Raw genomic sequence first — 144,179 nt, forward strand, 5'->3', positions numbered from 1 at the left:
CTTTGGGTACCAGTCTTCCTTTGGGTCAATTGAGTAATCGAGAGACTTCTCTGTTTAAATGCAATTTGAGATTCACGTCGGTTACCACCAACGTCGCCTTTTTAGATTCTCTAAATATTCGAAAACTTACCCCAGGTATATGATTTAAAATGAAATCGAACCAATCGACGTCGTACCACCCCAGCGGTATGGTGACCGAACTGGTGACTCCGGCCGGTAACGGTGCTAAAAGACTCAGAGAAATAAAATCTAAATCATCACCCGACACGATAAGACTTCCCTTTATTGTTATCTCCGTTTCTCTAATTCTTCTAACCCTAGGTTTGCTTATTCTACCTTCGATATATTCTAGCGCTATCTTTTTACCTCCATTGATGAAGCTTTTTCTTTCAAATAAAGTTGTTATTAAAAATATAAGCGTATTGCGTTGTACGTCGGTTAGTGTTCCTTCTTGATTTTTTTCTTGTGTAAAGTTCTTTGTCTTTCAATTATTTGTCCTATTTCTTCTCCGATCGATTCTAAAGCAGAGTCTAGTCTATCTTCTTCGTACGCTTCTATAAGATTGTTTATAACTCTATTGAAAGTATTTTCATCTCTAATTAAAAAGTCGTAGGGTATCTCAGGCATCAACGATTTAATAAAATCTCTATCTGTTCTTACTTCTATATCTGAGTTAACCCGTTCGTATCTTCTATCAGCAGGTCTTTCAGCGGGTCTCCCATCTATATGCGTATACCAATCAATCTCCGTGGCGCTGGAAATATTAAAATATCCGGGGTTAAACATCACCCTTTTTACGCGTACAGATTTTTGACTGTTTAAATTATCTACGACGTCTTCTAATTTAAACGTCTGCTCATTTTTAAACAAGTGAAACGAATGCATTTATTTTAAAGTCTTTTTATATTAACTAAAATAATGAGTGACTTTATGTTAAAAAAAGAAGAGATACAATGGATTACGTTCCTTGGACGGTTATTTACATCGAACAAAATGAATCGGTACAAAAGGCTTGGTTAGATTTTATACCCGACATGAGTTCGTTTACCCCCTGCGGGAATCATAAAGATCAACGAATCGATCAGATCTTACGTGTACGCTTTACTAGGTGCACAGGCTCAAACAACAACGAGCGTATTAACAACAGGCACCGGATTAGATGCTCAGAGACAATTTAACGTCAACGTAGAAAACATCATCAACGCGGAAGACAACATGGAAACGAGTATCGATCAATTTCAAGACTCTTTGCAGTATGCCAGAACGCCTTTAAATTTTGTCGTGAAACCGGGTTTGTATTTAATTCCATCAGATATGAACTTGAGGGTTGGAACGCACGACGGATATAACAACAATCTTCAAATTGCTACCCAGATTATGAAAACTGGTTTGGTGCCAGATTTAAACTCACCACCTCGCTAAATTGTGTCTCTTACGCTCCTTGTCGACTTTCAGATTTGAAAATAAAAAGTTTGAACCCGTAAAAGCTAAGGCATTGACGATCGCGCCTCCTATCATCATAGCAACGCTAGCCATCTTATTATAAACGTCTTTTATATAAATAATATGAAAACATTATCTAAACTGTATTATAGCCCAAGCGGTTATTGGAAAGGTCAAAGCGCCGTCGACCATTTACACGATAAAACCAAAATCGATAAAAAGGTAATCAGAGATTGGCTTAAAAAACAAGCAATCTGGCAAATTTATCTACCGGGTCCTGCGTACCCAGGCCTACGAGTATTTCGCGAGAGTTTGAAACACCAAACGACTTTCACCAAATGGATATGCTATACCTACCCTGGGATAAAGTAAAACGCAAGAATTATAAATACGCTTTGACGGTTGTCGACGTTGCGATTCGATACCACGAAGCAGAACCTTTGGTTTCTAAAACGGTGGATTCCACCAGAGATGCTATTGTCAAGATTTACGTGAGATCTCCTTTGAGTTACCCTAAAACGTTGAGAGTAGACGCCGGTACCGAATTTAAAGGCGCTTTTAAACAATTGATGACCTAAAAAAACATCGAGATTATCGTCGGCGAACCCAGAAACCACCGATCGCAGGGTATCGTAGAAAGATTTAATCGAACGCTAGCCGAGAGATTGTTTGGTCATCAGTAAGCTCAAGAAATGTTAAATCCCGAAAGTAGAAACACACAATGGGTCGAGCGATTACCCGGCGTGATCCAGGCTATAAACGACGAAACGACAAGATTAATAGCTAAAGCACCGTCACAGGCTGTTAAACTATCCTGAGTCCGGCAATTGCCGGCTAATCCAGTTTAAACAAAAGAGCAGAATTTACCGCAAGACGCTATGGTTATATATTTATTTACAGACTGTCTGTGTCTGTATACATCAACCTGATTTTATCTCCGTACTTGTCTTTAAATCGGTTGTAATAAAAATCGTACATCAACGTCTTGCAAAGATCCAAGACACTCACACCGCAGTAAATTGGTTTGTTTAACACGGTTGTCGTTTTATATGTTTCGACAAACGACAGGTCACATTCTGGAAACGGCGTTGTTGTTTTATAGGTCGGTTTTTTAATTATTTTTTTGTATTTTGCTTGATCGCTCTCATTATTGTCTCTCAGTAGGTTAACCGTCTATTCGATTTCTAACGTTTTCCATCGTCTTGCCAAACACGCTGTTTTTTATCAATTTAAAAAAGTCTTTCCCAAAATCAGAGGACGCTTTTGTTCGGAGTTGCGTGTTTTTATCGATGCAAGATTTCATCCAAGGTGCTTGTTTAAATTTTAACACGCGATGTACCTTTTTTAGTTTCAAACCTAGATTGAGGTATAACTGCAACGTAACATAGTGCAACACATATTTTTGTTTTGGATTAAGCGTACACGTTCATTTTTGTACGTCGCTAATAGGTTCGGTATCCAATAACTCATTTTGATAATCAGACATCCACGCTTTGGGTACGACGATATTTTCGGGGGCTAGGGGATAATCGTTATGCTTGGCGTGTAGATCGTGCAGGTAGTCTAAATCTACTTCAAAAAAGTAACCGGTATTGGACGTTTTCTTAAGCGTTAATATTCTTTCTTCGGTAAACAGTTTTGAGGCTGTCCATTTAAAATCGCTGTACGGTAGATACTGACTCATAGCCCAACCGTACAGATTGTTGGCATCTAGATAAGCGATATAACTTGACGGCTTGTTTGAATCGTAGTCATCGAGATATTGATTATTGGCTTTGTGATGTCTCATTCCACCCACGCTAGATATGCCTCCTTGTTTTGCTTTTTCAAAAAATAAATGTTTGTCGAAGTCGGTCAACAATTTGAGTTTAGCTTCTGAGTGTTTTAACAGAGCATCCCACGACAATCCGGGTGCGGTGTAGTAGTTTGCTGGATCTAACCCGTAGTTAGCTATGCACATTTGCCTAAAGTTTTCAAATACACCTGCAAGTAATAACGTGTCGGTCGTCACGTACAAGTCGTGATAGTCTCCTAGCGTTTGTATATTAAAATTTGAGCTCTGTCATAGTCTTGTTGCGATATATGTTCGTCTATTAGACTGCTGTAAAACTTGTCGATGGGTGGTAGGCTGGTCTCTTGAAACTTATCGAACGAGTTCATATATTCGTAGGGATAAATTCCTTTTTGTAATAACGAGTCATGATGTTTAAAATGCTCTCCGAGTAGATGAAACGACTCTTTTGGACAAGCTGTCACTAATTTATCCAACGACAATGCCATAAAACTAAACGAGTCTAAAAATCGTAGATTTCCTATCTAAAACGAAATATACTTTTCTGAATTTTTAGCGATCACTTGTGTTTCTGTTTGGCTATCATATTCTGTGATACCCTGCATGATTAAATGCACGTCGTAATTTTGTAAATTGTGAAAAAAGACCGGGAACGGTGTATAACCGGGTTTAATTCGTAGTTTGAGGTTACATTAGGCGTGTGCGGCACCCCTATATTTACCAGTGACGTAGCAGTGATCTCTCACCTTTCTAAATTTGTTAATCTTCTTTTTGCAGTCGAGACATTTAGACTCGATAAATCCCTTACTATTTTCGTACTGATATTCTTTTATTTGTTTTCTCGTCTTGGGTTCTTTGGGTTTCTGGCACTGACAGTTGCTCGAGTTGCTCGGGATAAATTGGTTTTTCGCAAATCCAACACGTGTTTGTTTTATCATGATGTTTTTTATCTCGCTCAGTAAATTCCATGGGTTCACAAAGATTAAATATAGCATTGATGTCCAACTGTAATTGTAACACAGTTTTTACAAATTTAGTCGCGGTATCTTTACCTCTATAGGTCTCTTGATACATATTTTTACCGTCGCATCGGACGACAACTAGCGAATAACCGCTAGCTTTGTGAACGTTAATCTTTTTTGTGTTTGTCTCTTTGTCTGAGTGAGTAGGTTTAGATGTTAGTGCTTGTGTGGGTGTTGTTGTTTGTAGTATGGATTCAAAGTCAGCATAAATGACAAATGGTGCTTTTTGTTTGTGTCTATAGTTTTTAAATTCTAATATTCTAATAATTCTAAACCTTCTCGTTTCTCTAAAAGCTCACTCTGTAAAGCAGTGATGTAGTGCCTTGATGCTGGGCCTTGGCCTTAAGGCTGCCTTAAGGCTGGATTTTAGGGCCTTGGCCTTGGCCTCGAGGCTTGAGGGCAAAAGCCTTGGCCTTGGACTTGGCCTTGAGGGTTCAGGGTCTTGCAATTTTGAGTCAAGGCTCTTCAAGGCCCATAGATTTTTGCATTTTCCAGATAAATCTGTTCGAAATTTTGCTGTTACCATTTTAATCGTATTACCATGGAGGAGGGAAGCACCCTATAGATTTGTGTGTTGGGCACACTTCCACTTTTGTAGCATCACATTTTGTTACCATTGTAGTAGATTTGCTGCAAAAATATTCAGTACACTTGTGGGGCTAATGAGATCTGATTGGTTGTATATGTCTCCCTGATACATGTAAGTGCTAAAGATTTGCATGTATCTGTTTTAGATAATGCTGCTATTTCTGACCATGTTGGGCCAGCAAATACAAATTTCCCAAATCAGTTTCTTGGATCCCCCTTTTGTTACACTTGGAAGAATTGTGTGTCAATATAGAAGTAAATCATTATTTTGTTTAGTTAAACCATATTGAAGACCTGAACTTATACTTTAATAGATACAGTGCAGTTATAAAACGGTGTAGGCCTATGCGAGCATGTTGATTGCAATTAAAGAAATGTTGTTCTTCGTAACGAGCAATTCGTGATGATAAGGGCGGATCCAGGGGGGCCAAAAGGGGCCATGCCCCCCCCCCCCCCAAAAAAAACGAAACCATTTTTTTTTATGTGACGTCGTAATAAAGGCAGGCAATGAGTACACCACCATCTTTTCCTCAAAAAACATCGGTTAAAATGGTCAGAAATTGCCTCAAATCGCACCACAGAGCATCTCAAATCCAAAATTTTTTCGGGGCCCTTAAGCGGGCCCCGAAGCCCAAGCCGTAATTTTTTTGACCCACTTTTTTGTGGGGGACCAAAATTTCTTTGCCCCCCCCCCCCCATTGTGTTCTGGATCCGCCCTTGCGTGATGATGTGTCACTCATGTGACTATAATTAGTTCTATATCAGTGGTCATTTCATAAAACAGGGCCTTGGCCTTGGCCTTGGCCTTGAGGGTTAAGCCTTGGCCTTGGCCTCGAGGCATGAGGGTCAAAGCCTTGGCCTTGGCCTTGGCCTTGAGGGTCAAAGCCTTGGCCTTGGCCTTGAGGGTCAAAGCCTTTGCTCCAACACTGCGTAAAGTCTTCGGGTTGTCTGTATGTTTTAATCACCGAGATTAGATTTTTTTTCAAAAATCGTCCTTTATAACCCGTCGGTACAAATTCTTGATTGTAATCGTCTACAATTGTTTTAAGTTGACGCAGGGTCTTTTTATTCAAGTTTTTAAATTGACTTTCATAATTTTTTATCCCCTCGATATAGACTTTACGAGTAAGAGAAACATTTTCATTGTGCGGTATATTATATCGCTGCACATAGTCACGCAGCGTGGTTTTGTTACATTTAGAATATCCTTTGAACATATTACTCTCCATTTTATTATAGAAAAATATAATTTTTTTTTTCTCATTTTTTCTGGAGGACAGATCAATTATTTTATAATCAACGAGAGCTTGACTGTGGTGGAAATTCCCTTTTTTTATCCCGCGTTTCAAGGTCACGTTGTTTACGCCAAATTTCAAGGACACATGTTGGTGACTCACAAATTTTTCAAGGTCATGTTGTTTATGCCAATTTTTTTCAAGGTCACGTGGTGGTGACGTCACATCATTTTAGCGACGTCAGATTTATTTTTTAAAACCAGAGCGACAGGTCCTGACTTGACACACATTTTTTCCATTTTGCTCCCGTTCCCCCACATCCCCTACTACTCATGTACTACGGTGCAAGTCTCAAGTTTTAGTAATACATGTACATGTACATGTGTTTATTTTCTGTTGTTTCAATTAAAACTATGACTGTCCAAGAAAAAAGGGTGGAGAAGCCACATTGATTATACACAAAACATGTATAGACAGTGCACAGGCCCCCTAACATTTTAGTGAGTGACTACATTTGCCATTATACCATGTATACTTGTTTGATAAAAAAAATTAAAAATATAAAAAAATAAATAAAAAATAATAATAATAAAATCCTTTTATTTTAATCCTAATGACCTTGGCCTTTGTCTTATGGGGTCCAAACTTATAAGTTATACTAGCAAGCTACATATACTGGTTTGGTAAAAATTAAAAAAATTAAAACAAAATAAAAAATAAAAAAATAAAACTAGAGCTATGTCTGTTCGATGAACAGAACATAGAGAGTTCCGTAATTCCTTTTTTTGTGTCCATATGCAAGAACATACCGTAGTTACAGGACTAACTTCTCAACATATAGACTTTAAAATATACACCTTTTAACATGATCCACGTTACATGTCCCGCGGTGACGTCATCGTAACAACACTTGTCATGTATGTTTTCATTGTGGTCTTGATGTGCACCAAGTTTGACGTCAATCCCATGAAAGAAAGTGTAAATTTTTGTAATAGGAATAAAATCTTAAATATTAAGAAAATCATAAAATATCAACTGATCACGTCAGGGTGACATCATTTCAAATTTTGCATACTTGTGACATTATCTACCTATCCACAAAGTTTCATGACGAAGGGAACTTCTGTTATATGCGTTTGGGAAAATCGCATTTTTGATGACGTCATCGTGATGTCACACATTTAAAAAACTTTTGTGCATATACCTATTACCTGACAAACCAACTACAAAAGGATTTTTGAATTTTGCATGTTGCATTCATGAGATACGGCTTAAAGGTCCAAACATTCAAAAATTCAAATAAAATCACATGATTACATCACCATGACGTCATCTCAATTTTTACCTATAGCACATCCCGGTCTAACTATATAGTTTCACGGGAAAGGTTGCAAAAAAGTCTCACGGGGGGTCAAAAATGAAACTTGTTGTATGGATACAACATGTTTATTTGTTGAAAGTACATACATAAAGGTACTAGAAAATGTTAAAGTCAAGGCTTAAACATTTTTTCGTTTCAATTTTAAGGCACTTTACACTTTACAGACCATAAAATTTGTCAAATAAAGGTAAGTATCATAAACTGCTAATTCCACATCTCAAACATGCTTAGAGTTGCTTTAAAATGATTGATAGTCATCACAGTAGTCATGTCTTGAATATTAATGCACTCTAGGCTATGAAAAATTCCATGTTTTTTCATATACTGACGGAAAATTCAATTTTATAGCTCTCTTTTCCTTGAAACACAAACTTTCATTTTTGATTTACAGAAAACCATGCAGCCTGCTGATTATTTGCACTTTTGTCCAAAGGCTGTGTACATGGTAGCACAATTGGCAAAATAAATTGTGTATATAGTGTGCTGCGTTACAGAGTTACCATGGTCTTTATCATTGCTATGAAAAGGGTTTACTATGTTCAGGAAAGGACAACAATTTTAACAATTACTACATTCAGTCAAGTTTGATCTTATGAAGCATCATTACAAGAAATATAACCATAAAACTAGAGTTGGGAGGCTATACATGTGTGAGGCAGATCAGTTTGTACCTTGTTATTGCTCCACCTAACTAAATTTACGTTCAGGAAAGGACAAACTATTTAACAATGCTTAGCATACCGGTACTGGTAGCACCATGCATTTCCTGAATGACAATCAAGTTAGTCTAAAGTAATGTCCATTCAAATGATTATAATTACTGCTGGTGAAAACATAACTTTGTACTGAGACACTGATACCGGTATACATGTATACATGTACATGTACATGCCTCACAAAGAAATGCCTAGATAATTAAAATGTACTATCCAGTGAAAAAAAATTCAGTCAGCATGGTGCTTTTTACAAAATGGGATCTAAGGAATAGGCACATCAAGCCCAAAACAGTTTAAAGAATTTGTACACACGTACAGTACATGTATGCACGGAGGAAGGTTCATGTGTATCTGTACTTGTTCCTTGTTAAATGTTTCAAACATGTTCAGGAAAGGACACACATTTTAACAAGGATCAACATACAAGTTGTGCATGATCAGTGCATATTCTTGACTGTTCCATTTTTCATAGCAATTAAACTAATGAAATGGCTGCACACAGAAAGAATTGTTAAAACAGTGCGGTACAATGTATAACAGATGTTGTTAAACTTGTTAAAAAAAGTGTCCTATCCTGAACACTTGAATACACAGAAACTAGACTAAAACAGTAAATTTTGATTACATTTACTCAAACTAATGTGTGTATTTTGTGGAAGGGATGGTTTGAAACTGTAAATTAGCCAATTCCTGACAAATACTGGATTTAAGTGTGACTTAAATTTTGCATACTTGTGACATTATCTACCTATCCACAAAGTTTCATGACGAAGGGAACTTCTGTTATATGCGTTTGGGAAAATCGCATTTTTGATGACGTCATCGTGATGTCACACATTTAAAAAACTTTTGTGCATATACCTATTACCTGACAAACCAACTACAAAAGGATTTTTGAATTTTGCATGTTGCATTCATGAGATACGGCTTAAAGGTCCAAACATTCAAAAATTCAAATAAAATCACATGATTACATCACCATGACGTCATCTCAATTTTTACCTATAGCACATCCCGGTCTAACTATATAGTTTCACGGGAAAGGTTGCAAAAAAGTCTCACGGGGGGTCAAAAATGAAACTTGTTGTATGGATACAACATGTTTATTTGTTGAAAGTACATACATAAAGGTACTAGAAAATGTTAAAGTCAAGGCTTAAACATTTTTTCGTTTCAATTTTAAGGCACTTTACACTTTACAGACCATAAAATTTGTCAAATAAAGGTAAGTATCATAAACTGCTAATTCCACATCTCAAACATGCTTAGAGTTGCTTTAAAATGATTGATAGTCATCACAGTAGTCATGTCTTGAATATTAATGCACTCTAGGCTATGAAAAATTCCATGTTTTTTCATATACTGACGGAAAATTCAATTTTATAGCTCTCTTTTCCTTGAAACACAAACTTTCATTTTTGATTTACAGAAAACCATGCAGCCTGCTGATTATTTGCACTTTTGTCCAAAGGCTGTGTACATGGTAGCACAATTGGCAAAATAAATTGTGTATATAGTGTGCTGCGTTACAGAGTTACCATGGTCTTTATCATTGCTATGAAAAGGGTTTACTATGTTCAGGAAAGGACAACAATTTTAACAATTACTACATTCAGTCAAGTTTGATCTTATGAAGCATCATTACAAGAAATATAACCATAAAACTAGAGTTGGGAGGCTATACATGTGTGAGGCAGATCAGTTTGTACCTTGTTATTGCTCCACCTAACTAAATTTACGTTCAGGAAAGGACAAACTATTTAACAATGCTTAGCATACCGGTACTGGTAGCACCATGCATTTCCTGAATGACAATCAAGTTAGTCTAAAGTAATGTCCATTCAAATGATTATAATTACTGCTGGTGAAAACATAACTTTGTACTGAGACACTGATACCGGTATACATGTATACATGTACATGTACATGCCTCACAAAGAAATGCCTAGATAATTAAAATGTACTATCCAGTGAAAAAAAATTCAGTCAGCATGGTGCTTTTTACAAAATGGGATCTAAGGAATAGGCACATCAAGCCCAAAACAGTTTAAAGAATTTGTACACACGTACAGTACATGTATGCACGGAGGAAGGTTCATGTGTATCTGTACTTGTTCCTTGTTAAATGTTTCAAACATGTTCAGGAAAGGACACACATTTTAACAAGGATCAACATACAAGTTGTGCATGATCAGTGCATATTCTTGACTGTTCCATTTTTCATAGCAATTAAACTAATGAAATGGCTGCACACAGAAAGAATTGTTAAAACAGTGCGGTACAATGTATAACAGATGTTGTTAAACTTGTTAAAAAAAGTGTCCTATCCTGAACACTTGAATACACAGAAACTAGACTAAAACAGTAAATTTTGATTACATTTACTCAAACTAATGTGTGTATTTTGTGGAAGGGATGGTTTGAAACTGTAAATTAGCCAATTCCTGACAAATACTGGATTTAAGTGTGACTTGTAAAGATAAATGTATATGCACATGTTTACTCATTGTGTGTGTAATCATGAGTGAGTAAATGACCTGTAAGAACAAAACGTTAACACTTTCTTGCCATTTAGTTGGTTTTAATTTTAGAACATAAACTTTACAGACAATATAAGCATAAACTTCATCAAATTTCTGCAACAGTGGTTTTGCCAAGTACTCTGTTAAACTATATGTTCAGGAAAGGACAATGTAGTTTAACGACAATGTCATGACAGTAAGCAAGGTTCGAGTCTGATTCTTTTTGTAGTCTGTTAAATCTAGTAAGTACACCCCTAGGTACATGTTTATGTCAAAAAAGTTTTATCTCCGAATTCCTGTAAAAAAAGGGGGGCCATGTTCAGGAAAGGACATTTTTAACAAACATTTGCATGGCATATGCGACTGCTGCTGTATCAAATTTACTTGTGATTATCCAATTCCCATCTTTTTATACTTGATTACTGGAGTGTGTAGCATCATTTTGACAGGCAATAAGTTGTGTATTCTTTCTTTTAATTCTGGAAAAAAAATACCATGTTCAGGAAAGGACATTTTCAAAAAACATTTAACAAACACATCAATGTCTCACTCAAAACGGCATTACAAAAGAACGAGTTGGCCAATCCTAATGAAATTTGGTGTACATATTTTTGGGACATACTTCAATGTCCTTGCAAGTCTGGGTGGTTCCCATGGCATTTATTTTTAACTCTCATCAATTGCAGTTTCTAGAAAACGTGAATGAGACTCCAAATCTTGTGCTTTAGCACCCATGTGAGCTTATAATTTGAAAACCATAATACGCAGAGCTGCATTTTTTTTTCTGGAGATTGCTACAACATTACAGTCCTTGTGAGACAAAAACCAGCAAATTCCAACCAAGTCTTCCTATGAAATAAAGCATCGATTTCCTATTTTTCATTTTGCAACCTTTCCCGTGAAACTGCCCAAGAATCGGACCTACTGTTCTGTAGATATAGGACTTCAAAATATGCACGTTTGTGATGACGTCACGTGTTCCATGATGACGTCATCGCAACAACACCTGTCAATTTACATATTTTTATTGTGTTCTTGATGTGCACCAAGTTTGACGTCAATCCCATGAAAGAAAGAGTAAAATTGTGTAAGTGTAATAAGATTTTAAATATTTAAAAAATCATAAAAAATCAACCGATGACGTCACGGTGACGTCATTTTAGATTTTGCATACTTATGACACCATCTACCTATTCACCATTACCAAGTTTCATGATGATTGGGGCTTTCCTTATATGTGTTTTCAAAAATGGTATTTTTGATGACGTCATCGTAATGTCACACTTTTTTCTAAATGTTGGGCAAACACATGTTACCTAACAAACATAATACAAAAAGAATTTTCAATTTTGCATGTTGCGTTCGTGAGATATGGCTTAAAGTTCCAAAAATTCAAAAAATTATATTAAATCGCACGATGACGTCATTGTGATGTCACCTCATTTTTTACTTTTAACACATCCCGGTCTACTAACATACCAAGTTTCAACCTAATCAGACTTACAGTTCTGTAGATATAGGCCTTCAAAATATGCACGTTTGTGATGAAGTCACGTGACGCATGATGACGTAATCATGACGTCACTCTTCGAGACACAACTTCACTATAGGGTCTTTACCAGAATAAGTTTCATTGGAATAGGACTTTGTTTTAGGTCAAAAGTGGGTCACACCAAAAACGTGTACAAAGTCAATGGGATTTGGAGTGGACCCAAAAAGATCAAAGAGAAGAAGAAAAAAAAATCAGAACAAAAACATAGGCTTTTCCGCTGTTCAACGGAAAAGCCAATAAAATCCTACTGTTTTAATCCCAATGACCTTGGCCTTTGTCTTATGGGGTCCAAACTTATATGTAATACTAGTAAGCTACCTCCATTGTATCAAGGTTCAAGACATACATGACATACAAGACATACATTGGGGCACGTGTGGTCTAGCGGTGGAGCACAAGATTCGTGATCGAGAGGTTGTGGGTTCGAACCCCACCATGGCCATGCGTGTTGTGCCCTTGAGTAAGGTACTTTACCTCAATTACTCCTCTCAACCCAGGTGTTAAAGACATAGTCCATCATTTGTAATTTGTGCATTTTGTTCGTTTGAAGCAACAAAAGTGTTCAAAATCTAATGAAGGATACTGAACAACTAACCCGATGAAGTTTCAGCTAAGCTTCAGCTGTATATTCCGAGAAAAAAAGCATTTTAGGATCTCAATTTCAAATCATAAGTTGCTAAATCATGTTTTGAATTGTTTTGAATTGCAGCTTTACGCTATGTCACACACTGATCCGACAAATTATAGCAACCGCGCGTGCCTGTGTGTCGTGCCAATGCTTGCGCGCACTGCGCCGAATAACAAAACGAACTACTAATTTAAATTTTCCTACGGTGCTTCTTAAGACGAACCATTGGAAATGCCTTCTTTCGTTGATTTCTTCAAAATGATAGCCTGCCAGAAAGAATAATTTCACAGTGAGTTTAGTCCCCTTACTATCTTTCAACCAGTATGTTTTTCAACAACAATTACGTCAGTTACTTTTTTGGATAGCTGCAAAAGATGGACTCCGGCTTTAAATGGGTACCAGCATTGTTCAATGCTGGAAGGTAACAGACTCGGTGTGGAGGAGGTGTGGCGATCCCCCCACAGCAGCATACGAGTCTGGCCCAATCGCTAACGAAAGAGATGGGCACTCCGTTCCTGTGAATACAGGTTCGTCCCCTTTACTTTTTTTTATACATGAACATACAATCCAAATATCACTGTGGAACCAAATGCACACGCACACACACATGCTTACATAGGCATAGAAGTGGGGTACTTCCTTTGTTCTCGTGTACTAAAATTTTGCAACGTCGCACACTTATATCAAAATGCTGTTATTTTAACCATAGTAAATTTCCTGGGCTGAAATTCAGACTTAATATCCCTATTCTAAAACTCTTCCATTTGCGACAAATCAACCTACCTTGGAAATTCCTAGTTTTTGAGTAAAATCCATATATCTATTTCGTGAAAAACTTGTGGGGTACCAAAACGGTACCCCGCAAGTCTGTGGGCATTCCTTGTGGGGTACCTCCCATTGTTCCGGTACCCCACAAGATAGTGGTTGTACACGCACACACACACACAGTCGTGTTTTACTATACGCCTGAGGACAACCTATTGTGTTTCCCTTTGTCCCTCTAATGTACCACTTTCCCATAGACTAAGCACATAGCCGTACAATCGAGGACCGGTTTTAACAATAGGCACCGTCGTCCGAGGATCAAAGGCCCCTTTGTGCTCCTTTTGTTGTCTGTCCTCGAGCGTAATACAATACAAGAGCGCGCACACACGGACGGAAAAGGCGGTAACAGTATGCCCCGCCGGCGAAAAAGGAAACCCTATTTGATGTATCGCTAGAGGGCGCACTTTCAAATTAGGAGGTCATAATGTTTTTGTGTCTTTTATTCCGTTTTAAACACTTCCATAATTTATTTGCTTTTAGTAACAAGCTTCCGCTTTCGAGTTAGGCCAAAAAAAAAAAATATTCGGTCTCTGGTCAGAACAAAGTTCCGGAATTGACGCGGGGACGCGGCTTGGTTTTTTTTTGGGGGGGGGGCTTTTTTTTTGTTTCTTCAAGCTTGAATTGTACAGACAAGGTGGGGTACTATTGTGCTTTTTTGGTGTCCTCGTGTACATACATTGGTGTCCTCCATAATTTGCCTTGGTGCTCTCGATCATTTGCCTTGGTGCAATTTCCCATTCCTTGGTGCTCTTTGGTAAAAAAAAATTGAGCAGGTGCGGAAATAGAGGGCGCTGTTGGAGCTACCGCAGAACATTCTGGAAAAAAAAAAGATTGACGCGCATGATTAAAATCGACGCGCGCGCTGACCAGAGACTGACTTATTTTTTGTTTTGGCCTTATATTCAATTTTTATTGCACTTCCGGTAACACCAGAAGTGAAGGTCAAGCGGTTTTCTGCCAGGGAATAAGAATTGTTGCCCGAGGCATCATTTACAACCTCGCACAAAAAACGAACATGATACTCTATTTAGTTCTAAAGATACAGCTTAAACTATTTTCACAAATTTGGCCCTGAATTTGCTTATTTGATACCCGATGACGTCAGATTTGTTTTTACATCTTCAGACGAGGGCTCAAGTTCATACCATGTTTTATCATAATCCTGTAAATCGTTTGGAAGAAATTCCATTCGTTTTCCGTTTTTGATTTTGAGGCTTCTGTCTGTATTTTAAATCCACCTAACTTTGACCTTCCGGTTGACCCGGAAGTAAAGGTCAAGCGAGTTCACGTACACGGAAAGAAATCTTTATCAATTAATGGTCTATCTGATTACAAAGTTGGAAAATGATTGATCATTTTGTTTAAGAGTTATACGTGAAAGAAGATCGTCATTTTTTCAACGAAAATCGCTTGTAATTTGACACCTGATGATGTCATCGTGACGTCGGAGAAATACATACATATGCACCACTTGGGATGAAGGTTGATATATGTTGAAAGTTACAAGTTCATACCATAAACCGTTTAGGAGAAAACCCGCGGAGAAGTGCCGTACAGAAAAAAGGAAGAAAGAAAGAAGACTAGAGGTTCGCGTTTGTTGTTACAAACGCAGAGTGGTTGGGTAGAGAACTATTTCATTATTCATTGTCCAGTTAGGACATGAACATGTTTACGTCAGAAAAAAGGATCAAGAACTTTAACATTTCCACTACCAATTATTTTGTACAAAAAGAATGCGTCTTTTAGGGTATGATAAATTTTAGTAAACATTTAGGTACATGTACAAGTTATTTCTGGTTTCATGACGTCATCAGTCAAAAAAGGAAAGGAATACTGATTTAATTCAAGGAGGACACTTGTTTATCATTAAGTAAAAATAACGCGGTAATGTGGAAATTAAGTGTATGTAATAATAACACCCAAATTCCAGTTGATGACGTCAAAGTATTTGGAAGCAAAAGGTCAATATTAAGTGTAACAGATGTCTTTTTTGGGGGGCAAGGAACTACATTGTAAGTCATGAGACAGGGATCATTATGATGGATTTAAATTAAAAATAAAATGATCATTGTTAAATTCTCTGAACAGTCACTTCCTGTTCGATGACGTCATAATTATGAAAACGTGCAAATTCATTTGTGGTTGCTCACAGGATATAAAGGGCCAATTTGTTAAAATTTAATTGAGGTTTTAAAACATTTCAAAAGATCAAATTGTTTTTGATGTGCCGCTAGAGAGCGCCCTTTCATAGGATGACGTCAAAATTATGGGTTTTTTTGCGTTAAGCATCCCTCACTTAACACTTTCAGAATGTATTTGTCTGTAGTAAAATGCTTCAGTTTTCGAGTTAGATTCAATTTCTATTGTACTTTTGGTAACACCGGAAGTGAAGGTTAAGCAGTTTTGCAACCGGAAATAAAATATTTTGTTCAAGGCAACGTCTACAACTATCAGATATCATAGCTTGAACTATTTTGTCAAATTGTGCCCTTAAATCGCTCGTAATTTGATACCCGATGATACGTCATGATGACGTTACACAAATTTTAACATCTTCGTAATTTTATGATCATCCTGTTAACTGTTCAGAAGAAATTTTGATTTGTTTGTATTTTAGGCTACTGTCTTCATTTTGAGTGCCTATTCTACTGTAGTGTAAACTTATCAAATACAATCGTTACAAAAACCCATTAAATAGCTCATATCTCTAAAAGTAAAGGTCTTACACCATTGGCAATATACAAAATATTGTTCGCCATACCCTTTTTACCCCAATGCACATGTTTTTAGAAAAAGCGCCCAATCTAAAAAAAAGCACCCAATTGGGCGCTATTGCAAGCCCAACTTTTGAGTCTCATATGACGTCATCAAAAGTCACAAATGTGCTTCCGTTAACAAGTTGTCATATAAACGTGTACAAAACACTGGTTAACACTTAAAAACATTGGTCCATCAAACAGCCGTTACATGTGGCTCAATAGTTCACATAAAACAGTCGTAAAAAAACAGACATTCAAGAGCTAGAGCTAGAGGCGAGCACACGGGAAAATCCGTTTTGTACGCAATCCCTATTAGCACACGCAATACAATACACGGTATAATGTACGTGGCATTCAATGCACGTTTTTAGGCGTAGGCGTTGTCAACTTCAAATATGGCAATTAAATCTCTCAGGGTTGATTTTCTAGGAATTTTCAAAGAAAAAGAAGTCTTTTCATTCTGGTCTGATGACGTAATGAATTTTTCTTTCTTTTTTCGCACAGGTCTTGTCTGCATGAAGGTCATCATATACATGTATATTAATTTTGAAGCAATTAACAGAAATTTCGCCACACACATCAAATAAAAATGCCTTTTTGACTTTTTTAAACTGTCGCTAGAGGGCACTCAAACATTTTATGATGTCACTGGTATTTTTTTCCTAAAGTACAATCTACCTAGCGACTAACATCTTTGAAAGCTAGTTCACATCTTTTTTCACCTTCAAATTATAAGGCACTTCCGGTTTCGACCGAGGGGAAGGGTCACGCGATTAGGCGCACACGAGATAAAATGAAGATCCTGGATTATTGTATCAATTCCCATAAAAATCAAGTTCAGGTCTCTCACGGTTAATTTTATATTGATTTTCAAAGATTAAATCTAGAAATCTTTAATCACTTGTAATTTGATACCTGGTTACGTCATGATGAGGTTACAAAATTGATAACATCTTCGTAACACGGTACAAGTTCACGCTAGGTTTTATGATCATCCCGTAAACCGTTTTATGATCATCCCGTAAACCGTTTTATGATCATCCCGTAAAATTGTTTTAATTTCAGGCTAATGTCTTCATTTTGAATTCACCTTACTTTGACCTTCCGGTAGACCCGGAAGTAAAGGTCAAACGACTTCACTTCAAAATCAAAAATGTTTATCAAGGTATGGTCCATCTGATTACAAGGTTGGAACATAATTGATCGTTTTGTTCAAGAGTTATAGGTGAAAGAACATTGTCTTTTTTTCAACGAAAATCGCTTGTAATTTGACACCCGATGACGTCATAATGATGTCAGAGTAATATGCACCACTAGGGATGAGGGTCAATATATGTTGAAAGTTACAAGTTCATACCATTTTAGGAGAAAACCCGCGGAGAAGTATTGTCCAGGAAAAAAAAAAAAAAATGAATCCGAACAATAAGGCCAACAAAAAAACATCTCTGGTTTCTGGTATGTGCACGCGTCATCGTAGCCATGCACGTTGGCAAAGTGAAAACGTTTTTTTTTTCAATGAAAGATGATGTCTCAAAACCGCCAAACTCACTGGTTTGACTGGAATCCTGCTGCTTCACAATTTTAACATGTTTTTAGATGGGGTGACGATCGAGTATAAGCTTTATGTGGCCTCTCTTGACTCCCATATATTTGCACTAAGTTTAGTCGGGCACCATTTGCAGTAATCAGCCGACATTTGAAGAAAAAATGGTAAAAAAAAAAAAAAGCAGCAACGGCTGCACCACTTTTTGGGCAAGCTCCATACCAGAAACCGGAGACTTTTTGACCTAATAGAGAGTGGTCGGGTTGTGCCCAACCTCTCAATCAATCGCAACAACTCTAAAGGAAAAAAAAAAATTAAACAAGTCAGGTGTGTTTACAAACACAAATGCCCCACAACGGTGACAGTTCCCATGACATAACACCACTCTTTTAACATCAACTTACATGTACCTTGGTCACATGGAACATTCATTGACAGCATTAGTGTCTTCTGTAGGTTTTATATGAATTAATCCCTAATCCCTATAATCTCAGAATAAATACATGATTTCTATTGTTTTAGCCACTGTGAACTTGACCCTTGACCTTTTGGCCCCAAATGCAATAGGCTTTTTAGGATTGCCAAGAACAATCCACAAACCAAATTTGAAGTTCACATGTAAAGTATTTCTCAAGTTATCGCGCTGACAAGATTTCTATTGTTTTAGCCACTGTGAACTTGACCTTAGGCCTTTTGGCCCCAAATGCGAAAGGCTTCTTAGGATTGCCAAAAACAATCCACAAACCAAATTTGAAGTTCACATGTAAAGTATTTCTCAAGTTATCGCGCTGACAAGATTTCTATTGTTTTAGCGACTGTGAACTTGACCTTTGGCCTTTTGGCCCCAAATGCAAAAGGCTTCTTAGGATTACCAAGAACAATCCACAAACCAAATTTGAAGTTCATATGTTAAGTATTTCTCAAGTTATCGCGCTGACAAGATTTGTCCGGACACACACACACACCCACCCACCCACACACCCACCCACACACCCCCCCACGGAAGGACAAGGCAGAAACAGTATGCCCCTTCGGCTTCGCCGCGGGGCATAAAAAATTGAAAAAAAACAAAGGCTCTTTTGGCTGGTCAATTAGATAGTTTAAATCCAACAATTTCTCGTAGCACAGAAAAAGTGTTTTGGACGTTACACAATTGTATGGTTAACACAAAATTGTCATTTTGCATGCATTTTTTTTATTACATCAATATTTTATGATTCTTCCATTTTTTAAAATCATGTCAAGAAAAAAATATTTTTATTATTCTATTCAGTTTTAGAAGTAAATATAACATGCATTTGTTGATTGCTGTGATTTGGGCTATGCCATTTTTTTTTATCCCCTCGGGGACCAAAGCACCCCCTAGCTTCACCTCATGTGTCATGCAATGCAACCCTCAAGTGTGAAAAGCATCATATCCCAAATCACATCAGTCAACAATTGTTAATTATACTTCCGTTTTGAAAAATTAATTATTTAAAAATTTCAATATGAATATTGACTTAAAAGAAAAAACAATGTGGAAGTCAAGCACCCACCTGGTAATGGGGTTGATGTAACACCCACTTGTTTCATTTTTTCATATTCATATACACAAATGTTTAAAATGAGTTTATTTTGTGATTACATTTGATGAAATTGACTTACTTTATCTTTCTGTTCTCGCATCATATCCACAGCTTGTTCCTTGAACTGTGTATCTCTACCTGTGTTGTCAATTGACATCTTGCCTCCAACACTCTGGAAAAAAATTATGATTATCAATGTTTAACCATTCATAATGTTTACAACTGAGTGAGTCAGTGACATTTCACTGCTTGAGAATAGCTCTCGACATGTTTCAAATGTTTGATGACCTTATGGCATCTGTGGAGTACCTTTCAACCTTTCACCTTATGCACCCCTGGTACATCTGTCTGTTTGTTTGCAAAGACTGAATTTTTTCCCCTTCTGCTATGTCCACAACAGGAGCTTCTATGTGTCACTTGGTGGTTTGTCTGTCACTCCCTGGAAAATTGAGCGCATTGATGCCATCGAGTGGGTTCCACCTATCATAGTTTCTTACAAGAAATCTAGTGACATTCGCCTTTGTGTCAATCTGCGCCATGTCAATTGCACAGTAATCATCGACAGTTTTCCTATCCCTGACCTACAGGAACTGTTCACAGAACTCCGACACACCATAGTTTTCAGTACACTGGACCTCAAATCTGCTTTTCATCAGCTAGTGTTGGCAGAACAGCCATGTGACTACACTGCATTCATAACTCACGAAGGACTGTTTCGCTTTAAACGTGTTTGTTTTGGTCTCGTTTCAGCACCTGCAGCTTTCCAGAATTGATGCGTCAGTACTGAGTGTGCTGCCAAGTGTACCGGCCTACTTGGACGATGTTGTTGTGTGTATGGTCAGAATCAGGCTGAACATGACAAGCATCTTGCAGTAGTCCTGAAACGTAAACAGGATGTAGGACAGACTCTCAATCCAGCCAAGTGTCAGTTCAATCTATCCTCACTACACTTCCTGGGATATAGCATAGGCCTTGCAAGTTACTATGCGTACAGTCGTCAACATGTTAACTTCGATCTTCGCTCGTGAAGGTTTACCTCTGGAACTCATCTCAGATAACGGGACTCAGTTTGACTCTGCTAAAGTTTGAAACCTGCCTCGGAAACCTGGGCATCAAGCACAAATCATTGCTCTTTTACCCCAAAGCAAATGGTGAGGTCGAACAATGGAACACACTTCATGGAAAACCGCTATCATCGATTTACTGACCGCATACCATGCTACACCTCACCAGACCACAAGAAAATCCCAGTCAGAACTGCTACATAATCGCAAAATGGTGACACGGATGAACATTCGCAATGACGCCCTAAACACGCCGCCAATTCTTCCGTCCGTGATCAATTTGCAGGCAAACAAGAACTGTCACGCAATACAACATAGTAAACGTGGTGCAAAGTTGCCTAAATTTTGCATGGGTGACTACGTTGGTGTAAGAATACCAACTCTGAAGTTAAAGACTTCATGGAAATTCTCAGCTCCTAAGCTTATTGTGAAATCCAAGGGACCGTTCACATACATGCTCCAAGATGGATGAGTTTAGAACGCCTCCAAGTTGAGCGCATGTCCAGCCACTCATGACTCCCACTCAATTGCCAAATCAACCCAGTCCTGAAGTTTTGAACCAACCTGCAACCGCACGACATTCTACCAGGTCTCACACGCCACCAGTCTGGGCCAAGGACAATCACAAGTAAAGACACTTTTTGTAATCATTTCAGTGGGACACACACATGTTCTTCAATTGAACTCTTTGACATAAAATGTCCTGGACTCAATTGGGAATTACGTATCATTTATTTTCACACATTTTTTTGCTTAAAATTGTATAATTTCACACTCCTCTCCTTCAAGTTAATTGATCATATTGCAATTTGAAAAACAGAAAGAAAGACATTTTCTTTGTGACATAACAAGTTATGAGGATCACTTAAATCCCCCCCCCCACAGTAGTGTGGTTGGGGTCTACGAGCGAATACTTACCTGTAGAGCGAATACTACCTATGCATTGTTCCCTATGCCGGCAGGCAATTTGCTAAGAGTTTAACACACAATAGCGCCCTCACGTGTCCTACCCACGACGCCCTGTGACATGCGCACTACGTTAGCATCCTCTTTTTCTCAAGCGTCACCTGCGTAAGCACTCAAGGAATCGAGTATAGTGGGGAAGGAGGGAGGGGTGCTCTACGTGTAAGTATTTGCTCGCAGACCCCAACCACACTACTGTGGGGGGGGGGGGGGGGGGGGAGTCTACATCACTCTACTTACCTGTAAAGCGAATACTACCTATGCATAGACTCGCACCAAGTAAGGCGGTGGGTATACGCGAATTACCGTATGTCTACAGGGGGGTAGGACATAAGGCGTGTCCGAAGGCAAACAAAACAAAACAAAAACCAAAAAAACCCAGACGCTCTAGCTCGTGCGCAAAAAGGTCGGGGGGGGGGGGGTGTCACCATTATGGGGATAAACACATGATAGGTACACCTCATTGGACTTAATGTATATATGTATATGCTCACCCGTTAGTGCTTCTGTGAGGCTCGACTACCCGCCTTCAGCACTTCTCTTCCAGCCTTGCCATCTGCCTGGAGGACATCCTTCAGGTAGCATTCAAAGAACGTGTTAGGGTTCTTCCAGCAGGCTGCCTTGACGATGTCACCTAGGGGGACACCCTTAAAACAGGCCCACGAGGTGGACACTCCCCTGACCTCATGCGCTCGAATGGGTCCCTCGTTCGCTGGCCAGCTGCCCGGCACGGAATGAATGGCCGTCACGATCCAGCGGGTGATTGTATCGCGGGACGCCGGCCCATACGAAGTGACTTCGTTCGGTTGACATACCACTTAAGTGCTCGAACTGGGCACCAAAGTTTGTCGTTTGTCTCGGTCGAAAAAGACTTGATCTCCGGGACAAAGATGTCTGGGGGCGTAAAAGCTTCCGACTGGTTCTTCGCAAGAAAACCGGCCGTAGGGATCAGGCGGACACCCCCCGGTTCCCACCGGATGTGTCTTGTCTGCACCGACAATGAGTGTAGTTTGCTACGTCGTCGGGACATAGCGACAGCCAACAGAAAAACTACTTTGATGGAGAGTTGTAACAAAGTTGAGCAATTGCCATTGGTTCAAAAGGGGCCTTCGCCAGTGTGGATAGTACACTGAAGAGGTCCCAAGATGGGATTAATGCGCGTACTGGGGGACGAGTATTAAACATCCCCTTGATCAGTTGGCTGATTGCAGGGTTGCCGGAAACGGAAGAACCGTCCGGAAACCCTTGATGAATTGCGGCAACGGCCGATCGATAATTTTTGACCGTGGCCGTCGTGAGCCCACTGTTCAAAAGGTCTAGGAGGAAATCCCCCACTTCCCTTACTGAAGTATTGGGGGAATGAATGGATTGCCGTCTACACCATTTAAAGAAAAGGCGTAGTCGGCTATCGTACACCTTTCTGGTTGAGGCTCTGCAGGACTGGGCTGCAATTGTTGCAGCTCGTCGCGAAAGGCCTGCTGAGCAGAGGGATCGCGTGACAATACCCAGCATGTCAGGTGAAGATCCCCCGGAGCCTGGTGACTGATTCCCGAGCTGGGCTGATAAAGGAGATCGGCCCTCCTCGGTAGAATTACCGGGCGGTGAACCAAGAGCCGGACGAGCCAGGGGAACCACGGCTGGCGGGGCCAGAACAGGGCTATGAGGAGGATTCCGCAATCCTCCTGCTCGATCTTGGTCAGCACTCGAGAAACGAGGGAGATGGGTGGGAAGGCGTAGGCCAGTAGGCTGTCCCACCGCACCGACAGCGCATCGGTCTGCCACGCGTTGGGGTCTGGGCCCCTCGTGCAGTAGATCGGTAGCTGATTGTTCATTCGCGATGCGAATAGGTCCACATGAGGCCGGTCGATTAATCGGAAGATCGACTGAGCCACCTGTGGGAGCAGTGACCACTCTGTCGTGGCGATCCAGCCTCTGGAGAGAGCGTCGGCTGTGACGTTCTCTTCGCCCGGGATGTGGACTGCCGACAGTGCTATCCCGTGATGTATGCACCAGAGGGTGAGATCCCACGTTAGTGCACACAGATGGCCTGACCGAGTGCCCCCCTGGTGATTGATGTATGCCAACACTGTGGCGTTGTCGCATCGTACCAGGACTGCTTGCCCTCTGACGTCCGACTGGAAATGTTTTAGTGCGTTGGCAACTGCCAGCATTTCCAGGACGTTGATGTGGGATGATTGGTGTTCGGGGCCCCACACGCCCGCCACCTGTTGCGGGTGGAGGGTAGCCCCCCAGCCGTACCCTGACGCGTTGGTCGTGATAAGTACCGACGGGCGGGGTGGGCGGAAAATGCAGCCCTGCGTTATGTGGGCCTCGACTAGCCACCAACGAAGGTGGGGGACTAGCCAAGACGAAGTGGGCACCGGATGGTCGATCGGGTGCCAACGGGGTTTGTAGAAAGAAAGCAGGTGAAGTTGAATTGGCCTCATCCTCAACCTGCAAAAATCCACTAAGTCCACCAAACTGGCCATAAGGCCCAACAGCCTGAGCCAGGCTTGGGCCGAGCCACTACCGTCGGGAGGAAGAGGGACAAGCACTGCCGAAGGTTCAGCAGGCGGTCCTCCGATGGGCGGGCCAGTCCCCTGCGAAGATCGAGGGATGCACCTAGAAAGGTGGGAACCTGCAAGGGGACTGGATGGGATTTCTTGGTGTTGATGAGAAATCCGAGGTCGGAAGCAAGGTGCCACGTTAGTCGGAGCGCCCCTTCCGTCTTCCCCCGAGAACGACCCAATACTAGCTCATCGTCGAGGTACATGAATATCATGATCCCTCGTCGCCGCAGTGCCACCTGGATTGTGAAGACGATCCGGGTGAACACCGGGGAATGACAAAAGAGGGTTGCTTCTTTGTCTTATCCGTGGTTTTTGGCTCGGCCGGTTTCTTGAGATTTATTTTCTCAGTGGCCTTGAGGCGCTTTGCTTCGGCCTCCATGGACTCCTGGAACTTACCAGAAAATAAGTCCGGGCCTGAGAGCGGAAGGTCGTCGAGACGCTTACGTGCTCCAGGTGAAGGAAGGAAAAGCGCATCTAGCACATTGGCGCGGTGTGACGATGTTGCCAAGGTCGACACTCTAGCGAACTGGTCGAGAGTGGAGCATAGGCCGTGATCGAGGCAATGGAGAGCTGCCACCATCATGTCGGATGGTATCACCGAGTCTTCTTCATACCCCAAGGCCATGTACTCGGACAGGAGAAGAAGAAAAGACGTCGCACGCATACCCATAGGTGCCGACGAGTCCATTCTAAGGGTGACATCCTCTAGCTTTCCATGGGTCTTGTCCGTAAAGGGAACCTTGGAGGAAGCCGTCCCTCGGTCAGCGGCAAGTTTGTCGATGGCCAAGTCCGGCAGGACTGGAGTTGAAAAATATTTCTCAAAATCCCCTGGGGGAAAATGATAATAAGAGTCTACGCGCTTAGCGTAGGCACTCCATGTCTTTGCGTGCATTATCCCGTCTATGTGGTCAACCACACACGGTCCAGCGGCATTGTGGGAAAAGCCCGGACCGGTTCTGCCGTCAGTCCCGATCTCTTCTTGAACGACCGACGCTCAGGAGGAGGAGGTTCGGTACCAGCAGGGAGATTCAGGTCCCTGATAATATCCCGTTGAACCAAGCGGAGTTCGGTCTCAGCCACCGATAGGCGTTGCATGGTGCGGGTCAGTTCGCTCTCGTCCGCCGAGTTGTCAGAGTACGGGGGGGGGTTGTCACCGGGGAATGGGAACCAGGCCTCGGGGGCGAAGCAGCGCCGTCACGGTGTCCCGGTATCGAGCCCCGCTTGGACTTTAGTGACACCGATGGGTGTAAACTAATACCGGGCGGGGACGCCGGTGCACTGCTCTCCGTGCGCGGCATTGTCCGCTGGCCTGTAGTCACCCCACTCCGGCACACGGCTAACCGTGTGTGGTATGTCCCTTTGGCCTGGAGTCATACAGCTGTGACTGTAGTCTCCCTGTCAGCCCGACAATGAGGCCGCGAGGGAGTTTCTGAAAAGCCTCCAAAAAATCATTGCGCGAAATTGGGTCGCCACCCTTGTGGCGTTTCCCACGGTGTAATCGACCGGATGACCCGCTAGAACTTGTTGAAGAACGGCGGGGACGGCGGTTCTTTTTTCGCTTTTTTCTTTTTTAGAAGATCGGCTCTGAGTACTTTCCGAGGATTGCGGGGACACGGGAATGCCCAAACAACAGATAAAATCTGATGTAGAGGCATGGCCCTCTGAGCGTAGCGTTAACGCTCCGGGCGTTAACGCTCCGGGGGAATCCCAGGAAGTCTGCTCTATGCGATCAATAGCCCGGGCGGCCGACAGCGCCCCCGCCCCGGTAACTTAGGCGGGTGCTGCACGGTCGAGCCGGCCGTATAAAAGCCCATCCCCAGGCATCGTGGTAATCACGGGGCTGGGTGGGCCTGGGTGCACTGAGCCATGGAGGAGTACTTCCTCCGGCTGTGAGTGACCCGTAGACGGGCTAGGGACGGGCACGGTACGCCCCGTAGTGGAGCCACCTTTTGCCGCACGTCCCTTTTTGGGTACTGCCCCGGCTTCAGACAATTTCCTTGTCTTGCCAGTGCGTTTCCCCTTCAGCTGGGTGGCACCGTGAATATTGACCGAAGACGGTGGGGTTGTACGGCCCCTCGCTTGGTCAACGGGTCCGTCAGCTCCGACAGCCGGTAGTGGCTGAAGGGGCCGACTAGGGGACTGCTGCCACATTGACGTACCATCACCGGTGCAGTCCCCCGAGAACTTGGGCTTGTCTGGTGGGATGTACGTCCCTCCATTATCGACACACCCAGTCCTCCCCAACTTCCTAGATTTACTCATTTCTTACTTCACTTCACTTAGAATAACTCACTATAATAACTCTACAATAAACACTTTCTCTTTATTTCTTATAAATAGCTTTCTCACAGCAAAAAGGCATAAATAAAACAGTGAAATTCAGGTCGATATACCTCGCCTGCGGCTAAGAGAAAAAGAGGACGCTAACATAGTGCGCATGTCACAGGGCGTAGTGGGTAGGACACGTGAGGGCACTATTGTGTGTAAAACTCTTAGCAAATTGCCTGCCGGCATAGGGAACAATGCATAGGTAGTATTCGCTCTACAGGTAAGTAGAGTGATGTAGACACTTAAGTTTCAGAAATGTGAATCCAGACAGGGGAGATGTTGTGTTTATATAGTGCCCTCTAGCAGGCGTTGGCGGGAAGTGTGCCATGTTTGATAAGAAGTGATAAAAGTGTTGTATCGTTAACATTCTCCGCGTCCTTGTACACTTCCAAATAATAATCATATTCTCGTTTGGTGGAAAATAGTTGTCATTTGTTAGTAGCATTGTCTTGTAAATTCAACCATACATGCCTGATCTAAAGGAGGCATCAGGAAAATCTTGTCGTCGCTCATTGTAGAACTTGTCCAGCGCTTGAAGATTTATATTCAGGCTGGGGTCCATCATTAATTAGTGGAGGGTACCCGACCATGGCTGTGGATGCCGGACAGGAGACTGCTGACACATTAACAGCTCAGCGCTACCGGCAACGACTCCCAAGAACTCGATGTGTCCCGGGGGGGGGGGGGGTGGTTCATTCCCCAAATGTGGCAAGGCCAGTCCTCTCCAGATGACTCATTTTTAAGAAATTATCTCACAAGACCAAAACCATAACTCTACTGATAACTCTTTTAATCAAATCTTCTCTTAAGCAATATAGGGTAGCAGAAAAACGACAAACAATACTTGTAAGCGTATTTTAAGCATGTCCAACCCAACCTGCCGCTAAGAGAAAAAAGGAAAAAGAAGGCACTATTTTGCAAACTCTGCTGCTCTACAGAAAAGTTGAGTGAAGTAGACTAGTCGTGTATTATATCACACTATCATTGCTAACTCTAGCCCTATCTAGACCTAAAAATAAAAGCAAGCTATATTTGTGCACAAGTTTAAAAACAATTTACTGCCCATTTCCTATTCAAACATATTTGTGTTTAAACTGCAATTTACATAAATATAACACTCGTGTGTCTAATAACTTACATTTCCAATTATCGCAACATAGAACTTCTGCCTTTCAATACATTGAATACTCCGGACCTAAAATATGGAGTAATGTTCCATTCTCTCTTAGATGTTCAAGGTCATATTTATGATTTTTTTAAACGCAAACTTAAATTGTTATCTTATCTCGTTCAATACTTATATTATTTTTCATTTCAGTCATGAAGAGGAAAGAAATGTGTTTGATAAAAATTTAAAAATAATTTTTTTGTGTGTTATTTTGGTGTTATCTTCTTTTTTATTTCCATTTCAACATTCCCTGTTTTTTTTTAAATTTTCTTCTAACCATTTGTTATTCAAGTTTTTAATTGTACTTGATTCTATGTCATTACTTCATTAAACTGTTACATCCTTATTCTTTCAAAGCACACACATTACAAATTGACAGTGATAGTCATACCTGCTGTGGAAAGAAAGATGTGTATGCTAGCTTCCAAAGGTCCATTGGTGTCGCTGCATCAAGATTACCAACATCGCCTTCAGACACAGGAGGTAAACCTGTTCACAATAAGAGTGTAATTGAATGTTGTTTACAATTTCAGCAAGAGACTCTTGTGATGTGAAAGAGTGACAAATACTGTATACCATTAGAAAGTAAAAAAAGAACAAGAAAACAAATGCATACGTGGACAAACAAGTGGCTGTTTCGGCAATTTATCGTTGTATTTTTATGTCATCTTATAGACTGATAGGACATAGATGTGCAGTAGAAAGTCGCAAAGTTATAAAAATATGCATTTAAAATGAAGTCACATTTCATGTGATGTCGTCATTGTGACGTCACTTCATTGTTCATCTATAACACATCCCAGTCTAGGTACACACCAACTTTCAACCCTATCAGACCTGTCATTCTGTAGATACAAGCCTTCAAAATATGCACTTTTAATATGAAGTCCCGTCATGTAATGACGTCACCTCAATTTTCATCTGTAACACATCCCGGTCTGGATACATACCAACTTTCAACCCAATCGGAGCTGTCATTCTGTAGGCTGTCCATGATTTGACCTTGGTGATATGTATGTGGCCTATTTTCGAGTAGTATAATAGGGGCGCAAGTGGTGCCACCACCATCAAAATAGTGCCCCCCCCCAAAAAAAAAAGAAAACCACCCCAAAACAAACAAACAAACAAACAAACAAACAAACTTCTAAAAAATTTGAAAAAAAACCTGGGTGCGCCACTGAGGCTGTGGTTCTGTAGATATAAGCCTTCATAATATGCACTTTAAATATGATGTCACATGCCATGTGATGACGTCATCTTGATGTTGCCAAAACTGTTCCAGCAAAGTACTGAACAACCAATTAAACATGCACGTATAGTGTAACGGTATGAAAATCCAATTAGACACCATTCGAGTACCGCATGGGAACGGCCTGATCAGTAAGTCCCCTATCGGTAGAAACACTACAGCGGCTTGGTCACCCAAGCATGACATCTGGTTGATTGCTAGGCTGGCGCTCTGGGCTACAACAATAAGACATTTTATCATTTGAATAAATGATCAAATGCTTTATTATCAGAATTTCTCAGTTGGTGTTTTTTACTTAGGCATGTGTGACAAAATGCTTAGGAAATTGCCACAGAAGCACACTTGTATATCACACATCAAATTAATTAACTGCTGTGTACATGCCATTCACAATAAGAAATCAGCTGTGATACATACATGTAAGATTTACTAATTAGGTGTTGGGCCTGAGCCCAATACCTATTGTTATTGTAAGAGTTTACTATTATTTTTTTTTTTTTTTAGTTCTTCTCAGCAAAATTCTTCTCCAGAACTGTTTGTCAACATGAAAAGTGATATGAACTTCAATTGTCAATACATAAAAACACAACCCACTGAAGATGTATTTTTTTGCATTTACGTCATCATGACGTCATCATGGGTCACGTGACGTCACTTCAAAAAATAATAAATTTAATCTTTGAAATTCAATATAAAATCAACCTTGAGAGACCGGAACTTGAATTTTGCGGGAATCGACATGATAATACATGATCTTCAATTTATCTTGTGCGTGCAAATTCACGTGACCCTTCCTTCCGGTCGAAACCGGAAGTGCCTAATAATTTGAAAGTGGAAAAAGATATGAACTTGCTTTCAAGGATGTTAGTCTGTGGGTGGGTTGACCTTTCCAAAAAAATGATCGATGACGCCATGAATAGTTGGAGCGCCCTCTATCGGCAGGTTAAAAAATGTCCAAAACGCATTTTCAGTCGATGTCTGTAGCCAACTTTGCTGTAATCGCTTCAAAATGAATATACATGATCATCTTAATGCAGACAAGACCTGTGCGCGAAAAAAAATTGATTACGTAATCAGACCGGAAGTTACAAAGAAAAGACCTCTTTTCCTTTGAAAATTGCTGAAAAATCAACCTTCAGAGATATAATCAAGTTTTGTGCTTTAAATGGCACTTTAGTAATGCGTCTAAAACTTCCCAAGGTTTCGTTACAATACGTTAACTAAAAGATGCCCTGCAGCCCCCTTGAAATTTGAAGTTGAACACGCCTACGTCTTGAAACGCTCAATTAATGCCACGTACATTGTGTGTACAGCAAACTGGGGATTATTGCGTACAAAAGGGAAAGTCCCGAAAAACAGTGCGCTATGATTGCGTACAAAAGGGAATATCCCCAACCTCGTCCCCAGTGCTTACTTTATTTCCAACCGCGTTTCCAATAGTAAACCCTGGATAGGAAACTTTCTTCCTGTATCCTGATTGGATACCGCAATTGGCTAGTAATGGATTTTTATCGTGTACTTGGTGCTATATATTCACAACGTGCAGTACGTGTTTTCGCGATCATTCGTCCACGCCTTCTCGAAAATACTAATTTCCTTTACAATTTACTCATATTAATATGAAATATGATACTGCATATTGTCTCGATAAGATCGTAACAGTTTGATTTCAAAAATCGTGTTTTCGTTACTCACGCCGTGCTCGCGCTGCTACGAATTGACTCTGTTTTTACCCCAGACACCGCATACAAAATCAAACGCTAATGTGTAACGCATATCCAGGCACCAGACTGTTCCTCATTTGCATACGTGTGCAAAAATCTTGCACATGCAAATGATCCAATACCAGGGTGAGAGAGCAGGTAGTGGTGGGCGCGTACTGCTCGACACCCTGGGGACGAGGTTGGGAATATCCCGTGCTCGCTTCTTGAGTGTCTTGTTTTACGACTGTTGTATGTTAAGTATTGAGCTACATGTAACGGCTGTTTGATGCACCAATGTATTTTAAGTGTTTACCAGTGTTTTGTACACGTTTATATGACAACTTCTTAAGGCAAGCACATTTTTGACTCCTGATGACGTCATATGATACTCAAAAATTGGGCTGGCAAAAGCGCCCAATTGGGCGCTTTTTTTCAATTGGGCGCTTTTTTCTAAAAACATGCGCATTAGGGTAAAGTGGGTATTGACAGCAATATTTTGTATTGCGCCAATGGTGTGCGACCTTTACTTTTAGAGATATGAGCTATTTCATGGGTTTTTGTAACGATTGTAAGTTTACAGTACAGCAGCACACGCGCGTGTACAGTAGATCCTCACCTGACTCTTTTTAACTATCCTCTGTATAATAACTACACGCGCTATTTTTCAACCCTCAACATCAACATCAACATCAACAATCAACAATCAACAATCAACATCAACAATCAACAGCAACATCAACAATCAACATCAACAATCAACATCAACAATCAACAATCAACATCAACAATCAACATGAACAATCAACATTAACATCAACAATCAACAGCAACATCAAGAATCAACATCAACAATCAACAATCAACGTCAACAATCAACATTAACATCAACAATTAACATCAACAATCTGACATTCAACACCAATAACCAACATCAGTAATCAACATCAACAATCACCATCAACAATCAACAATTAACATCAACAATCATTAACAAAAAAACATCAACATCAACAATCAACAATCAACATCAACAATCATCAACAATCTACATCAATAATTGTTAATCAGTATCAACAATCAATTATCAACAATGAACAATCGACAGCAACATGAACAACCACCATCAACTATAATCAACAATCAACATCAACATCAACAACCAACATCAACAATCAACAACAATAATCAACAATGCGAACAAGCCAAACCTCTAGCCCAACACCGAGTGTTTGTCCTCAAACTCTAGTTATCTTTGCTATCGAAGTCCCACAGTAGAATTCCACTATTTGGAAACACACTGTGCAGGCATGCATGCATGCATGCATACATACATGTACCTGTGTAAAGAATTACTGCACAAAATGCCATTGCAAACCTTGTGGCAACACAGGATAGTTGAGCTATCTTGAGCAGCCAATCAGCTGCTGAGTTGGCAAACTTTTTCATGAATATGCATTTCTACTTGTAGGCTATGTGTTTGTGTTAAGCTTTGAGTGAAGTTCCACTTATAAAAGGACACTGCACTTTGTGACACAGAAAACCATTGTATCTTTAGCTGTGTGTTTTTGCCTCACTGAAAGATCAATAAATTTGTAGCAATTCTGTAAAGGACAGAGTGTGAGGATGGGTAAATATGTTGACTTACACAAATGACATTACAAATGGGATGGAAAATAAAAGATTCTGCACAGTATCAGCTTCTCAAGTGGAAAACTTTTCTCATGTATGTAAAGTACTTTTTAACAGCTTTCTTTCCATGCATGTATGTTCAGATTTGGTTTAGGATTTCTTACTTAAAATGCCATTTTACTTTTTGTGAAAAACACAGGATTGTAAACAGGATCCTGTGTTAATTTATGCATACTGTGTCAGCCAATCAAAACAGAAGGATTAGACCAATGAGAACTCATGTTACATCAAACTTTCAGCCAATGGGGCAGCTTCTTATATTACTGGTTGACTTTGGTGGGAAAAGAAAGTGCAACTTTAGGCTCACTTTGTCACAGCCCATTGTGTGATGCACAATGAGTATAATTAGGTGTTGGGCCTCAGCCCTATTGTTATTGTATGAATTTACTATTGTTATTATTAATGTTCTCCTCAGCATATTCTTCTCCAGAACTGTCTGTCAAAATGAAAACATATATGAACTTCAATTGTCAATACATGCATGCACAACCCACTGAACATGTGCTTTTTTGCAATTACGTCATCATGACGTCATCATGGATCACGTGACGTCACTTCAAAAAATAATAAATTTAATCTTTGAAATTCAATATAAAATCAACCATGAGAGACCGGAACTTGAATTTTGCAGGAATCGACATGAAAATGTATGATCTTCATTTTATCTTGTGTGCGTCAAATCACGTGACCCTTCTTTCCGGTCGAAACCGGAAGTGCCTAATAATTTGAAAGTGGAAAAAGATATGAACTTGCTTTCAACGATGTGAGCCTGTGGGTGGGTTGATCTTTCCAAAAATACGATCAGTGACGTCATCAAGTGTTCGAGCGCCCTCTAGCGGCAGGTTAAAAAATGTCCAAAACGCATTTTCAGTTGATGTCTGTGGCAAAATTTGCGGTAATCGCTTCTAAATTAATATACATGATTACCTTAATGCAGACAAGACCTGTGAGCGAAAAAAAATTGATTACGTAATCAGACCGGAAGTTACAAAGAAAAGACCTTTTTTCCTTTGAAAACTGCTAAAAAAATCAACCGTTAGGAGTTATAATCAAGTTTTGTGCTTTAAATGGCACTTTAATAATAGGTTTAAAACTTCCCAAAGTTTGGGCGCTTTTTTCTAAAAACATGCGCATTAGGGTAAAAAGGATATGGCGAGCAATATTTTGTATTGCGTCAATGGTGTGCGACCTTTACTTTTAGCTATTAAGGGTTTCTGTATACTTGATCAGTGTACAGTACACTATACGCGCGTGCAGATCCTCACCTGACTCTTTTTAACTATCCTCTGTATAATTACTACATGCGCTATTTTTCAACCCTCAACATCAACATCAACAATCAACAATAACATTAACATCAAAAATCAACACCGTGTGGTTGTTCCTACAACCTCTAGTTTTCTTTCAAATTGCCCACCTCCACCCCATCGCCTCCATTTGTAGGGTACTCGTGTGGGACAAAATGTTTTTTAGCTTTTCTGCTGTTGCAGTAGGAATAAACGTCTTATGCCTTACTGAATTCAATTCGTTTCTTGGATGTGTACCAAGAGGTGATTATTCCTCCCGTTGGTTCAGTCTGGGGAAGATTTTCTGGCAGGAATTAGACAGACACAGGTTAAACATTTTCATTGCCCTATCATAACGGCCAATAACTTTATTACATTCACTATTAATTGCCCTATCATACAATGTAAATATACTATGACAGTTTACATTTGTTGTGACAGGCACTGTAATGGCTCCCTGGAGGTTCACTAGGGGCCATTCCTCCCATAGCTCCTTGCGTTATGCGGGGGAACATCCTGTGCCTGAATTGTTTATTAATAGTTCAATTTTGGTATTTGTATTCAAGATTTTCTTCCATTATGTAACTACGTCTGGTGTGCCCTCTTTATTAGGGTCTGGTGTGACTTATATATGGTGGGCCTGGTGTGCCCTATTCATGGCTGGGTCTGGTGCCCTATGTACCAGGGTCTGGTTTAATTTCCCGAATTTCAGGATATTGTGTGACCTAGGTATGGTGTGACCTATATATGATAGGCCTGGTGTGCCATAATTTCAGGATATTGTGTGACCTATATTTGGTGGGCCTGGTGTGCCCTTTTCATGGCTGGGTCTGGTCAACCCAGGGGATCTGGTGTATCCCACTATATTGTATTTCTTTGCCAGTTTGTCCGTGGTATCTGGCAATGTTGTGTTGAATAAATAGCTGTGGCAAATTACATACAAACAAAAATGATTGTGTGTTGTGTGTTTTATATCAGTCTGAGAATAACTCCTATTAGTGGTTTAGTGGCTAATGCTTGAGAAAAACGAACCTCAACCTGCGATCTTAAAATGCTAAGATTGTTTCGAAAGTCCTGATATTGTTCATTGCTGAATTTTATTTTGGTTTGAATGTTCAAAAAGAAAAACAACTCTCTCACACACAAAAAGAATTTGGAATTGAGCATCTTTTTCTTGTTAGGTATGCAGATAAGATGAAAACAGCGAAAACAATGAAAAATCAAATAATGGCATCATCAAGACATCATTTCAATTTTTGCCATAACACATACCTGTGTATTTAACTTTAAATTAAACATTAAATAGTTCAATTTTGGTATTTGTATTCAAGATTTTCTTCCATTATGTAACTAGGTCTGGTGTGCCCTCTTTATTAGGGTCTGGTGTGACTTATATATGGTGAGCCTGGTGTGCCCTATTCATGGCTGGGTCTGGTGCCCTATGTACCAGGGTCTGGTTTAATTTCCCGAATTTCAGGATATTGTGTGACCTAGGTATGGTGTGACCTATATATGATAGGCCTGGTGTGCCATAATTTCAGGATATTGTGTGACCTATATTTGGTGGGCCTGGTGTGCCCTTTTCATGGCTGGGTCTGGTCAACCCAGGGGATCTGGTGTATCCCACTATATTGTATTTCTTTGCCAGTTTGTCCGTGGTATCTGGCAATGTTGTGTTGAATAAATAGCTGTGGCAAATTACATACAAACAAAAATGATTGTGTGTTGTGTGTTTTATATCAGTCTGAGAATAACTCCTATTAGTGGTTTAGTGGCTAATGCTTGAGAAAAACGAACCTCAACCTGCGATCTTAAAATGCTAAGATTGTTTCGAAAGTCCTGATATTGTTCATTGCTGAATTTTATTTTGGTTTGAATGTTCAAAAAGAAAAACAACTCTCTCACACACAAAAAGAATTTGGAATTGAGCATCTTTTTCTTGTTAGGTATGCAGATAAGATGAAAACAGCGAAAACAATGAAAAATCAAATAATGGCATCATCAAGACATCATTTCAATTTTTGCCATAACACATACCTGTGTATTTAACTTTAAATTAAACATTAAATTATACACCTTTCAAATGACGTTATTCAACAGTATCAAAATGCGTTGGATTATTGATGCAATAAATTTCCCGTTGGTGCTTTTACTTTGCGTTAAGCATTTGCTGTACAATGGAATGAAATTTGGCAGCAAATTGTGTTTGTGAGTGAGAATAAAACATCGCAAAATGCTAGGCGGTGACGTTTTGTGATTTACGTTTGCTGTATTTTGTGGTCTCCAGTGTAATGCAAGAAGCTGCCCTTTTGGGGGCTCTAACAAACCCTTATTTCATTGATAATACCAGAAATATCTTAGCATTTTAATTTAGTTTGCTGTTGTTGAGAATAAGTTAATTGAAATGATACAAAGCCACTGATTATGGTATTTTTGTATTTGTCTTTTAAATCTCGGTGCTTAAAGTGACTTTCTTTCCTACAACTCTGTGACTAGAAAGTGCACTGTATTAATGCAAGTTAAGGGTCGGAGGGTCACCTAAGGCCGACACCACCCGTTGTGTTTGGGGTTCATGACTTAATATTTCAAAGAATCGTTTTTGTCCTCCATACATTATCAAAGTTACAGGGACCGCCAAAATTAATAACAGGTGCGAGGCTGACTTGATATCCATTTGTTTTTGGTTATAATTTTTTTCTTTGATTTTGATCCACTAGCCAAATGCTCATCAATACAGCAGCGGGGCTATTCAAACTATTCCTTAAGTAGCCTGGCTAGCTCGTCAAAAATTATTAGGCTATGGCAAAAGATGAAAGGACAGGAAGAAATAAATCATTAAATTCAGAGAGCAAACCTGTATCACTTTCTGTCTATTTTTATGAAATGTTTAGGTTAAATTATTAGATTTGTTTGTTAACACTGACAAGATTGCCTCATGGTACACTTTTTACATTTATGCACACCCTTATTTCATTGATAATACCAGAAATATCTTAGTATTTTAATTTAGTTCACTGTTGTTGAGAATAATAGTGAGGTACCTTAGTGAAAAAATCGTGACACCGTGGACAAAAGCACAATTTTTTCACCAAAGCATCTCCATGGTATACCTTTTCGAAAAAAAGACGGACGCAAAAAATTGGATGATGGGAAGGGCATGTATGACGTCATTATGACGTCATCAGCTAATTATTACATGAAAAAAATATAAATTGATAATAATCTTCAGAACTACAAGCATTACAGCAACAAATGTGGTATCAAATTAAAGGGGACAGCAAGCTCTTTCATATGAGTGGTATGTCATGGGGGATGGAATATAGTTAAGGGTGATTTTGTGGGTCAAAAAAACTTTTTTGGGCAAAAGACATGTTTTTTTCGGCTAAAATCATGGATTTTGGGTAGTCACATTGACACTTTGTTTAAATATGCAAACAGTATGTGGTATTGTGAGATGTTGTTTTTAAGTTCGAGAGAAAAGTTCAAATTCTATGCCAAAAGAGTTTTTGTAATTGATTATTAGTATCATAAATATGTTTAAACTTGTTCCAAAGAAACTTGTTTAAACTTGTTCCAAAGGAAAAGTGAGGCATCTTATAGCGAGCTACATTAGTACCAAAAATGCTAAGGATCGTTACATGTTATTGAAAAGCACCATTTTTTTCACCAAAGCTTTGCCAATGATCAAAAATAGGGTAGGATGCAAAAAATCAGATGACAGGAAGGCTACTTTATGACATAATAATGACGTCACAATATACTACCGAGCTCGTACAGTAAGTAATTGTAGAAAATAAGGTCGTGAAGCGTTGTGATGAGATTCCCAGTAATTAATTTGACATTTTGAGGGTCAGGGAATTGAAGAGTGATATAATCAGTGACATTTAAGTAACAATAAGCTGATTTGCTGTTGCAGTGAAGTCACTATTTTCAAATTTTCTTGAAAAATCTAAGCATTTTTGATTATGGACAAAAGTGCTACAATGACGGTATTTGTCACGCAGAAAATAAATTGTGTGAAATTGTGCGGCTCCTTGAATTTGGTCTTTACCGCATCCATTTGTTTTAACCATTTACTATAGCTGGAAGACGTAACATTATTGTGTTGTATATTACGGGTAATGAGGTATGGGTTAGGAGCCAGACAGAAAGGAACGTGGTAACCTGAAATAGATTAAAAGAGTGGCAGGAAATGGTGATGGTACGTCTTTTAACAATGTATTACAAACGGGGGCCGCCTGATAGTCCGAAAGGTCCAATAGTCCGAAGGTTCTTTAGTCCGAAGGTTCGATAGTTCAAATGCACAAAATTTCCATAAGGGGGGTTCGTTAGTCCAAAAATGAAATAAGGTTCGTTAATCCGAACATTTGATGGAATAGTCCAAAGGTTCATTAATCCGAAGGTTCATCAGTCTGAAGGTTTATTTATCCGAAGGTTCGATAGTCCGAATTTAGAATAAGGTTAATCAGTCCGAAGGTTCAATAGTCCGAAACGAAAATAACAAGCCCGCGGGAACGGGGGGTGCTGTGGGTGCTGCAGCACCCGCAACTTTTTGGATTGGGGTGCTGAAATATGCTTCAGCACCCCCTACTCCCGGGCAAAAATGTGTTCCAGCCAGCAGTGTTCTACGACGTTGAAATTGCGCCGCTGCGCTATACATTATGCTTGCTCTAAAAATATCTCCTTCGTTTTGTTCGTTTCTAGTTTTGCCGCGGCTAAGCGCGGCGCTTCGAACGTCTAGCACAAAGTAACACTGTAAAATATCAGGAGGGGGTATTTTCTAAATTTTCAGGCAGTGCAGAATCGATATTTCTCTCAATGAATCTAAAATCATGACATGTCTATGATATTTCCGCCATGGTGGAAGCTTTGACCCGAAAAAAAATAACCTCGGCCATGACAATGGTGGCAAAGTTGATTATGCTTGCCACAATTTTTTTCATTCGTTCTTTCAATAGGGGCAAAGTTCATACCTTTCCCCTGAAGGTTTTTCTTTTCATTTAAAAGTTTCATTGACGTTGCTAGCATTCTGTACTCAACATTAACAAATATCAATGTTCACACACATCCCAACCTAATACGAGTGGGATGGGCTTCCATTGAATCTAGTTCCAGTGTAGTTTCGTTTTAATAAAAAAGCTATTCAACCTTTGCAATTTTTTTTCTCATAAAAACTCAGTAGACCGATAAATCCTTGCCTAGCCCCAAACTTGCCACCTACCGATCATAAACATAAAGATGCATTTGGTCTGTTAGTCTTTTATATTTGCCATTCCCTGTAACAAACAAATAACACTGCAAATATATCAAGAGCTACATCGTTTAGGCCTATGTGAATATTTTTATGAACAGAAATTCACCCGCTTCCAGTGGAACCATTTTGTTTTAACTTGAATCAAAAAACACCCTTTCGGGTTTTATAAGTTTAAGTATATACTTCAGTATATTTCATCACAGTGCATCCAGAATCCAACATTTTCAGGGGCCTTAAAGCAGGCCCCTGGCGTTTGCTAAAAAAGTCATATGAAAGTGGCTAGGAATCGCCTCATATTGCACCACAGAGCATCCATATTCCAAAACTTTTAGGGGCCCTTTAAGCCACGCCGTAAGGGCTTTGAGCTCCGCGTTCGCATTAATTTTGTCCGTCCTTTAGAAATTCCAGCACCCCCTGGCAAAAGTTTGTTCCAGCGGGCATGAAAATAAGGTTCAATAGTCCAAAGGCTCGATAGTCCGAATTGACAATAAGGTTCGATAGTCCGAAAAGACTCTATGATGGTCTGATGGTCCGAATCGACAGTAAGGGCCGATAGTCCGAATCGACAATAAGGTCCGATAGTCCGAATCAACAGTAAGGTCCGATAGTCCGAAGAGCCATACTGACGAACCGTATTATTGAACGTATTATTTTGCAACATTGGAACGTATAATTGGTTTGAACATTCTACCTTTTTATTGCTTATGTGAACTGTTATACTATCGTATTTCAGGACAGTCATCATGGATTGGACTGCTTGCATTATCTGCATGCAAACTACACCAGAAAAACTATGTTGTCCACAAAAAGGTTTAAATTGTAACGCCGGAGAAGTATATGCTCAATTCCTGGCTAATGTTGAAGGGTTTAGGGCAATAAATGCATTGCCAGTTGATGTAGAATACGGAGCCGAAGGGACAGTAGAAACTTATGTGGAAAATAATGCCTCGTGGCATCATTCCCGAGGTAACATTTATGAGATAATCATGACATAAGACATTGCATTTTAACGAATCATTGATCACAACAGGGGATAGGAGCGAGGGTCAAATGTACATGTACATACATGTTTAATTTAATACATTAAATTAGAAAACATCCCTCATTTTATCAAACTATTTGTATTTAAATCTTTTAAAGAACTAAGAACAAAATTGGCAACTGCACTGATTTCCTTGATCTCAGAAACGTATATTAAATGCAAAAAAAAACGATCCATGGCTTATTCCTAACTAAAATCTCAATTTTAATGTATAAGTATGTAATAATTAGCCGATGACGTCATAATGATATAATAAATGGCCCTTCCCATCATCCAATTTTTGTATCCTACCTTGTTTTCGAAAAGGTAAACAATGGAGATACTTTGGTGTGAAAATGGTGCTTTTGTCCACCCGTGTCACGATTTTATCACTATTAAGGTACCTCACTTTTCCGCTTATCTTTGGAACAAGTTTAAACATTTAAGATACTAATAATCAATTACGAAAACTCTTTTGGCATAGAATTTGAGCCTTTCTCTCTGACTTAAAAACAACATCTCACAATACCACATACTGTTTGCATGTTAAAACAAGGTGTCAAAGTGACTACCCAAAATCCATGATTTTAGCCGAAAAAAAGGTATTTTGACCAAAAAGGTTTTTTGACCCACAAAATCACCCTCAACTATATTCCATCCCAATGACATACCACTCAAATGAAAGATCTTGTTGTCCCCTATAATTTGATACCAAATTTGTTGTTGAGATGCTTGCAGTTCTGAAGATTATTATTAATGTATATTTTTTCATGTAATAATTAGCTGATGATGTCATAATGACGTCATACATGCCCTTTCCATCATCCAATTTTTTGCGTCCGTCTTTTTTTCGAAAAGGTATACCATGGAGATGCTTTGGTGAAAAAATGGTGCTTTTGTCCACTGTGTAATGATCCTTAGCATTTTTGTTACTAATGTACCTCACAATAAGTTAATTGAAATGATACAAAGCCACTGATTATGGTATATTTGTATTTGTCTTTTAAATCTCGGTGCTTAAAGTGACTTTCTTTCCTACAACTCTGTGACTAGAAAGTGCACTGTATTAATGCAAGTTAAGGGTCGGAGGGTCACCTAAGGCCGACACCACCCGTTGTGTTTGGGGTTCATGACTTAATATTTCAAAGAATCGTTTTTGTCCTCCATACATTATCAAAGTTACAGGGACCGCCAAAATTAATAACAGGTGCGAGGCTGACTTGATATCGATTTGTTTTTGGTTATTATTTTTTTCTTTGATGGACTTAACTCATTCACAGGGTTCGACTTAAGTGGTAGCCCACTAGCCAAATGCTTATCAATACAGCAGCGGGGCTAGTCAAACTATTCCTAAAGTAGCCCGGCTAGCTCGTCAAAAATTATTAGGCTATGGCAAAAGATGAAAGGACAGGAAGAAATAAATCATTAAATTCAGAGAGCAAACCTGTATTACTTTCTGTCTATTTTTATGAAATGTTTACGTTAAATTATTAGATTTGTTTGTTAACACTGACAAGATTGCCTCATGGTACACTTTTTACATTTATGCACATTGTTGTTCATTTGACAAACTCTATAAAAGAAAAACTTGCGGGCTAATGTAAATATCCGCGGGCTAGTTAAGAGTCTGTTTCAGTAGCCCAGCTGGCTAGTGAAAAAAAAGAAGTTACGGTCAAACCCTGCATTCATGGGACAATCAATATATTAAATATTCTCGATATTGAATTTCCGATATATCGATTATTGAAGATTTTAATTTGACGGGGCTTCTTCTTCTTCATTCATTCATTTTCATGATGACTTGATGAGTTGGGCCCAACTGTCCCTGTCAAGCATAGTGTTGGAAAGAGATGGACCGCTCAGCCCAGTTTCTAGCTAGATGGATGTTTTCAGGGTCATGTTGGGACAACCTCTTCGATGAGTGGCATCAGGATTCCAGAGAAGAACTCGACTAGTTGGCTCATTATGTCGGTAAATGTGACTGGCTAGCTGAAGGCGACTCTGTCTGATGATTGTGGAGATAGATGTAGAGATCTGTTTGGTCAGTGTCCAGGACTCGCAACCATAAAGGGGAATGGATTCTACTGATGCCTTAAAGATCTTAAGTTTGGTGGTCTTGGAGATCGATGATCGCCAAACTTTTGTCAGCGAGAACAGAGCAGACCAAGCTTGAGCTTTTCTACACTCGATGTCATGAGCTGTGTTGGTGTAAGAGCCCAGATACTTGAAGTCATCAACTTTATTGAGCTTACCGCCATCCAGGGCAGTGATGTTGTCAAAGGTAGATGGGTTGATGACCGTGTACTTAGTCTTCTTTGCATTGAGAGAGAGACCAATGAACTTACAGCAAGTTTCTACTTTATGGAGGAGAGATTCGGCATCAAGGAGGGTGTTATTGCCACTGATAAGATTTTCTTATCTGGTTTCTCCTTCAGGTTGGTATCAAATCCAAAGGTGTCTGTCTCGATTTTTCAAAGTACTCCCAAAGCTCTCTTTGAAGGAAGTAGTTCCTTATGTAGGTCCATGGACGTGACAGCCTTTGCACACTCAGCATGGGGTAGTGACTTCAACACAGTGCAAGAGTTACTTACCCACTTGGTAAGATGGGATCCTCCACGGGCTATCAACTCGCGTAACTGACAGACTAGTTGAGTGGCTTCAATTTTCGAAAGAAACGGATTTGCAGCAGTCGTCAACATAGAAGTTAGGATCTATGGTCTTAATGGTGGCGGTGCCGTACAGTGCATGGTAATCTTGTGTTACACACTTCAAGGTGAAGTTGGACTCCAAACTCCTCCGAACAAGTGAGCTGTCATCCGGTAAATCATTGGTTGGGACTCCATATCGTCTCCCTTCCACCAAAGGAAACAAAGGAGATCTTGGTCAGCCATGGACACACGAACCTGCTAAAAAATGCCTTCAATGTCGGCCATGAGAGCTATGTGTTCTTGTCGGAAATGCAGAAGAACTCCCATCATCGTGTTCGTTAGGTCAGGTCCTCGATAGACGGTATCATTAAGTGAGGTACCTTGGTACCGGGCTACTCAGTTATATACAATGCGAACCTTGTCTGGTTTACGCGGGTTGATCATAGGATGATGTGGGAGGTACCAGACAAATGCCATCTCGTCACTCAATGTCCCCTGCACGAACTGGCTCTGCATATCCCTTCTGAAGGAGATCATAGATGCCTCCGGTGTACTTCTCCTTGAGTGAGGAGTCCTTGGAGAGACGCTTACCCAACAATTTAAGTCGGTGTTCTGCCATCAACCTGTCAATTGGGCAAATGTGGTGGTCGTTCCTTGAATGGAATCTCCATGGTGTAGTTAACTCCGTCATGGAGCAGTGAGTTCTCCTAAATCGAAAGAACCTTTTTTTGGCTGACAAGACATCATCTCATTTTCACTGCCCACGTTTTGCACGTCGTCAATCCTCCAAAATCCTTCAACTTATTGTTGAAGATCCACGTCTGGCTTGACAAAGAAGGAGGATGGAGACTTTTTTTTTCTGGTGCCCTACTGGACCATTTAGGGTCCATCCCAAAGCAGTCTTGATAGCATAAGGTTCACCTTTTGAGCCAGCGCAAACCTCCCTAGTGTCGCGCGTGCAGCCAATAGTGTCTCTCGGTCTAGGTAGAGAGCACTCTTCTGCATGGGCTGCGACAATAAATTTATATTAATCCCGAGATTCGTTCGGTTGAAATATACAACCAGGTAGCTGTACTTAAATACCGAGTCAGGACGGCGAAGGGAAGTGACGATTAAACAGCCAATATTGCAGTGAACCTTCAACTTCTTTATTTTAACATTAAATAAATACGTCCAATATAAATCAATAATACTACAACAACTTCTACTCTTTCAGCTCACTTGTGGTTCACTGCCGACACCCTCTTGGTATAGGGTAGCCTACTCTGCCAGGTACAACATTTATTCGGGTGGCACGGGTGGCTTGTGCGTAAAGCGCTCGCCTCTCACCAAGGTGAACACGGTTCGAATCCTGGCCGCGGATCGCATGTGAGTAGAGTTGTGCGTTGGTTCTCTCCTGTGCCACGAGGGTTTTTCTCCGGGCCCTCCGGTTTTCCTCCCTCCGGAAAAATCAAACACTTTCGATCTCAGGCTGTGCTCCGTAGTCTTATATGGGTCGATGTGGCCGGCAGCCAGAGGCGCCTTTACGTGCCAGCGGCCCGACCACGTTGTAGCCGCGTCCTTCGCAATTCAGCATCCCAGCTGCGAGTAAGGATGATTAGCCTCCCAAATTATTATTATTATTATTATTATAACTGCCCAGAGTCACTGGAGTGTTGAGTTGAGTGAGTTGCCGCCTTGACCCCTTTGAACTATAACGATTGATGTGACTTAAGTTGCGGCAACTCATGACTTTACTTTAATTATTCAAGAAAAATAAGCAACACAAATAAATATGTTCAAAACAATTTATTAAAATACAATGCAACCGGAGTTCTTATTATCGGTCTTAAAAGTCAATACAGACAACAACGAATAAATGATAATTACTGGTGGTATGGAGTCAATTGTTGTCTATGAATCAATCAGTGGGAATAAACTACAAAAATGCACTTGGGAGACTTCAATTTAGCTCAAATAAAATAATAATAAAGTTTCTTACCTATAACGATTGATGCGACTTAGCTGGCGGCAACTGATTGAGGGCGGCACGCACAGCGTTTTTATACTTCCCGCTGCGCGCGTAAAAGAATTATTTATTTGGTTCGTAAGTTATGTACACATAGCAACCAAGAGATGGCGTCCTAACGCAGCTCTGTGCGCGAGTAATTTGTATTAGAATTAAGAAGTTAAAATACCCTTTATCATTATTTAGAACAGCCAAAATTATCTATGCAAGTTATAATTATTTAGCATCCCAAGAAAGACAGAATTAGCTCAGACATTGAAGGGTTTAATTAATTGTATTTAATAATAAATTCCCCCCCCCCCCCACAGAAGTGTGGTTGGGGTCTACGAACGAATACTTACCTGTAGAGCAATACTACTTATGCATATTCCCCCTACCGGCAGGTATTTTCTGCTAAGAGTTATATACAATAGCGCCCTCTGGCGCCCTGTCTTTATTATGATTTTATTATGATACCCCGCGGCATGCGTGCCTCGTGAGCGTCCTCTTTTCTCAAGCGCTAAGTCGGAATACAGAATGTACTCAAGGCATCGAGAAGAGTGGGGTAGGGGGGAGGGATGCTCTAAAGGTAAGTATTCGTTCATAGACCCCAACCACACTTCTGTGGGGGGGGGGGGGAGTCTACTTCACTCTACTTACCTGTAGAGCAATACTACTTATGCATAGACTAGCACCGTCAAGGCGGTGGGTCATGCGAGATGCTATTGTCCTTTCACAGGGGCACGTAAACAATGCGCGTAAACCCTGGATGGGCCCGTCGCTCCACATGTGGGTGGACAAGGCAGCCCAAAAAGGTCGGCATGATAAAGACATTAGTCATAATGGTAGCCTCAACATGCCAACAGAGACGTGGTCCAACATGCCAACAGAGACGATACCTACACATAAGAGTGGGGCACAAAAAAAATTATCATGGAAGGCAAAACATCATAACATGGTACATACATGTATAGACACTATTATATGCACATGTACATGTACAGAGCTCAATAAAGAATCAGAGTTAGGAGACACCAATGCTGGGGAGGTCTCCGGTCTGAAAATGTCTTGAGAACATGATGAGGCTCAGTCAGTCGCCCTCAACACTGATCTCCCATGCTCTGCCTTTTATTTTGCACATGCGGACCAATCCCACGGATTCTGCCGTTGATACGTCCGTGGTTTCATGGATGACCGTAGCCAACCTTCAGGCAATCTCGTCATGAAAGGCCTGCAGGTATGGTGGGGTCACCATGATAAATACATGTCATGAAAGGCCTGCCTGTATGGCAGGGTCGTCATGAAAAAAACATGTCGCGAGAAGCCTGCTTGTATGGTAGGGTTGTCATGACAAATACATTTGTAACTGCAAGTGACCGATTCAAAGCGTCCCAGTGCAGCTAATGTACGACCTTAAAGTCATGATTGGCATCAAAAATTCTCTGTCTGGACAAGAATGATTTGATGCCCGAAACAAAGACATCCGGAGGCACAGAGGGCTCCGACAGTCCTTAGTATAAATCCCTCCTTAGGGAGCAGACATCAAAGTCAGTGTTGTAGTCGAGGCCACAACCTCCGAGGCCAAGGCCGAGGCCACAACCTCCGAGGCCAGGGCCGAGGCCGAGGCCACAACCGCGAGGCCAAGGCCAAGGCCGAGGCCACCACCTCCGAGGCCAAGGCCGAGGCCGAGGCCAGCTATCAAAACACGTAATAAAATATAAATCACAAGGATAAGATTATGTTGGAGTTTCAACATCTTTTTAGTTGAATTCACTGAGTTTTGGAGTGCCTGGCTTACAAATGTACAGCTTGCAATGGGTTTTCTCTTGTAGGGAGTCCGGCGAATTTTATTTTTTAAAGAAAGGAATTTACCCTTTGGAGATACAACAATTTAAATGGCCAAATATTGAGTTTCTATTCTGTAAGATTTACATCATTTACTTTTAGCATGTTTTATAAATCTTATTTTCATAACCTATCAATATGCTTAATATCATAGGAATCCCCATTAAATAAACAACAACTTGATTTTTGAATCAGGTTTTTACCACTCATAACCAAAAATTTCCATCCCCCCCCCCCCGACCTTCGCACTGTCCAGGCGCGCGCCGAGCAAACACCGCGATGCGACCAGACAATGCCAGACGGCCCACCATTACGCACGGGCAAAGCATAGTTCCAATCCCGCTCCACACAACGGGATAAGTGTCCACGCATTATCACTGTTAATACCGTGGTACCAGACAAAGTCTGTCAATGGCCAATCCCGCTCCAAACAACACGGCAACACGGAACATGCGTGCATGATATCACTCAGTTCATCAAAATGACCATGAATTCTCGGATCATCCGATTTGAATCCAACTTGGCTTCGAAGTATTTTAAGATCATGGCAAGAGGTAGGGAGTCCAGAGGTTTTTGCCGTATGTCTGTAATCACGCAAAATTAGTCAATTTCAACCATGCTTATACATGTTATAAGTATCAACATGGCTCTAAAAATACCCAAAAAAAATCCTGGTACCACGAGGAATACTGACTCCTATTATTAAAACATTCATTCAGAACTTTGCATTCATTTGGTTGGAAAAACAAATTCTGAAATCGCGCTTTCCATATCGACCATTTGCGCCAAACATTACCGTGTGAGCTGGAACTTTCATTTAAATCGCCCTGTACAAATAAAGTCTACTTGATAAATCGTAATTGTATTTATCATATCTTTATGAAAAAAAAATGGTACGGACTAGTACACTCGATCGTACCCAGAAAGTTCAGACTTTTACTGAAACAGTGGCCTATAAAAAGAAATGATTAAGCTTGCCGCACCTTGCCGCAAATCATTTTTAAAGGTCGTTGTATAGAGGCGAAACGAGGAAATTGTGTACAACACTGCAACCAGACTAGTCTACTACCACATGTTATTGTACGCCAATGGGCTTGGTGCTAGACTTATGTAGTCTGGCACGCGGTAACAGTTATAACGCTTGCACGCACGTGGAAAGCTGAAGCGCAGGCTAGGCGAAGATGCTACATACGTGAAAACGTTCAATGCAACCATTTCCAGTTCATTCGTGCGTGCATTGTATATGCGTTCGTTTCACGGAACCCACTGCGGCAGAATCTTGAGGGTTTGATACGGTAAAAAAATTAAAATTAATTAGAATTGAAAACACATCAAAATGGGCGGCCTCGAGCCGGCCTCGACCGATTCGCCGAGGCCGGAAGGCTCCGAGGCCGAGGCCAAGGCCGAGGCCTTGCACCTCCGAGGCCATGAAAATCGGCCTCGAGGCCGAGGCCGGCCTCGAGACCTCCAACACTGGTAGGTTGTCATGAAATTTACTCTTCTCTTTTGACATGATGAGATGGCTGATGAGAACCAATTGTACAGAACGCGCACGGCTAACAGTGTGCGGCTGGTCCCGCTGTCTCTGGCCCACCCGACCGTGACCCACGGCCGACGCACGTGAGGTGTTCAGTGCGGGCCGGGCCTCCGATGTACCATCAACCACACTTGGTATATCTCGTTGTGCTTGGGCCACCCAACCGTGACCAATGAACGATGACTGTGGAGCATTCACCGCAGGAAGGGACTCCGGAGCACGGCTTACTGTGTGCGGTATGTCCCGTTGTTCACGGGCCACCCAACCGTGACCGGTGACTGAAGATTGTGAGGCGAGACCAACGACCGGTTGTTGTGGGGCGTAGCTCGTCATTTCCGGGGGGGGGGGGGGGGGGGGGGGAAACAATAGGGCCCGCCTGGCGGCCTGCAGACATAGCCGATAGCCCGTGTAATAGCCCGTCCTGGCAACCAGTGGTACTCGGCACTGTGTCGGGAGGGCACGGGTGAAAAGAGCCCACCGGAGCGTGGCGGCTAGTCCCGTCGGGCTGCCCCGTGCTCGGGGGAGGGCAGGGGTCTAGGAGATATGTTTTGGATGAACCTTGCCGGAGCGTACCTTTTGTTTGAGTGTTCCACCCGAACTGACCGGAGAAGGAGACCGAGGTCCCTTTAACTGGTCAGCGGAACTGCCAACGCCCCCAGCCGGCAGTGGCTGAGGGTGCTGGACGAGGGACTTCGGCCTCGGCAACGACGGAGCGTTACCAGCAGAGTCCCCCGAGAACTCGGTCTGTCCCGTGGGAGAGGAATTCCCCCGGTATGTGACAAATCGGTTCTCCCCAAACGCTTCATAATCACTCAATCAGACGAAACTATACTCTACTAATCAAAAACTTCTCTTAGAAAGCGCAAAAGGGTATCAAAATACGACGAAAATACAGAGCGTATTTTTACACGTCATACCCGACCTGCCGCTAAGAGAAAAGAGAACGCTCATGGGGCATGCGTGCCGCGGGGTATCATGGGTAGGTCGCCAGAGGGCGGTAGTGTATAAAACCAGGGTTTTTCCTTAGCGGTCGCCCGCTCGCCAAATGCGAGTGAAAACAGCGGCGGGCGAGTCAAAACCCTCCTCTCAGTAGTCCGACAGTCGAGTCAAAAAACTGTTTAAAAAAAATAAAACTAACAAAGTTTTCCCTACAGTATTTTTTAATCAATCAAAATAAAAAGTTAAGGGTGATACAACACATGAATACTTTTGCCACGCCGACCAAAATAAAAACATCGGTAGTTCGAATTCGTATCACTCCTTGTATATTCGCAGTGCGCTGTGCATTGAAATCCCAACGACTAACATGAGGCGAATCAACGTGTATTTGCCATTACACATTGTGCACACATGCAGCGCACGTGATTTACTTCGTCTGCAGTCCACACGGTACGGACGTACGTACGTTAACATCGTATTCGTATCATACAACGTGGTGAGGAGAAAACTTTCATGACAGTTTCACTGCCAAAACTTGTGCCCGAACGGATTCTTGGATGATTTCTTGAACACTATCAAACGAATATACCGAAAAGATGAGGACAATATGAGATTCGAGGGGCCTATTTTGAATGTAAAAACTAGTGATGTAAAGTGGACCGTCCTCCGGAAAACGTTATGGATTGACGTGACCAGCGTAAGTTCGTGGGTCGCCCGCCCGCAGCGCTTCTTGGCTAGGCACGCTGATTGCACCATTCTTCGCTAGAAATGCATGGCGCGCGCGAGAGATGTTTTTTTTGAAAATACTGGCCTTCTCACTCATTTTCAAACAAGTTAAAACAGTTCAGTTACTAACTTGGTAAACTCCCATTAATACCACGACTGTGTGCAATGTTTTCTTGTTCCTCAAGATAACGCTTTTTTCGTTCGTGTTTTATCAAAACATGTCGGAAATAGAACACCTAAAGCCTTAAGTTCGGAACGAAGCACACTGCATAAATTTTGATTATAACTTCTCCCCCTATTTGATTCCTGTTAATTAAAGCCTTGCTCTATGTTAAAGCATGGACAATTAAAGAAACATTGACATCACTTAAAAAGGAACTACATGCAATATTATGTACATGATTAAGATAATTGCCGATTGTATTCATATTGCATAATTTATTATCAAAAATGTTATCAAAAATGCTTATGGTGATTTGATTGAAAGTTACTATTAAAACATGTGGGCAAGTGAAAACCCCCAAACAATGGTGTTTGGTTGTCCACGAGGGGACTACTTACCTGTTGGACCTACAAATGCATATTTCCTTAACTATGTAAATTAACCGCTAAAGTAAAGATTTGCTATAGCGTGCCACAGCGCCCTCCTGCGCCAGCGCCCACAATAGTCAGAGCCCCCGCCATTATCGTCCTCTTTCTTTAGCGCGAGTGAATCACACCAAAGGAGGAGCCCACTGTGGGGAAAGGCGGGCGGGACGGTCCAACAGGTAAGTAGTCCCCTCGTGGACAACCAAACACCATTGTTTGGGGGTTGTCCACTTCGTGTCCTACTTACCTGTTGGACCTACAAATGCATAGACTGGCACTGAACTTGGTGGTGGGAGTGGGCTGCAAATGAGCCAAAGAAGGACACACAAATAAGGAATCCCCTCATGGACTACAGAAAGGCACATTACAAACTACCATGAGCCTTACTCACCCTACTGTTGAGTTGTTGGTACAACAGCCTGGGTTGAGACCTCTTTGGAGGGTTGTCTTGGGGCAGCTGATGGCATGGTGGCTGACATTGTCACCCGCCCAGTCCGCCCCTCTGTTAAGAGGACATCTCTCAGGTAACATGACGAAAAGGTCGTTGCTGTTTTCCAACATGCTGCCTGCATTATATCTTCCACAGGAACACCCCGCAATAGTGCCCATGACGTTGTGACCGCCCTTGTATCATGCGCATGAATCGTCCGACGGGATTCGTTCCGAGGACTGTCTGGCATTTGGGATCGGATAGCTGTAACTATCCATCGAGAAATTGTGTCACGGGATGCTGGGCGGTGGGGAGAAGTCGAAGTTATAAACAGTTGAGACTCCCCACCGCGGATGGGTTTTGTGCGAGCTATGTACCATTTTAGAGCTCTAACTGGGCACCATTTCTTATCTTCGGGGACTGCAGCAATGGCCGACTTGTAATTTTTTACTGTGGCCAATGTAAGCCCTGTATTAAACAGGTGGAGAAGGAAGTCCCCAACCATGGTTACAGATGCAGAGAGGGGATCCACGTCCCTCCCGTCGCACCACCTAAAAAAATGTCGGAGTCGGCTATCATATGTCTTCCTTGTAGACGATCTCCGGCCACAGGCTGCCAAGGCGGCAGCTTCCTCAGAAAGGCCTGCTGTTCGCATGGAATGCTGGACAATAGCCAACAAGTCAGGCGTAGTGACTCCGGATCCGGGTGGTTCAACTTGGGCCGGGTCTGTTTCAGTATATCTGGTCTCTGCGGGAGGATGATGGGCTGATGAACCAGCAACCTGATCATCGTTTGGAACCAGGTTTGGCGAGGCCAAAATGGAGCTATGAGCATCACCTTGCAGGGTTCCTTCTGTATCTTGTGCAGTACCCTCGAGAGAATTGAGATCGGTGGGTATGCATATGCGTACATGCCTGTCCAGTCGATTGTTAAGGCATCGACTGCCCAGGCTTTCGGATCCACGACTCGAGTGCAGTATACCGGCAATTGGTTGTTCAGCGATGACGCGAATAGATCTATGTTGGGACGATCCACTAGATTGAACAGTGTTTGGACAACTTTTGGGTGAAGTTGCCATTCTGTTGGAAGGATCTTTCCTCTGGACAGCGCGTCTGCCGTGACATTCAACTCGCCTGGTATGTGACATGCCACAAGAGTTACGTTGTGATCTATGCACCAAAGGAGTAGCTTCCAAGTCTGGAAGCACAGCTGGGGGGAATGTGTTCCTCCTTGGCGATTTATGTAGGCCACTACAGTTGAGTTGTCGGATTGCACCATTACAACCTTCTGTTTGACTAGGCTGACGAGCTGGGATAAGGCTCTGCGAACTGCAAGGAGTTCCAGAACATTGATGTGGAAAACCCGTTCGTCTGGCGTCCAACGACCTGACACTTGCTGTGACTGCAGATGCGCACCCCATCCCATGTTGGATGCATCTGTCGTAAGAGTCACCGTGGGAAGTGGAGGAGGAAAGGGCAAACCTTGACTCAGGTTGCTCCAAATTGTCCACCAATGAATATGGGGGATGATTGGCTTCAGTATTGGTATGCTCCTTGACAAAGGATGCTGACTGGGTCGAAAATGAGCCAAAAGATGCATTTGAATTGGCCGCATCCTCAGGCGACACCATGGGACTAGATCGACCAGACTGGCCATTAGGCCCAGCAGTCGTAGCCAGGCCACCGCTGGTGCTGATTGAGCCGTCAGGAACAGTGTGGCGCACTCCTGGACATTGTGTACTCGTTCGCTCGAAGGGTAAGCGATCCCTGTTACCAGGTCGATTTTTGCCCCTAGAAAAGACGGTGTCTGGGTGGGGACCAGATGAGACTTTTCCAAGTTTATCAGAAACCCTAACCTTGTCGTCAAGTCGACGGTTACCTCTAAGGACTGTCGAACTTCCTCTTTGGACCTGCCTACGATTAACCAATCGTCCAGGTAGAGGAATATCATTATATTCGCTCTTCGAAGTATTGTTGCCAGGGTCTTTGTTACTCTGGTGAAGACCCTTGGTGATGTTGACAGACCGAACGGAAGAGTGAGGAACTCGAAAATTGCATTTTTGTAGTGAAAACGAAGGTATTTTCTGTGTTCCTCGCAAATGGGTACGTGAAGATAAGCATCCCGCAGATCTATTGATGCGGCCCAGGATGGTGTTGGGAGAGAATTTAAGACGGTGCGCAGAGTCTCCATTCGGAACCGCCGTGGACGAATAAACCTGTTCAACGGCTTTAGGTTCAGAATAGGACGCCACTCGCCTTGCTTCTTCTTGGGTGTAAGGAAGAATGTCGACATGAAACCTGATGTTTCTACTGGGCTTTGTACCGGTTGAATTGCTTGCTTTTGATAGCAGGGTTTCTATTTCTTTCTCCAATGCCTTCCGCTGTTCTCTGTCTGATGGAACAGGGGTGGGACGTGAGAACATTACCGATGGAGGAGTGCTCGTAAACTCGAGGCTGTACCCCTGTGTGACTGTCTGAAGCACCCACCCATCGGTGCAAAAGTGGGCCCAAGTCTCCCCGAATTGCCTTAAGCGGCCCCCACGGGCCCAATCTGGGGGGCCACGGATGGAGAACCAGCGTCACCGACGCCACCCCTGACCCGCTCGAGAAGAATTCTGGCGGGAGGGAAACCGCGTGCCACGACCTCTTGAGGTTGGCCAGCCAAAACTTCGTCCGGAAGTTGTCTGTGATGTTGTTGCGGCTGCTGCCGGTGTTGATCGAGCCACAGTGGTTGATTGGGTAGACTTGGGTGTCCGAAAGGAGGGCAAAGGTTTTCTAAACCCTTTGGACCTATTCGAAGTAGTCGGGACCTTAGCTGTTGGTTGTGACTTCTTCCGAGGGGCCTGTAAATAAATACGGTCTGTTGCTTCTAGACGTTTGGCCTCGGCCTCCATCATCGTCTGGAACTGATCCGCAAACAAATCCTTGCTCCATAAAGGAAGGGCCTCCATGCGTTTTCTTGCCCCTTCTGAAGGGAAGAAGATCGTTTCTAGAACATTGGAACGTCTGGAGACCATGGCAAGTACAGAGACCCTAGCAAATTGGTCTAGGATGATGTGTAATCCATCCTCCAGACATTGAAAGGCATTGACAGCCATTGTAGGAGAAACACTGGAACCGGAATCACGTGCAGTAACCAAGTATTCTGACAAAAGAAGCATAAATGAAGTCGTTTGCAGACCCATGCGGGATGCTGCATCAACCTTATGTAATGCCTCTTCAAGCTTACTCCGGACAGGATCGGCAAAGGGAACCTTAAGTGATTGTTTCCCTGTATCTGCCGCCATCTTGTCCTTTGCATTGTCTGGGATAACCGGAACTGTTAAAAATTCTTCGGTATCCTGTTTTGGAACCCGAAAGGGATGACATGCTGCCTTGGCAAAGGGTTGCCATTTTTCTGACCAGCTATTGTTTTAAGACGGTTAGAAAAAACCCTGTCCACCGGGAATTCCGGAAAGGTTGACTTCGGGGAATCCCGCTCTGGTACACCTGTGCGTTTCTTAAAACTAGGCCGTGTACCTTGTGAAGATTCTGACTGTTCAGGAATGGAAACCTTTAATACATGAACCATATCCCACACCACTTCACAAAATCTATTATCGGTAGTCTCATAAGGATGACTCCCGGTAGAATCCACGTCGGATGGCCGATCCATCGAAGATGGACCCGGCTGGGACTCGAGGTTACCCTTAGGTGTTGCCTCGTGTGTATCTACAGCTGTAGAATGAGTAGGTGAAGGTCTCTTGGCGTCTCTGCGCGTAGCGCGGTTGACGTCCGAGTCCGACTCTTGCAATGAATCAGACGGGTGAATAGAAATAGCGCCGCCTGATTCCCGGTCAAATTCCCGATCTTCAGCCTCAGCTTGAGGGGAAATTTGTAATTGTTGTGGCGCCAACGCCGCCAACTGAGCCGACAAAGCCTGAAAACCTTTCAGCAATAAATCCGATGTCTTGTCTCTCCGCCCGCGTTTGCGATGACGTGGGTGGTTCGATGACTGGCCAGAAGTCGGCGACGTACTGGCACTGTCGCTCGTTGAAGAGCTAGAATAACGGCGGCGGCGGGATTTATGGGCCCGGCCGTTTATTCTTGGGCCGTGATCGATGTTCCGATCCACGGTGATGAGCCATTAAATCAGTAATTCCCGAAGGAACGTCCGAAAGAACCCCGGGTGCCACCGGCACGCTCCGGGTTTGACCGGGCGCCGGGTTAAACGCGGCGGCCGTCAAACCGATAGGGCCCAGTTCCGCTCGGTTCCCCAGACCAACGGTCGGGGCCGAACGTAAACGCGATGGGCCGATCGGTTTTTGTATCTTCGGTTTTGCGCCCTCAACCGGTGGCTGAGGACAATCCGGGGAATCCCCTTCGGAGCAATCTGCTCCCGGGGAAATCCCGGTGTCGGTCGCCGGGATTGCCGACGTAGACCGATGTTTTTCTCGGTTTGCCGACTCATCGGCCCGGGAGCTCGCAGACTTCCGTCTGGCCCCGGTTTGAACCGAGTCAGGGCCGGTGGTTTTCGGCGCATCGCGCCCACCACCGGTCCCTTTCCTTCCCTTATGGGGACTGGCCTGCGACACTTCCGTGCCCGAAACCTGTCCCCGGGAAAGACTTGCGGCACTGGAACCCTCGGCCATCGGCCCGGCTCCAGTCCGCGAAAGCCCCGTCGCGCGTCCGGTAGGATCGGTAAAACCAATACCAGGAACGGACCGCAGTGGCTCCGTACTTACCCGCTTCGATGACTTCTTTTTCTTTCCAGAAGTGGTCGAAGCTTCACTTCTTGCCGAGTCTGTAGATTTCGCTAGCCAGGTGTCAATCTTCGTCCACATTTCGGAGCCCCATGGCTCGCAAACGGAACACCTAAGAGCTCTAGAACATGGCCTACACTTAGGACATAATTCATGGGAGTCGTCTAGGCTATTCGGCAAAATCTTGTGACATTTATCACAAGTCACGAAATTTTTGGGAGGCATTTTATCAAAGACCCCAAAATCCAGAACAGTCTCAGAACTATAGTAGGATTTTCTTCAAACTGTAAGGATAAAAAAATACAAACACATACGTATCCTTTAATATACAATGTATACACGCAAAAACACGAGGTCGTAAAACGAAATAAAAACGTTTATAAAACTCGTCTAAAAAACAAACAAATGTAACCAGAAAAACACCTAGTGCTTCCGAGAAACAAATGTACTGCAAATCTTGAGAAAATTAATAATAAATAGCGATTAAATCCAGTAAAAACGTGCATGCTACTGTGAGCATTGAAAAACACGTCCTACCGACACGAGCGCTAAAGAAAAGAGGACGATAATGGCGGGGGCTCTGACTATTGTGGGCGCTGGCGCAGGAGGGCGCTGTGGCACGCTATAGCAAATCTTTACTTTAGCGGTTAATTTACATAGTTAAGGAAATATGCATTTGTAGGTCCAACAGGTAAGTAGGACACGAAGTGGACAAAGGTTGCGGGCCAGTGAAAACTCTGGTTTACTGGCCCGGCCGGCCAGTAAAGGAAAAAGTTAAGGAAAACCCCTGATAAAACTCTTAGCGTGAAATACCTGCCGGTATAGGGAATATGCATAAGTAGTAAGTAGAGGGAAGTAGACCACATGTTTTCAAAAAGTGAATTAATGATTGAATTTTTCTTTCCTTTTTTTGAGTACCCCTTACCCCACGGTTGTTGTATGGCTGGTTTGATTCAGCTTGATCAAGTACTTTTGAAGCAGTGAGAGGTCAAAGTAGCCTTATGGCATTTAAATGTAACGTGAGTGACAGTGGAATTGCCCATAGATGTTTTGAAACGCATATAAGAGAGTGTCCGATCATGATGCAGGTTTGTGGGTAGATAGATATTGTCAATAGTATTCAAAATCTGAAGTGACGTCATGACAACGTCTTCAACCCAGTGGTTGCATGTTCAAATCCCGCTCCAGTAAATTTCTTTATTCAACTTTAAAATAATTATAATCCACCTACATGAAAAAAAGAGTTTTTCCTGGACAGTGAACCGTGTGAGCCAGAGCCTTTTCGAGTCAAGAGTTCATGGGTACCCTCCAAGAATCGTGTACCAGCCATAGAGACATACGTTCAAGTTATCAATTCCCAAGTCACTAACCCAGACAACTTCCCCCACAGGACTCATGATAATCTCCCCAGAGAGGAGTGCCTGGCTCTCAACTCCTTGCGCTCTCGCACCGACATCATCATCAAGCCAGCAGATAAAGGTTCAGCTGTGGTCATCATGGATCGTCAGCAGTACATTAATGAGGCCCACCGCCAGTTGGATAATCGCACTAACTATACCCGCCTTGACTCTGACCCCACAGGCACTTTCTGTCAAGATATACAACAGGTACTTGACGATATGCGATCACGTGACCAGTTGTCCAAGAAGGATCACAAATTTCTTTCTCCCTGTGATTGTAGGACTGCCAGATTTTACCTTCTACCCAAGATTCACAAGGCTGGCAACCCCGGTAGACCCATCATCTCCGGTAATGACTCACCCACGGAACGCATCTCCCTGTTCATTGACAGTTTTCTCAAACCCCTTGTCCCACAGATTTCGTCATACATTCACGACACCCCAGACTTCCTCCGCAAGCTTGAAGGAATCAAGGACCAGATTCCCAGCACAGCCATCATTGGGACTTTCGACGTCTCATCTCTGTACACCAACATCCCACATGAGGAGGGTGTTCGTGCTTGCTCCTTGGCTCTGGCCAAGGCAGGACATGACTCCTCCCATCAGTGAACACTATCTACAGGTACACGGCACTGCAATGGGCACTCGCATGGCCCCCTCCATGGCTTGCCTCTTCATGGGTGACCTCGAAGAACGCATTCTTGCCTCGGCCCCATGTCGCCCTTGGATCTGGTGGAGATATATTGATGATGTTTTTTTCATCTGGACTAGTGATGAGGACAGTCTCTTGACCTTCACTAACCACATCAATTCCTTCCACAGAACCATCGAATTCACATCGGAGTTCTCGGCTCACCAAACCCACTTTCTGGATGTCACCGTCTGCAAGCAAGGCAACTCACTAACCACTGATCTGTATTCCAAACCCACAGACACCCACCAGTACCTCCACTCCTCCAGCTGTCACCCCAGGCACTGCAAAACTGGCATAGCGTTTAGCCAGGCACTGCGTTTAGCCAGGCACTCAGACTCAGAAGAATTTGTTCTAATGATTCCGATTTCTCCCGCCATACACAGATAGTGAGGAACAACTTGGTGGCCAGGGGTCACAGCTCTTGCCAAGTTCATCGTGCCATTGCCAGAGCTAAAGCTATCCCTAGAAATCTAGCTCTCACGGGAAAGGCCCCTGATGCCATGGCCAAACCCATGATTCCCTTGGTTACCACGTTTCACCCCAATCTCCCTCCCCTTCGCAAAATCACTAATGACAATCATCATATCCTCCATACTTCAGATCGCCTTGCCCGCGCCATCCCCAACGGCCCCACATTGGCTTACAGGCGTCCTCATTATCTACAGGACTTGATTGTTCGAGCTGAAGTCCCATCCTTAGATGCATCCCCTCCCACCCAGCATGGTACTTTCAAGTGCAGTTCCAGATGTGTTGTCTGCCAGATTCATATCCAGGAGTCTGACTCCTTTTCTGGCCACTCTTCTGTCACTACCCACAGAACCATTGGTAACATCACTTGTAACACCTCTAATGTCATATATCTCATTTCTTGCAGGGTCTGTGGAGTGCAGTATGTAAGTGAGACTAAGAATACGCTCAAGAAGCGTTTCTATGCCGACCAGTCAACGGTCAACACCAAGAAACTAGACACCCCTGTTGGTCATCACTTCAACCTGCATAACCACTCCATTTCTGATATGATTTTGCAGGGCATTGAATCTCTTGGCCATCGCAAGGACTCAGTTCGCCTCAGCAGAGAGAAAGTGTGGATGAATCGTCTTCGAACTATTCAACCACATGGTCTCAACATCCAACTTGGAAATGATTAATCCTTTTCTTCCTCCATTGTCTTCTGTTACAGATAATCCACCTGGTCTTCCTTGTTTGTGTATACCCATCTTCCCCCATCTTTCATCCCTTTCCACCTCCATACCCCCCCCCCCCCCCCCCCCCCCCCCCCCCCCGCATCATCCCCCTTCACTCTCACACTCTTTTGTCCATTCCCACTCCCTGTGACCTTTGATCCTTCCCCTTTCTGGTCCCTCCCCTGTTTATACCAGACCCCTTGTGGTTTGCCATCTCCCTTTGTTTCTTTGTTTCCTCATCCACCCTCCCCTGCATCTTTCCACACCTTTCCCACCTAATCCTCCTTTTGTGTTTCTTCTTTCAGCCCTGCATGTTTGTGTGCACCCCCATGTTAATATATGTACCTCTGTCCTTTCTGTTTTAGCCTCTGAAGAAGAACTTGCTAAGTTCGCAACGTCAGGCCACATTAATTTTTAGATTTATATAATCCACCTAGTCAGTTTTCCTTTGTGTTTTTTTTTAAATGACTAAAATAAGAGGCTTCAAAGTTGGACTTAAATCGTACATTGCCCACAATAATTACAGCTGCTATATATAGGTGCAATGTGATGGCCTAGCGGTTAAGAACACCGGACTCACGTTCTGGTGTTTCAGAGGCAACAGTGACGTGGGTTCGAGCCCGCCAGCGGACACTTGTGCTCTTAAGCAAGGCACTTAACCATTATTGCTTTGTCATTCGGATGGGACGTTAAGCAGTAGGTCCCGTGTGTTGTATAAATGCACGTAAAAGAACCCAGTAAACACTTATCGCTAAGGCGAGGCGTCATAAATAAATTAACCATTCGAATGCGTGCGCACGCTAGGAACGGGGCCTTTTGTTACATCTACCTCCCGTTCGCACGCGTGCTCACGGCATCCCGTTCCGAACGCGTTCTTATACAACAAAAGGCCAGTCACGGTCTGTGCACACACGAAGAGCTCATCGGCACTAAAAAGTATCCGACAAACTTTCTCGTCGCTACAGGCTAGCCCGTACAGTACAGGGGGGACGTATAAAAATACGGGCACCTTGAACGGGGAAAGCAGTCCTTTGCAAACTTTACTATCAGTATGTAAAAACCTTGAATATTCGATTTATAATTCGCTGATCGTGTGTACAAGGCCAGTTTATACATCAGTCAGCAAACTTCTTACAATGTTTAAACTTGTTTTTGTGAACATTATATGCAGTACCGTACCTGCTAATTTACATTTCCGTGCTTGTACCCCCCAAAAAAAGAAGAATACTCGCACTTCGTTTTACATAAAATAAGTGTTAAACGTCTCAATTATTTTTTGGGTTGGATACCATCTAGTGTAGTATGTCTGGTTTTCTCAATTTGTATTTTAAAACGACTTTATCTTCTTCGTCTGTTTTCATTTCTGAACTGCAAACGCGTTTTTCAGTAGATTCCGTGGTAAAATTTAACGAATTACGCCCAGGTTTCTGGCTTTTAAATTGCCCAGGAATATCTTAAAAGGTCAGGCATGGTTGTCTCTTGTTGAAGTCTCAGTAATTCCTGCCACCAACTGATCATCGTCGTGCAAGGTGCGAGGTTCATGCGCTGCACCGTCCTCCCGCGTGCGAACGGGCCCCCTGCTGTACGTCATGTAACCCCTCTCATGCCTCTTGCATTTACATGCTATGTGGTATGCAATGCTAGCCCGGGGGCTGACTGTTTATAAAACATGGGAATTGCGTGCTCAGGAGGAAGTCCCAAGTCGTGCAAAACGGCTGTTTCATGTATCATTTTCTTGAAATGTTTCGCTGCGTGGCCTTTGTACGTCAAAAAAAATTAAAATAATATCAAACAAAACTGAAATCTAATACTAATAAGTAATAGACCCTCACAATTATTTAACTGCACTGTGTATAGGCCTACATATACATGTACATGATTGTGTTCGCCGGCGTGCTGACAGGCCGCCATGCATATACACGGGCATGTACATGTACATTGTACTCGCAATCGCGCATGGCCATGCAGTAGTGTAGCATGGTCAGTACAAAATGGCATGGTTCCCACCGGCCGTACCGCCGTATAATGATAATGACAGAAGGTGCATGCATAGTACGTCGGAACTTCGGCAGCATCAACATGTCACCAACAGCATTGAAAACAATCAGAACTTTTTTTCCAGAAAGACATTTTCCGAAGTCGCGAATATATATTGAGAATTAAATGCTTGTGTTTGTAGCGGACCAACCTCGACAGAGCACGCAGGGGGCTTGGGTGGACCATGGGTGGACTATGAGTGGAAAGTACTGTGCATTTTACGCACGCCGACCACATTGTTATTCGAATCACGCTGGTGTTTCACTTTGCACAAATCATATCAAACTCCTCATACCTGCTCGTGCTGTCTAAACTCTGAAATGTTTTTTTTATTTAATGCTTGCCCCGATATCGGGTTTTCAAATTCCAAATCTGATTTAAATTCCAAACCAAAACGGATTTTTTTTCTGTACAAGTATATACACATAGTTGTTCTTCGCATCTTTGTTGTGCTGCTCCCGTTCTCGCACGCAAAGGAACGGTTGATTAACATAACAATACCCCCTCAGTGAATCTTGCCCAAGCACGATCTACGGAACGCGTTCTAAAAGCCGTTCGGCACGGGAAGGAACGGGGGCCGTTCAGAACGGGAAGGAACGTCTGCGCACGCGTGCGAACGGTTAATTTATTTATGACGCCTCACCTAAGAGAAGGGGTTTGCCCTGGTATTTCTGGCCTCCTGTATAAACTCCCACGTGGAGTATTTAGGAGAAAAACCAACCAAGAACCAAGAACCAATGGCAGCAATGTTTAGCAGCGACAACAGCAGCAGCAGAAACATGCCAGAATGAAACAAAATAGCAAAAAGAAACATTTAGTAATGTTTAGTAAGTAAACAGCAGTGGAAAAAATACACAGTTTGTACTTACCGATTTGTTCCAAAGAATCCATGCCAAACGGAATCATCAGCGGTTTTCCATGGTCAAAATTTAACATTTTGGAGCTGCAACAATAAATACATGTAAATAGGTGATATAGTTTTGATGGTTAAGTGTAGCTGCAGGCAGTTGTGTCAATCGGGCAGCCAATGGTAAGCATCTCACACTGTTGGTATGCTTCAGACAGGATCAAGTCCCACGGGAACAGCTATATACCAACGTAATGGGAGTCGGCAAAAAAAAAATCTCCTAACAAAGGAAACTCCAATACACATATTCTTCACCCCATTGGTGGAATTCAAAGTGAGATAACTCCAATAATAGGCCTAGCCAGTGTTTGAGAAAAGTCTGTTTAGTGCAAAAAACAAAACAAACCTAGAGGTTCGCGTTTGTTGTTACAAACGCAGAGTGGTCAGGCAGGTTATTTGTTCATTAAACACTACAGAGTTGAGTTATGAATAAATTTATGTAAGAACAAAGGATCACAAAATTCAATCCTTTCCAGAACAATCAATTATTTGGTTTAAAAAAAATGCATCTTTAACGGTGTGATAAATTTTAGTAACATTCTATGTAGGCCTACACATACAAGTTATTTCTGGCTTCATGACGTCATTTTTCAAAAATGGGAAGTGAATACTGATTAAGTTCGGAGTGGATAATTGTTCGTTGTGAAGTAAAATAACGTATGAAAATATGGAAAATATAACTGTAGGTATTCATGACACCTAACTTCCGGTTTGATGACGTCACAGTATTTGGAAGCAAAAGGTGAACATTGTAAGGCACATCGTTAATTTGGGCTACAAAGATATACGACATGAATCAAATGATAGAATTACATTTAAAATATTATCGTTTTCAAATGCTCATAGAAGTAACTTCTGGTCTGATGACATCATAAATTTGAAACCTTGCCAAATTTTCTGTGGTTAATCAAAGAATATCAAGGGGCGGTTTTGTGAAATTTTAACAGATGGTTTTCAAATTAAAGAAAGCAAACACTATTTAATATGCCGATAGGGGGCGCCCTTTCGAAAGATGACATCATCACACTGTTTTGTGTCTGGAATTCCTCAATAAACACTTTCAAAATATATATGTGTGTAGTAAAATGCTTCCCCTTTTGAGTTATACTCAGATTTTTTTGCACTTCCGGTAACACCGGAAGTGAAGGTCAAGCGGTTTGGTGTCTGGAGCATGGGCATCGCGAGGGGGGGGGGGGCAAGGGGGGGCACTTGCCCCCCCCCCCTGGAAAAGCAAAAAAAAAAAAAAAAAAAAAAAAACGGAAGAAAAAAAAAAAAAAAAACTAGAGTTTCGCGTTTGTTGAGTTACAAACGCAGAGTGGTCGGGCGGACAGCCTTTTCATTATACACTGCCCAGTTAAGTTAGGAATATATGTTTATGTAGAAAAAAGGATCACGAAATTCAATCCCTTCAAGTAAAATCAATGTTTCAAAAAAGGTATCTTTAACGGTGTGATAAATTTCAGTAAACATTCTAAGTGCACAAAAAGTTATTTCTGGTTTGATGACGTCCATCAGTCAAAAATGGTTAGTGAATACTGATACAGTTCGGAGAGGATAATTTTTCATTGCAAAGTTAAAATAACGTATGAAAATATGGGAAATATAATTGTTTGTATTAATAACAGCTAACTTCCGCTTTGATGACGTATTGATAACACCTAACTTCCGGTTTGATGACATCACAGCATTAGAGATCCAAAGGTGAACATTGTAATGGATATCATTATTTTGACTTCGAAGGTATGACAGGGATCAAGTGATAGAATTAAATTAAAACTATGATCTTTTTCAAATTCTCCTTAAAGTAACTTCCGGTCTGATGACGTCATCAATTTGAAACCTTGCCAAGTTATCTGTGGTTAATCAGAGAATGTCAAGGGGCAATTTGGTAAAATTTGGACGGTTGGTTTTACAATTAAAGAAGAGACAGGGGTTGCCCGTAACTTTTTTTTTGACTGGCCAGCCGGACCAGTTGGCTAGAATTTTGACTGGTCCGCCAGATTTTTGACTGGTCCGTCTTATACAGCGTGTACCCACCAGTTAATCAGTTTCACATAAGTCATGACTAGACTATAGTCAACACCCATGTCACCTGAGCAATAGAGGTCTATTTTCTTCCTCCATGATCTCAGGCCGCAAATTTTTTTAAAGTTCCGCCTCAGATTACATGCCTTTTAAAAATAGGGTTGGTCGGTCGGATTTTTGGGGGTTTTTTTGGCCAATTTTTTTTATGCAGCTTGAAAGGGGTATTCAATTAGGCCTGAGTAGGCGAAGTTTTAGCCCGATTTATTTTTATTGTACTACCAACAAGGGCGGATCCAGAACACATTTTTTTGGGGGGCCAAAAAAATTGTGGTCCTCAAAAAAAGTGGGTCCAAAAAATTACGGCGTGGGGTTCGGGGCCCGCTTAAGGGCCCCGAAAACATTTTGGATTCTAGATGCTCTGTGGTGCGATCTGAGGCAATTTCTGACCACTTTAAACCAATGTTTTTTGAGGAAAAGATGGTGGTGTACTCATTGCCTGCCTTTATTGCGATGTCACATAAAATTTAAAAAAAAAATTGGTTTCGGGGTTTTTTGGGGGGGGGGGGCCATGGCCCCCTTTGGCCCCCCCCCCCTTGATCCGCCCTTGATACGAAAGCTATACACAAAATGATGGCCACACAAAGTGAATAAAACCTACCTTAATTAGGCCAAAAAAAATAGTTCTGCTTCCGATTACATGCCTTTCAAAAATAGGGTCGGTCGGTCGGAAATTCTTCTTTTTTTTGCCAATTTTTTTTATGCAGATTGAATGGGGTATTCAATTATTTATATGCGAAGTATTAGCCTGAACTATTTTCATTGCACTACGAAAGCTATACACGAAATGGCGACAAAAATGTGAATAAAACCTACCTTTAATTATTGTCAATATATTTACGTTCGATAATTCCAAAAAATGGTAATCCTTACTTTTAGGACACCTCTATTTTGTACGAGTTCTGTTCAAAACTGACTTTTGCAGATGACTGTCCAGTACCAAAGTGACTTTTGCAGGCTAAAGAAGTCTTTTTTCTTCAGACAAACTCATGTTAGTTATAATTTTGAAAGCACTTTCAAAGAAAAAGTGACTTTCCTACCTTTTTTTGCAGTTCGCCATCTTGCTTTTTAAATCTATTTTCTGTTTGTCATCCCCCCTCATAAATCAAAACCCTGCCCTCTTTCTACAAAATCAAACCTGCTGATTCAAGAGGTGTCATTGCCAACTGTTCAAATGTGCCAAGAAATACCAGAATGTCACTTTTGAGTGTCATTTAGTCAGCTGTTTTGGTGAGTCTTTTAACCTTATATAGGAAAGGGGTCCTAAAAGTAAGGATTTCTAAAAAAAAATATGGAAAATTCAGGTCGTTCGCACCATATCCACAACGCTAGTCAAGACGTGGGGAGCTGGCCAAAACTCCGAGGTGTGTGATGCGTGCGTGTGTGGCGAGCGGCCCACCATGGGCCGACAGACCCGTTTTCACCGTCAAAAATTTCGGGAAACACACGGCATGTATCACTCCAAATACAAGTAGCGCGTTCTCAAAATGAACTCTTGAACACAGAAAATACATACACAGACAAGCTAGATCAATTCTGTATAAAATTAACTTGCAAAAATGTTCTTTCTCCATCGGTGTTTTCTTTGCATTTTTACGATGTCGAATCCGACCAGTTGACAGAGCACGTGCATGGCGCCTGCACGATGCATAGCCTAGCCATGCTCGCATAGCCGTGCACAGACTAGTTACCGCATTTTCATCATTATATCTTGTAAATTGGCGCGGCGGGAACCAGTCATTGCCGCATTGGGCTGGATTACGCACATGATTATAGTCACCGTGACATCGAATTGCGAAGTCGTCATATCGCGAAGCGAATTTGTAAAAATAACGGAGGTTTATTTTGAAAAAAATAGCGAATGTAAGTAAGAAACCAAATAAATACAACAAGCATTTTTTTGACGCACATTTTTTTCAGCTGGCCAGCCGGACCACTTGGCAAGGTGTTTCAGCTGGTCCGCCGGCAATTCAACTGGCATTTGGCCAGCGGACCACCGCTAAGGTCGAACCCTGAGAGAGACTCTATTTAAAGTGCCGATAGGGGGCGCCCTTTCGGATGATGATGTCATCACACTGTTTTTTGCGTCTTGCATTCCTCACTAAACACTTTCATAATATATATGTCTGTAGAAAAATGCTTCCACTTTTGAGTTATATTCAGTTTTTATTGCACTTCCGGTAACACCGGAAGTAAAGGTCAAGCGGTTTTGCGTCCGGGAACACGAAATGTTTCTCACGACATACACGAAACAACCTCACGAAAAAACGAACACGATACTCTATTTAGTTCAAAAGATATAACGCAAACTATTTTGTCAAAATTTGCCCTTAAATCGGTTGTAATTTGATACCTGATGACGTCATGCTGACGTAACAAAATTTATAACATCTTCGTAACGTGGTACAAGTTCACACAAGGTTTTGTGATCATACCGTGAAACGTTCGGAAGAAATGCTGTTTTTGTTTTGATGTCAGGCTAACGTCTTCATTTTGAATTCACCTAACTTTGACCTTCCGGTAGACCCGGAAGTAAAGGTCAAGTGAGTTTACGTACACGACAAAAACTGTTAAGCGATTAATGGTCTATCTGATTACAGAATACAAACATCATTGATTGTTTAGTTCAAGAGTTATAGGTGAAAGTAATTGGTCACTTTTTCAGATAAAATCACTTGTAATTTGACACCTGATGACGTAATCATGACGTCAGAGTAATATGCACCACTTCGGATGAGGGTCGATATATAATGAAAGTTATAAGTTCATACCATATACCGTTTAAGAGAAAACCCGCGGAAACGTGCCGTACGGAAAAAAGAAAGAAAGAAAGAAAGAAAGATTAATCGGAACAATTCTAGACAGTGGTCGGGTTGTGCCCGACCACTCAATTAATCGTAACAGATCCAAAGAGTGGTCGGGTTGTGCCCGACCACTCAAAAAAAGAGGCGCGAAGACAAAGTGGTGTAAATTTAATGAGTTGGGGGGGGGGCAAAATGTCCCTGCCCCGCTCTAAAACTGATAAATCGAGAATGTGTTGAGAAATACAAGCATTTTTTGGCAAAAAAAAGTTTTGCCCCCCTTTAAAAAAAATCCTGGCAACGCCCATGGTCTGGGGACAAGAATTGTTTCTCACAGCATAGTCTACAACCTCAGAAAAAAACAAAACACGATACTATATTTAGTTCAAAAGATATAGCGCAAACTATTTCGTCAAAATTTGCCCTTAAATCACTTGTACTTTGATACCCGATGACGTCATGATGACGTAACAAAATATATAGTATCTTCGTAATGTGGTACAAATTCACACTAGGTTTTATGATCATACCGTAAACTGTATGGAAGAAATTTTGGTTTGTTTTGATTTCAGGCTAAAGTCTCCATTTTGAATTCACCTAACTTTAACCTTCCGGTTGACCCGGAAGAAGGGGTCAAGTGAGTTCACGTACACAAAAAGAAATGTTCATCAATTCATGGTCTATCTTATTACAGAATATAAACATCACTGATTATGTTGTTCAAGAGTTATGGGTGAAGGTAATTTGACCCTTTTCCAGCTAAAATCGCTTGTAATTTGACACCCGATGACGTCATCATGACGTCAGAGTAATATGCACCACTTCGGATGAGGGTCGATATATATTGAAAGTTACAAGTTCATACCGTATACCGTTTAGGAGAAAACCTGCGGAGAAGTATTGTCCGGAAAAAAGAAAGAAAGAAAGATTTATTGTAACAGATCCAAAGAGTGGTCGGGTTGTGCCCGACCACTCAAAGAAGATTAATCGTAACAACTCCAATCAGTGGTCGGGTTGTGCCCGACCCCTCAATCAACTGTTACAGATTTGATTTTGTTTTTTATGGCAATCAATACAATATATCAGGGTCTTCATTTTTGGTATCAAGTGCAAAATCACGTGACCCTTCCTTCCGGTCAAAACCGGATGTGCCTTATAGTTTGAAATTGGTAAAAGATGTGAACTTGCTTTCAACGATGTGAGTGTCTGCCTAGGCTTTACTTTATAAAAATATTACAGGTGACGTCATAATATGTTAGAGCGCCCTCTAGCAGCATGTTGACTAAGTCAAACATGCATTTTGAGTTGATGTGTGTGGCAAAGTTTGCAGTAATCAATGGCCCCACACCATATGGTTGTTCCTACAACCTCTAGTTCTGTTTGTAGAGGTTATTTTTTTGTCACAGCGATAATGCACCTCACGATGACACTTTATTCCAACCACTTCTTCAACCATTCTCTTAATTCCTTGATCAAAATCTCGCAGTGATGAGTGATGGGTCTCCTCGCAGCAAAATTGACACCGATAGGGTTGGCTCATGGATCGTCACTGCACTGTACTTGCACAAAACATAGGCCTAGCAGTACATGTCACGCAATATGCAAACACAAGGTGCACAAACCATTGAACATTATTTTTCATTATCTGGTCCTCAAGTACTTCACTGCACACACTGCATTGATTTCTATCGTGACCGCTTTGCATATCAGACTTGTCACCAGTTCATCCATTATAGTAAACAGGGCCTACATTTTGCCAGAATCCCCAAAAATCTCAGTAAAAACAATCCAAAATAATCTGGGGAAATCTCATCCCTGATAACTATACCTATTTGTGTAAAATAATGGTATGCCTGGTCTTGAAATTACAGTCCCTTAATATAGATTTTCTACAAGGGAAAATATTGTACGATTGTATTACTTACGTAACTGACAAGGGTGCTCCAAAAACCAAATGTCCAACATACGCCTTAGTGCGATTCATCAAGCCTTCATGTTTAGTGCTGCAAAACTTTAATAGAAAAGGAAAAAAATTAAGATTATAATCATTACAAACCGAGTCTGACTAAATGGTGATATTGCAACAAGCTTGCAAGAGGCTTTTGGCAAGCCTGCATGCAAGCTATTTTGTTTCATAATAGGGTTTGACAATGTTAGTTTGTAATGAGTGATGCTGTCCAAGTGGCACATTAACTAAATGGGCAATTCCACGGTTTCTTACGTTACGTTTTTGATGTACTTTTGAGTTTCCTTGGGTTGTAATTACCTTACTGAAAAAGGTTTAATAACTATTATCCTCATGGTAGATAGAGTGCACCTAGACCTATCTAAGCACTAGAGATGACATCTAGAAAAATGTGTTATGTACCAGTATGATACACGAGACACAATATTGGTTACTTACATCACATTTTAGGACAAGCATAAAAAGCCAACTGGCGTTAATCAAAAAGTGTCGTCATACAAACAACCTTTTGAAATTTCTTTTAAATGGATGAAAAACCATGCCATGGGGCACACACAATAAGAGTAAAACAAATCTTCCAGAATCTTTCAAGTTTTTGGAACCCACACAAAACATGGTTACTCACGTTACGGTTACTCACGTTAAATTTTGTCCAACCCATCTCAGAATTATATGCCATAATGTTTTTTTTGGTTACTATTAAAGGTGTAGTCCATCATTTGTAATTTGTTGCATTTTGTAAAAAAGGGTGCTGAACAACTACCCTGATAAATTTTGAGCTCAGCTTTAACTGTATATTTTGAGAAAAACAACATTCTAGAATCTCAATTTTATATCAAAAGTTGCTGAATCGTGTATTGAAATGGGCCTGAATTCAGCGTCCGAGACATGTTCTCACTGAGCTGATGTCGCGCACTGATCCGACGAATTATAGCAACCATGCGCGCGTGTGTGTCGTGCCAATGCTTGCGAGCTCTTTGACTAATAACAAAACTAACTACTAATTTGAATTTCCTACGGTGCTTCTTAAGAAGCACCGTTGGAAAGGCCTTCTTTTGTTGATTTCTTCAAAATCACTGTCTTTCAACCAAGTATGTTTCTTAACAATAATTAGGCCAGTTACTTTTTGGATAGCTGCAAATGAGGGACTCTGGCTTGAATGTATCGTGCTTGGTCTGTTTTCACGCTAAAAAAGTGCTCGCACACTTAGTCCCTGGGATAAGGCCATTTAATCGCAAAATTGTATGATTAATCTTAATATTATTTTCTGTTGTAGGGTACCTTGGGACTTATTTTTTGAGAAACAGCTAAAATCATATTTTAGGCCACTGCTCTCTCAAAAATGGTCCCATCATGACCTGTTGCAACTTTGTACCATCCTGATGGGATGGATAAAAAAGAAAAAATATGGTAGAAACCAAGTATAACTGCATTCGTGTACCCAGGGGGTATATTGCTTTGCCTACACCCCCCAAATCCTGTGACTTTGCCTTAATTGGGGACAGAAATGAGTTTGAAACTCCTACTAATTCTTACGATACGTACTTACTTTGTAATTAAAAAACTGCCTGAGACCACAAGCTCTAATTTGAGTGGTAGATAAGCTTTCTGTCTTGAAAATTGGGCTCGCCATGGCCATTTTTGCTTACCCTACCCCTAAATCACTCAAATCGGCTGAACAGTGGGTGGCATAGCAAACCTATTGTGCCATTTTGAGAAAACATTGCCAAATGTGGTACAGAGATAGATTAATATCATATCAACAAATGTGGATATTAGAGCATCGCTGATTTGGCCCTTGACGGCCAAGGGAGCTGTAAAAAGTGCTGAGTCATACTGAGTCAGTACTATTCTGTAATTCATTTTTTGTGCAGTATGGAGGCCAACATACTTGGGTGCAAAACAGGCTTAAACAATGGATTTTCTTTCAATATCTCATTAAAAACAATTAATAATGCCTGTCAGCTGATGTCAGGCCTGGCTTTGCCCGCAAGAACTGTACTGTTTTTTTGTTTTTTGTTTTTTGATTTTTACAGATGTACATGTACACAAAGTAAATTTTGTTGGGAATTCAAGTTCTGACTCGCCAAAAATGATGTCCTGGCAATGTTTAAGACCTTCCACTATCATAGCAGGAAAGGGTCTGGCAAAAACCTTGCCCCAACAATAAAAATCAACTGATTTTAGTTGCAAAAAATGCAATGTTCGGCGAAAAAAAATAAAGATTTCTAGGTTATCTTCATAAACTTTAACCCAAGTATCCGTATACAGACATGCATGCAAAAGGCAGCAATGGCGATTTCTTGTTATTCAGTGGGTGTCGAGGAACAAGCTGGTTAACAACTGGAGGGGGTGGAGGGGGGGGGGGCCTAGACTATCAACGATATCTATGCACGTTCCTAATATACATGCGCATTTGCTGTCTATTATGTGCAAAAGGGTGGAAATATGTTTTCGGAACACCATTAAGGGAAAATACCAGCATATTAACTACATGTAGGCTCAATGTACATTTGATAAAAAAAAATATATATATATATATATAGGCCTATACGCAATGGGATAATTTATTTGTTTTTCTTGGGGGGGGGGCCCCAGGGGCCAAAACATTTTCCCCCATGATCCTCCCTCCCCATGCCCCACAAGACCACCTTCCCGACCATTGAAAAATGTATTTGTTTTTACATGTGTTTCATTAATTACATCTTGTTAGTGCAGCCCGGCATGTTGGTCATACAGGTCCAACTTAAAGTCTGAAAGCAACAGAAATATTTTGAAATTGCTTCCACACAACAAAATAAGCAAATATAACCAATGAATTATACACACATACATGACATTTCTGGTAGTTTTGAGAATAATGATGACAAAAGTGGCTTAGTAGGGGTTGGCCCCCTTAAAGGGAAAATACAACATTTGCAAACATCACAAAATAAAACTACCAAATCATTTTGAAATACCTTGCTGGACTGTTAGTGAATGACAGTGTAAAGCATCCTGTAAAATCATGGCACCTGGTATACTGTCATTTTCAAGAAAAGTGGTATTTTTGTATCAATTTCCAACGCTGATCGGCCGATCAGCGTTGGAAACAACTGGCTTTTTTTTCAAATACTGGCCCCAATTGTCCATCGCACTTGTTTGCAATCGATTACAAACCTATGAACGGGTACGAGCCAGCTAGACTGGTTCCCTGACCTTACAATTCCCCAATGTATGTGAACTGCTCTGTTTCTTCTTATATGGAGTCAGGGAACCAGACTACAGGAAAATGATCGTTTTTCTTGGTTTTTATAGCATTTTCGAACCCAAAACCTCAAAAAAGTCAGTGTAACTATATTTGCTATATATTTCCAACCCCCCAATTCCATCCATTTCTGAAAATTACAGCAAAAGCAAATGATGTATATTCCCTTTAAACTGACCTCCCCCATCGGCAGATGAAGGGGAAAACGGGGGCCATGCCCAACTTTTTTTTTAGTAACATCACAAAAAAGGCAGTCATTGCGTACACCACTCACAAAACTCAACAAAAAAACAATAATATTTGCCCCTCTCCCCAGAAATGTTTCGACCCACTTTTTCTTCAAAAATTGTATTTTGGATCCGGCCTTGACCTCCCCCTCCAAGAAAATGAGGTATAAATGGGGAAAAGTCAACAAAAGAATAAAAATCTGCGGTATCCAAACAATATCCCCAGGTAGTGGGCAAACAGGAAGCATGTGCATAATAATATAACATCGGCAGTGTCAATTAGTATTGCAAAATTTCTAATTATGGCAACAGAAAATGTAAAATGTAAAATAATAATATAATTTATTCAGTCCAATTTATGTATTTCCCACCCTATTTGAATGTTTGCTGATACATTTTTCACAAAATCCTTGCGTTTATATCACCCTTTTTGCAACTTTTCCAAGTTTGTAATCTTTTTCACAGTTCGTAATCTTTTTTTTTTTCATAATGTTAACAGTTGAACCTGTTTAACATTGCAACATTGCTGGGCTAAAAAGTTGGGTTTTTTTTTTTCCCATGGGTGGCGATCTGATAATTTTTGGGCAGGGGGTATTGCCTGCCCCCCCCCCCCCCCCCAGTGAGTGCGTATATTTCTTTCAGCAGATGTCCCTCAATGTATACTTTATTTTTCCAATATGGTGTTACCGCAACATTGCTTACTGGTATGTACCACCTTTAACGCCTGAAAATGCACATAATAGACACAATGCACATTTTTATAAGGAATGTACTGATATATTACAAAATGTGGCCCCAACTGTTAACTTGCTTGTCCCTTTGATGTCAATTAGAAATCAACATTTGCCTGCATGCCTGTCTTCAGATACTTATAAGGTTAAAGTTTACAAAAGTGACATAGTAATCTTTTTTTTCAGGGAATCAGACAACATAATGGCATTTAAAAAGTGCTGACTCAGCACTTTTTGTGGCTAAATTCAAATAAATGTATATGGGTAGGGTTTTTGTCAGAGTCTTTTCTGTTGCGTCAGTGGAAGGTATCAGATATTGCAAGGACATCATTTTTGGCGGGTCAAAACTTGAATTCCCGAATAACTTTACCTTGAGTGCGTTGGATTACTTCCCCCGCGCTTACTCGTGCAAGCGCTACAGCATTCGATTTACCTCTCATGTGACTTCTCGCACTTTCTCGAGCCTGGCCCAAGTAACCGACTCACTGAGCCGTTAACTCACGCCATTGGATTTGTAATCAATGTAGTATCCATGACACTATAACAGTGACTCGATCGATGTGGTAGTTTTAAACATTACACTATTGCATATATAGGGCCGTCCAGCATAATTCTATATAGTAACGAGCATGTGGTATGAGGTATATGAGCATGTGGTATATTCCAGAGCTACGGCTACATAGACAGTTGATTCTCTGCAGCCTGTGACATGTCAAAGTTCAACTTTCCAGCTCTTGCACGAAACTTTTCCTGAAACTGTTCGTTTATTTAGCTCCACTGCACATGGGTGGCTTGTGCGTAAAGTGCTCGCCTCTCACCAGGGTGACCAGAGTCCGAATCCTGGCCGCGGATCGCATGTGAGTAGAGTTGTGCGTTGGTTCTCTCCTGTGCCAAGAGGGTTTTTCTCCGGGCCCTCCGGTTTTCCTCCCTCCGGAAAAATCAAACACTTTCGATCTCAGGCTGTGCTCCGTGTTCATATATGGGTCGATGTCAATCCACTGCGTATTTCAATCAATCCACTGTGTATTTCATATGTATCCAAAGTTAATGGAGGCGGGGATTAGTTTCTGAGACCATCACAAGTTGAATTCGAACGTATTCCTGCACTGACGACGCCTGACGCTCACGCGAAGACACAGTGGCTATAGCTTTTGCATATTCAGGAAGTCGTGCGTACTTCGCGTACAAACCACAGTACAGTACGCGCACGCTGTGTGTCCTGTCCACGGAGCTCTCAAAAGAGGTAAAAATGCGCCCTCTTTTGCTGATGCACGGAGCCCATAGCGCCCTCTACCGCTGATGTAATTTGCTTGCCAGCGTGTGCTATACCAACTGCACAGACAAAAATAATCCAAAGCCGGTCTTGAACCAAGACTATTATAGCACACAATAAAGGGTCCGTGGAAAAGGCCATCAAAAAAAAAAGTTCCAGGGCATACCACTTAAGTGTTAAGAGCCCAAATCAATTTTTTTTTTCAAAATAAACTTAATTTTTAATTTCTATGTAGGATAGCACAGGTGTCTGCCTTATTACATAAAAATGTGATAAAAATACTTTACTTGAATTCAATTAAATTTATTGACTTCATGCTATGTATTAAATTAATCAGGGTTTTTCCTTAGCGGTCGCCCGCTCGCCAAATGCGAGTGAAAACAGCGGCAGGCGAGTCAAAACCCTCCTCTCAGTAGTCCGACAGTCGAGTCAAAAAACTGTTTAAAAAAAATAAACTAACGAAGTTTTCCCTACAGTATTTTTTAATCAATCAAAATAAAAAGTTAAGGGTGATACAACACATGAATACTTTTGCCACGCCGACCAAAATAAAAACATCGGTAGTTCGAATTCGTATCACTCCATGTATATTCGCAGTGCGCTGTGCATTGAAATCCCAACGACAAACATGAGGCGAATCAACGTGTATTTGCCATTACACATTGTGCACACATGCAGCGCACGTGATTTACTTCGTCTGCAGTCCACATGGTACGGACGTACGTACGTTAACATCGTATTCGTATCATACAACGTGGTGAGGAGAAAACTTTCATGACAGTTTCACTGCCAAAACTTGTGCCCGAACGGATTCTTGGATGATTTCTTGAACACTATCAAACGAATATACCGAAAAGATGAGGACAATATGAGATTCGAGGGGCCTATTTTGAATGTAAAGACTAGTGAATGTAAAGTGGACCGTGCTCCGGAAAACGTTATGGATTGACGTGACCAGCGTAAGTTCGTGGGTCGCCCGCCCGCAGCGCTTCTTGGCTAGGCACGCTGATTGCACCATTCTTCGCTAGAAATGCATGGAGCGCGCAAGAGATTTTTTTTTTTAAATACTGGCCTTCTCACTCATTTTCAAACAAGTTAAAACAGTTCAGTTACTAACTTGGTAAACTCCCATTAATACCACGACTGTGTGCAATGTTTTCTTGTTCCTCAAGATACACTTTTTTAGTTCGTGTTTTATCAAAACATGTCGGAAATAGAACACCTAAAAGGCTTAAGTTCGGAACGAAGCACACTGCATAAATTTTGATTATAACTTCTCCCCCTATTTGATTCCTGTTAATTAAAGCCTTGCTCTATGTTAAAGCATGGACGATTAAAGAAACATTGACATCACTTAAAAAGGAACTACATGCAATATTATGTACATGATTAAGATAATTGCCGATTGTATTCATATTGCATAATTTATTATCAAAAATGTTATCAAAAATGCTTATGGTGATTTGATTGAAAGTTACTATTAAAACATGTGGGCTAGTGAAAAAGGTTGCGGGCCAGTGAAAACTCTGGTTTACTGGCCCGGCCGGCCAGTACAGGAAAAAGTTAAGGAAAACCCCTGTTAAAGCTGTCTCAAGGACCAATTTGCACCATAAACAGCATAAAATATGCTTAAAGTATCTTGAAATTTGAAGATTTGCATGGTGGAAAGATACTAAGACAAGATAAGTTTGCGGTAGCACCATGTGAATAAATCTCTTTTGTGAGTATGTGTGGTTCTGAAAAAAACCGGAGGGACTCAACGTTTCGAACAGTATGCTCTGCCTGTCGTCAGGAGAATGAGGGATTCCTGTTGATGTGATGTAATGGCACGTTCGGCAAACTAGTGCCCTTTGTGCCATAAGCAATACTTCTGCATTACAGAACAGTAAAAAACAGTAGAGGGATTCCAACGATGATGCGATGTTATAAGGATGGGTGCGGTGAGGCGTGAGAAGGATGCAAACTGGTGAAGCTCAAACCGGTGAAGCTGAGAAGGATGCAAGTTGACTGAAGGATGCTGGATGATCACTGGAGCGTGTCAGTACACAGTGAGGGGGCAAAGGGGAAGGAGCTCAGGGTATAGGTTACCCATAGGCGAGAACTGAACCTAAGTTGTCCTAGGGTATAGAAGACCCATCGGACTTGGACTTGAGGATGGGGCGCCAGATGTCGTTGATGATGAAACCGATGTCTTGGGGAACAGTGTTATGCTTGATGATCTCGATGGCTTCTCTGATGCGTCGGGGGTACCACCCGATCAACTGGAGCCAAGCAGAACTACTCACTAGCATCGACCGCTGAATCCCTCATTCTCCTGATGGGCAGAGCATACTGTTTGAAACGTTCAGTCCTTCCGGTTCTTTTCAGAACCACACATACTCACAAAAGAGATTTATTCACATGGTGCTACCGCAAACTTATATTGTCTTAAAGAATCTTTGATGCTTGAGATTCTTTGGTTTAAGAACAAAAGTTTAATGAAACAAAAGTCAGTTTAGGTATAGTTTGGGCGACGTGGGATAAACATTGGTTACTCACGTTACATTTTTGGCTAATCACATTACAACAGTTACTCATGTTACCAACCTTAGTTGATTCTAAAATGTGTGTATTAGTATCAACAAAACACCAATATATCTATATTAATGCGAAGGAGGAAAATCTTAAAGACCAAAATTTAATTCATTAGAGATATTGTTGAAAACAAACTTTTATATCTTTTTGGTTACATTGACCCAGAAAAGGTATGAAATGCTCCTTTTTAAAATGAAAAATGAATGAAGGATGTGAATTGACATAATGTTTCAGAGATTAAGACTATAATACATGCTAGAAATAAGAATATGATTGAAATCTCTATTGTGTTAAAAGCAATTCTGGTTAAAACTTTACCACATTTTTAGAGTTCTTTGTATACAATTATTATTATTTTTTTTTTTACTTTAGGACAAGATTTCTAAAAAAAAAAAACATGTTTGATAAAATTGGCTTTTCTTTGTTAATTTCATACACTTGAATGTATAATCTGTAATAAAAATGTGAAAGAGGGTTAAAATTAAAAAAAAAAAATTCTAAGCCATGTCCATCAAACCATGGAATTGCCCAAATGCTGATAAGGGGCAAGTTCGCGCAAGGACTATAGTTAACCATTGGTCGACTAACGCTTGCCCGAACTCTGTCTAGTCGACGATGGTTAACTACGCTAGTCGACTATTTAGAACCAACCTACTGGGGTTGGTTGCTTCGCTGGTAACCATAGCCGCGCGCGTTCATAACGTACAGCAGGGAGCCAGGATCCAGACGTTTTGCAATGACATTTTGACCAGCGTTCGACTAGAGACGTTCGCACTTTGCTATTAGTGCGCAGGCGTAAGGTACGTCACAAATCAACCACTAGTCGACTAATGGTCCTTGCCCGAACTTGGCCCTAGTTGTACCTACTGTAGTTGTGTCAAGAGAAGTTCTTTTTCTCCCTTTCATACCATTCCAGTTTAGTCCATGCATAGATTGATCAAGAATCAAAACAAATGCACACAGCTCCAACTGCTATTGTATCTTATGGTAAATGCCTGTCTCTTACAAATTTCTCCTTGTGCACTGACCCACAGTGGCCACTGTGATGTTACTGTCTATAACCAATTACATGTAAATGATGTCCACAACCCTTTATCTGCACTGCAAGAGGCCTCTGTACCAGTAAGCAGGATGTTGTGGGTTAGACAACACAGAGTATTGATGATCATAAATTAGGTCAGTGATTAGGGGAGGGGGATTACAAATTTACACCTTTCGACCACACATTCCATCCTATAAACAACCCTATCCTACGAGAAAGTCCCTGACCACTCAAATCTCTAGCTCAAACTTGCCTACTCATATTTTCTTTTGCTAGAACACAACTGTGTGTAAAACTCACGTAGAGGCTCCTCCATCGACTTTGTAGAGGTGTAAATTCATCATAACCACAAGAATTTAATGTTCTCATTCTATTAATCCCTCCATAAAGCTCAAAATATGATGATACAAATGTATCTAGATGTAAATTTGCATTCCAATTATTCATTTAGTAGCAGCATGTGCACTGATATTGGATTCCATTATGTTAAGAAATATTTAATACCTTATTTTGGAATCTAAAATTTTGCAGCAATGTAGCTTTTGATGTCATCGCAACATCTTCATTCATTCACTACACTGAATGAAGATGTCACGATGACATCGAAAGCTACGTCGCTGCAATATTTTTGATTCCACAATAAGGTAATAAATTGTAGTGGTCGGCCCTGCTGTCTTAATCAAAGGGGGAGACTCGTTCACCAGTTAAGGAGGCTGGGAGGCAATCACTAAGCATGGACGATCATCAGAACTTCTCATCGGTTTCTGTCATTAGTTGATTTGGTTGATTTATTGATGAGTGATAAAGCTCAGTTGAGTTACAATATTTCAATAGAATATAAAAACCCTGTACAATGAAATAGAATAGCAGACGCTGTGTATTAAAGTTTGCATGCTACAGCGTACACATTATACGTACAATACAAGTACATGTACCCACAGTTTGTTTACAATTTCGGTACAAAATGTATCGAAAGAAATGCTTAAAAATTTTCACCCCTACGTCTTCAAATCTTAGCTCAAACAGCTTCAAAAGCAGCTACGCAGCACTTCACTCCAGTGGGTGTGCTGTTCAGATAGGGGCCTTCAGATTTTAGCTCGCCAAAGAAGGTTTTTGACGTGAATCTGGCTCACATCATGCAACAGCATGGTCTGAAGAAAAAGGAAAAGGACTCCAGTCCTTTCATCACAACCTCTTTGTCTGGTGCCGCCTTGGCCGGCTACCCAATTTCGTTTGTCAGCGTTAATCTAGGGATTAGGGTAAGCGACCCATGCCTGTGCTCACCAACCCGCATCAGCACGCAATTGCCCGCACTTGCACGCAAAGGCACGCAAGGGCCCGTGCAATTGAGGGCAGACCCGTGCAGCACGGGGTTGCCCGCATGTGCATGCATGCGCATGGGGACACACGCAAATCGTAATTAGTCCATGGGGCCTAAGAACAACTGAAGAGCGACTTGATTTTGAACGCCACTATAGACATGAGCTGAAACTCAATACAAATGTATGTAAATATGCGTAAATTAGTAGCCACTATACTATATATATATCACACAATCCACCCATTACAAATATTGTTACGAACCCAGAATGCTTGATTATGGAAATCTAGCGCCCTCTGTCCATGAAGTACACAATCTTATTGTTGTCTTTTGCTGTTCCCTTATTTTACCTAATTATCGTAAATTGCCAACTTGCACTTTTATTCCCAGGGTCTCTTACCAAGCACAGCGCATGATGCAATACCACGCGCGCTACTGCATTCATTATTCATGTAGCAAGGCACATGTGCGCGACTGACCACACCTCCCTTCGCCACAGCGAGCTAAGTTCCTTTCCCCATAGCATGTGTGCTTTGGCGTTCTCCGAGAGACTGCTCAGCGGCACGGAGTGTTTCTCTCCCCCATGTGTTACCCATGAACACTAACGGGAGTTCACGGTCCAGTTTTCCAGTCCCGTACTTAGCTCGAGGGAATGGAATGTTACCCTTGCGTGGTCGCGTAACGGGGCGTGGTAATACATCCTGTGATGTAAATAACCTGTGACACAGTAACCTTTTAGCTTGTCACTCACTCCATCAAGGTTGCTTGAGATGTTGTGTAAACACTTTTGCACTCTGATCTCACTGTTTGCACACATCTCTCTCTGTATTTGCACACTTCTCTCTCCATGTTTTCCCTTATGTAAATGCACAAGTTTCTAGTCTTTTGCACTAGGCACTCTTAGTAAACCATATATGTGACTAGTCATGTGATCCATGGAAGTTTACTATTGGTTAATTCCTAAATCAGTGCTCATGCATTATTTAATCCCGAGACTTCTACTGCCTATAAATACCGGAGGTTTTCCTCACTTTCGGCAGTGCGGCGAACCACATTACGTGAACAGCCCTTTAGAAAACCTAGATGGATTCACACATACTTTTCAACCCCAGTGGGGAGTCCTTGAGTAACCACACTTCACCCATGTCCAGCAAGATAATCCCCCTAATCACTTAAATAAACAACCTCCTGTGGACAACACAGCTGGCTGGGTGAGTGTTGGAACTACTTTCAATATGACCACATGGACATCACGACCAGCGGTAATAATCGTTCTCTGTCATTACTTTATGGAATTTAACCGTTCAAAAAAGAAAACAAAATAACATTTCACACACGTAAATAATAAGATATTTATATGAATTTATATCAAGGTATTTAGTTGCAAAATTGTAAGCTGAATCGTTCAGGCAGGATCTCTTATCACACTCATTATAGGATTAGTGGTGATAACAATCTTAATCCCCTGGGGCACACATGCACTCTCCCTTTAGAAAAGCTCCAAAAGTATGCGTGAGGACCCGACCAGTTGGTAGGTTTGGTCGGGTCGGCTCCTAAAGAGCTGGATCCGTCATGACGAAACCAATGTAGTGCGAACGAACCCTAAACCCAAAGTTGGGCGGCGAACTTATATGTTGTGCGGTAACTAGTATGATGTGCGGCGAACTCGACTCTGACAGACCAATTGTTGTGCGACTCTTGTCACTACGAAGCATCCCTTCCTCGGTGGTTGAGGCGCGGTGAAGTAATAGTGCAATCACTAGTACTAGTGTTATTATGAAGCATCCTTCTCCTAGATCCCTCGAGGAGTGTGTAGAAGCTGGTGAAATAGTAATACACTAGTCCCAATGGTGCTGTGCGGTTTCGAATGGCCATTGGACTGCTAGTCTTAGCTTGAACATGTTGTGTGGTTGTCTGGTGTTCTAGCCCAGCCAGAGCTAGTTCATCCCCGTCACCACAGCGGACCGCTCCTGCTGTGGCCAGCCGGCTCCCCGTAGCCATTCCTCCCATAGTTCAGCTATGCTAGCCCGGTCTTGTCATAAACACTATTCTTGGTGCATAGTGCCTTGGTTGACCTTGGATACCCGATACGCCACATGCACACTTTGGTTCCAACTGTAGTGCGGCCTGGTACACTTGCTGGCCCCGTCCAGTTGCCGTTGCCTCCCCGGTCACCGTAGCAAACCGCTCCCCCTTCGGTCTGACCGTCGATAACCCGTACTGTGCCGGTGCCCACTCGGTTCGTATTGGTTGACATGGTTTTGCCATAGTACATAGTACATGTATAGACTTTGTAGACACCAACCTGTTATCTCTATAACGCTACCAAACTACCAAAAGGAGAAACCCTATAGGTTGATGAAATCTACACAAAGTTATGTAAAGTGAAGAGATGAATAAATCAGTGTATTGACATGTGTGACTGTCAACCCAAAGCTCTGTTTCCCTCCAACTTATTGAATTATTGTTGACTCTAATAAATGTTTCATGAACTGCTATTAGGGAACACAACACTGGTGGCTAGCGGTGGGATACAGACTTATACACTCTGCCGATTTATGAAAAATCGTCTATCTGATTTTGTTTAAACCTTTGAACTCTGAACTCTAAGTTACACCTTAAGTAACTTCGACACAGCCATCCATTACAGCTCGACCGAGGTTACACACTTTATCTTCGTGGTGCCATACCCCTGTATACACCATGCCAAATTTTTTTCGTAAGTCGCGTAGGCTTAATGCCTCTGCAGAAGCAGATGACCTTGAGCTGTCATTCGGCTCCTTATCATTGCGGCCTGATGAAGCAGACCAGCTGGACACTCTGAAACGAGAACTTAAGAAGGCAGAAAAGCGTGCTGTTGAGGCAGAACAACGGACAGCGTCACTGCTTAAGGCAAGCACGCCCTCTATGCCATCGCCAGGAACACCCCAGTCGTCAACCGGCGTGTCACCGGGGAGTACGCACCGACCATAGTGCTCTACGGCGGACCGTGTCCTTCCGAGTCGACAACCTAATCCCCCTATCAACCCGAACCATCAAAACTGACTCTGCTGAAGTTCAAACCCCTCCAACCAAGCCGACTGATGTCCCCCCCCCCCCCCCCCCTGTGCAGTGACGTCATCTCCGACACGGTCAAGCCCGTATCCTTTGCGACAGTCCTCGTGCTGATGGCAACAATGGTAACCCTCCTACTGGTTCCTGTGTGCAGCTTAGGTAAACTCATTTGGCGCTCGTGCAGTGTGTTTACCGGCGACTTTGACGATGGACAGTTCAATAGTCGTTTAGCCATCCCTATTGGAGAAACTCCCGGACACCCCACGTCCGCCGCCATTCGGGCAACACGACCAAAACGTGCTAAAATCTCTCCTGACTCAGTGAGAACAGAAAAGAACTGCGACTCGCCTTGTGTCCCCAATAAAGATGCAGAATCCGGTTCAAGTGCCGGATCGCAAAGTGCAGAACTATCTAATCTTACTGACGAGCCAAACGACCACAGAAGTGACGGTTCAAGTGATCGTACCCCCATGGTCGCTAACACCGGTTTCAGTGCTGGACATCACTCATCTTGGGTTAACGGTTACACATCAGAAGAAATTGCTGCAATGCAACGAGCAGACCCCGGACTGAAAGTTGTAATTGATTGGTTAGACCAATCACCCCATCGACCACCATGACCGACTGAAACAGTACCACAACGATGATGTTCCCAAATGAATGACAGACTTGCAAAAGACTTTGCGCCTAAACTGTCCTCCGCTTGAGACACCGTCCATTCCTTCGACAGCCCAGAACAACAGCCCAGAACTACCTGTTGCAGTCAACGCTCCTCCCACAAAAACTGCAACGAACACTCCCCCTATCCGCCGAAGTTCTCGCACTAAGCGTTCACCAGCGAGATTCGTAGATCTTGACTAGCCCCCAAATCCGTTTTCTGTTGACCCCGCTAAGGTCAGGAATGCGGAAGTACACACTGCAATGACCGTCCATTCATAAATTCGGACGCAACAGCTGTGTTTGCGATCACAGTGTGTCTAGCCAAGGACATTGTCGCCGACACTCGTAGAACTCGAACAGTTGTACTCTTGTTTTGTTTATGTTATTTTCCTTCTTGTATTTTCCAAATTAGTAGTTTTTAGTCTCTGTAGAATTAAGTTCTATACAAGTAAGATTAGATACAAAACATCAAAAAAGTGACAGTCACCACGAACTCTAGAACTCTAGATTTTGCTCAACGAATTATGCTGTGCCCTGCGTAATTCGTGTTTTTTTTGGTGTTCACTATTCTACTTCGATCTGAACTCATGAACAGGAGTTTCTACGAGCCAACTTCAAATAACTGTATTGACTCAACTGTTTTAGTAGTTTTTAGTCTCTGTAGAATTAAGTTCTATTACAAGTAGATTAGATACAAAACATCAAAAAGTGACAGTCACCACAAACTCTAGAAGAACTCTAGATTTTGCTCAACGAATTATGCTGTGCCCTGCGTAATTCGTGTTTTTTTGGTGTTCACTATTCTACCTCGATCTGAACTCATGAACTGGAGTTTCTACGAGCCAACTTCAAATAACTGTATTGACTACTGTTTTCCTCTTGGTTTCAACGAGGACATTGTAAAAACTTGAGGGGGAATAGTGTTACGAACCCAGAATGCTTGATTATGGAAATCTAGCGCCCTCTGTCCATGAAGTACACAATCTTATTGTTGTCTTTTGCTGTTCCCTTATTTTACCTAATTATCGTAAATTGCCAACTTGCACTTTTATTCCCAGGGTCTCTTACCAAGCACAGCGCATGATGCAATACCACGCGCGCTACTGCATTCATTATTCATGTAGCAAGGCACATGTGCGCGACTGACCACACCTCCCTTCGCCCCAGCGAGCTAAGTTCCTTTCCCCATAGCATGTGTGCTTTGGCGTTCTCCGAGAGACTGCTCAGCGGCACGGAGTGTTTCTCTCCCCCGTGTGTTACCCATGAACACTAACGGGAGTTCACGGTCCAGTTTTCCAGTCCCGTACTTAGCTCGAGGGAATGGAATGTTACCCTTGCGTTGTCGCGTAACGGGGCGCGGTAAGACATCCTGTGATGTAAATAACCTGTGACACAGTAACCTTTTAGCTTGTCACTCACTTCATCAAGGTTGCTTGAGATGTTGTGTAAACACTTTTGCACTCTGATCTCACTGTTTGCACACATCTCTCTCTGTATTTGCACACTTCTCTCTCCATGTTTTCCCTTATGTAAATGCACACGTTTCTAGTCTCTTGCACTAGGCACTCTTAGTAAACCATGTGACTAGTCATGTGATCCTTCGACATGGAAGATTACTATTGGTTAATTCCTAAATCAGTGCTCATGCATTATTTAATCTCGAGACTTCTACTGCCTATAAATACCGGAGGTTTTCCTCACTTTCGGCAGTGCGGCGAAGAGCGAAAACAATCTTAGATACAGTGGTCCTGTTCGAAAACATATTGCCACAAAATCATGGGGGCAATGGTGGCATGTTGCTAAGATCATGTTTTCCTTTATTAGCATGCGATCCTCATGTATTAAGTTTGCCTGTCTTAAACCTCAAGTCTCTTTGGGTTGACTTGAGTTGTTGCTAATCTATTTAGTTCAAAGCGACTCTGGAAGACCAATCTGAACCGGAGTTCTTCCTGATGATTCCCAGATAACAGATCTCATGGGAAAAGATGTTTTGCAGTCAAAAACAACTAAACAAAAAGAGGAATGCAGTGATAAGGAAAGAAAAATAGAAATTAGAGAACAAATCATTACAGTCAAATTATGCCTTAAATGATTTGTGACAAGTTAAATTGAGTCCATGGGCCTTGTACCATATGAGGTGGCAAAATGCAAGGTTTAGTTGCTATACATCTCTAGTTTATATTTTGACATGATTACCTTTGCAGCATGGAAGCTTATTATTGGTAATCAATCTCTGAATGATCAGACCCCCAGCATCTGCAATTTTTTTCTCCTGCAGGCTAGTAAAGTCACTTACATTCATGCGCATTGGAACAAAGTACATATCCTGTGAGTTAAAGTTTCTTTCTTCCATTGTGTCTAATCAAGTTCTAACCGACTGTTTAACCCAATCAGACTTGTAGTTCTCTAGAAATGACTTTAAAATGCACCTTTAGATGATGTCACACGACCCCTGATTATGTCATAATGACGTCACTCCTCAGGACACGTCTTCACAATGGGGTCTTTATCTTAGTTAAATTTTATGGGAATATGACTTTGTTTGCTGGATGAAAAATGTACTATGGGATTTGGGTTAGAAATGAAAACAAAAAAAATTACAAAAATTAGAACCAAAAAATAAAACAAAGGATTTTCCGCAACTATGCGGAAACGGCAACTAGACATGTCACGTGTTTGTCATGTGGACTAACACAGGGCTATTTTGGTTTTTTTTTTTTTTCTAATGCGTATTTAATGCGATCTGAGGCAATTTCTGACCACTTTAACCAATGTTTATTTGAGGAAAAGATGGTGGTGTACTCATTGCCTGCCTTTATTGCGATGTCATATACAAAAAAAATAAAAAATTGGTTTGGTTTGGGGGGGGGGGGGCATGGCCCCCTTTGGCCCCCCCCCTGGATCCGCCCTTGTGTATACATTGTATATATATGACCTTAAATACGATGTCATATGACAGGTAATAATATCATGATGACATCATGAGGATGTCTCTTCAATTTTAATCTATTACACTCCCCAGCTACATACCAAGTTATAACCATATCTGACCTATATTTCTGCAGATATGGGCTTTAGAAAAATGCATCTTTAATGCGACTGCACATGTCATGTGATGATGTCATCATGACATAAATTTAATTATTATCTTTAACACATCCTGATCCTGGTACACACCTACATCTACATACAGATCTGTAGTTACAGCCATTTCAAACTGCACCTGTAATATGATGTCACATGACATAGATGATGACATCATCACTTCATTTTTTATTTATAACACATCTCGGTCTCAGTACGTATTTTTTCAACCCAGTTGGACCTATGGTTCTGAAAATAAAGGCCTTTGAATGATGCCCCTGTAATGTCATATCACATGACACGTGATGACGTCATCACGACGCCACTTCAATTTTCATCTCTAAGACAGCTCAGTCTATTACAGTACGTACCATGTTTTAACCAAATCTGACCTATAGTTTTGGAGATAAAGGCCTTAGCAAAATGCACCTTTTACATGACATCCCATATGACATGATGATGATGTCATGATGACGTCGATGTTTGGCACACAGCTCATTGATGTCTCCGTCAAGTTTAAAGTCAATTGCAATCATTAAAGTGCCCACAGTGCAGGGAATCTGAAGATTAACGTGTACAAATGCTATGGACAGAAGTCTGAAAAAGAATGAAAACTAGAGCTGTATGTCTGTTTGAAAACAGAACATAGGGGTTTTTCGCATTTTACAAATGTTTATGTTTTGTTGGTCCTTTTGCAGTCACTTTTTAGAGTACTTCATGCAGTTAAAGGTTGTTCAAAATGCTTAGAATTTCAACTGATGACATCATGGTGACATCATTTCGGATTTTGCATGTATACAACATGTAGTACCATTATCCAGCTATCCACCTAGTTTCATGACGATCGGACCTTCCCTTATACCCGTTTTAAAAAATCACGCTTTTGATGATGTCATGATGACGTCACACACTTTTCAAAATTTTGTGCAAATACTTGTTACTTAACAAACCAAATACAACAAGAATTTTGTATTGTGCATGTTGCGTTCGTGAGGTATGGCTGCAAAGTCCAAAAATTCAAAAAATCATAGAAAATCGCACCATGATGTCATCATGACGTCATCTCATTTTGTTCCTATAACAGATCCCGGTCTACCCGCATATCGAGTTTCAACCCAATGAATGGAAGTGTGCAATTTTGGAAGCAGAATAAAATTTTAAGTATTAAAAAAATCATAGAAAATCAAACGATGACATCTTCGTGACATCACTTCGGACTTTGCATACTAGTACCATTATCTACCTACCCACCAAGTTTCATGACGATCGGACCTTGCCTTATAAGTGTTTTAAAAAATCACATTTTTGATGACGTCATGATGACGTCACACATTTTTCAAAATTTTGTGCAATTACCTATTTATTACCTAACGAACCGAATACAAAAAGAATTTTGAATTTTGCATTCTTGAGATATGGCTAAAAGGTAAAAAAATTCAAATATTCAAATCCACTGCAGAATAGAGGAAACATTCATTGCAACAGTTTTGGAACCAAGATAATGAAGTTCGCTGGTGTTAAATGCACTGGAAAAGTCAGTGCACAAAGTCCTAGCAAATGCTTTGGGTGAGTCCGGGTGGCTATGAAGTATATTAATTTAAGGTATTGCAACATTGCATTTTCGACCCCTTAAAGAAATTAACTATTGTTTTGGCGTAAAGAGGTGTAATGACTCCCACTATCATGTAGTTGCTCACTATATTAAGAAATCTCATTCGTTTTGGATGGAAAAGGTGGTTTGAAGACATTGCAATTACTCATATTTATTGAAGCTTCACTCAGACATATTATTCGACATTGAATGTGTGGAGATGACTAGTCTCATTTTAGGGCTTGATCATATTATGGACTCACCACAAATTTACAATTCATACTCGTGTATGCAAAAACAGCCTATGAATCATGGAGCTTTGTTCGTACATGAAATTGAACATTAACTTGACTGCACATGGACAGACTAAGCACAAACATTTTAAAATAAAATGTGGAAAAGTCCTATGTTCTTTTTATCGAACAGACTTATGTCTGGAGATGATTGATTGATGATTGATATTGTTTCACTTTTATGCATTAATTTAAATTTACTTTGTTATGGATTCTAAGTGAAAGTCAATCTGAATATGTGATTACTTCTTTTCTTACCTGTAAAGAAGCTCCATAATGGTGTGCAACAAATCTTAATGTTCTACCGATTATCTTCCGTTTCTCCGAGTCAAAATCCTGAAACCCATCAGAAAATACAATTCACTGAACGGATATTAGGGTTGGTACATTCATTTTTACCTTTCATTTGCATTAAAATTCAGCTTATTTTGACCGAATGGTAACCTCAGATGTACATGTCAATTGATTCTGCCCCCACATGAGTAATAAATGATGAAATGTTAAAAACATTTTTCACATAACCATTTCTAATTTCCTTACAGGTCCATATTATCCTCACTATTGCTGTTTCTTGAGATTTGAGTTTCACTCAATGTGCCATTTAGAATGAGACACAGAGAATAATCAAGTGGAAACAACCAAATATTCCCTACCAAATATACATACCAATTGTAAATTGTTTTCCTAAAAACCTAATAAAACAAAAAAAAATTCAACCTAAATTCAACAACACCAAGGCCAAAAAAAAAAGTCTCCGGTTTCTGGTATGGAGCTTGCCCCAAAAGTGGTGCAGCGACGCGGCTTTTTTTTTTTTTTTACCTGTTTTTTTTTTTTTTGCTTCAAATGTCGGCTGATGACTGCAAATGGTGCCCGACTAAACTTAGTGCAAATATATGGGAGTCCAGAGAGGCCACAAAAAGCTTATTCTCGATCATAACCCCATCTAAAAACACGTTAAAATTGTGCAGCAGCAGGATTCCAGTCAAACCAGTGAGTTTGGCGGTTTTGAGACATCATCTTGTATTGAAAAAAAAACCTTTTTCATTTTGCCGACGCGCATGGCTACGGCGACGCGCGCGCATACCAGAAACCGGAGACTTTTTTTTTTGGCCTAAAGTACACAAGATATTATAACTTGCCTGGAAAACATCATACTTCATGCCCACAATGACTAAAGGTAACAGAAATGGATCAATCATCTCCAGGTCCTGTTAATATAGAAGAAAAGAAAACCACACATTTCAATATATAGAAATATGCAAGTGGATTGGTGTAGAATATACTTCTTGCTGTTCCACATTAATTGCTTCATTAGCTGCTTTGGTCATCAGCCAAAGAAGCTCATGTTTCATTAAGATGTTTTCTTTCTTTTCCTTCTTTTTGTTCCCTCAAAATCCCATAGATATTGTACAGGTGATAAGGGTGCATATTTTAATAATATACTGGTATCTACAGAACCATAGGTTCGATTGGGTTGAAACGTTGCACATACATAGTCAGGGACGTGATATTGAAAATTCCTGAAAAATCAACACTGCAAGTTATAATTGTAAATTGCTGTAAGTCACAATCTAAGGGTAGGTTTAAAACCTTCCAATGTTTCGTGGCAATAAGCAAAATTGAACATGCCACCTGCAGCACACTTAAAATTTGGTTGACCAAGCCACAGCTTTAAAACATCATGCACAGCATGTACAATGTACATTACGACCTTCATTCTCGCCAGAAGAGGGCGGTACATAACTTTAATGGTTGCATGCATAGGCAGCATAAAGAGCAACACAGAGTCTGATCCTGTAGTCAGACTCCCTATTATCGCGACTGGTGACTTCATCGATTACCGGTATGTCTGTGGCGTATATTGCAGCCACTGCCAGAAACATCGGGGCAAACCCCTTCTCTCAGCAATAAGTGTTACTGGCTTCTTTAACGTGCATTATACAACACAAGGGATCTACGGCTTTACGTCCCATCTGAAGGACGAAGCAATAATGGTAAAGTGCCTTGCTCAAGAGCACAAGCACCATGTTCCCACAGTCAGACTTCGAACCCATGTACCACGTTCGGGGATACACGGTTCCAGATTTCGGACCCGAGGGGAAATCTCGGGCCCAATACGCGGCAAAATTAAAATGTAAAACAGTATTGGGCCCCAAGATTTTTCCCATCGGGTCCGAAATCTAGAACCGTGTATCCCCGAACGTGTCCTTAAACAATATATGAGACTCAATTACGCGGGTACCATACTAGACCGCAAATGTCGCGTTGAGGAAAACTCCATTCAAGATTGAAAAAAAAATTATATTCAAACACATTTTTTTTTATCACTTGCTGGGTTTGCTCTTACGAAAATGCATGATTCAGAGAGATCACAACCTGATTATTTATGCAAACCATTTTTTACGTTTGGCAAAATTCATCTTCACAGTCAAATTTGTCATGAAAATTATCCTTTTCTCAATGATCACTGAAACGGAGCATCTGTATTTGAGTTTAAATTTTAAGCTTACATGTATATGCATTTCTTTGGTTTTTGGGGTTTATTACATCACAGATATTCTTATGAACAAACTCATGAAAATTAAAAAGCCCTTAATGTCAATTATTATCGATAATTTTAGGTTTTAGATCGTCCCTCTGTCGCAGGTCACCCCTCATGAATTATGCATTTTAATTGACCTGGATGTAAAACTGGCACATGCGCACAACTTCATGTCGCTTTACACACTGGCCGAAACAGCGGTGTTCGTTCGTACCCCCCGCCCTGCAAACAGGACGCTGGGATAATCTGATGTGCTTCACAGAATCTTGTGAAGGAAAAGGCCCATGACCTCTGTATAAAGCATCTGGCTGCAGCTGTTCAAGACCGCGCAGTTAGACAAAGTACGCAAATACTATCCTAAAACTTCCCATAGAATTGCGCACATTCCAAACCAGATATGATTTCTGTTTCCTTGCGGACCATGTGGACAAAATTTTGAGCGTCGCATAATGCAATCCGACCGTTCGTGATTCGAAACGAAGCCTGAGCGAGTGACGGGAATTGTAAATTTACAACACAGATATATTTTACAGAATTTCCTACATTATTTCGCTTTTCAACGAGAAAAAAGCATCTCTAAACTGGAATACAAGAGTAATGAATCAGTCTTAACGACCGTTTCAAACCTTGCAGAGTCATGACCTTGATGACGCGCAGGTCACTGGTCATGCAAAATCCAACCAATCAGATCGTGAATTCATCAGAGTATCCCAGCATCCTGTTTGCAGGGCGGTAGGTACGAGCGAATACGTCCCCACGCAGATTCGGTGTCAGCTATTTTTTTTAAGCGAACGAAAGACTAGATCCCATGCAATTCACGCCTGTTATAATACCTTGAAAATTAAAATGAATAAAATATCAATATATCAATAATATCGATATAAAAAAAACGATATAGCGGTATTGGCCAAAATACGATATCGACGGTGCCTACCGAGCAGGACCGCAAGTGTGACACATTTGAGCGCTGCATGCAAAGAATGAGACTGGTATCCTCCAGAGAAAAGTACTTCACGATAGACTGCAAAGAATTCCCATAGTACGGCACATATATTGGTGTGTGAAAAGTCCACCGGGAACACTGTATAAAATTCAACTGGGTGTATCAGGAAATATGTGAAGAAAATTCTGTATCTCATCCGGGAACCTCGATCGTGCCTGTGACGTGATGACCATTTAGCGTTGCCTAAAACGTGATGACTGGTGAGCTTGGTGGTGACCGTGCTGAGCTGGTCGAATTACGGACTGACCCAGTGGTGTTCAACGCCAAGTCCCGGCCGTCTCGCAAGCAATTTTGATCTTGAAACAACCTCTCACTCTGTTGCTTGTATGTGCTCTCGTGGCTATCGAAGATGTGCGGGTTGAGCTTGACAGCTTTCTTTTTCATTTAGGCGACATATGCCGATGTTGTCAGCACAGTGAAATACGGCTTTCATGTGTTAAATTCACACGATGTGCACGCTACACGTCGGGTAAAATAAAACTAGGACAAGCCTAAATTGTAGTACAGGGCCTTATGGTTGCAGGCCAGTAAATCGGTCCAAAATCGCCTACACTGGCCAAATCACGATTTGCATGCCCTCAAATTCTTCGTTATTTGAGCATATTGTGGACCATGAACTTGAGGGTTTGTAAAAAATATGGGTGGAAGCCGTGCACAGGGCTGTGAGCTTGTAGTTCTGTGCAATTTGGATGAAATTGGAACCCTAACAGTGCTTTATTTTGCAATGGAGTGTAGTCATCGTTTTAATTAGCTTTAAATCAAATGGCTTTAATTTAATGTGTGTCTCAAATACCTTGGAGAGTATTTTTCCTGAATTTTTGAAGTGGCCTGGGGGCATTTATCATTGGAGTCTATGGCAGTTTATTTACTGGTCTACAAGCTTTATGATGGACATGCGGTGGGAGCAGAGGGTGTGGCATGGGCGCCTTTTTATTCAGCGAGGTTCGTGCGCTTGTCTGCTTATATACAAATGTAGGTAAACATTGGTAAGGTGTGTTCAGTAATGGAACTACATTCTGGGGGCTTTTCCTGCATGAAAAAGTGAAGTCATTTCTCATGTAACTTTGAAACAAAATCCTGACACTTGAGCATTTTACATTCAGAACTTGGAACATTGTTTACGTAAATTTTGAAAATGGTGACCCTTACAAAAAGGAAGTTGAAACAGCACCCTTAAGAGTCCACTTTCTGATTATGAAAGAACTATTGTCTTATGATGTGCACCATTTCTTTGTCATTAAATCATTTTTGTGGAAGACTGTTAAACTGGTTATTAACAACCTGTCAGCACACGAAAGGGTTAAAAGAAAAATTAAACATAATACTAGACCTGATACATTGTACATAATATACTTACAGGATGATCCCCAAATCGTTCCCTTGATCTAGTCATGATTTCTTCTTGAACGTCTGGACAAGCGGTTAACAGTTTAGTCATGACGTTTTCAATTCTTTTACGTGCAGCTTTAAGAAGAACCTCCATGGTTACCCACAGTTCATGAGGATGAGAGAGATCTAGAACCAGCATAATTGATGAAGAGCTGACAGAAAGAAACAAAAAACACAAACAAGATTTAACTAGACATATGTTTGTGGACAAACATAGGGCTGTTTCGGCATTATGTTACAGACTGATAGGTAATGCAGGTGTAGTAAAAAGAAAATGCAAATGTAGATTTAGGCCTATAGGCTGTAGAAAATGCAGCTTTAATGTGAGTGAGATGTCATGTCAAGACGTCATCATGACGTCAGTTGGATTTATGTATACGACATGGCGGCTTAGGTTCATACCAAGCTACAACCAAATTGGATAGTATTGTGCTGCAAACAGACCATATAATAGAATAATGGCCATTTAATGTTTAATACGTAAAACTCCAATTGTAGCAGGTCTTCATTCAAGGTTTCTCCCCAGTCATAAATAGTAAAGAGTTTCCTTGTAGTGATTTATTTTATTCATTACCCCTCGAAACCGGCGATGCGGGCTTAGTTCATATTAATGTGCTCAATTATAAGTGTATAGGGGTGTTTACAAAATAAAGGAAACTGAGAGCAATCTAAGATGGCATTGGCGGAAGTCAACAAAAGGCGATTTGCCAAAGATCAGTATTTAAAACCAATGCAATCACATGTGTCTAAAGCATGCACTGGAAGGGGGATGTTTTGGCAGTATTACCCACCGTATTTGGAAAAAGTTTAATTTTCTCCACATCATGCCACACGCTTGTGGTCAATTTAGAATATGTTCAATCGAATGACAGCGCGACAAAAACACGATTTCTCTTTCCTTCTCATAGTAATTCTCGGCTGAAGTTCAGAACTACTCAGTAAGATATCAGTGATGTATAGAAAAATCCCACTGCAGAAAAACTGCACCTTTAAATACGTAGCATAGGGCTTTTCGGCATTATGATTTGCTATTATACGTCCCTGACTATGCCCACGCATGAACATAAAATCTGTCAAAGTTAGCCGAAAATCGGCTAAAACGGTCACTGTGATGTGGACAGGATTTGACCTCGGCAACACGTGCTCTGCAGGCTGACTGACATACGATGTATGTGCGTAACGTACGTGTATGTACATGTACATATAGACGTTCTGTGCATGTTTTAGAGCAGAGGTATTGTCAGCCTGAAGTTTTAAGCGTGCGCAGTGCATGTCCGAGTTCGCTTATTGCCTCGAAGCTTTGAAATCTTTTAGACCTACCCTTAAATCGACAATTAAAGTAAAAACTAACATAAAAACTGCCATGGTTGATTTTTCAGGAATTTTCAAATGAAAAAGGGTCTTTTTATTATAACTTCCGGTCTGATGACGTCATTCGCCTAAAACTTCGCACACGTCTTAAGTGGGTCAAGGTCATTATATACACCAATATTTAGGCGATTCCGACAAACTTCGCCTATTCAAAATACATTTTTGCAAATGTTCAACCTGTCGCTAGAGGGCGCTCGAAGATTGCATGACGTCATTGGTAAATGATTTGAAGAATACTTTTAGCCAAGAGACTAACACCGTTAAAAGCAAGTTCATTATCTATTACCATTTTCAAATAATAAGCCACTTCCGGTTTTGGCCTTTTTCGACCGGAAGCAAGGGTCACGTGATTTCACGCACACTGAATGAAATACTGAAAGACCTCAACCTACTCTACCACTTGCCGGTAACAGAATGCTGCGGACGCGTACGGTTGATTTCTTATACATTTTTAAATATTAAAAGTGTCACAATTTAATTGCCTATAACTACACACCGGATGACGTCATCATGACGTCATCATTACACAAAGTTGTTTGAATTAGGGTCTTTGCTTGGACAAAGATTGGTGCAAATGAATTACTGGCAATGAGTCAAAAATGCCCTTTGAAAATCGACAATTTTTTTTAATTTCTGTGTACAAAGTATATGGGAAAAATTAAATATTCAAAATTCTATAATAAATTAGTCGATGACGTCACCATGACGTCAATCTTCGGGGCACATCTTCAGATGCTGGTCTAAGTGTGTGCCGAGTATAAAGTCAATCGGATTGATTTTAGTGCCCAAAGTGCCTTCCACTGTAAAAACGTGTACAAATGGTATGGGGAATGGCTGAAAAAGAAGAAAAAAAAGAACTAGATATATGTTTGTGGACAAACATAGGGCTGTTTCGGCATTATGTTACAGACTGATAGGTAATGCAGGTGTAGTAAAAAGAAAATGCAAATGTAGATTTAGGCCTATAGGCTGTAGAAAATGCAGCTTTAATGTGAGTGAGATGTCATGTCAAGACGTCATCATGACGTCAGTTGGATTTATGTATACGACATGGCGGCTTAGGTTCATACCAAGCTACAACCAAATTGGATAGTATTGTGCTGCAGACAGACCATATAATAGAATAATGGCCATTTAATGTTTAATACGTAAAACTCCAATTGTAGCAGGTCTTCATTCAATGTTTCTCCCCAGTCATAAATTGTAAAGAGTTTTCTTGTAGTGATTTATTTTATTCATTACCCCTCAAAGCCGGCGATGCGGGCTTAGTTCGTATTAATGTGCTCAATTATAAGTGTATAGGGGTGTTTACAAAATAAAGGAAACTGAGAGCAATCTAAGATGGCATTGGCGGAAGTCAACAAAAGGCGAAATGCCAAAGATCAGTATTTAAAACCAATGCAATCACATGTGTCTAAAGCATGCACTGGAAGGGTATGTTTTGGCAGTATTACCCACCGTATTTGGAAAAAGTTTAATTTTCTCCACATGCCACACGCTTGTGGTCAATTTCTAAGCCTTTTTATCGTTTTTTTTCTTCAATTTTTGCAGTCAAACTTACATGCAGTTGTTGCGTCATTTGAATTTGTCATATAGCTTTGACCTTAAATCCGATTAATATAATTAAGAAAATTGACTTTAGCATTTCTGTTCGTGAGATGTGCAATTTGTGAAAGCAGAATAAAATTATAAATATCTAAAAATTATAAAAACCAAATGATGATGTCATCGTGACGTCACTTTAAACTTTGTATACTAGTACCATTATTTACCTACCCGCTAAGTTTCATGACAGTCAGACCTTTCCTTATTTGTATTTTGAAAAATCGCATTTTTATGACGTCATAATGATGTCAGATATTTTTTTTCAAATTTTGTGCAAATACCTTTTACCTAACAGACCAAATACACAAAGAATTCTGAATTTTGCATGTTACGTTCATGAGATATGGCTAAAAGGTCAAAAACTTCAAATAGTCATATAAAATCTCTGGATGACATCATCATGGCGTCACCTAATTTTTTTTACCTATAACACATACCAAGTTTCAACCCAATCAGACTTACAGTTCTGTAGATATAGGACTTCATAATATGCACGTAAATTTTCAAAAATAAATTTAAAAAAAATTAGGTGATGACGTCATCATGACGTCATAGTCTTGGCATAATTTTTGTATGAGGGTCTTCCTTGGCTGTAACATTGATGACGATTCCAGATCGCCAAGTTATAGAAATGGTGGCTTGAAAACGTGTACAAAGTCAATGGGCTAACACATGTACAAAGTTAACGGGCTAAAAAAAAATCCCACTGCAGAAAAATTGCACCTTTAAATTTGTAATTTGTCTTTGAACTGAAACATTTTTATGAAATATTACTTGATATTCTGACCCTTAGGAATATGTTCAATCGAATGACAGCGCGAAAAAAAACACGATTTCTCATTCCTTCTTATAGTAATTCTCGGCTGAAGTTCAGAACTACTCAGTAAGATATCAGTGTTGTATAGGAAAAGACTTGCGGAAAATCCCACTGCAGAAAAACTGCACCTTTAAATACGTAGCATAGGGCTTTTTGGCATTATGATTTTTTATTATACGTCCCTGACTATGCGCATGTATGAACATAAAATCTGTCAAAGTTAGCCGAAAATCGGCTAAAACGGTCACTGTGATGTGGACAGGATTTGACCTCGGCAACACGTGCTCTGCAGGCTGACTGACATACGATGTATGTGCGTAACGTACGTGTATGTACATATAGACGTTCTGTGCATGTTTTAGAGCAGAGGTATTGTCAACCTGAAGTTTTAAGCGTGCGCAGGGCATGTCCGAGTTCGCTTATTGCCTCGAAGCTTTCAAATGTTTTAGACCTACCCTTAAATCGACAATTAAAGTAAAAACTACCGGTAACATAAAAACTGCCATGGTTGATTTTTCAGGAATTTTCAAATGAAAAAGGGTCTTTTTATTATAACTTCCGGTCTGATGACGTCATTCGCCTAAAACTTCGCACACGTCTTAAGTGGATCAAGGTCATCATATACACCAATATTTAGGCGATTCCAACAAACTTCGCAACAGACATCTATTCAAAATACATTTTTCGACCGGAAGCAAGGGTCACGTGATTGCACGCACACTGAATGAAATACTGAAAGACCTCAACCTACTCTACCACTTGCTGGTAACAGAATGCTGCGGACGCGTACGATTGATTTCTTTTGCATTTTTAAATATTAAAAGTGTCACAATTTAATTGCCTATAAATACACACCGGATGACGTCATCATGACGTCATCATTACACAATGTTGTTTGAATTAGGGTCTTTGCTTGGACAAAGATTGGTGCAAATGAATTACTGGCAAAGAGTCAAAAATGCCCATAGAAAATCGACATTTTTTTTTGTATTTCTGTGTACAAAGTATATGGGAAAAATTAAATATTCAAAATTCTATAATAAATCATTCGATGACGTCACCATGACGTCAATCTTCGGGGCACATCTTCAGATGCTGGTCTAAGTGTGTGCCGAGTATAAAGTCAATCGGATTGATTTTATTGCCCAAAGTGCCTTCCACTGTAAAAACGTGTACAAATGCTATGGGGAATGGCTGAAAAAGAAGGAAAAAAAAAAAAGAAAAAAAAATCTTAACGAAAACAAAGGCTGATTCGGCAAAAGTGCCGAAACAGCCAATTATGTTTGTGTACTAACATACGGCTGTTTCTGCAATTTTATTGTATGTTTATATGTCAGGTAAGACTGATATGACGTGTGGTAGAGTGATCAGGACCAATACAGTTCTGTAGATATTGGCCTTCAAAATATACACATTTAATATGCTGTCCCATATCACTAAATAACGTCATCATGAGCTCATTTCAATTTTCATTTATAACACATCCCAATCTAGGTACATACCAACTTTCAACCCAATCAGACATGTTGTCCTATAGATATAGGCCTTCAAAATATGTACTTTTAATGTACTTTTGATGAGGTCACTGTGACGTCACTTAAAGTTTCATCCTGGTCTAGATACCAAATTTCAACCCAATCAGACTGGTAGTTCTGTATACATTGTCCTTCAAAATATGCAGTTTTTAATATGAAATCACATGTCACGTGATGATTTCATCATGACGTCACGTAAATGTTCATCTCTAACACATCCCGGTTTAGGTACATACCAAGTCTAAGTGTGTGCCAAGTATAAAGGCAAATCGGATTAATTTTAGTGCCGGTAACACAAAAAAAACGTGTTCAAATGCTAAGGGCAATGACTTAAAAATAAACTGGAGGTTGTGGTTGTGAACAACCACAGAGCTGTTCCCAGTTTTGATTGTCTATTGGACCGTAAACAAAATGATTTAATGATTTGGTGTGCCCAAATGATTTGGTGTTCCTATTAAAACCCTTATGGGAAATCATGTGAACACGATAACAATGTGGTATTAAGCTCAGCAAACAAAAACGGGGGAAAATGAGCTTGCTGTTCGTAAACTGGGCTTAAATTAGGAGAAGGGTCGCCTAACGTGGGATACCTGAATAAGTTCAAGAAACACCCCCCCCAAAAAAAAAAACCCCCAAAAACATGTTTGTAATAATTATGTCAGTGTCAAAATATTTTCTTTCCCGTTAATTTTCTTTCTAATCATTTAGAGAATGTCCTTGAACTGTTTCAAGTCTCTCACGTTAGGCAACCCTTCACTAATTAGGCTAATTAACAGACACCTTGTTTTCCCGTTTTTGTTTGCTGGGCTAAATGTCACAATGTTATCATCGTCACATGAATTTCTGTAAGGTTTTAATAGGGTTACTGTGCCAGTAAGCAACTAGGTGAATTTGAAGCTCATCAATACTGATGTTTGGCAAGACTTCTTGAAGATATATGGAGACAAAGTAAAATGCGCCCAACTTTGGGGTATAATAGGAGCCATTTTGGATTGTTACTATATACTAATAGTTATTCAGTCGCTTATATGCGTTAGAAAATGTTGTTGAAGTAAGGATGTGAAGTAGAATCACCAAAATAAAATTTTCAAAAAAATAAAAAAATAAAAGATATTCCCAAATAAGGGCAAAAATATACTACACGGCAGGTATTAAAGATTTATGCAAATTAGGTATACAATGTATTTAGGGTCAAAATTAATGGTGGCATCCACCAACATGTTGTTTGTTATGGTTCAAAGAAAGGATCTAGCATGGATGCCAGCTATTACCAAAAAATAAAGTGAAATTATTCTCCAGGGTACTTTTCCACATTTGGCTGGCCTACTATTTCAGCACGGATGTGCAAATGCCCTTTTCAAAAGATTTTAACCCCCCCCCCAATAAAAAAAGACTGTGCTACGCCCCTGTGAGGGGGTTAAATAAATTATACTCACAGAATATTGTCTTCTTTTATGGGTACCTCTACGAGCTCAGACAGAAATGTACCACCTCCAAGTTCCCAAATATGTGCAACATCCTTTGTCTGTAATCATAAGTGGAAACAAAATGTAACACAGATTGAAGGCATGTAGGAACATTCTTAAATATCTGGGGAAAAAAGATACTGATTTACTAGAGAAAAAAAAATTCTGAAAGTGGAGATAGGGCATGTGCAAAATATTGTGCAAAATCGTTGTGTAAAATTGTATTTTTGGAAGAAAATTACAATCACTTCAGATGATTTTCAAAGGTGCGTATGCAAGCACACTCTTATAAATTTTGAAAATATTGTTTAAGAGCAACCAAAATAGAATGTGGTGTTTCCACAATAGCCACTTTAAAACAGTAGATAAGATCAATTCCTCAATTCAATATGAACAACTAGAGATCTACAAGTACATTTGTTAAGCGCAGAGTTCAGGCTCGCAAATTTTTTAAGTCATTGTCCACTTTTTAAAGTTGTGAATGTGACCTTGACCTTTGACCACAAAACCAATCCTAACTTGCCTGTATCCAAGGGCAATCCCCTTCTAAAGTTAAACCCAAATCACATTTCTAACTAAGTTATCATCCGACAACCATTCATCTTAAACTCACCATTGTGACCTTGACCTTTGACCTTTTGACACTTAAACCACACCAACTTGCATACTTCTGAGTTAAGCGCAGAGTTCAGGCTCGCAAATTTTTTAAGTCATTGTCCACTTTTTAAAGTTGTGAATGTGACCTTGACCTTTGACCACAAAACCAATCCTAACTTGCCTGTATCCAAGGGCAATCCCCTTCTAAAGTTATAATCCCAAACAACATTTCTAACTCAAGTTGTCATCTGAAAACTAAGCTGCCGGGAAGGATGGATGGACGAATGGTCTAGCCAGACGGAATTGTGGGGTGATAGCATTGTGTTCCCATTATCCCTTTTTCTAAAGATTCTCTTCTGGGGTGTTGTTTTTCTATTGTGAAAATAGTGGGGTGATGTGTCCTGAAAGGAACATCACCCCACAAGGGGGTATTTTCAGAACGGACAAACTACTAGACGGACAGACGCCGTAGGCAATGACGATACCCCTCCAGTGAAACAATTTCTTTTAATCTGAAATTCATAAATACCTAAGGCAGTTTACCCATTCCCATTGGTAGAGAGCCGTCACATGGCCAGTCATTGTCCAAAATTTACACTTCACCAGCGCAGCTGCATTTTGCGCGATATCGCACAGTACGTGCGATGCTCTTGCCAGTCTCCTTATAAAGTAAGGAGTTGTAGAGGGACATACCCTCGGCTTCGCCTCGGGTAATTATCAGCATTCCATAGACTCCAATAAATCTTAAACATAGTGTTTAAAGGGAATATACAACATTTGCAAACATCGAAAAATAAAACTACCAAGTTTTTATGAAATACCTTACTAGGATGTTGGTAAATGACAGTCTCAAGCATCTTGTAAAATTATGGCACCTGGTGTGAAGTCATTTTCGAGAAAATGGTATTTTTGTATACATTTCCAACGGTGGTCGGCCGACCAGCATTGGAAAAACCTAACTATTTTTCAACCACTGCTCCAAATTTACCATTTTTCAGTCCAAATTTTGTTTGCTATTGGTTACATGTTCATGAACGGGTGCAGGCCAGTTTAAGACTGGTTCCCTTGCCGTACAATTTTCCATCATCTATAAATTGATCCTTTTTATCTTTTGTGGAGTCAGGGAACCAGACTACTTGAACATTTTTGTTTTTCTTGGTTTTTCCAACTTTTCGAACACAAAACTTCAAAAATGTCAGTGTAACATTATTTGATCTATTATACTAACCCCTCAAATAGTTCATTTCCGAAAATTACAGCAAAAGCCAATGATGTGCATTCCCTTTAAAACCTTCTAAGAACACCTTAATTCCCATTTGATGGCATCATCAGTTATAAAGTGCAAAGTAAATATTGGTTTAATTCAGAGAGGATACATGTTCATCAAATCCTGAAGAAGAAGTGTGACATGGAACCAGAAATAGAAAATGCACACCGCTGTGGACGTCCAGTGCAAGGCAAGACCTGCCACATCCTAGCCAAATTTATATATCGCCCAGAACGTCAAGTGGTTCTCCTTAAAAGGCAAAGCAGCCCTTTCCAGGTGTGGTATATTTATGATTGAAGATCTTCCTGTGGCTGACCTCATGTTGTGTTCACACTTTTTTTGTATTTGCATAGCGCCCTCAGAGTTGAAAAGAGAGGGCAGCGCCATGTTGGAATTGTATGAATAAAGTGTTACCCTCGAATCTGAATTGTTCTCTCTCAGTACTGGATTTGTAACCCATTTATACACCTTGGACCTAACATTAACTGGCGACGATGGAGGATTATATAGATCATACTGAGGTTTCTCACTAGCCATGGCATCAATTCCATTGCCTCTATTCTTCTCATAACTCCGGAACTCCCCCAGTTCCATGGACTCAGTGGCGAGGTATGTTTGAAACGTGCACTGTTGCATCAGCTGCAAATACATATCCTGCCTTACGTAAACATGCTTTGCTACTGCACTACCTTGGCACTGGAAGGTCAGCGCACATTCCATACGCTTCCACAAGAGAATGCAGGGGAAAAGGATGATGAATATGATTTTACTCTCTGGGTGCTTGACAGACATTTCCAACCCAAACTGAAAGTGGTTGCAGAAAGATACAAATTTCGCAGACGTTCACAGTTTCCAGGAGCCATACTCCAGAGGCAGACGTACATGCAGTTACACACCTAACACCCTACAGCAAAATTGCAAACCACGACCAGCCTCTGCAAGAATCTAGACCAGCACAGCTGCATTCACAGATTTGCTAACGCTTTGGGGAACAAATCACACGAAGCAAATGGTCCTTACTGCAAAGCCAAGTACGCTATTGGGAAAAATAGGGCATTATATATAGACACGTGTTTGCTGGTCTGGACAGCGATTTCCACCTACACGCAATTCGGTTCATGGAGTATTCACCAGTGATAATCCTGTAGCACTTCATCCAGACTATCAAGACTTCAACATCTTGACCATTCAGCACATTTCACATGCTGATAGTGTCAATTGCTCCGTGATCCTTGGCCGATATGTGCAACTTGTGATGACTGTTGATACTAGGGCTGCTGTGTCAATAATTCCTGCATCGTCATTGGGAAAGTTCTTTGCACACGAGGCATTGCAACCTACAACAGCTAAACTCACTACTTACCTGCACGAACCAATAACAGTACTGGGTACATTCCACACCACTGTTTGTCTTGCAAGTAATCCTGAGCGTTGTGTTCCTGTGCACTTTTTCGTTGTTCAGTCTGGCTTCAATATCGTGGGACTAGACTTGATCCGACGCCTGGATATTACAATCACAGGTGGTAAGGTCATGCACGTGAATGGCAACGACTCACAACCTCCATCGTCAATTCCTCCATCTCCAACTGCAACTACTCCATCCAACCAAAATTCAACGGACATGCGCAAACAATACCCAGATTGAGCTCTTCAATGAGAAAGTTGGACTTGCAAAAATCTATGTACACAAAGTCAAAGTACGCCCATCCCTCCCTCAATCCAATGTACCAGAGACTGCTGAGCAGGGACTGTGGGACAAAGTGGCAAATGAACTCAAATGTCTCAAAGATGCAGATATCATCGGGCGTATCAACACCAATGAATGGGTGTCACAAGTGTTTTCAGCTCCCTTGACATGAATTCTGCGTACCATCAACTACTACTACATGAAGACATGCATTATCTCACAGCCTTCATTACACATGTTGGTTTGTTCCGCTTCAAGAACTTCTGTTTTGGATTAGCATCTGCACTGTCGGCTTTCCAAAACCCCATGTCGTGCACTCTAAGTGGTCTTGATGGAGTACAATGTTACCTTGAAGACGTTGTCCTCTTCGGTCGCGATCAAAAGCACAAAAATGATGCAAATCTCTCTGCAGTACTGAACCTCCTTACAGAAATATGACAAATCCCACATCAATATGTCAAACCTTTGCTTCCTGGGCCATACCGTTTCGTCCGAAGGCCTTACTATGGCGAGCCAAAGTAACATTTATATATCTCTACAAGATTTAGAGATATCTCTAAAAGATTTAGGACATCTCTAAAAGATTATTCTCCAATTCATCTAGAGATATCTCTAAATGAATAATAGAATAATGGATTAAGAGATATCTCAGAGACATCTCTAAATCGTGTGTAAGTTATTCAGACACTTTAAATACTTCACCTGTGGAACCAATGCAATACACATTAGGACATCTGATGCCATTCTCTCCTTCAAAGCATCCATCGAAACACATCTGATGACTCTGATTTTAGCTTCATTCATTCTCTTTATTGTTATCTGAGCTACACGCATTCCGATCACGTGAGTGGCATGGGCGTTGGTGTCCATTCGTCACATTTTCATGTATACAGCTGAATTGGAGATGCCTGGCAATGTAGCCCGACATTCATGTTCTTCACATGGGAGGAATGCACCTAGACACCGGCTGCATTTCTACATATCTGTTGTTTATTTTTTCATTTGTAATTTGTATTTTTTTTTTCTCTCTCTATTGGTATAATGTTTATTTTCTGAGTAAATTCGATTAATTGTGTTTATAATGCCTTGAACACCTTAATAGGTGGATATATGTGCTTTATAAATCTTCATGTAGTATTATTTGATCCTGTGTAGAATCAAGAGGGGTTTTGGGGTCTATCATACAAAGACTGTCCTGATGCAAATGATGTACTCAGTATAGACAGAGGTTTAATACGGTTGATTTGATGATTATTAGCAGTAGTATTTAATTCTTGACGACACTTTAATAGCCGTAACAGTCCTGAATCCTCCAGTTTTAATACGATTTTGCACATCCCCTAGGGAATTAGGGTCAGAAGATTCTAGCCGATTCAGATTCCAGTCAGATTAGGTTGTGGTGATTCCCCCCAAAATCATTCGGGCTTATTGTTGGTGCACTAATTCCCCACCTCTACTCGGACGCCATGCTTTTCCCACAACTAACTCCCCCCAAAACGACAACTTTACACACGACCCTATGAGACGTGCACACTTCTAATGTCTAAGTTGACTCAAGGTCAATCACTTCTTTGGCCCCCAGATACAGGGCGCTATATTTAGAATATCATGCGACAACATCATGTACCATAGCAGTGATATAGCCCCTTCTCGTGATTAGTCATGAATTTCAATGAAAACACAATTACACTTATAGTCTTTCTCCTACATCCATTATTATTATTATTATTGTTTTCAAAGAGTCAGAGACATCTCTAAATATTTAGAGATATCTCTGAAACAGTCATGGTTCCAGTGAGGTTCACAAATTAAGAAGCACCACACACGCAGGCAAATGATGTTATTAAAAAAAAAATGCATTTCATGTAAAATAGAAGTTGCAAAATAAAAGAAATTCATGTCATCCACGTTGCCAAATAATGCACTTTAATTTAAGCCCATATTGATGCCAACCAAATTTTGCATTTAAATTACAAAGGATGGCAATAGAAGTGTTATTAAAAAAACATTGGGGTGACCAATAAAACGGTGTGCTTAAAACAATTGCTGATGCCAACATTTACAGATATCTCTAAATGATTTAGAGGTATCTTTAGATGATTAAAGATATTATTAACCATAACCTCACCTAAAGCTACAAAATACTACCGAGTAGTAACCTGTAGCATTTCTCTTCATACAAGTGTGCATAAAACATGTAGTGTTCTGTGGCATTTGGTCCTTGACCCCCAAAGAGCCCTTAGGATGTTAGGGTTAAAACATTTAGAGATATCTCTAAATATGAATTTGAGATATCTCTTAATAATTTAAGATATCTTTAAATTATAGACAAAAAGCTCTTTCGAGTGTCACTTATTTATAAAAATAATTGGTCTTTTAAATGATTGAGAGAAAGTATTTAGAGATATATATCTCTAAATGATTTAGAGATATAAAAATGTTACTTTGGCTCGCCATACCTTACTCCAGATTACACAACAATGGTTGAACCACTCAGCGCACTCCTTCGCAAGAACACTCAGTTTAATTGGACCAAGGGCGGATCCAGAACACAATTTTTGGGGGGGCCAAAAAAGTTTTGGTCCCCCAAAAAGGTGGGTAAAAAAAATTACGGCGTGGGGTTCGGGGCCCGCTTAAGGGCCCCGAAAATTTTTTGGATTCTAGATGCTCTGTGGTGCGATCTGAGGCGATTTCTGACCACTTTAACCAATGTTTTTTTGAGGAAAAGATGGTGGTGTACTCATTGCCTGCCTTTATTGCGATGTCACATAAAAAAAAAAAAAAAAATTGGTTTCGTTTTGGGGGGGGGCCATGGCCCCCTTTGGCCCCCCCCTGGATCCGCCCTTGAATTGGACAGAGGATGCACAGTCACGCTTCGAGTTACTCAAACAGCACATCTCCAATGCTACTACACTTGCGCTGCCTGACCCTGATCTTCCTACCATCGTATCTACCGATGCTTCAGCTTACGACATAGGTGCTATAAGTTCCTATTGTGTTTGCATCTCGCTCTCTTAGTCTTACAACTACAGAACGCAAATAGTCAGTGAACAGGAAGCAATTGCATGCGTGTGGGCATGTGAGAAATGGTACATGTACTATTGGGGCCGTCAGTTTACTCTTCAAACTGATCATCAAGCCTTAACTACATTGCTGTCCCCACGTGTGGCCACAAAAAGGTGGGCTGCTCGTCTGCTGGATTTCAACTACAAATGTTTATTTTATACTGGTGCTCACGATAGAGTGGCTGACGCTCTATCTAGACTGCCATGGCCTTCTATAGAGTGCATGCAACTGAATATACTGATGATGAAATCTTTAAGTTTCAGATTTAAGGATTCAGCACTACTTTTTGATGCTTCCGCTGTCACAGAAACTGAACTCCAAAAGGCTACAATGAAGGATACAGTCCTCAAGTCCGTGTCACTATACATCACATCCTGTTGGTCTGCTAAACAGCATATTACAATTGAACTACAACCCTACTTCAACCTCCAGGATGAATTCTCAGTTGCTGATGACTATATTATGCGAGGTGACCATTTTGTCATACCTATATATACTGCTCTTCAGCCAAGCCTGATTACCATTGTGCACAAGGACATCAGGGAATTGTACGCACCAAGCAAAGGCTGCGTGAATGCTATTGGTGGCCAGGTATGAACAAGCAGATAGAACACCAAGTTCGTCACTGTGCAGTGCAGCTTGTCAAGTTAGTGACACGACAGCATACATTTGCACTCCACCATTGCAACCAGTACCTCTTCCAGCTCATCCATGACAAAAGATTGCCATTGACATTTGCGGTCCCTTTGAGCATGGTCCACAAAACTGACGATTTGCAATCGTCTTGATTGACTTCTACAGCTTAGTGGCCAGAGGTCGCATTTGCCGCTGTCACACTTCACATTCTGTCTGCTCTATACTTGATTCTATTTTCGCGAGGGAAGGGTTGCAAAATGAGTTGGTTTCTGACAACAGGAGCCAGTTCATCTCCACAGATTTTGAGTCATATTTGATCCAGCAAAGAATTAAGCACATCCGCACTTTACTTTACCATCCACAGGCAAACGGACCTGTGGAGCGATTTAATCACGTTCTCAAACAAACTCTCCTAATCACAACTTGCAAACACCGACCTTGGAAAACTGCAACACTTGAGTTACTGACAGCATACAGATCCACTTCTTATGCAACTACAGGTAAATCACCAGCAGAACTCTTGCACAATTGCCGAATGACAACTACTCTGAACATTCGACCTACAGAGATCAACTAAGAACAACAAGCTGATATTCGCGAGCAAGTTGCATGGCAGCAGTCAAAGTACAAGCAATACACAGACCAGAAGTGTGGTGCAGTACATCCGCATTTCCAAACAGGAGATTAGGTATACGTGTTAAGAATCCTAGACATAAGCATAAGGGTTTTTATCGCTATGGACCGCCACAACGCATCACACAAACCAAGAGCCCATCCACTTAACAGCTTGAAGATGGCCGACCATGGAATGCAACACACCTTACCCATAACTCATAAACTGCCAAACCAAATGTCTACGACTCAAAGACAACCAGCTATTAAACCCAAACCACAGAACCGTCCTAAGAGACGAACTAGACATCCTACTTACATGTAGGTTAAAGATTACCACATGTAAATTATGAAGTTCTATCCATGTGCCTGTTAAAACACAAAAGTGTTTGTGTTTAATAAGTGATTGAACCATGACTGACCTAATTTGAGCTGTTGAACATTCCAATGTCTCTGATTCCTCATTTTTGAGTGGTCGGGCACAACCCGACCACTCTTTGGATTTGTTGCGATTAATCTTTCTTTCTTCCTTTCTTTCTTTCTTTTTTTTTTTTTTTTCTGCATAGCACGTTTCCGCGTTTTTTTTTCCTCAATGGCATATGATATGAACTTGTAACTTCTAACATATATTGACCCTCATTCCGAGTGGTGCATATTACACTGACGTCATTATGACGTCATCGGGTGTCAAATTACAAGCGATTTTCGTTAAAAAAATGACGATCTTCTTTCATCTATAACTCTTCAACAAAATGATCAATTATGCTCCAACCTTGTAATCAGATAGACCAAAAATTGATAAACATTTTTTGTCCTATACGTGAACTCACTTGACCTTTACTTCCGGGTCTACCGGAAGGTCAAAGTTAGGTGAATTCAAAATGAAGACTTTAGCCTGATATCGAAACACAGCACAAATTCTTCCAAACAGTTTACGGTATGATCATAAAACCTAGTGTGAACTTGTAACATGTTACGAAGATGTTATAACTGTCGTTACGTAATCATGACGTCATCAGGTATCAAATTACAAGCGATTTGATTGCATGATTTGACAAAATACTTTGACCTACATCTCTTGAACTAAATAGGGTATCGTGTTCGTTTTTTTCGTGAGGTTGTAGACGGTGCCTTGAGCACCATTTCTTATTCCTGGGTACAAAACTGCTTGACCTTTACGTCCGGTGTTACCGGAAGTGCAATAGAATCCCCCCCCACAGAAGTGTGGTTGGGGTCTACGAACGAATACTTACCTGTAGAGCAACACTACTTATGCATATTCCCCCTACCGGCAGGTATTTTCGCTAAGAGTTATATACAATAGCGCCCTCCAGCGCCCTACCCATAACACCCTGCGGCATGCGTGCCTCGTGAGCGTCCTCTTTTCTCGAGCGCTAAGTCGGAATACAACAAAGTACCCAAGGCATCGAGAAGAGTGGGGTAGGAGGGAGGGATGCTCTACAGGTAAGTATTCGTTCGTAGACCCCAACCACACTTCTGTGGGGGGGGAGTCTACTTCACTCTACTTACCTGTAGAGCAACACTACTTATGCATAGACTAGCACCGTCAAGGAGGTGGGCCATGCGAGATGCTATTGCTTACTCACAGGGGTATGAAACATGGAATGTAACCCCAGATGGCTCCCACTGTTCCGTCCAAAGGCGGACAGGGGAAAAAACCAAGAACTGTACATGTAAAGGATATTAATTACCCTCACATGTTAATCGAGACGTCAGCCCTCGTTAGGGGGAACGTCTCATAATGTAAAGTATTATATAATAATAAATATAATATATAATACAGTTGAATCCTGCAAAGAAGAGTACTGTTAGTACAAGACACTTCTTAAAGCAAGTTCTAAAACACTTCAAACCAAGCCCATGCACAAGGTAAACTGTATACAAAGAAGGTAACTTGTCCAAGACCAATGACCTTATTACAATAGTGTTTAGCTATACATTTATACTCAATACAATGTAATGTATAATGTAAATAGCCAGGATGAGGAGACTCACCTATTCTAGGGAAGTCCCGGGTAGGAGAGGATCCTGTGGACCTGATGATGCTCGGCTCGCCGCCTTCAGCACCACTCTCCCGGCTCTGCCTTCCGTCTGGAGAACATCCTTCAAATAACACTCTGTAAAGGTGTTGGGGGTTTTCCAACACGCTGCCTGTGTGATATCTTTAATAGAAACACCCTTAAAAAAGGCCCAGGAAGTAGAAGTTGCCCTGACCTCATGTGCATGGACTGACCCAACGGAATCTGTTGTTGGTGAGTCTATTGTTGATTTGATGGCCGTAACCAACCAGCGGGAAATTGTATCACGCGAGGCCGGCCGGTATGGTGGAGTCGATGTTATAAACAGCTGTGAATGGCCGCTTCGGAGCGTTTTAGTTCTATCAACGTACCACTTCAGGGCCCTGACCGGACACCAAAGTCTGTCACCAGAGACAGACGAAAAGGATTTGATGTCCGGCACAAAAATGTCAGGAGGTGAAAATGATTCTGACTGATTTTTGGTCAGAAAACCTGTTTTAGGAACCAGACGAACACCCCCTGGTTCCCACCGGATGTGACCTGTCTCCACTGTAAGCGAATGCAGCTCGCTACGTCGTCTAGACGTAGCCACTGCTAATAGAAATGACACTTTAACCGACAGCTGCAACAAGATTGAGCTGCCCATTGGTTCAAACGGGGGTCTCGATAAGGTTGATAAGACAGCAAAGAGATCCCATGATGGTAATAGTCTACGTGTCGGGGGGGGCGTGACACAAACATCCCCTTGATAAGTTGGCTAAGATTCTGATTATCTGACACCGAGGAACCGTCAGAGGAACCTCCATGAATAGCCGCTATAGCCGAACGATAATTCTTAACTGTGGCTGTAGCAAGATCACTGTCAAAGAGGCCTACTAGGAAGTCTGCAATCTCTCCTATAGAAGTATCGGGGGGATGCAGAGACCTGGCTTTACACCATTTGTAAAAATGGTGTAATCTACTGTTATAAATTTTCCTGGTAGACTCCCGCCGGCTGCAGGCTGCAATGGCCGCAGCTCGTTCAGAAAGGCCCGCCGTGCGGAAGGATTGCTTGATAATACCCAGCACGTCAGGTGGAGATCCTCCGGGGCCGGGTGAAGAAAACCCGAGGAACAGTATGTCTGGGCTGGAACAGTATGTCTGCCCTCTTCGGAAGAATCACCGGGCGGTGAACCAAGAGCTTGATGAGTCTCGGGAACCAAGGCTGGCGTGGCCAAAAGGGAGCTTTGAGGAGGATCTTGCACTCCTCCTGTTCCACTTTGGTCAGTACTCGCGGTATGAGGGAGAACGGGGGAAAGGCGTACGCAAGTAGTCTGTCCCACTGTATTGCCAGCGCGTCTGTCAGCCATGCGCAAGGGTCGTTGTGTCTTGCGCAGTATACCGGTAACTGGTGGTTGTTTCGAGAGGCAAACAGGTCGACATGAGGCCGATCGATCAACAGAAAAAGTGATTGGACAACCTGCGGACGCAGTGTCCATTCCGTCGGAACGACCCACCCCCTGGAGAGAGCGTCGGCTGTGACGTTCTCCTCGCCTGGGAGATGAGTTGCCACGAGTGTTACTCCGTGGTCCATACACCAGTGGAAGAGATTCCACGTGAGCGCGCATAGTTGGGCGGATCGCGTGCCTCCTTGTCGATTGATGTAGGCCACTACTGTGGCATTGTCGCAACGAATGTTGACTACTTGGTTTGTCACTGATGCTTGAAAACGTTGGAGAGCATTGATGACTGCCAACATCTCCAGCACATTTATGTGCTTCGAGCACTCTTCGGGCCCCCACCGACCCGCTACTTGGCGCGGGTGGAGGGTGGCCCCCCAGCCAAAAAGTGACGCGTCTGTCGTGATGGTCACTGACGGCCTCGGATTGTGAAAAGCGCGCCCCTCCGTGAGATTGGCATTGTCGAGCCACCAACGGAGGTGCGGTATTAGCCAAGGTGTGGTCGGCACCAGATGACGTATGTGATGACGACTGGGCCGATAGAAGGACAGCAGATGTAATTGGATGGGACGCATCCTTAGTCTGCAAAAGTTCACCACATCTACCATACTGGCCATAAGACCGAGCAACCTTAGCCATGCTTGCGCTGGGGCCATGGTCGTCGGGAGAAACAGAGACACACACTGTTGGAGATTTACAATTCGTTCCTCCGTAGGCCGAACCAATCCCTTCTGGAGATCGAGTGACGCTCCCAGAAAGATTGGGAATTGGGATGGATGTGGATGGGATTTCTCGGCGTTGATAATAAACCCGAGATCCGCCGCTAGACGCCAAGTCAGATTGAGTGCCGCCGATGCGGCCGTCTGAGATTGAGCAATAATGATCCAATCGTCCAGATACATGAAGATCATCACACCTTGTTTTCTTAATGCGGCCCCGATTGTCTTCACCACACGCGTGAAGACCCGGGGTGAGGTGGCTAGACCAAACGGAAGAACCATGAACTCGTACTGGACGTTCTCGTACTGAAAACGAAGAAACTTCCAGTGGTCTGGTCTGACAGGAATGTGTAGATACGCATCTTTCAGATCTAGACTGGTTCCCCACGCAGGAGTACGAATCGATTGGAGTATGATGTTGAGCGTATCCATGCGAAAACGTCTTGGCCGAATAAATTTGTTGAGGGGTTTTAGATTTAAAATCGGGCACCACATGCCGGCCTCCTTCTTGGGTACCAGGAAGAAGGTCGACATGAAACCCGACCGTGTCTCCCCCGGAGGGAGCGGGCGAATTGCCCGTTTCCCGAGGAGGGAACTGATCTCCCCTTCGAGGGAGAGACGTTTGGTAGGATCGGACGGAACTACCGTCGGTCGAACGATCATGTCTGACGGGGGGGTGCTCGAGAACTCGAGTGCGTAGCCGCACCCGATCGTGTCGAGTACCCACCGGTCGGACGTAATTAAACCCCAGGACCCCGCAAAGTCTCGGAGACGGCCTCCCACGGGTCCGATGGCGGGAGGCCGCCACGAGTCTACTAAGTCACTTGCGCCAGCCCCCGGGATAGCGGGGGGCCGGTGCCCGGAAACCACGACCGGATTGGGGCCGTTGTTGTCCAGAGAACGTGCGGGCCTGCGTGGCGCGCGCACCGGAAGTATTGTCCGTGCGGCCACGAAAACCACCGCGACCAGATTTCAGAGGCTTGCGGCGGGGAATGACAAATGTTTTGCCCTTACCCCGCTGCTGTTTGGGCGCCGGTGCTGGAGGCTTCTTGAAGTTGATTTTCTCTGTAGCCTTCAGACGTTTGGCCTCATCTCGCATCTGCTCTTCGAATTTATCAGCAAACAGATCCGGGCCCGTCAAGGGGAGATTTTCAAGTCTTTTGCGAGCACCCTGCGACGGGAGGAAAAGTGCATCGAGCACGTTACCCCGGCGGGTGGACGTTGATAGGGTCGACACGCGTGCGAATTGATCAAGCACTGAGCGTAGACCATGGTCGAGACAATGAAGGGCCGCAGTCAGCATATCTGCTGGAATCGGCGAATCTTCTTCATAGCCCACGGCCAAATATTCCGTGAGAAGAAGCAGGAAAGACGCTGATTTCAAACCGAAGCGTGAAGCTGTATCCATCTTCTTCAAAACATCTTCAAGTTTACCCCGTGTTTTGTCCACAAAGGGCCGCTTCGAAGACGAACCACTCTCATCGGCCGCAAGTTTATCTTTTGCGGCGTCGGGGATGGTAGGCGGAGTGAAGAACTTCACCTGATCTTCAGCCGGGAAACGAAAATAATCCCGTTCTCGACTGCGAAACGGCCGCCATTTATCAGTTGACATGATGCTGTCGATACGTTCCACGCATACCTGATCTAAGGGAAGTACGGGGAATATCTTATCGCTGCTAGATGCGGAGCCCGTCCTTCGCTTGAAAGATTTATGATCAGGCGGAGGGGGCTCATCAGCGGAGGGTAAATGAAGTACTCTTATCATATCCCTCTGTACTAAACGGAGTTCCGTTTCAGAGATAGACAGCCGCTGTAAACGGTCTGGTTCCTCGTCGTCATCGGATGACTCAGCCGATTGTGAGGGCCGAGTTGACTCCGGTGAACGAGCGCCGTCAGGAGGGGCGAGTTGTACCGAGCCACGCGGTAGTGGCTGGACAACTTCCTCCGAGTCAAACTGCATAGATGGATGAATACTCAATACAGGTGGGGATCCCAGCGTACGCGGTAGGTCCCGCGGCCTCTGATCCACCCAACCGTGGCCCACGGCCGATGCATGCGAGACGCTCGCTGCAGGCCGGGCCTCCGGTGTACGGTCAACCACGTGCGGTATGTCCCGCTGTGCTTGGGCCACCCAACCGTGACCAACGCACAACGACTGTGAAGCCCTCACCGCAGGCAGGGACGCCGGAGCACGACTAATTGTGTGCGGTATGTTCCTCTGTTCCCGGGCCACCCAAGCGTGACCGGTGACTGAAGACTGTGATGCGGGCCCAACGACCGATGGCTGTGGGCCGTAATCCACCGCTGCAGGGGGGCCCCCAATAGGGCCCGCCCGGCGGCCTGCCGACATAGCCGATAGCGTATCGGAAATTGACTGGAAAGCCAGCAGGAAATCTGCCCTAGAAACCGCGTCCTCCCCCCGGGAGCGTTTGCCCCGGCGGGACCGGTCAGAGGAGTCGTCAGACCCCGAAGAAGAACGATGTAATCGGCGTGCAGCCTTCTTCTTCTTACTCTTCTTTTTAGAAGAACGGCCCCGAGGTGTGTCCGAGGAAAACTCGGAAGACACCTGGGGCACCGGGACCCCCGAACAACGGAAAAATTCCGATGACGAGAGTAGTCCCTCTGAGCGAGCTAGCACGGGGGCCGTCGGCCCGGGATCCCCCGGGGCGATCGGCTCCGTATCGCTCATAATGCACCCGGCCGACAGCGCCTCAGGCCCCGTGGGCTGAGCGAGCGCTGGACGGACCGGTAGCCCGTGCAATAGCCCATCCCGACAACCAGTGGTGTTCGGCACTGTGTCGGGAGGGCACAGGTGACTAGAGCCCACCGAAGTGTGACGGCTAGTCCCCTCGGGCTGCCCCATGACCGGGGGAGGGCTAGGTGCCAAAGCGGCGCTCGTTGCCGAGCCACGCTTGCCCTGACGGCCCTTCTTAGGCTTTGCTCCGGCACAGGAGATATGTTTTAGGGGAACCTTGCCGGAGTGTGCCTTTAGTTTGGGTGTTCCGCCCGAGTCGACCGGAGAAGGTGACCGAGGTCCCCTTAACTGATCGGCGGAACTGCCAACTCCCCCAGCCGACTGTGGCTGAGGGTGCCGGACGAGAGACTGCTGCCGCGGTAACATCGGAGCGTTAACGGCAGAGTCCCCCGAGAACTCGGTCCGTCCCGTGGGAGAGCTATCCCTAACGGTTAATGACAGATCGGCCCTCCCCAAACGCTTCATATTTATGAAATAAATGAAACTCAGAAGATGATGAAACTCTACAAACTAATGTTATTACTAAATCTTTTATTAAATACTTCTCTTCAACGCAAAAAAGGGTAGTAAATGACGAGGCAAACAGCGAGCTATTTCACGCACGTCCTACCCGACCTGCCGCTAAGAGAAAAGAGGACGCTCACGAGGCACGCATGCCGCGGGGTGTTATGGGTAGGGCGCTGGAGGGCGCTATTGTATATAACTCTTAGCGAAAATACCTGCCGGTAGGGGGAATATGCATAAGTAGTGTTGCTCTACAGGTAAGTAGAGTGAAGTAGACACTGAATATTACTCTAAAACGGAAGCATTTTACTACAGACAAATACATTATGGAAGTGTTAAGTGAGGAATACCAATCACAAACTCATTATCTTGACGTCATCCACGAAAGGGCGCCCTCCAGCGGCACATAGAAAGCAGTTTAATCTTTTAAAATATTAAAACCCTCAATCAAATTGTTATGATATATTGCCCCTATTATATCCCGTGAGCAACCACAAATGAATTTGCAAGGTTTCATAATCATGACGTCATCAGACCGGAAGTTATTGTAGGGAGAATTCAACAATGACCATTTTGTTTTTAATTTAAATCCATCATTTGATCCCTGTCTCATGCCTTTGTTTTTTGCCCCCGCAAAATGACATCTGTTACACTTAATATTGACCTTTTACTTCCAAATACTGTGACGTCATCAAACTTGAAGTTAGCTGTTATTATTACATACACTTAATTTCCATGCGTTATTTTTACTTAATGATAAACAAGTGTCCTCCCTTCCCTGTTTTGACTGATGACGCCATCAAACTGGAATTAATTAACTTGTACGTGTACCCAACTGTCAGACTGTTTACAGAAATTTATCATACCTTAAAAGATGCATTCTTTTTGAACAAAATAATTGGTACTGGAACAATTGAAGTTCTTGGTCCTTTTTTTCTGACATAAACATATACATAACTTAACTGGACAATGTCTAATGAAATGGTTGTCTACCCGACCACTCTGCGTTTGTAACAACAAACGCGAACCTCTAGTTATATGTTGGTTCTCTGAAAACAGATCCAAGGCTTAGTTCAAATGTAAGCTAGTTGCTCCTGCATGGTCCAGTGGCTTAGAGCAAATTTTGGGGAAGATTGTGACACGCCGGATTAAAGCACCAAATTTGGTACATTTACTGTATAGGTCCCTAAAAGATATTCTAGAGGAGGGTGCCCGGTTTTAGCAGCCTAGGTCAAAGTCAAGCCAAGGTCAAAGGTCACATGGTGTTATTGTTGTGAATTTCCCCCAAAATCTGAAATTTTTAATTCTGAATAGCATAAAAGGATGTCAGACAATTATAAGACCTAACATTTCAACAAAAATTTCCATCAAAATACCTTTGCCTAACAAAATAAGGGATTTTATTCCATTTCCAACAAAAAAATGAGTCAGCACTGCATGATAAGGACATTAAGGTCGTTATCCAAACATCCTCACATTTCGTCATCTTCCTGCTCATACTGATGCTTTATTCCATTCACCAACCCGTCGCTTTCCTAGACTCTGGAATCACTTACCTACATCAATCCGGGATTCTGCAGTGCTTAATTCACTAAACTCATTTCTAGCCAGTCTCAAGACATGTACACTTCCATGACCTGCTCACATTATAGTGCACTTAACTTAATCTAAATCCCTGCCATTTGTAATTTTGTTCTTGTGCATTTGTTTGCCTTTTTTGTCCTGTTCATTTGTCAGTATGTACGGGACCGCATGCTTCCGAGCAACAGTGATTAAATTCGCTTTTGCGGTCCCTGACCCACATAATCGTTTTCATTGTGATTTTATTGTGCCTTATTGGTTATTGTTTAACTCCCAATTGGCAAGCCCAGCTGTCATTTAAAGTGCATGCCCTCAACTTCATGATTTTTTTTAAATTTAAATTACATGTTTATATGTTCCTTTTGTTGTGCGTTTTCAACCACTTTTGTGTAATTAGGTGTTGGGCCTGAGCCATGATTATGTCATCATGACGTCATCATGGGTCACCTGATGTAGACATGACCTTCAATTTATTTTGTGTGGTCAAATCACGTGACCCTTCCTTTCGGTTGAAACCGGAAGTGCCTAATAATTTGAAAGTGGAAAAAGATATGAACTTGCTTTCAACGATTTTAGTCTGTGGGTGGGTTGACCTTTCAAAAAAATGATCGGTGACGCCATGAAGTGTTCGAGCTTCCTCTATCGGCAGGTTAAAAAATGTCCAAAAACGCATTTTCAGTTGATGTCTCTGGCGAAATTTGCGGTAATCGCTTCAAAATTAATATAAATGATGACCTTAATGCAGACAAGACCTGTGCATGAAAAAAATTGATTACATCATCAGACTGGAAGTTACAATGAAAAGACCTCTTTTTCTTTGAAAATTGCTAACAAATCAACCGCCACAGATATAATCAAGCTTTGTGCTTTAAATGGTACTTTAATAATAGGTCTAAAAATTCTCAAAGTTTCTTATCAATAAGTAAACTTGGAGATGCCCTGCAGCCCCCTTGAAATTTGAAGTGGAACTCGCCTACGCCTTGAAACGCTCATGTATTGCCATGTACATTGTGTGAACAGCAAATGGGGATGATTGCATACAAATAAGAAGAATACCCCAAAAAACAGTGTGCTATGATTGCGTACTAAAGAGAATTCCAAGTGCTCGCTTCTTGAGTGTCTGGTTTTACGACTGTTGTATATATGTTAACTATTGAGCTTCATGTAATGGCTGTTTGATGGACCAATGTGTTTTGTACACATTTATATGACAACTTCTTAACGCGAGCACATTTTGGACTTCCGATGACGTCATATGATACTCAAAAATTGGGCAGGCAAAAGAGCCCATCAATTTTTAAATTGGGCGTTTTTTTTCTAAAAACATACGTATTGGGGTAAAGAGGGTATGGCGAGCAATATTTTGCATTGCGCCAATGGTGTGCGACGTACCTTTACTTTCAGATGTATCAGCTATTTAATGGGTTTTTCTAACGATTGTACTTAATGTGTTTACACTACAGCAGCATATGCGTGCAGATCCTCACCTGACTCTTTTTAATTATCCTCTGTATTATTACTACACACGGTATTTTTCAGCCCTCAACCCTCAACATCAACATCCACAATCAACTTTTAACAATCAACAATAACATCAATTTACATCAACATCAACAATCAACTACCAACAATTAACATCAACAATCATGACAACCAACATCAATAATCAACATCAATAATCAACATCAATAATCAACATCAACAATCAACATCAACAATCAACAACAATAATCAACAATCAACAATGCGAAAAAGCCAACCTCTAGCCCAACACCGTGTGTTTGTCCCCCCCAAACTCTAGTTTTTGTTTGGTTTTGTATCACTGTTTGTAATTCTTTGTTGAGGTCAAATAAATAATAATAATAATAATAATAATAATAATAATCATATGGTAGCCTCAAGTGACATGCTGACCAAGATGTGGTCCCCGATATGGGGAATCACACAAACTGAACTACAGCCACACAAGAGTTTGGTGTGGCACAAAAACTTATCATGACCGTAGGCAAAGCATTATGATATAGTACAGAATGGAGAATCAGAGTTAGGAGACACCAATTCTGGGGGAGGTCTCCGGTCTGAAAATGTCTTGAGAACTCTAAGTATAAATCATTTGCCAATTTATAATTAATACATACACTTATATTTTTCATACGTAATTTTAACTTCATAATGAACATGTGTCCTCTCCGAAATAAATCAGTTCTCACTTTGTACATGTACATAAAATGTATTCTGAAATTTGATACAGTTTTGTTTTAAACAAAATCATTGGTTGTACTGGAAAGGTTAAATTTGCGTGATCCTTTGTAATGTGACATGCAACTATTTATGACTTAGCTGGGCTGTGTCTAATGAAATAGTTGTCCGTCCGCCCGACCACTCTGCTTTGTAACTCAATTAATGCCTTGATCTCTAGTTTTTAAAAATAATTTACATGATTTATGTGTACATTTATATAACCTCAAAAGCATAAAGTCATACAAAAATCATAATGCGGAAAAACCCTATGTTCTGTTTCAAATGACATACGGTAAACCTCTGGTCCTTGTTTTCCATTACTGATAATACAAGGGAACCTTTACAAGGTAATGTTTAGTCATCGGGACCTTCTTATAAAGGTGCTTGACTGTATCACTGTACTTCAAGGATGCACTCACAAGGGATTCTGTCTTCTAACTTCAACAGGAGATTTATTCAACAACCGAGACGAATGACATTTATTTACTGGGGAGTGCCATGTTACGAACACAAGGATCAAGAGAGGGCGGTGTTGATATATGGATATCGCAATGAATGAATATAAAATGCGGCAGGTTATGACAATCATGCCTGGCCGACAGCGTCCAAAGCCCAATGGGTTGAGATGGAGTCCTCACCTCGGGAGAATTTGTCCTGGTTGGATCAGTCAGAGGAGCTGTTGGAGTCTGAAGAAGAATGGCATGATCGTGGGGCAATCTTCTTCTTCTTGTTCTTCATCGAAGAAGAAGTGCCTCAGGGCTTGTCCGAGGAAAAATTTCAATGATGAGAGTGGTCCCTGAGAGTGGTCCCGTTGGAAAATCAAATTATTGGGGGTTTTTTTAGCGAGGCAAATACACACAGATAAGATGTACAAGCATTACATGCACTGTGTGGACCTGCCCATGTCCACACAATATTTCCCCCTCTCTGAAAAACAGATTTGTGATGCGATCAAGCTACATGAGTTGGTTGTTGACCCTGGTCAAAAAATGTTTTATAACAGATTTGAAAAGAGCATCATCTCAGCATTACTGCTGTGAAAACCGCATGCTGATACCATCTTTAGTTCAAAATTATGAAAGTTGGAAAACCAAGAGATGTCATTAAGTGATGTGATGAAGTGGCCCTATTTTGGCCTGCATCTCCAAATAAAATTCCTGACAAACGCCTCATTAAGTTTGATCACATCACATTTTTGGGTTAGGTTTATCCTCGGCAAAATGAAGAGAAACACTAAAGGGAATCACAGAAAAAAATTAGGTTGAAAAAGTTTTTATAACGTTAGTAAAATGATTTTTTTTCACAGGTTTTTCTTAACTACATGAAAACAAAGGAATGTCCACACTACGTACATGTTTGTAATGTAAACATGTCTAGTTTTTCTATGTCACAAATAGTCCAGCGGATATGTGACATATCAATGACAATATCCATGAATTGTGCACTGAATTTAATTGTGCAATTTGTGTACTTGGTACGGATGTTTATATTCATCACAGAAAATGTGAAGCTATCGCAAATTCACCCTTTTAGGGGCGTGGCAGCCATATAAAAAAGGGGGGGCTCATAATGCCCGCAGTGAAAACGGTTGTTCCCACTTGTCACAAAAGCAGGAAATTTCACCAAGATATTATATTACAAGTCATGGTGTTTTTCAGATGTGGAGCCACCACAAAAACACCTTGTAGGGGGGCGTGGCAGCCATTTAAATAAAAGGGTTGGGTTCATTATTATGCCTACCTTGAGAAAAATTTTGCCCACATGTCATGGAGCCATGACAGTGGAGCCATCTGGAACACACCCTTTTAAGGGCGTGGCAGTCATATTGAAAAAAAGGGGTGTTTCTTATGCTTTTTCTGACTTAACATGAGTCCCAAACCTCCTTTTTTTTAATGGCTGCCATGCCCCTAAAAGGGCAAATTTGCGATGGCTCCACATCTAAAACATTTTCTCACATGAATATATACATCTGTGCCAGTTTTATGCTTTTATGAAAAAGTGCACAATCTGTCACATATTCACTGGACTATAAATGCAGTGTCCTTTTTTTATAAGTGGAACGTCACTCAAAAGTGCTCAGCTTTACACATGCACATAGCCTGCAAGTAGTAATGCATACTCAAAACAATATACATGTACAATGCAAGAACTCAGGAGCTGATTGGCTGCTCATGATAAGCTCAAGATCCTGTGCTGCCACAACATTTGTAATATAGGTATGCATGCATGCAGAGTGTGTTTCCAAATAGTGGAATTCTACAGTGGGACTTCAATAACAAAGGCCATGAGTAAATTGTACATGTATGTATCACAGCTAATCGTGAACTGTATGTACACAGCAGTTAATTAATTTGATTGTACATGTACATGTGTATTCTTCTAAAAAGTATTGGGCTAAGCAGAAGTGAATTTGGTGTTAAAAATGAGCAAAGCATTGATGACGTCATATGACTAACGATGACGTCATCACAGCGTTTGTATCAAACAATACAATCTCAGAGTCCTGGTCTGTGCATACATGTACTTTGGAGTACATTTGATAGTTTTATATGTGATTTTTTTGTAGTTTACAAAAACAATTTTGAATTCACCACGTTTTGTTGATGAGATATGAGTAAAATTTCCGATAATTGAATAATTGATAAAAACCACACGATGACGCCATCGCTACATAGCTGCCAACATTTCAAAATCCCAATTAGTAATCAACCCGCGCGGTCATTTTCAACTGCTCGTTTTATCAAAAGCTTTACCAACATCGAGTACAGGTACATGGTTTACATGTACACATACATGTGCATACCCTTCTTCTTGTGAATAATAATGTAATGTAGGCCAAAAGATAATTTAAAAAAAAAAATATATATTTTTTTTTTTTTATTAATTTTTTTTAATGTCTGTATTTGTTTGTTGGAGTCAAATAAATAATAACAATAATAAAATATGCGCATATTTTTTTGGAGATGCATGCTATCGATGTGGAGTTTCGAGTTCGTATCAATGTTTTTACACACAATGATTTAGGGCCACCGTCATGACCGTATGCAATAGAAATATCCCGCCAACATACCTTGCAAACGCATGCTGATTTATCTTTTCTGGACGTTGTGACAAACTCAAACTGTAATACCAATTATTCCAACCATACTCTTATTAAATTCCATGATTAAATTGTCACACTGATGGGTCTCAACCCGGCACAAAGCGACCAAATGTGCTCACGATCGTCACTGAAAAGTACTCACATACAGTACACACACCCCCACATCCACGAGATGCACACAAATGACACACCATTGAAAAATAGTTTTAGTCTGGTCCTCAAGTACTCCACTGCGCACACTGCATTGATGTCTATCAGGTGCTTGACTGCATTCTTATTAGACTTGTCACCAGTCCATCCATTATCGCGACATTTCACCAGAAGTTTTCGGTCAAAAACGATACTTTACAAGTATTTTTTTTTTCATTAGGTAGAAAATGGGAAATTCGTAATGTTTTAGTGGCAAATCGTATTTTCGTAATTTAACAAACAATTCGTAATAATTACGAAAAATTAGTAACAGTTGGCAGCTATGTCGCTATGTCACTGCAATTTTTGTCTTTAACACATTCCGCAATACCTGCATACCGAGTTTAAACCCGATCAGCCTTCTGGTTCTGTAGATAAAGGGCCTTAAAATATGCATTTTATGATGACGTCACGCGACACTTGATGACGTCACAATGACGTCATGATTCGGCCTGAATTTTCGGATGGTGGTCTAAGTGTGTGCCAGGATTGAAGTCGATCGGATGTGAAAAAAAAACCCAAAGTGCTGTGTAGAATGAAAACACTTGTTATCCTATGGTAAAAAAAAGTGGAAAAAAAAACAACAAAAAAACAAAAAAAAACAAAAAAAACTAGAAATGTGTTTGTGGACAAACACAAGCTGTTTCGGATATTCGAAATAATCTGTGCAGGTGATGAACAATCAGTGATGTCACTAAAACTGTCATCTATAACAGCACATTATACGTACATGTCAAGTTAAAACCAAATCGAACGTATAGGTCTGTAAATATAGGCCTATAAAGAACAAAATACCCCTTTAAGGGACGTCACATGACATTTGATGATGACATCACATGAATTTTCATCTGTAACCCATCTCGGCATTGGTACAATCACGAATTTCTTCTAGGATTATCTGTGGGTGGTAGTCTAAGTGTGTACCAGGTCTAACGTCAATCGCATAATTTACAAAAGTGCCAAAGTAGAGTGTTTTAAAACGTGTACAAACCCTATGGGGAAAAATGCATCTTTAATGTGATGTAACCAAACACCTGATGACGTCACGATCACGAATTTCTTCTAGGACCATCTGTGGGTGGTTGTCTAAGTATGTATCAAGTCTGAGGTCGATCGGATTTACGAAGGTGCCAAAGTGGAGTGTTTTAAAACGTGTACAAAACATATGGGGAAAAATGCATCTTTAATGTGACGTAACCCAACACCTGATGATGCCACGATCACAAATTTCTTCTTGGACCATCTGTGGGTGGTGGTCTAAGTGTGTACCAAGTATAAAGTCAATCAAATTTACGAAAGTGCCAAAAAGTGAAGCGTTTTAAAACGTGTACAAAACCTATGGGGAAAATGTGCATCTTTAATGTGAAGTAACGTGACATCTGATGACGTCACGATCACGAATTTCTTCAAGGACCATTTGTGGGTGATGGTCTAAGTGTGTACCAAGTGTAACGCCGATCAGATTTACGAAAGTGCCGAAATGGAGCGTTTTAAAACATGTACAAACCCTAAGGGGAAATATACATCTTTAATGTGACGTAACCTGACTCTTGATGACGTCACGATCACGAATTTCTTCTAGGACCATTTGTGGGTGATAGTCTAATTATAAATTAAGTTTAAAGTCGATCGGATTTACGAAGATGCCAAACTGGAGTGTTTTAAAACGTGTACAAAATATGGTGAAAAATGAATCTTTAATGTGACGTAACCTGACACCTGATGACGTCACGATCACAAATTTCCTCTAGGACCATCTCTGGGTGGTGGTCTCAGTATGTACCAAGTCTGAAAGCAATCGGATTTATAAAAGTGGCAAAGTGGACTGCCAGAAGAAACGTGTGTTAAACCTATGGAGAAAAAGTCTGAAAAAGGAGAAAAAAAACTAGAGATCTATGTCTGTTTGCAACAGAACATAGGGCTTTTCCGCATTATGATTTTTTTTAATCGATAATACGTCTCTGACTATGCATGAACATAAAGTCTGTCAAAGTTAGCCGAAAATCGGCTAAAACAGTCACTGTGGTCAGTAACACGTGCCCTGCGGGCTTACTGGCATACGATGTATGTGCGTATGTATGGTGGCCCTGAAGGGACATCGCATATCGCAAACGTGTGCGCATACGTATGCGATGTCGGGAAATGTATCGCAAATGTGTGCGCACACGTATGCAATGTCGTGAAACAATTCGCGAATATATGCGCACACGTATGCGTTGTTGAGAAATTTATCGCGAATATGTGCTCACACGTATGTGATGTCGCAAAATTTATCGCGAATATGTGCGCACACGTATGCGATGTCGTGAAACAATTCGCGAATATGTGCGCACACGTATGCGAATTTGTTTGCAATGTCGTGAATTTTGTTGCATACCTTGTCGCATACCTTTCAGTAAAATTCCTAATGAACTGGGGAGTTGTAGCAGCTAGTCTGGAATCTAGACGTACTGTTAGATATAAATAGGGTCTGACTAATAAACCTTCGCGCGCACGCTGTTCCTCGTGCAATCGTTACTACAAGTACTGTCGAGCACAAACTTGCTACTTGCGCAAGTTTGAAACTTGCGCGCGCAAATTTCAAAGTTGCGCAAGTAGCAAGTTTGCACCTCCTCAATTTTGTTTACCAAAGAGCACCAAGGAATGGGAAATTGTACCAAGGCAAATGATCGAAAGCACCAAGGCAAATAATGGAGGACACCAATGTACATGAGGACACCAAAAAAGCATAATAGTTCCCCACCTTGTCTGTACAATCCAAGCTTGAAGAAAAAAAAAAAAAAAAAAAAAAAAAAAAGGCCGCGTGGCCGCGTCAATTCCGGAACTTTGGTCTGACCAGAGACCGAATATTTTTTTTTTTGGCCTAAGATATATCAGTTTTGTATAGGGAAAGACTTGTGGAGAAAGCTGTGTACAAAGTCTATGAGAAAAATTAATAATTCATAAATCCATAATAAATCACTTGATGACGTCACCATGACCTCACTCTTCGGGACACATCTTGGCTATAGGGACTATGCTTATGCCAACTTTCAATGATATCTGACAAAGATTAATGCCAAAAGTGCTATAATACGTCACTGTCTATGCGCATGCATGAACATAAAATCTGACAAAGTTAGCCGAAAATCGGCTAAAACGGTCACTGTGGACAGGATTTGACCTCAGCAACACGTGCGCTGCAGGCTGACTGACATACGATGTATGTGCCTATGTACATGTACAACGTACGTGCATGTACATGTACATGTACATTGTGGACGTCCTGTCCTGTGCATGTTTTGAAGCAGAGGTATTGTCAACGTGAAGTTTTAAGCGTGTGCAGGGTATGTTCGAGTTCGCTTATCGCCTCGAAACTTTAAAATGTTTTAGACCTACCCTTAAATCTACAATTAAAGTAAAAACTAATATAAAAACTGCCATGGTTGATTTTTCAGGAATTTTCTAAGGAAAAAGGGTCTTTTCATTATAACTTCCGGTCTGATGACGTCATTCGCCTAAAACTTCGCACACGTCTTAAGGTGGTCAAGGTCATTATATACACCAATATTTAGGCGATTCCGACAAACTTCGCCACTGACATCTATTCAAAATACATTTTTGCAAATGTTCAACCTGTCGCTAGAGGGCGCTCGAAGATTGCATGACGTCATCGGTAGATGATTTGAAGAATACTATCAGCCAAGAGACTAACACCGTTAAAAGCAAGTTCATATCTATTACCACTTTTAAATAATAAGCCACTTCCGGTTTGGGCCTTTTTCGACCGGAAGCAAGGGTCACGTGATTTCACGCACACTGAATGAAATAAAGACCTCAACCTATTCTACCACTTGCCAGCAAAAGAATGCTGCGGACGCGTACTGTTCATTTCTTATGCATTTTTAAATATTAAAAGTGTCACAATTTAATTGCCCATAAATAAACACCGGATGACGTCATCATGACGTCATCGTTACAAAATGTTGTTTGAATTAGGGTCTTTGCTTGGACAAAGATTGGTGTAAATGAATTACTGGCAAAGAGTCAAAAATGCCCTTTGAAAATCGACAATTTGTTTTTAATTTCCGTGTACAAAGTCTATGGGAAAAATTAAATATTCAAAATCTATAATAAATAAGTCGATGACGTCACCATGACGTCAATCTTCGGGGCACATCTTTGCTATAGGGACTATGCTTATGCTAACTTTGAATGATGTCTGACAAAGATTAATGCCAAAAGTGGCGTGTAGAAAAAACGTGTACAAAGTCTATGGGATTTTGGCGACAAAAAGAAATAAAAACTAGAGCTGTATGTCTGTTTGCAAACAGAACACAGGGCTTTTTCGCATTTTACAAATATTTCTTTCGTTTGTCCTTTTGCAGTCACTTTTCAGAGTGCTGCATGCGGTTAAAGGTTGTTCAAAACGCTTAGAATAATTCCTAAAGTATAATTTTATCAAATGATGTCACTTGCCCTGCAATGACGTCATCCTTAAGACCCTTCTCAATGCACATTTTGTCATTGTGATTTTGGTTTGAACCAAGTTTAATGTCAATCCGATGAAAGAAAGTGTGCAATTTGTGGAAGCACAATAAAATTTAAAATATCTAAAAATTATCAAAACCAAACGATGACGTCATCGTGACGTCACTTTAAACTTTGTATACTAGTACCATTATTTACCTACCCATTAAGTTTCATGACAGTCGGACCTTTCCTTATATGTGTTTTGAAAAATCACATTTTTATGACGTCATAATGATGTCAGGTATTTTGTTCAAAATGTTGTGCAAATACCTTTTACCTAACAGACCAAATACACAAAGAATTTTGAATTTTGCATGTTACGTTCATGAGATATGGCTAAAAGGTCAAAAACTTCAAATAGTCATATAAAATCTCCGGATGACGTCATCATGGCGTCAGCTAATTGTTGTTTTTACCTATAACACATCCCGGTCTAGCCACATACCAAGTTTCAACCCAATCAGACTTACAGTTCTGTAGATATAGGACAACATAATATGCACGTCAATTTTCAAAAATCAATAAAAAAAAATTGGGTGATGACGTCATCATGACGTCATAGTCTTGGCATAATTTTTGTATGAGGGTCTTCCTTGGCTGTAACATTGATGATGATTCCAGATCGCCAAGTTATAGAAATGGTGGCTTGAAAACGTGTACAAAGTCAATAGGCTAACACGTATTCAAAGTTAACAGGCTAAAAAAAATCCCACTGCAGAAATATTGCACCTTTAAATTTGTAATTTGCCTTTGAATTGAAACATTTTTATGAAATATTACTTGATATTCTGACCCTTAGGAATATGTTCAATCAAATGACAGACCGAAAAAAATACGATTTCTCTTTCCTTCTCATAGTAATTCTCGGCTGAAGTTCAGAACTACTCAGTAAGATATCAGTGTTGTATAGGAAAAGACTTGTGGAAAATCCCACTGCAGAAAAACTACACCTTTAAATACGTAACATAGGGCTTTTGGCATTATGATTTTTTATTATACGCCCCTGACTATGCGCATGCATGAACATAAAATCTGTTAAGGTTAGCCGAAAATCGGCTAAAACGGTCACTGTGATGTGGACAGGATTTGACCTCGTCAACACGTGCTCTGCAGGCTGACTGACATACGATGTATGTGCGTAACGTGTGTATGTACATGTATATATATATACGTTCTGTGCATGTTTTAGAGCAGAGGTATTGTCAACCTGAAGTTTTAAGAGTGCGCAGGGCATGTCCGAGTTCACTTATTGCCTCGAAGCTTTGATATGTTTTAGACCTACCCTTAAATCGACAATTAAAGTAAAAACTAACATAAAAACTGCCATGGTTGATTTTTCAGGAATTTTCAAATGAAAAATAGTCTTTTTATTATAACTTCCGGTCTGATGACGTCATTTGCCTAAAACTTCGCACACGTCTTAAGTGGGTCAAGGTCATCATATACACCAATAGTTAGGCGATTCCGACAAACTTCGCCACAGACATCTATTCAAATACATTTTTGAAAATTTTCAACCTGTCGCTAGAGGGCGCTCGAAGATTGCATGACGTACAACGAAAAGACTTTTTATTCTACAAAAATCGCTAAAAAATCAATCGTGAGAGATATAATCTTAAATTGTCCATTAAATGACAGATTAAACATTGGCGTCAATTGTGCCAGGCGCGTGGCTTGTCAAATTGTTCACACACGTGACCCGCCGCTGACAAAAATACCCTAACGGTAGTCCGTCGCTCAAAAATTCAATGAAAGCGTAGAGCTGGGTGTGCGTGAGTACACTGCATGTACAGGACATTGTACATGTACATGCATTCAGTGCAGACCCATCATTTCTTCATCGTCATGCTTGTTGGAATGGGGCCAAACACGTGGCGCGTAGTCTTGTGCTCAAGACGCTTGGTCCTCTATAACAAATCCCATAGACTTTGTGCACGATTTTTCTCGTCGGCATTTTAGTCATAAAGCACACTCATTATGACATTGAAACTTAACATAGTCAAAGAACATATAGCAAAGGTCGTTGGCGAAGATGGACGCAATGATGACGTCATCATGTGATTTATTATGAAATTTGAATATTTATTTAAGCCCATTGACTTTTTCCACAGTTTTTCCACTTTGTGCCCTTCTTTTTCAAGGGACCTTTTTGGCCACTTTTCAATGGGGCATCTTCAGCAAAGTAACACCAAGCAAAGATGGAATGCTAAGATTGTGCCAGAACAATGATGGCATGATGACGTCATCAGGTGTCACGTGACAAGCAATTAAACTTTGATATTTTTTTATCTTTAAAAATCTATATAAAATCAATAATGACATCTGTCGTCTTGCTGTTTGCGGCAAGTGAATTAGGGTCGTTATTTTTTAACGTGTACGTAAAATCACATGACCCTTGCTTCTGTTCGAAACCAGAAGTGGCTTATTATTGGCTTATTATTTAAAATTGGAAATAGATATGAACTTGCTTTCAACGGTGTTAGTCTCTGGCCAGACAATATTCTTCAAAACTTGTACCAGTGACGTCATGAAATTCTCGACCGCCCTCTAGCGGCAGGTTTAAGAATGTCCAAAATGCATTTTGAATAGATGTCTGTGGGGAAGTGTTTTGTAATCGCCTGAAAACTGGTATATATAATGACCTTCATGCAAACAACACTTGTGTGAAGTTTGAAGTTGATGACGTCATCAGACCAGAAGTTACAACGAAAAGACCTTCTATTCTTCAAAAATAAATCAATCCTGAGAGATATAATCGTGAAGTGTCCATTGAATGACAGCTTAAACATTGGTGTCAATTGTGCCAGGTTCGTGGTTTGTCTAATTGTTCACACAAGTGACCCGCCGACGACAAAAATACCCTTATAGTAGTCCGTCGCTCAAAAATTCAATGAAAGCATAGTGCGTCGCCGTTCGGCCACAGCATAGGGCGCGCAAGCCCGCTGAACGTAGCCTGGCTTTTCGTTTGCTTTTCGCAGGCGTACATGTACAAGTACATGGTCAGTTATTAGTACGTAGACTCTGAGAAAGTCTGAGGAGAAGTACTGTTGTCACGCGTGTACGACTAAAATAGATCGCTGCGCGCGTCTTCGCATGCGCAGTTAATGTGTCATAACCGGGGTTAAGCTTGTACACTGCACGCACACTGTGAATCGGAAAGTAGAATGTGTGCACTTACGCTATTCGTGGCGCGGCCCGGAAAGGCATCCTCGTATGAACTCTGAGCAGCGATTTTGCGAATATAAATGTTTGTTTCTGTTTATAAATTTACCTTCGGACAGTAAGTATTATTTCGTTTTTTTTCCAGGCATATGGTATTGGGAGTTCATGCTGAAAACAGCTTACCATTTAAAATGGCTCCAGTTATGATCGGACACATGAATACATGCAAATCAATGAACATGCATCCTCTCCGAATAACATCAGTATTCACTACCCATATTCACTTTTTCAACGTTTAAAAAAATAAATACATACTGACATTGATCACTACCTAAGGCCCAAAAATAAGGCTCCGGTTTCTGGTATGGAGCTTGCCCAAAAAGTGGTGTGGCGACGCGGCTTTTTTTTTTTTTTTACCTGATTTTTTTGCTTCAAATGTCGGCTGATGACTGCAAATAGTGCCCGGCTAAACTTAGTGCAAATATATGGGAGTCCAGAGAGGCCACATAAAGCTTTTTCTCGACCATAACCCAATCTAAAAACCGCTTTAAAATTGTGCAGAAGCACAATTCCAGTCAAACCAGTGAGTTTGGCAGTTTTGAGACTTCATCTTTCATTGAAAAAAAAACACTTTTCCATTTTGCCGACGCGCATGGCTACGGCGACGTGCGCGCATACCAGAAACCGGAGACTTTTTGGGGGGCCTAAAAGAAACATTTTTAAACAAAATGATTAATTTTATGAGACAGTTTAAATTATTGTTATCCTTTGTACATGTTGTTACATAAAAAAAACTTAACTGGACAGTGTTTCATAAAATAGTTGTCTACCCGACCACTCTGCGTTTGTAACAACAAACGCGAAGCTCTAGTTTTTTTTTTTGTTTTTTTTAAACTAGCAGAACATGCAACTAACAGTTGATTATATAAGGTAAAACAATGGATAGGAGTCCACAGTCGGAGTGTCCATTAGTTTACAAGTCCAAACGGGCAGGGGGTTTTACTGTACGCCCTGAACGTGTTTTTGATTGGGGTATCACTACGCGGAGTGTCCAGAGTTTCAGTAATTAGCCGAGTGTTTGGGGGTTGTCTGAGGCGAAACGGGTGTTTCTGCTCTCTCGCTCATGGGTGGACTCTCTATTGGTGCATTGGGTGTATTGATTACGGCACTTCAGTTGCCTCGCACAATGCCCTGATCTGTTTGAACTACATAGGATCGTGGTGATTGGGATTTCTCAACAACTTTGCCCTCGCGGTTTTGGTCTCGAATCCTGACCAGATCGCCTGGCTGTAGAGTGGGTAGTTCAGGTGCTTTGAGTCTCTTGTTGAATGTCATTTGTTGAGTTGATCTGTAGGCATCCTCTCTGGTACGGACTTTGTCAAGATCCTCATCTTGCACCTTTGATTTCAGAGTGCTTGGCAGAACAGGAAGTTGTGTGCGTAGATGCCTCTCATCAGTAATTCACTTGGAGATAGGCCATTTTGAAGTGGGGTTGACCTATATGTGAGAAGGGCAAGGTACGGATCAGTGTTTTTCTTGAGGAGTGCTTTTGCAATACAAACTGCTCTCTCAGCCTCCCCATTTGCTTGTGGATATCGCGGCGAGCTTGTGGTGTGCACAAATCCATACGTTGCTGCAAACTGTTGGAAAGTCTCAGCATTGAACTGGGGACCATTGTCAGACATGACAATATCGGGTATGCTATGCACTGCAAAGATGGGTTTCAGTGCTGCTATTACGCTGTGTGAGGTTTGCTCGTTGAGTTGTTTGACTTCTATCCAGTGAAGAAAAGTAGTCGATGACTAGGAGGTAGACATTCCCGAAATGCTGGAACAGACTCATGCCTAGTCGTTCCCATGGGCGTGATGGGAAGGAGGCAGGCATGAGCGATTCTTTTATCTGAGGTCGTTCTTTGGCCCATGTGGTGCATTTGGTGACTATTTCCTCAATACTTTTTGACAGTCCAGGCCACCAGATCAATGTTTGCGCTCGTGCACGACACTTGGTGATGCCGATGTGTCCCTGATGTATGCAAATGAGGATTTCCAGACGCATTGTTCGCTGAATCACTATGTGTTTGTCGTACAGCAGTAAGTTGTTGACGATTGCGAAATGGCTCCTGCTTTGCCAGTATTGGCGAAGTAGCGAGTTGTAGGGCATGTATGCTGGCTAACCTGTTAGGCAGTACAGTCTGATTTGGGAACATTCCTCATTTGCCTTGTGAGCTTGGCTGATTTCAAAAAGACGTTGTGAGGAGGCAGGAAGTGTGTTGACAACAAAGTCAACAAAGTCAACAAAGTTGTCTGTGTCCACGATAAACGCTATGTCGGATTTCTCAGGGATCCCGACTGGAGCTCGTGAAAGTGCATCAGCTGTTGTCTGATGTTTGCCAGGTACATACATGATTTGTGGGTTGAATCTCATTAGTCAGAGACGAAACCATAAAAGTGCGTGGTGGCATTTTTGACAGTTCAGTCATGCTCAAAAGCGGCACTAGGGGCTTGAGATCAGTTTCCACTGTGGATTGTAATCCGAGTACGTATTCTGAGAATTTCTCACATGCCCAGGTTGTCGCGAGTGCTTCCTTTTCTATGACTGAATAGCAATTCTCTGTGTCGCTCAGCGATCTCAATGCATAGCACACAGGGCGGCGATTGCAGTCATCTTGAATTTGGAGCAGAACTGCACCGATACCTGTCATGGAAGCATCGGCTGCGATGATTGTTGGGCGGTTTGTATCATAGTAACGAGGATCACGGAGGAAACGAGTGTATCCTTTAGTTGCTGAAATAGTGGTTCATTGAGATCTGCTAGTCCAGTGATGAATTTCCCAAGCTGATACACCATGCCCATAAACCGTTGTAGCTCTGTAATGTTTGTGGGTGTGGGTAACTGGGCAATGGCTGCTGTCTTCTGGGTATCTGCGAGGAGACCAGATGCATCTACAATGTGGCCAAGGAACTTGATTGTGTTCCTTGTAAACTCACACTTGCTATTGAGTGTTAGTCCTGCCTCTTGCAGTCATTGTAGGGCTGCTCTCACCCTGTGATCATTTACAGCTTGAGATGTACTGTGGATGAGTACATCGTCCATGTGGCAGATTACTCCCTCGAGGCCCACCAGAATACCAGACATTGTCCGAATATTTCTGGTGCAGAGCATATGCCAAAGGGAAGCCTGTTGAAACAGTATCCAACAGTATCGTGAGCAATTTTGACTGATCGTCCAGTGGAAGTTGCCAGAATCCACTATTGGCATCGAGCTCAGTGACCTTAGAAACTGTTGCCCCAGTGTCTAACTTGAAGCATGTTTTGTGTCCATTGACGGATATCTCGGCTGTCCAGTAGTCTTTGTTGCTGGAGACTTCACCAAGGAATGGTAAGTCCGAGTCATCATCAAGCAGATCCTGCACCTCGTGAACTTTTGAACTGCGGCAGACACATTTGTAATGTCCCCTTTTGTGACAGCTCGAGCAAATTGAGTCTTTGGCAGGGCAGTGAGCACGAGTATGTCATTCTTACCCACACCATGAGCATGAACTTCCCTGGATGGGTGTGGCAGATGACTGTGCATTTTGGCGTTGACTTTGTCCGGTTCTACTCGTTCCCATGTGGGATGCAGATGACAACCGGAGGTGATCGACTTGTGAAGGTGAGTTTATTTCACCTCTCACCACATCTTGGTTTAGTTTTCGTGATTCCGCCCGGCGGCATACCTGGACTGCTTTGTCAAGGGTGTGGTCAGATTTGGACTGGAGATGATCCGACAATTTCTAATCTGACACCCCTACGACCATTCTATCTCTTATGAGACTGTCTTTCAGTTCCGCATATGCACAGTGGTCAGCTAGATGGTACAGGTCCTGAATGAAAGCATCGATAGGTTCCCCTGGCTGTTGCTTTCGTGTGTTAAAACAAGCCCTTTCTACAATGACATTACGGCGGCCTTCATAATGTTTATTTAGTGCCTGAGTGACTTCATCATATGTTGCAGTTTCTTCATTGAGTCTTAGAATTATTAGTATGTCATTGGCACAATCACCCATAGCATAGAGCAAAGTGCTCACCTGTTCCCTTTGTTGATTTTGAGACAGGCCTGATGCTATCCGATAGGGTTCAAAGCGCTTAATCCACATTGGCCACAACTCACTTTGATTCAGTCCATTTCCACCATCAAATTTCCATTGTAGTGGGAGATGAGTTGTTACTTGTGGCTGGCTTGCTGCTTGGGGTGGATTAGAAGGCATTTTGCTGGTTCAGAGACTGCTGCCACCATGTAGTAATGTAACAAGAGAAGGTTTTATGGGAAGACTGTGCAATGTGTTTATTCCAAGATGGCAAGTTACATGGCAAGGTATCACATGTGCATAACGTGGTGAACACAAGAGGGTGCTACACAACATAGCCATGTTGGCTTACTCTACAGTAACCCAAAACATTTTTCGTCAGTCCCTACAGAAATGTACACATTCCTATGGGAGAAAATTGGCAACAGTGTTAGCACAAGAACACAGATACGATGAGCATCAACCTTGTTACGTCGAAAAGAATTATTGTCAATATCTTTGCAACAAGTATGATTTGAAATACAATTTTTCAATTACTCAATCTTAGTAAATCCGGAAGAAAGCTGCCAATAATATTATCATTGTGCAGACGTTAATCTGCTAGTTAATCCACACTACGGTTTAAGAACGTCCGGTAGGCCGTGTGTGTCGTGCCACTAGTGGGGTTTTTGTAAAAGACTGATGATGAGTGATACGTTAGGGAGTTTCATGCATGCAGTTGCTTGCATTCTCCAACTTGATTTGTGTAAATGTTATAGCATCCATGGCGCGTCAAGGCAGAAGTGTTCTTTTTCAGGTTTTTCATTCAATTTATTCATATTGCATCCGTAGCAAACGAGCTGTAATTACTCTATCTGCACTAATTCTACGTGCACAAGGTTTTGAAGAGTGAAACACGTATGCCACGCAAAAGTTTTATTCCATGGGAGCTTTTGAATTGCTGGCACTCATATTTGGGAAGGGATCTCACAAGTGAAAAATGGCCTTATTTGAGAACATTTCCGTAACCCCCCCCCCCCCCCCCCCCCCCCCCCCCCCCCCCCCCCCCCCCCCCCCCGTTCTGTCTCTGATTATGATTAAAGATACAGATTACTTCTGAAGAAAATTAATCTAAAATCTTGCATTTGAAAGTATGGATTGGCTAAATACATGTACATGTGCATACAGGATAGATAAATTACCATGTTGTGTCCTTTGGCTTTTCTCCCAAACGTGTATTCCAAAGCAGTTGTTGGCTTTGGGTGTTCCTCTTTCTCCAGAAATCTCAGAATAACAGATGTTTTTCCCTAGACAATTAAAGGAAAAAGTTCAGCTTATTAAGTATTAAAGGTAACTAAAAACTTGTTCATGCAATATCTAAACCATTCAGCCATCAAGTTTTCTAGGGATATCTGGTCAACAGGCCCGGATTACCCAATAGGCACAGTAGGCACTGTGCCTAGGGCTTAAGAAAATAATCAGGGGCTTACGAAAGTACCACAGTGTGTCATAAAACACATAAAGGCCTACCCACACACACATCCACGCACAGAGAATAGTTTTTAACGGTTTTAGGGGCTCTCTCAGAATTATTGATTTCACCAACTGACACTTTACAGCATGTACATGTAGGCAAGTCATGTAGGCCCTACGTATACAATTTAATACCGGTACATGTAAAGTCTGTCACTCTGAAGCATGGTGCCAACCATAGGCGTCGATCGGTCCCGAGCTGTTCTGACTTTTTAGCTTTAAATCTTTTGATATAAAAATATAAATTGCGGACTAGGGGTTGCCGCGCAGCAAAGTTGTTCCAGCGCTGCGCGACGTGGAAACTGAATTTCCCCATATATGTAGTGCACACAAAACAGAATTACCATTTGTGCATATGGATATTTAATTAGCCGTAATTCCAAAACCCTTTGACCTATAGTCATGAAATTTCATGGGTATGTTAATGATAAGTTTTTCTGTGTATCTACCGAGTTTCATAATTTATTGTCGCTGGATAGCAGAGATCTGGGCCCCCCCCCCTCCTCTTGGTCAATGCAAATTCGATACAGCAACAATTACAATGCATGCCATGTTAAATACTACTAGAAAAGGAATAAAACGTTTAAAATAGAAATCTTCAATTTCATTATCTTTACACCCCAAATTAATGAATTTAATTCCCCCCCCCCCCTCCCGAGTAAACAAAAATTTAAACGACAAACTTTTAAGTCCTTTCCAGGGCCAAGTTTCACTCAAGTTTTGTAACAACCAGAATAACGTCTTGCAGCACCTCTATCTTATTGGCGAGTTGTTCAACCAGGGAAATTAATATTCATGAGTTGACAATGTGGTGCTTGGTCGGTCCGCGCCCTCACGACTACGTGCGTGTGTGGTGTATGGGAAGCAGGCGATGCCGAATCTGGTCAATGTATACACACACACACACTTGCGGTTTATGCTTGCTTTGGATGAGTCGGCATTTTTTTGCCGACGTTGCGTCAACTGTGTGAGGCAAATGTTTAGGCTATCATTTAATGGGCAATTCAAGATTATATCTGTAGGAATTGATTTGTTAGCAATTTTTGAAAAAGGAAAGGTCTTTTCAACGGAACTTCCGGTCTGATGACGTCATACGCCTAAAACTTTGTACACGTTTTAAGTGTCTTCGCACACGTCTTAAGGTCAGCATATACACCAATATTTAGGCGATTCCTACAAACTTCCCCACATACATCTATTCAAAATACATTTTTGAAAATTTTTAACCTGTCGCTAGAGGGCGCTCAAAGATTGCATGACGTCATCGGTAGATGATTTGAAGAATACTATCAGCAAAGAGACTAACACCGTTGAAAGCAAGTTCATATCTATAACCACTTTCACCAGTTTTGGCCTTTTTCGACCGGAAGCAAGGGTCACGTGATCGCACGCACACTGAATGAAATAAAGACCTCAACCTACTCTACCACTTGCCGGCAACAGAATGCTGCGGACGCGTACGGTTGATTTCTTATGCATTTTTAAATATTAAAAGTGTCACAATTTAATTGCCTATAAATAAACACCGGATGACGTCATCATGATGTCATCATTACACAATGTTGTTTGAATTAGGGTCTTTGCATGGACAAAGAGTGGTGTAAATGAATTACTGGCAAAGAGTCGAAAATGCCTTTTGAAAATCGACAATTTTTTTAAAATTTCTGTGTACAAAGTTTATGGGAACATTTAAATATTCAAAATTCTATAATAAATCGCGTGATGCATCAGCATGACGTAATGATTCGGCATACATCTGCAGGTGATGTTCTAAGTATGTGCCAGGTTTGAAGTAAATCGGAATTGTTTTAAGGCCAAAAGTGGCGTGTAGAAAAACTTGTACAAAGTCTACGGGATTTTGTGCAAAAAAGAAGTAAAGGAAGAAGAGGAAGAAAGAAAAAAATCAGAACAAAAAGAAAGGCTTTTTCGCAAAAGTTGCGAAAAAGCCAAAAAAACATTCACGTTGTCTTTTCTGTCTTCACAAAACACCTCTCAACAACCCTTTTGTGTCAAAAATCCTCGTATTTATTTGTTTGCCTACTTACATTCGCTATTTTTTAAAAGAAACCTCTGTTGTTTTTACAACTTTGCTTTGTAATTTAACTAGTTTGCAATTCGATGTCACAGTGACGATATGAAAACACTCGATGCAGCGATGACTAGTTCCCGCCACGCCATGCACATAAGAAACCGCGTCCTCTGTGGACACAGTCAGAAACATTTCTCATGCAATGGCTGTCCGAGTACGGGCGGTCTGTGCTTGACGTGAGTATTTTTTTATTGTTCTCGCACTCGAATGGCGGGAACACGAACCCACGAACACTGCATACATGGACTTTGAAAGGATCTCACACCACCTTTCCGTCGGGGTTTTCAAGAATGATATACCCGTGTCATGAACAACTCGCCCAAACTCGGCCAATGACTGCTTGCTAGATGATACGTAACGAGTTGATGGCTGCACCCCGACATACACCGGCAATATCAGACACACCCTGTACCCTTGCCAACGATTTCAGCAACTTTTTCTTTGAATAAGTCAAAAACATTCGTGCGCTCATAGATGACCTTCCTGTACAGTCCCCTTCAACTGAAGATACAACTCTCCACCCAGAGTACAACATATCAGAATTTTATCCCATTTCTGAGAAAGATCTTGGTGAACTCATAAGTCAGACTGCCACAAAGTCCTGCCAGTTAGATCCCATCCCAACCTGGCTTCTCAAACAGCACATCAAAATCCTACTTCCAACATTGACTTAAATTGTGAACGCTTCCCTCTCATCTCGGAATTTTCCTGAGGCACTTTGTGTCGGTATGATCATGCTGATCTTAAAGAAGCCTTCTCTTGATAAAGATGAACTTTGGAACTACTGGCCAGTGTCCAACCTTCGCTACCTCGCTAAGCTCATCGAAAAGGTCGTCTGCCTGCAACTCAAGCAACACATCAACACTCATTCCCTTGCCGATCCCCTTCAGTCCACCTACAAAGCTGGCCACAGCATAGAGACTGCACATTGTTTTGTGTTCAAAATGATATTTTGAAAACTCTTGACAATAATAATGCTATGTTCTTAGTAATGCTTGATTCGTCTGCTGCATTTGACACTCTTGATCATGGCATTATGCTGCGTCGCCTGAAAAACTGGTTTAGCATAACACATACTGCTCTCAAGTGGTGTGCCTCCTACTTCAAAAATATCGGTAGAAGGAGTTATGTCACCGTTGCAGGGGCCGACTCAGATGAGAGCCATATCCATTTTGGCGTCCCTCAAGGGCAGGGGCGGCGGAACCGGGGGGGGGGGGGGGGGGGGGGGGGGGGGGGGGGGGGGGGGGGGGGGGGGCTGGGGGGGAGGGGGGGGCATTTGCCCCCCCAGATTTTCCCAAGTGCCCCTTTTGCGGCCATAAATGTGCCCACTCGAACAGTAAAGTGCCCCCTCAAGATACAACAAAAATGCCCTTAAGTATCTTACTATTTCTTACAAGTAACCATATCCCAATAATGGTATAGATATTTTTGATATAAACGAGGAATATGAAAACCAAATCCAAAACCCATTCAATACGGCCTGAAAATGGGCACATAATGCATATTTAGCATATAATCATTGGTTTTGAAGAGTGCCCCCTATGTTGGAAGATGGTACCAGCCATCCAGGGGGGGGGGGGGCTGGGGGGGGCATTTGCCCCCCCATTTTCCCAAGTGCCCCTTTTGCGGCCATAAATGTGCCCCTCGAACAGTAAAGTGCCCCCTCAAGATACAACAAAAATGCCCTTAAAGTATCTTACTATTTCTTACAAGTAACCATATCCCAATAATGGTATAGATATTTTTGATATAAACGAGGAATATGAAAACCAAATCCAAAACCCATTCAATACGGCCTGAAAATGGGCACATAATGCATATTTAGCATATAATCATTGGTTTGAAGAGTGCCCCCTATGTTGGAAGATGGTACCAGCCCCCCCCCCCCCCCCCCTCCCCTCCCTCTATTTGATTTTATGGAGGCCAAGTGTCCGGTGAAAAAAAAAGGGTCGACATTTCAGCATGGGTTTGCAAGGGCCCCTTTTTGGTGAGCTCGAATGGGGCACCACCATATCCTCTGCTACTAATGAAAAGGATGTCAACTTGGCCGGAAATATCTGGTCTAAAAATAAGATGATTTATTCCATGTGTTGAACTTCACCTATAGAATAAAGTAAATGCGGTCATGTGCCAATGGCTATGACCTCGTAAATTAGTGAAGTTCCCTTCTTAAGGCAAGCTACTGTAGCAGCCAGTAAGAATATGGGTTACGCAAGCTGACAGAAAGGAGAGCTTCAATGTACCTGTTGGTTCCAAACGGGGCTTAGGCGAGTGACCCAATGACGATACTCGAATCCAAAGATGGCAGGCCTATCTACCGGTACTTCACAGTTGGAGGTCAACTGATAAACCTGTCATGCATCAGAGTGATTTTGAGGAAACTGTAGATCTATCATTGAAATTCTGAAAGAGGACTACAATTATGACTCATCGGAAACCCTGGACAGTAGATTGTCAGCAAAATCCCAAATGACGGTGCAGATGCAGATCGGGGATTGGCAGCTACTATCAAACCCATGGGGAATCAAATCTGCTTCTGACTCTAAAGACTGTAGCTTTCAGATAATGATAGCATCCAGGCGCAAAGATGCAGAGTGGCTGTGTCTGGGTGTAGAATGATTGTTGTGAGACCAAGGTGGTCCAGAAGTAAAGGGATTATGGCTGCTGTGGCCAAAAAGGAGCTACATGTATGAGTCTATCAAATGCATGAATTCCTGTTGCTTGAAGCTGAAAGATTCTTCTAGACCAGAGGACCATAAACTTGGCGAAAGGCTGGAATTGGAATCTGGTAGCCTGGAAGGGATGCAAATACATGTAGATAGGTGCAAGTACCGGTAGCATTCTGAGAATGTTGAGGACCTTAATCTGAATACTGATGGCAGAATAAATCATTCTGTTGAAGTGATTTCAATACTTTCTTTCCGGCCAGGTGGAACATTAGAGGGAACAGCTAACTGAGTGCTCTGAAGTGGCCAGGCAGGGAGAAAGAGTGAGTTCCCCGGACGATGCATGAAGTACACTTCATCTGAACTGTGGAATTGTCCGTCTGGACCAAGACAAGCTTGATTAGGACTTTGGATATGAGCAAATGCAAGGCTTTGAGCACTGTCAATAGCTCTGGTTGAAGGAATGCAATTGGCTCTCTTTGGTTGGATAAGTGCTTGGTACTAAATGACCATCCAGATGAAATCTCAAACCCTGTCCGAGGTACCTATTATGATGGTAGAAGATGCAGTAACATTGTCCTGAAAATGCCATCAGTGCAGTAGGTCATAGCTAAGATGGGTTACTGGAATCCCTTTGGAGATGACTCTTAGTGTAGATGGGAAAGACACAGGAAAGGCTGCACAGAGCGCCTGTGTGTCATGCACCAGGGAACTAGGTCTATCATCAAGATGCCAGAAGGTTCCAATGCCATCACGTTGTGTCTAACGTTCCCCAGTAATGCCTGACACCAAGTTGGAAAATGTTTCAAGGTAGTTCAGCTGTCGTGAAGGAGCTCGATACTGAAGATGAAAAACAACACCAAGTGATAGCCAACATCTAAGTACAAGAGCAAATTGATCTGTTTTGCTGTAAAAAGGAATGCTGCCACAACATAGGCGATTCTTATAAAGACCCCTAGGAGCTGTGAAAATACAAAAGGTCTGTAGCGAAACCCTGTAGGTATGCGGAATTCCACTTCTGATGACCCACATATGGGTACTGTAGAAGGACATTAGCATCCCAATGATTGATGGAAGCAGCAAACCAACCTGTCTTCAGAGACTGGAGGGAAGTAGAAAGCCTTTCCATCTGAAGTCCTTTGCTGCATGTAAAAGTTTGATAATGTGCCGCCATATGTCAGACTTCTACTGACTGAGAACAAGGGTGGGGTAAGCCGAAACCCGATCCAGTTGCAAGTTTCCTGATCTAGTTCATTCCCTAAGGAAAGATATCCTTCTCCAAAGCAACAATCAAGTGTATGTTGAGGCAGAAGCTCGTGGTCAGGGAGAACCGAGGTAGATAAGAATTCCAGAAAATGCTTCAAAGAAGTGTCTGACAAACCCCTTATGTATGAAGTTACATAAAACCACCTCTGACCGGACTCTGTAGGACAAATACTTGTTTTAAAGACTCGAAGCAGTGAAGATATGTAAAATTCTGCTGTAAGCTAAGGAAAAAGACCGGTCTACAAAACTCCTGGCTGAAGAAACTAATCTCACTCAGTTGAATCATGCTGGTTTGAGACCTGGTTTGAGACCTGGTTGGAGACCTACGTAGAAGATGTACATTCATGCTAAGCACTGATGAGGATACATGCAACTGATCTCAAAGTATGGAATCCTGCACCATAGTCTTGCCATTTAACCTAACATTATGCAAAAGAAACATTCATCCAAGACAAGAATGCCATACAGCTGGAAATTTCCAACAAGTCCCAATGCAATTCCAACAATCTGGACAATAAAGCAGAATGATAAAATCTCCAATAAAAACTGCATCAGTTAAGAAAGATATATTTGCAACTTACAAGGGCACCAGACAAAAGAAAGAATATTCTGTGAAGGCCCCGTGGCATATGGAAGAGGAGTGCAGTATGGAAGGCAGTAATCCTTGGTCTATTGTAATAATCAACAAATCATCCCAACAGGCTGATGAATATAAACAGGCCAGCTAAGCAAATTATTCAAGTGATAGATTATCAAGGAATCTGTGGAAGGAATCCTCATTCAAGACATTCCCCAACACCAGTGGCGAACGCAGGATTTTTTCAAGGGGGGTGTTTCAAATTGGATGTCATCATTTATGACGCTAGAAATGAAGATGGTAAATATTGTGTTGGCGCCAGAAATAAAAGATAGTATCAGTGGGCTAAACTTAATGCTAAAATAAAAGTCGGGAGTTTGTGTTGGCGCCAAACATAGTAAATCGAGAAAAAAAACCAACATGTTCTGTGTCTTTAGAGTATATGATGAACATGAGTAAAGGGGTCAATGTGGGCAGTCCCCTCCCTCAACAGCATTACAAAAATAATCATAATAATTCAAGAAAAGTGACACGGGCTGCGGAAGTGCTAGGATCTGTTCTTGTAATTGGCTAAAATTACTCAGCTTCTACCCTGGATCTCATGATTCTCATCCGTTGGGAATCTAATTCTTTGTGTAAGCCGCCCCCACCCCTAAGGCCAAACTCCAGATACAGGATACAAATGCGCTCTGGTCACAGGGGCGGATTCAGACTGCCATTTGTCCGGGGGGGGGGGGGGGCCTAGAATTGTAATGAAGGGTCCAGGACCTGCGAGCGCGCAGCGCGAAGCCCCTACGGCGTGGGGTCCGGGGCCCGCTTTAGGGCCCCGTGAAAATTTCGGATCGTAGATGCTCTGTGGTGCAATCTGAGGCGATTCCTGGCTACTTCCACCGTTTAGAACAAGTTTTAAACATCGAAAATTCCATTTAAATTTGTTATTTTTTTTGTTCTTTATAAAGTTTGTTATGTACTCAAAGTTGAGAACCATGTTCCATCTCCGTATTTTTTTCACAATTTTCTATTTTGGAAAGGGATTTAGGCCACTTGTAGTCCGAGCCTCAGCCATTCGCTGCTGAAGGTACAAATAAGGTGGGGGCACCGCTAGGGTGAAATTAGCATAGAGGGAATTTGGCCGGAGGACTAATACGAGCGCGGAGCGCGAAGCACTTACGGCGTGGGGTCCGGGGCCCGCTTAACCCTAAAGGGGCCGGGTAATTTTGACCATCTCTCAGCCGGGGGGGGGGGGGGGGGGGGGGGGGGGGGGGCGGATTCCGCCCCCCCCCCTAAGATCTCGGCCATCGAGAGACGAACAATTTTGAAACTCGGCACATGCATAGAGCAACTCTTCCTAAACATACCCAAGAAATTTCATGACTATAGGTCAAAGGGTTTTGGAATTATGGCTAATTAATTATTCATATGTACGAATGGCAATTTTGCTCTGTGTACACGATGTATATGCGAAAATTCAGTTTTCACGGCGCGTAGCGCCGGAAAATTTTCGTTACGCAGCAACCCGTGGTCCGATTTTTATGTTTTTGGTATCAAAAGATGCTCAAAGCTCGAGGCTAAAAAGTCATAACAGCTCGGGTCGCGAAATATTTTTTTTAGAGGCTATCACGGAAAATGTTGAGGGGGGGGCGGATTCCGCCCCTCCCCCGGCCCCTTTAGGGTTAAGGGCCCCGGGAAATTTCGGATCGTAGATACTCTGTGGTGCAATCTGAGGCATTTCCTGGCCACTTGCCCCTGATTTTTTAGCAGAAGTTGTTAAAATTGAGGGGATATTTTGTTTCATTTGTTTCAAATACATATAGGCCTATATACTCTTGCTCTTATAAAGTGTCTTCTGTATTCAAAGCTTAAAGTTGAGAACATGCACATAATTTGTAATTGTTCCGCGCTCGGTCACATAACTCTCTTTTCCCTCCATATTTTTACATGGCAAAGGGGGGTGTTTAACAGCCAAAACACCCCCCCTGCGTACGCGCCTGCCCAACACAATCATATTTATTGGGATGGAACAGGAAAGAATGCAGCATCCAGACGCCGGTAACATTTGAGTACAAGTCTAAGGAAAATTAAGATATTTTTTTTTTTACAATCTTGTAAATGATATCAAACTAAAAGTGGCATCAGGTTGCAACATACTATCCAAAGTTAGCTTCAGCATAGATACATATGAGCTTGTATTATGAACATGCTAATTAGTACTAGTACAAAGTAGTAGAGGACCAACCCACTGCCAGATAGAATGGAAAAACTAAAAAGCTTACCCTTAGCCGGTCGAGTGCTGCTAATGGAAAGGCTGTCATCTTATATTAAGGGAATAACAGTGTAAGGAGGATTCTCACACTGTTATTCCCATTAATAAATACCTTTATAACGAAATAAACAGTTAAAATGCTCCAATTTTGTGACTTTTTTCCGGCGATATTTCCAGACTTTTTTGTGTTCATGTTCATGGGCCATATTTTAGCTTAACACTACAGCTATAACGACGTAAACTCAACAGAAACTGCTGCCGTAGCGAAACAAATTACAACAATATTTTCATATCTTTACCTGATGGAGGAAGCTGAAATCTCGTTTACACATTCCTTGTGTCCGGAATTACAAAGATGCTTGGTTTAGGAAAGGTAAATATGTCGGTGGGTGAAGTGTTTCAAAGAAAATAAATCGTAGATCTAC

The 144,179-nt window shown here is 41.6% G+C and overlaps 2 protein-coding genes and 1 long non-coding RNA gene across 4 annotated transcripts in view; all 3 read right to left on the reverse strand.

Moving 5' to 3' along the window:
* Positions 1 to 22,098: 22,098 nt before the first annotated feature.
* On the reverse strand, positions 22,099 to 24,383 carry LOC119741137. The gene is made up of 3 exons (XM_038216831.1): positions 24,101 to 24,383; positions 22,946 to 23,936; positions 22,099 to 22,321 (listed from the first exon to the last, which is right to left on the reverse strand). The coding sequence occupies exons 1-3, from the start codon at positions 24,381 to 24,383 to the stop codon at positions 22,099 to 22,101; spliced, it is 1,497 nt and encodes a 498-aa protein (XP_038072759.1).
* A 20,837-nt stretch (positions 24,384 to 45,220) lies between these two features.
* On the reverse strand, positions 45,221 to 99,290 carry LOC119743470 (cytoplasmic dynein 2 light intermediate chain 1-like). The gene is made up of 7 exons (XM_038219884.1): positions 99,177 to 99,290; positions 92,381 to 92,564; positions 88,618 to 88,686; positions 87,737 to 87,814; positions 68,341 to 68,426; positions 61,495 to 61,568; positions 45,221 to 45,403 (listed from the first exon to the last, which is right to left on the reverse strand). The coding sequence occupies exons 2-7, from the start codon at positions 92,549 to 92,551 to the stop codon at positions 45,342 to 45,344; spliced, it is 540 nt and encodes a 179-aa protein (XP_038075812.1). The 5' UTR covers positions 92,552 to 92,564; positions 99,177 to 99,290; the 3' UTR covers positions 45,221 to 45,341.
* Positions 99,291 to 130,618: 31,328 nt separating this feature from the next.
* Positions 130,619 to 144,179, reverse strand: part of LOC119743476 — a 14,413-nt gene continuing 852 nt past the window's right edge. Inside the window, exons 2-3 of one of the 2 annotated variants that reach the window (XR_005273035.1) lie at positions 134,563 to 134,667; positions 130,619 to 130,812 (exon numbers count right to left, since the gene is read on the reverse strand). This is a non-coding gene — a long non-coding RNA (uncharacterized LOC119743476). Of the gene's footprint in view, positions 130,813 to 132,217; positions 133,578 to 134,562; positions 134,668 to 144,179 lie in introns of those variants that run through there. The other variant, XR_005273034.1, reaches the window with a different exon arrangement.

The sequence above is a fragment of the Patiria miniata genome, unplaced genomic scaffold (assembly GCF_015706575.1).
Source record: "Patiria miniata isolate m_02_andy unplaced genomic scaffold, ASM1570657v1 HiC_scaffold_11, whole genome shotgun sequence".
In the NCBI taxonomy this organism is placed as follows: Eukaryota; Metazoa; Echinodermata; class Asteroidea; order Valvatida; family Asterinidae; genus Patiria; species Patiria miniata.

Coding starts and splice junctions, on each gene's coding strand:
- LOC119741137 (XM_038216831.1), bottom strand. CDS start 24,383: ATGATATTCATGTACCTCGACGATGAGCTAGTATTGGGTCGTTCTCGG. Junction 23,937..24,100: donor GCCCAAGCCTGGCTCAGGCT/GTTGGGCCTTAT, acceptor GTTGGTGGCTAG/TCGAGGCCCACATAACGCAG. Junction 22,322..22,945: donor TTCATTCCCCCAATACTTCA/GTAAGGGAAGTG, acceptor CGTGCCGGGCAG/CTGGCCAGCGAACGAGGGAC.
- LOC119743470 (XM_038219884.1), bottom strand. CDS start 92,551: ATGCTGGTTCTAGATCTCTCTCATCCTCATGAACTGTGGGTAACCATG. Junction 88,687..92,380: donor AACGATTTGGGGATCATCCT/GTAAGTATATTA, acceptor CTATATTAACAG/GACCTGGAGATGATTGATCC. Junction 87,815..88,617: donor TGAAGTATGATGTTTTCCAG/GCAAGTTATAAT, acceptor GATGGGTTTCAG/GATTTTGACTCGGAGAAACG.